At 43.0% G+C, this 144,179-nt stretch overlaps 3 protein-coding genes and 1 non-coding gene across 8 annotated transcripts; all 4 read left to right on the forward strand.

Annotated features, from left to right (window-relative positions):
- The first annotated feature begins 10,262 nt into the window (after positions 1–10,262).
- LOC106581759 (rap guanine nucleotide exchange factor 4) lies at positions 10,263–71,838 on the forward strand. The gene is made up of 30 exons (XM_045704886.1): positions 10,263–10,359; positions 17,113–17,255; positions 17,350–17,438; positions 19,937–20,083; positions 47,327–47,402; positions 47,865–47,929; positions 50,256–50,306; positions 50,399–50,555; positions 51,804–51,987; positions 52,202–52,286; positions 52,738–52,798; positions 53,063–53,139; positions 53,333–53,479; positions 59,789–59,910; positions 60,925–61,010; positions 61,453–61,531; positions 61,798–61,948; positions 62,212–62,300; positions 62,395–62,425; positions 62,529–62,607; positions 62,831–62,977; positions 64,563–64,660; positions 64,966–65,091; positions 65,317–65,495; positions 67,492–67,582; positions 67,749–67,799; positions 68,037–68,124; positions 70,504–70,568; positions 70,780–70,834; positions 70,932–71,838. Exons 1-30 carry the CDS (start codon positions 10,277–10,279, stop codon positions 71,057–71,059), a joined length of 3,030 nt encoding a protein of 1,009 aa, XP_045560842.1. The 5' UTR covers positions 10,263–10,276; the 3' UTR covers positions 71,060–71,838.
- Positions 36,023–36,079, forward strand: LOC123729613 (U7 small nuclear RNA). Its single transcript, XR_006761260.1, has one exon. It is a non-coding gene; the product is annotated as a U7 small nuclear RNA (small nuclear RNA).
- A 297-nt stretch (positions 71,839–72,135) lies between the features above and the next one.
- On the forward strand, positions 72,136–110,688 carry LOC106581757 (mitogen-activated protein kinase kinase kinase 20). 5 transcript variants are annotated; one of them, XM_045704483.1, is made up of 21 exons: positions 72,136–72,358; positions 74,372–74,495; positions 79,124–79,322; positions 79,857–79,944; positions 83,637–83,738; positions 84,115–84,180; positions 84,354–84,382; positions 84,499–84,636; positions 87,391–87,477; positions 87,885–87,959; positions 89,315–89,421; positions 100,094–100,229; positions 104,878–104,922; positions 105,044–105,074; positions 105,188–105,327; positions 105,463–105,525; positions 105,613–105,705; positions 107,842–107,958; positions 108,246–108,320; positions 109,010–109,163; positions 109,302–110,688. In XM_045704483.1, the coding sequence occupies exons 3-21, from the start codon at positions 79,164–79,166 to the stop codon at positions 110,009–110,011; spliced, it is 2,415 nt and encodes an 804-aa protein (XP_045560439.1). In that variant the 5' UTR covers positions 72,136–72,358; positions 74,372–74,495; positions 79,124–79,163; the 3' UTR covers positions 110,012–110,688. The 5 variants fall into 5 exon arrangements, with proteins under 5 accessions (XP_045560439.1, XP_014019501.2, XP_014019503.2 ...); XM_045704484.1 differs by having other exon boundaries at positions 72,153–72,358; positions 74,382–74,495; XM_014164026.2 differs by lacking the exon at positions 74,372–74,495 and having other exon boundaries at positions 72,142–72,358.
- On the forward strand, positions 110,671–114,080 carry cdca7a (cell division cycle associated 7a). Its single transcript, XM_014164030.2, has 10 exons — positions 110,671–110,952; positions 111,737–111,880; positions 111,997–112,107; positions 112,222–112,446; positions 112,540–112,614; positions 112,711–112,881; positions 113,048–113,182; positions 113,302–113,451; positions 113,551–113,687; positions 113,791–114,080. Exons 1-10 carry the CDS (start codon positions 110,932–110,934, stop codon positions 113,819–113,821), a joined length of 1,200 nt encoding a protein of 399 aa, XP_014019505.2. The 5' UTR covers positions 110,671–110,931; the 3' UTR covers positions 113,822–114,080.
- Positions 114,081–144,179: the final 30,099 nt, after the last annotated feature.

The following is a 144,179-nucleotide window of genomic DNA, read 5'->3' on the forward strand; positions in this document are numbered from 1 at the left end:
CCCAGCAGGTGTTTTAGGGGGAGTTGGGATATGCAAGAAACACATTTCAATCACACACTTGTGTGTAACAAGGCAAAGATAAGCCTCAACCCAAAATTATTATTATTATAGGTGGCTATGTGTCTTCAACTGCTCTATCTGATAGTGGTAGTATTGTTTGGGGAGTGATAGTATTGTTTGGAGGGTAAATGTCTCTCAAGAGCAATATGTATATTTGATATTTCAGTGGCTGCGATTTTGGTGAATAATCTGAGTGAGATCTTGTGTGAAATAGGCTTGGCATTATGACACTTGCGATATCTGGCCCCTTGGTCAGACCTCACCTCCCTAAATGGTCACCTGCATGACTCTAACTGACAGATACGTGACACTCAACCAAGATATCACACAACCTAATCCTGACTGTGTATGTGTCATAATTTGACTCTGTTCATAGTCTAATAACATTGTTCCAGAATAGCTGACCTGTGAAGACTCTCAAAAAAGTTTAATAAAAGACACGATTTCCTCACTGAGGAACTGTGTTGCCTTGCAGAGAAGCCAAACTAGTCTCCCTCATACAAAGCAAATAGGTCACCATCACAGAGCTCTCTCTCTCTCTCTCTCTCTCTCTCTCTCTCTCTCTCTCTCTCTCTCTCTCTCTCTCTCTCTCTCTCTCTCTCTGTGCAGCATTTATGGCTGTGCAGCCTGTCTCAAAGAAAACATGACTGGTTTTAATTTTAGATGCACTGTCTAGTGCTTCAGTGCTTGCTTAATGAGGACGGAAAAGTACAGTGAAAATGACGAGTGCAGTACAGGGGAACGAGAACGTAAACACTGGTGATGTTTGCACAGGTACGGTAAGGAGAGATCATCTTCTCTGTGGAGAACACACCATAATACTTAGTAAATGGCTTCACACTCACAGAGTTAACTATTCATTGAGATATTTACTGTGGAAAATGAAGTTGGCAAATTAGGCTATACCTGCCAAATGTTTCCACAATCCATACAATTGCAGTCATATTATTTTTAGACTTAACAGTACATCACATTGTAATGCAATGACTGGATTATTATATAGGCAGGAGAGTAAATACAGTACTTCATTCATATGGAAAATGGAGCAACTACTTACCATGCAGCACTTAAAAACTGGTTCCCTCCTTGGGGACAGTAGTCGTGTACGAAATAGCACCAAAATGTACTTTCATTTCTTCACTGTAAATACAGACAAATATTTGACATTTATGTAAATTCTAATGTGAATATACGAAGATAGCCTCATCAGAATTTGCTGATGTTCTTGAGATCAGACTCACGGAAAGAGAGTTTAGTGACATTTCCCAAGTGGCCTGAGGACCTAGTTTTCAAAAATACCAACCAATCAAATAGAAAGGGGGAAAGAACAGTAGAAGAAAAAAGGGCTTTGAACGTACAAGACTAACTAGATATCTTAAAAACGTTGATAAATGGAAGTTTTAATGACATCTGAATCATCTTTGAAATGTTTGAGTGAAAGCAAACAGGCCTCTGCTGTACTGAGCCAAGATTTGTTTAACAGTAGTTATTTTGTAGAGCATCAACTCCTGCCCAATGTCCGTCTTGGTGCAGTAGGCCAGGGATTCCCAAACTTTTTTCCTTCGTGACCAACCAATTGACGTGCCTTTTTAAGTCGTGACCCACCATGAGGGTTGAAAGGTGAAAAAACATACACAGACCAAAGAATAAGACATTGCTGTTTCAAAGCTAATCTCTTGCAATTCCACACATCCTGCCATGGAGCTGAGAGAAAATGTTGCAATTTTTAAGCAAATTTTCTACAATTCTACATGGCTAATCCCATGTTCTTATGCTCAAACGTTATAACAAAGTCAATGGGGACTAATTGCCTAGAATGTTTTGTTTATTGTACATTTTCAAAGATATAGGCAATTTTTTGAGAAATATATAGGTCCAATTATCTTTTCTAAATACTTTCTATTTGGGTTTTAGTCATTTAAGTTTACACTGAAAGCATTTTTTTCCATTATGAAAATGTATTCCATTTTTTTAGCTATGCACTAATAATGTCATCCCACAGTTTGGTAACCACTGCGAGTAGGCTATAGTTACTGGTCTACCCAAGCTAATCATAGACAACAAAATGAATACAGAAAAACTCATCTGGGTATAAGTGATTTGTTTTGAATGAAATATGAAATACACTTGGCAGCTAATGCATAAACAGATGGTGATCTATTTAGCAGGCCAAAGTTTGGAGCTTTGATATTTTTTCAATCGCCCCGGGAGTGAACCCATACATATTTAACTGTGTGAAACATGAAAAATTAACCTTTGTTGACACCAAGAAAGACATCAAACATGTTTCTCCACAAACATAATCTTTTACCCAATTACTCACTCACTGCAGTGCAAAGTAGGCCTACCCAATGTATTTCCTGACAAGTTCAGTAAAGCTTATCAAAGCTGCAAAACACTGTTTTACGACATGTTAGCGTAGCAGTAGCTACATTTAGGGAAGGTATCTGTGCTGTCTGACTGGAGAAATGCTGTTCGCCAGGCATTTCCTGGGGAGTTATCTGCTCTCACATTCCATTTTAGACAGTTATCTGATGTAGGAGGTTTTTATAAAGCTTCTCACAGAAACCCACATGTGCTTCTGGTTTAATTGTAATTTCTTTTCTATAGATAGATTTCAAATTTGGTCACCCATAGGAATTGGTTGTGGGTTCAACAAGGTGAAGGTTGAAAGGTCTCGATTATCTAAATTATGAAGCAGATTGATGATGGCGCTGACTTGATTTCCCTTGACGTTTAGCACTTAGCTTTCAGTCATAACTCATGTCTAGATCCACGGTGTGTGTAACCTTGAAAGAAAGGTAAAATATGATTTATTCTGTGTGAAAACGACTATAGTATTGCCTTTTCAGTAGAGGGTAATATGGACACTTATCTACTACATACCAGCTGCAACAAACAGCTTCCTGAATGCTTGTCAGCATCTGAAATGATGCTACGTGTGCACATGAGGTCTGCATGTGTGTGTTTACTATTACCAGCTCGCTGGATTATCTCCTAGCAACGGTGGGCCATTGGGCCCTGAAAGCTTCCCTCCCAGGGGTAAAATCGCAGCAGGCCATTGTCAAGCCCATAGTCCCCATGACAACATCTCAAACGATGTCTGAACGCACCAGTATCTTCAAATCAAGGGAAAACAGGACATTGTACAGGCAACAAAGCACTCTAAAATCATACTACAAGGTAGACAGCTCACATGATATCACGAAGACGTTCAGCCCTCTGAAGGGCCAGAAATCACATTTTATTAATAGCCCAGCTGTAAGCCATTTTTCATTCAGCCTATATACACTTGAAGTCGGAAGTTTACATACACTTAGGTTGGTGTCATTAAAACTCGTTTTTCAACCACTCTACAGATTTCTTGTTAACAAACTATAGTTTTGGCTAGTCGGTTAGGACATCTACTTTGTGCATGACACAAGTAATTTTTCCAACAATTGTTTATTTCACTCATAATTCACTGTATCACAATTCCAGTGGGACAGAAGTTTAAATACACTAAGTTGATTGTGCCTTTAAACAGCTTGGAAAATTCAAGAAATTGATGTCATGGCTTTAGAACCTTCTGATAGGCTAATTGACATCATTTGAATCAATTGGAGGTGTACCTGTGGATGTATTTCAAGGCCCATCTTCAAACTCAGTGCCTCTTTGCTTGACATCATAGGAAAATCAAAAGAAATCTGCCAAGACCTCAGAAAAAATATTGCAGACCTCCACAAGTCTGGTTCAACCTTGGAGCAATTTCCAAACACCTGAAGGTACCACCTTCATCTGTACAAACAATAGTACTCAAGTATAAACACCATGGGACCACGCAGCCGTCATACCACTTAGGAAGGAGACACGTTCTGTCTCCTAGAGATGAAGGTACTTTGGTGCGAAAAGTTCAAATCAATCCCAGAAAAACAGCAAAGCACCTTGTGAAGATTCTGGAGGAAACCGGTACAAAAGTATCTATATCCACAGTAAAACGAGTCCTATATCGACATAACCTGAAAGGCCGCTCAGCAAGGAAGAAGCCACTGCTCCAAAACCGCCACAAAAAAGTCAGATTACAGTTTGCAACTGCACATGGGGACAAAGATTGTACTTCTTGGAGAAATGTCCTCTGGTCTGATGAAACAAAAATAGAACTGTTTGGCCATAATGACCATCGTTATGTTTGGAGGAAAAAGGGGGAGGCTTGCAAGCCAAAGAACACCATCCCAACCGTGAAGCACGGGGTTGGCAGCATCATGTTGTGGGGGTACTTTTCTACAGGAGGGACTGGTGCACTTCACAAAATAGATGGCACCATGACGAGGGAAAAGTATGTGGATATATTGAAGCAACATCTCAAGACATCAGTTAGGAAGTTAAAGCTTGGTCGCAAATGGGTCTTCCAAATGGACAATGACCCCAAGCATACTTCCAAGGTTGTGGCAAAATGGCTTAAGGACAGGAAAGTCAAGGTATTGGAGTAGTCATCACAAAACGCTGACCTCAATCCCATAGAAAATTTGTGCGCAGAACTGAAAAAGCGTGTGCGAGCAAGGAGGCCTACAAACCTGACTCAGTTACACCAGCTCTGTCAGGAGGAATGGGCCAAAATTCACCCAACTTATTGTGGGAAGCTTGTGGAAGGCTACCTGAAACGTATGACCCAAGTTAAACAATTTAAAGGCAATGCTACCAAATACTAATTGAGTGTATATAAACTTCTGACCCACTGGGAATGTGATGAAAGAAATAAAAGCTGAAATAAATCATTCTCTCTACTATTATTCTGACATTTCACATTCCTAAAATAAAGTGGTGATCCTAACTGACCTAAAACAAGGATTTTTTTACCAGGATTAAATGTCAGGAATTGTGAAAAACTGACTTTAAATGTATTGGCTAAGGTGTATGTAAACTTCCGACTTCAACTGTATGTAGATCCTTCTGACGGTTTTGCTGGCAGCCTCCCCTTTACTGCCAGAGAACTCATGAAATACAGCCATGAATCCGGAAACAAAGGTTAGTTGTGTTTCTTCTCAGAACACCTTTTCACTCTCTGTTGTTAGTCTCAGGTGTTCTATTAGCTGCATTAGTCCATTGACTTCTTCTCAGAGATACAGTGGATTCGACATATGAAGGTTTTCTCAGCACATTTTTTATGAATTCAAGAGAATAGTTTCACCAAGGTACCATGAAGTGGGCCGTGTTGGTATTCAGCAAGCGAGAGGTTACAGTAAAATGGCAAGTGACTAGATCCTAAAGTAATTCAATTAATTCAGAAACACAAATCAGATAATTAATGTACAGTCTTTTGGCAAAAAACCCCCGATATGCCTTAATCCTCCACATGTGGACAAAGGCCCTCTGGAGTGAACTACTTTCCATTCCAGCAGCACAGATTTTTTTTTCTGTTGGAAACTTAGTCACGTCATACAAATCTATGAGTTCTTCACAGATCAAATCTCTGACGTGCAAACTGATTATTTTCCTCAATGTTTCAGATCTCTGCCCGAAGTTACATTACTAAAATTGCATCAGTAAAACTTCACAGACTACGTTCAGATTTCCACTCTTGGCTTCTTGACTGGAAACACGTAGCACGTGTTGTATAATCATTTCATGTTCAATTACATGAAGCAAATCATACTCCATTCAAAACATTAAATGTTCTCAACAGTTCCCTGTGGTTAACATTTTCACTGTGTTATCCAATGGGTTGTTGATGAGCCTTGGAAGATGATATAAACTTCATGAAGCCATTTTACATGATGTCGTCTATATCTTAAACATATTATATATTATGTAACAATGTGGTTGCCTGTTTAATTGGAAATAAAAACTTGGCGACAGTGATCACTAATTCTAGCCTGTAGGCAGTGTGACGTAGCGTTAAATGGCAGGGTGAATGTCATGTGGTTGCATGGTGCAGCTGCCATGCACTGCATGCCCAAGCCTGCGTAGAAACTGCTCACATGACCCATCCTCCTAACCAACTCACAAATTCCAACTCAGATGAGAAGGAGTAACTATGGTGATGGCAGCAAACTTTCCCTTCAGTTGATGGCAATTACCGTTCTGAAACACACACGGTGGTTTGTCGCCAGCACACAACAGTAGATCATACTAGGCAGTCGTGTGAGTTGTGGTCTGTTGGATAAGTATACAGTATTCAAAAGTTAGAAAATAAAGGATATCATGACGTTACTGGACAGAATGAACCCTGATAGGTTTACCTTCGAGAAGAAACAGGCAATGGTGCCATCTTCTGAGAGAAAATAAAATTGCTGGGAACAAATCGAATCAAAGGTTATTTGTTACACGTGCTAAAGACAACAGCAGTCGACCTTACCGTGAAATGCTTACTTACAAGCTCTTTATTAACCGACAATTCAGTTTTAAGAAAATAGAGTCAATAAAATATTTACTAAATCAACTAAAGTAAAAAATCTAATCAAATTAAAAAAGTAACACAATAAAATAACAATAACAAGGCTATACGGGGGTACCGGTACCGAATTAATGTGCAGGGTACAGGTTAGTCTAGGTCATTTGTACATGTAGGGGTAAGGTGTGTGTGTGGGGGCGGGTGTCAATACAAATAGTCCGGGTGGCCATTTGATTAATTGTTCAGCAGTTTTATGGCTTGGGGTAGAAGCTTTTAAGGAGCCTTTTGGACCTAGACTTGGTGCTCCGGTACCGCTTGCCGTGCAGTAGCAGAGAGAACAGTCTATGACTTGGGTTACTGGAGTCTTTGACAATTCTTGGGGCTTTCCTCTGACACCGCCTGGTATATACCGTAGGTCCTGGATGGCAGGAAGCTTGGCCCCAGTGATATACTGGGCTGTACGCACTACCCTCTGTCGCGCCTTACAGTTGGATGCCGAGCAGTTGCCATACCACACGGTGATGGTCAGGATGCTCTCAATGGTGCAGCTGTATACCTTTTTGAGGATCTGGGGACCCATGCCAAATCTTTTCAATCTCCTGAGGGGGAAAACATGTCGTCGTGCCCTCTTCACGACTGTCTTGGTGTGTTTGGACCATGATAGTTCGTTGGTGATATGGACACCAAGGAACTTGAAACTCTTGACCCGCTGCACTACAGCCCCGTCAATGTGAATGGGGGCGTGTCCTTTGTCTTGCTCACTTTGAGGGAGAGGTTGTTGTCCTGGCAGCACACTGCCAGGTCTCTGACCTCCTCCATGGGTGAGATAGATCAGAAATGCTCCTAAATCATATCAGTAGTATGATGATGGCAATGATGATGATGACAATGATAATCTCATGCCAAAATAATAACTTAAAAAAGAATCTATACTGTGTAAGTGCCCTCGTCAATTAATATAATACCACACTTTGTTTTTATTCCCAGTTCAGTGAGGTCATTTTGGACTAAAAACTGTAATCAGATGGAACTTTCATACACGAATTACAGTCTAGCTAGCAAACACATAGTGGATTTTAAAAAAATACTGCCACATCTAATGAGGCAAGATAACAACATAGCCATTACTTTCCCATTTCCAAGGCAACTGTTAAGGGTAGGACAAGAAGCAACTTAACATTGTAATGAATGTGATACTGTTTATGAATTATATTCTTCTCTTCTCCATAGTCACGGGCACAGCTCCAACGGTGCATAAATGAGATTAGCATACTGTTTTCAGGAGAAGAAATGGTGTGCAATGTGAATAAAAATGCATTCTACGGTCATAATAGCAGCCAAAGTTTACTATAGAGCAGACATAAGCAAATGTTATTCCCTGTCTGTCCTAGCTTCCTGTTACTTGACTTCACAGGACCCTTCCTGTACGATCCTCCAAATATCACACTGTACGTCTGCCTCCCTGCATGGCATACTAATACCCTTTAGCACTGAATTCCCCTTCCCCTGGCCATTTAAATCATGCTGTTTGGCACATCTGTCTTCAGCAGCTGCTGCCACTTGATTCCCTGGGTATAGCGCGCACACACCGTCTGGACATCAGATATTGTATATGGGATACATCTGCAGGATGTGGAACCGTCCCCTCCTGCCAATCCAAAGAGCCCATTGGGCTTGAGTTGCTTTTTTTTTGTGTTGTGGTAGTCCGTGTGTGTTGCAGTGGAATGAGAGTGGCAGAGCCTGCAGCTAGCTACCTTAGGGCTCCTGTGGTTCCTTTTCGTCTGAATGTCTGAGCACAGAGTGCAAGAAGTTCTCCAAATCAATCAGAGAGATGGTTGGAACCCAGAGTGATTTGAGTGAACCAGTGTGATGCTAATTACATATTTTTGCAAAACCACAAAACACAGGAATCGCTCTCGGGTTGCCAAATGTTAAGCAGGCATTAGCCTACGTGAATGCAAAATTTGCACTTTTATTGTCCCGTTATCCACAGCGTACCAGTGTGTCATTCCAATATTGACTATTCATGACCTACCATGGGTTGACTGCAGGTTCCTCCTTACGGTGGAAATAAAAGCCTTTAACTGTTTCTCTTTATATCCTCCCACTCATCTTGCTGCAGTGCTGTCACCGTGGTGACTGGCCTTCACAGCTATTGTGTTGTTTATTGCTCGTCTGCTTTGCTTTGTCATCCCATCAACTCAGTAACATCTCTCTGGTGGCCGTGCATTTACTGTGTTTGTATAATCTACTGCAATCGAACACCATAGTCATAATGGCTTTGTATCCACAAAGTCTGCACATCATTATTTCCAACCCACAGTAGCTTCCTTTCCGGAGGAAATAGCCGGCTTGTTTTATTCATCATCACTAAGGTGACAACCCAGCACATTACCTCTGTTACATTCACCCCTACATTCAAGCTCATTTGACCACCTCCTCCTCTCTGCAGCAACCCCAGCAGCTGACTAATACCAGCTCTCTGGAGATAGGAGTCGCAGCACCACTCTAACCGATTTCCATCAAACCTTGGCTGTCAGTGCTGCCACTGTTTTAGGTCCCAGGTAAGGTTGTAAACACTGAGCTATTGCAAAGCCTGCCTTTAAAAGGGGCAATCTGTAATGCAAACAACAAAAAAGCAGCCACCCACCACTGTTTTGGTAAACAGCTGAGGGAAGGGGCTGTAGACATGTAAACACTCTCAAATGCATATACAGAGCTTCGGATTGAAGGACTGACCATCCATCATCCAAATTGTAGTTTGAACCTGTCACGCCCTGATCTGTTTCACCTGTCCTTGTGCTTGTCTCCACCCCCCCCGGTGTAAATACCTGTGTTTTCTGTCTCTCTGTGCCAGTTCGTCTTGTTTTCCAAGTCAACCAGAGTTTATCTCCTAGCTTCTATTTTTCCCTGTCTCTGTTTTTCCTAGTATTCCTGGTTTTGACCCTTGCCTGTCCTGACTCCGACCCCGCCTGCCTGACAATTCTTCCTGCCCTGACCTAGAGCCTGCCTAACGCCTTGTACTGTTTGGACTCGGACCCGGTTACTGAACCCCTGCCTGTCCTGACCTCGAGACTGTCTAACGCCTTGTACTGTTTGGACTCTGACCTGGTTTACGAACTCTCGCCTGTATCCGGCCTGCCTTTTTGCCTACCCCTTGTGTTATAATAAATATTAGAGCTCAACCATCTGCCTCCTGTGTCTACATATGGGTCTCGCCTTGTGCCCTTATAGAACCATGTTTTGATGCTATACAATGTTTGTTTACAATTACATTGCTTACAAACAATGAAATAAAACAAGCTTATATTTTGGGTTCTGATGGGGTATGTATGGGGTATGTAAGCTCATTTATAAGTTATATGCTTCAAGAATCAATGGGTGTATATCATTCATTTAAAAGTCCAACAATGGGTGTACCAATCGCAGATTTCCCCTTTAATGACTTTGAACCTTACTTGCTTCACATGTTGTCCCACAGTCTATTGTTTTTGTATTGTAGTAGGTATGTTTTCCAAAAAGTATAAGCTGGTCTGGACAGTTGAAGTCTGGCAAAAGCTCCCATGTCTGTATTGTTTTTGGAAACTTGCCAACTGTACAGTTGTAACTCGTAGGCTAAAAATGGTCCTATAAATTCTTTGTTTTCAGAATATCATCCCCCGTCTCCCATCAGATTTTCTATTTACAAAAAAATATTATTTTTAACGTTCCACTCAAGTTAACCTATTGCGTGAAAAGGATCACAAAAAAAGGCGTCAAATTCAACGATCCATTGAAGAGCAGGAGGGATAAGGGAATAGACCAATAAAAAGAGCTGCTGATGCAAGTCTTCCTTTCACCGGGTCTATGATCTCTCCGAAAATGGTAGCAGCGCACTCCTCTGGCCATTCCTCTGCGTCTGCAGATTGGATTATTTGCCTTGATAAAAGGTAATTCCAGTTTTGTTTTTAAATGTATTTTGAAACCAACTTCATACTTTTCACACTACGTAGTGTATTAGTCTGAGTATAGAGATGACTACAACGTTTTAGGCATTTCTTTCCAATGGGACCAGTGTAGCCTGTTCACTTGCCTCACAGAAGCAGATTATCCTCCGCAATGCACTCTTTTTAGGCTACCATATGTTGTCTAACGGGCGAATTTGATATAGTGAATATCGCTAGGTTCATGCCTTTATATGTCTTCATAAATATGCCATACGAAACACTGCCCTTGCCTACGTATGTTTTATATTCCAGATACAGCCCATTTCTAAACACGATATGAACTGATTCAGAGCGTGGATGTGCCTTCATTCCTAATTAACATATAACACTACTAACTGATGATTCTGAAAGTAATAGTAGGTTACGTACTATAATTAGGAGATCGTTTACATCAAATGCCACGAGGAGATGGACAAGAACCAGTGATGTATTTACAAACACATACTGCTATGGTCCCCCACTGTGGGTGCACCCCATGCGTTCTATTGAGTGACTAGGGTGTACCACTGTGTAAATTATTAGATGGAAATATCAGTCATTGAGTGTTGAATGTTCATCATCTATTTATGACTGACAGATACATAACTCCCCATGATGGTCACGAGTTGGAAACCAAGGGATGATCCTTCTAGAAATCAATGTTGCTCTATTCCTATTCCTACTTCTACTGCACTACTCTTCATGCAGAATACAACCTCAAGTCAGAATACTGTACATTGACTTATTTGGTTCTTATTGTCCAGTGAGAATTGTAAACGTAAGTGAATACTTCTTGGATTATATGTGCTTCCTAACAGCATGTTAAATAGAAAGGGCATGTGTTGAATCACCAAAGACATCTATTAGGTGATACAGGTGGGAGGTTGTGGTTGTTTCACTGTTGATCGCTCCAGGCTAGAGCTTTAAACGTGCCATTCTAGCTTTGGCCAGAGTAGCATGATGCAACGTTACCTGTCTGGAAAATGACTTGTAACACAGGAAGGAGATGATGCTGGGGCTGACATGGTTTATTCTTGGGGGTTCTCGCCTCTGCTCTGAATACTAAGCTGTGGATAAGGCTGCAGGAGAGAGGAAGGAAAGAGGCCCCAACACTCTAGAAAACCTCCTTCTCTACAGTCTCTCCATTCTGCACCATCACCTCCATGAGAGAGAGAGAGAGAGAGAGAGAGAGAGAGAGAGACACACACCAGGTTCAAAGTGCATTAGCCACACGGCCATCACGGCTTGCCAGATGTGTTTACACAATACATGTCCCTTTGTCACTGTAGAGAGTACAAGGCACTTTAGGCAGTGCAGCTTAAATGAGTTGCTTTTGGTGTGGCTCATTATCACCTGCTGGCAAACATGACTCACAATATGATGTAGATATTTGACATTTACAGTACAGACTTTTGATTTGACTTTGGTTGGTTGTGTCACTTCCCCCACCAAATGTAAGTGCAAATACAATGTGAATGGCTAAATAGAGAATTTCATATGTGCATTGTTAAACTCTGTCTTGCATTAAACACAACAGGTATCAAAGGGCCTATACCAACTACCAAGACAGATGGTAGTCTCTCAAATATGTATGATCCCATAGTCGGCTAGTAAGGTACAGACTAGCAGCTATAATATGTCATGAGGAAAATGTTTAACTCACACGATGCAATTTGGGGCTTAAAATATTGCCGGTGTGTGTAGGAAGGGAACGACAGGAAATCGGAATAGCTGAATATGCAGCTGTATCCCTCACATTTAGGAAGTATCTTCCTAAATCTGCATCCAGTCATGTTGTTACACTTTATCAATATTGGGAAGTTATCTCACCGCTAGGGAGTTGAAAGTGTGCCAGAAAAATTATATTTTTTCCGCACTTTACCCCCAGGCTCTAGGTCAGTGAAATATGTTGGATTTTTTATATATACATTACCTGTGGCAAGTAATTCCACCGAGTAATGTGAAAGCAAGATAGTGGATCCAACACGGTCTTGTGAGGGGGTGCGAAGAGTCAGGTGCAAAATGGTGGTATTTATTTACAGGGGCAGAACGTGAGCTGGATCCATGAATATTTACAAGACGTTGACAAACACTGACAAATAGACAGAGAATTTAAAAATAACAGATAATTTGCTGGCTTCTAAGGCAGAGCGCCTATAATTTTGACAGTCAATAATTTCTTACACCACTCAGGCTGAGAGCCCTGGGACAACATGTCACTCCAGCCCAAGCTCTCCTGAAATAAGCATCCTGAACAGGTTAAAACTTCTTTGGGATCGGTGTCCCTTCCATGGGACAGTTGAGCTAACGTAGGCTAATGCGATTAGCATGAAGTTGTAAGTAACAACAAAAGTTCCCCAACATAGACATATCTGATATTGGTAGAAAGCTTAAATTCTTGTTAATCTAACTGCACTGTCCAATTTACAGTAGCAATTACAGTGAAAGAATACCATGCTATTGTTTGAGGAGAATGCACAATTTTGAACATGAAAAGTTATTGATAAACAAATAAGGCACATTTGGGCAGTCCTGATACAAAATTTTGAACAGAAATGCAATGGTTCATTGGACCAGTATAAAACTTTAGACATACACTGATGCCATCTAGTGGCCAACATCTAAATTGCACCTGGGCTGAAATAATACATGATGGTCTTTCTCTTGCATTTCAAGGATAGTACAAAAAAATACAAAAGAACTGTTGTTTTTTTCTTTGTATTATCTTTTACCAGATCTATTGTGTTATATTCTACTACATTCCTTTCACATTTCCATAAACTTCAAAGTGTTTCCTTTCAAATGGTACCAAGAATATGCATATCCTTGCTTCAGGGCTGGAGCTTCAGGCAGTTAGATTTGGGTATGTCATTTTAGGCGAAAATTTAAAAAAAGGGGCTAATCCTTAAGAGGTTTTAAGGAACAAAAGATTAAGACTACAGATTATTGTATGGGACAATATACAAACGTTTTTGAGAAAGATAATTTGTAAGATACAATTTTATTGAGTAAATGTATTTATTGGTTTCTCTTCATTTTGATAAGAGATGAAAATGAAATGAATTGAAGGCTATTTGTTGATGTAAAAATCAAAATTTACAGATTTTAAGGTTGTTAAATTTGGAGTGGGATCGCAAGAAATTCTGGGGGGAAAAAAATAGGGTCCTCAGAAATTCTGTCGGAAAAAAATGGGATCCCCGCTGAAAAAGTTTGAATGCCGTAGAACATTCTGCTGGATAACTATGCGTTCTGGGTCGGCATGTGCTCTCCAAATCAGTACACAAACATTCCACTGTGGTGAGGAAGCTACAAGTCATCGATTTTATGTAACTTTAAAGTTTAAATTCGAATAAACAACGTTAACAACTTTTGTATAAAACTGTTGGACATTACATTTACATTTACATTTAAGTCATTTAGCAGACGCTCTTATCAAGAGCGACTTACAAAATGGTGCATTCACCTTATGATATCCAGTGGAACAACCACTTTACAATAGTGCATCTAAATCTTTTAAGGGGGGGGTTAGAAGGATTACTTTATCCTATCCTAGGTATTCCTTAAAGAGGTGGGGTTTCAGGTGTCTCCGGAAGGTGGTGATTTACTCCGCTGTCCTGGCGTCGTGAGGGAGCTTGTTCCACCATTGGGGTGCCAGAGCAGCGAACAGTTTTGACTGGGCTGAGCGGGAACTGTGCTTCCTCAGAGGTAGGGGGGCCAGCAGGCCAGTGGTGGATGAACGCAGTGCCCTTGTTTGGGTGTAGGGCCTGATCAGAGCCTGAAGGTATGGAGGTGCCGTTCCCTTCACAGCTCCGTAGGCAATCACCATGGTCTTGTAGCGGATGCGAGCTTCAACTGGAAGCCAGTGGAGAGAGCGGAGGAGCGGGGTGACGTGAGAGAACTTGGGAAGGTTGAACACCAGACGGGCTGCGGCGTTCTGGATGAGTTGTAGGGGTTTAATGGCACAGGCAGGGAGCCCAGCCAACAGCGAGTTGCAGTAATCCAGACGGGAGATGACAAGTGCCTGGATTAGGACCTGCGCCGCTTCCTGTGTGAGGCAGGGTCGTACTCTGCGAATGTTGTAGAGCATGAACCTACAGGATCGGGTCACCGCCTTGATGTTAGTGGAGAACGACAGGGTGTTGTCCAGGATCACGCCAAGGTTCTTAGCACTCTGGGAGGAGGACACAAGGGAGTTGTCAACCGTGATGGCGAGATCATGGAACGGGCAGTCCTTCCCCGGGAGGAAGAGCAGCTCCGTCTTGCCGAGGTTCAGCTTGAGCTGGTGATCCGTCATCCACACTGATATGTCTGACAGACATGCAGAGATGCGATTCGCCGCCTGGTTATCAGAAGGGGGAAAGGAGAAGATTAATTGTGTGTCGTCTGCATAGCAATGATAGGAGAGACCATGTGAGGATATGACAGAGCCAAGTGACTTGGTGTATAGCGAGAATAGGAGAGGGCCTAGAACAGAGCCCTGGGGGACACCAGTGGTGAGAGCGCATGGTGCGGAGACAGATTCTCGCCACGCCACCTGGTAGGAGCGACCTGTCAGGTAGGACGCAATCCAAGCGTGGGCCGCGCCGGAGATGCCCAACTCGGAGAGGGTGGAGAGGAGGATCTGATGGTTCACAGTATCAAAGGCAGCAGATAGGTCTAGAAGGATGAGAGCAGAGGAGAGAGAGTTAGCTTTAGCAGTGCGGAGAGCCTCCGTGACACAGAGAAGAGCAGTCTCAGTTGAATGCCCAGTCTTGAAACCTGACTGATTAGGATCAAGAAGGTCATTCTGAGAGAGATAGCAGGAGAGCTGGCCAAGGACGGCACGTTCAAGAGTTTTGGAGAGAAAAGAAAGAAGGGATACTGGTCTGTAGTTGTTGACATCGGAGGGATCGAGTGTAGGTTTTTTCAGAAGGGGTGCAACTCTCGCTCTCTTGAAGACTGAAGGGACGTAGCCAGCGGTCAAGGATGAGTTGATGAGCGAGGTGAGGAAGGGGAGAAGGTCTCCGGAAATGGTCTGGAGAAGAGAGGAGGGGATAGGGTCAAGTGGGCAGGTTGTTGGGCGGCCGGCCGTCACAAGACGCGAGATTTCATCTGGAGAGAGATGGGAGAAAGAGGTCAAAGCACAGGGTAGGGCAGTGTGAGCGGACCAGCGGTGTCGTTTGACTTAGCAAACGAGGATCGGATATCGTCAACCTTCTTTTCAAAATGGTTGACGAAGTCATCCGCAGAGAGGGAGGAGGGGGGGGGGAGGGGGAGGAGGATTCAGGAGGGAGGAGAAGGTAGCAAAGAGCTTCCTAGGGTTAGAGGCAGATGCTTGGAATTTAGAGTGGTAGGAAGTGGCTTTAGCAGCAGAGACAGAAGAGGAGAATGTAGAGAGGAGTGAGTGAAAGGATGCCAGGTCCGCAGGGAGGCGAGTATTCCTCCATTTCCGCTCGGCTGCCCGGAGCCTTGTTCTGTGAGCTCGTAGTGAGTCGTCGAGCCACGGAGCAGGAGGGGAGGACCGAGCCGGCCTGGAGGATAGGAGACAGAGAAAATCAAAGGATGCAGAAAGGGAGGAGAGGAGGGTTGAGGAGGCAGAATCAGGAGATAGGTTGGAGAAGGTTTGAGCAGAGGGAAGAGATGATAGGATGGAAGAGGAGAGAGTAGCGGGAGAGAGAGAGCGAAGGTTGGGACGGCGCAATACCATCCGAGTAGGGGCAGAGTGAGAAGTGTTGGATGAGAGCAAGAGGGAAAAGGATACAAGGTAGTGGTCGGAGATTTGGAGGGGAGTTGCAATGAGATTAGTGGAAGAACAGCATCTAGTAAAGATGAGGTCAAGCGTATTGCCTGCCTTGTGAGTAGGGGGGAAGGTGAGAGGGTGAGGTCAAAAGAGGAGAGGAGTGGAAAGAAGGAGGCAGAGAGGAATGAGTCAAAGGTAGACGTGGGGAGGTTAAAGTCACCCAGAACTGTGAGAGGTGAGCCATCCTCAGGAAAGGAACTTATCAAGGCGTCAAGCTCATTGATGAACTCTCCAAGGGAACCTGGAGGGCGATAAATGATAAGGATGTTAAGCTTGAAAGGGCTGGTAACTGTGACAGCATGGAATTCAAATGAGGAGATAGACAGATGGGTCAGGGGAGAAAGAGAGAATGTCCACTTGGGAGAGATGAGGATTCCAGTGCCACCACCCCGCTGGCTCGATGCTCTAGGGGTATGCGAGAACACGTGGGCAGACGAAGAGAGAGCAGTAGGAGTAGCAGTGTTATCTGTGGTGATCCATGTTTCCGTCAGCGCCAGGAAGTCTAGGGACTGGAGGGTAGCATAGGCTGAGATGAACTCAGCCTTGTTGGCTGCAGACCGGCAGTTCCAGAGGCTGCCGGAGACCTGGAACTCCACGTGGGTCGTGCGCGCTGGGACCACCAGGTTAGAGTGGCAGCGGCCACGCGGTGTGAAGCGTTTGTATGGCCTGTGCAGAGAGGAGAGAACAGGGATAGACAGACACATAGTTGACAAGCATGTTAAGGACATGTTAAGCGATAGAAGTAAGTTTGAAAACGTAACATAAACAGCCATTTTGCAAACATTTTCAATCAGTTTTTGGCTCTAATCGAGGGGATACGAACGGAGCTGAACGTCTGACGGGTGCTCTCCAGGGAGAATTGTCACACACAATTATTTTCCTCATTCTCTAACGTTGTGCTGAATAACTGACCAATAGGATATGTCCTCTCCATCTAGACCTGCTGAACGCTCTGGGGAAGATGTGGACATCATCCTGGCCAGGCTGAAATGTGTGAAGGCCTTTGAGCAGTTCCACCCTAGCCTTCTACAGCAGATATGCCTGTGTGGATTCTACGAATGTCTAGAGAAGGGTATCACGTGTAAGTTTTGGCTTCATGTTCAAAAGACCTGTATGTTAAAACAAGGCTCTAGAATATGAGAATATGTTCTCACCTCATGTATTTTCTTTTACAGTATACCGTCAAGGAGATATTGGTACCAGCTGGTATGCTGTCATCTCTGGCTCACTTGATGTCAAAGTGTCAGAGACAGCAAATCATCAGGTATATTGGGAGGGGGTTATGGCGGAGTGCAAACCAGATGGTGCATTACCGCCACCTTCTGGATTGGGGTATGGTGTAGACTGGAACTAGGTTCTTGTTGTTTATATTCTAGACTTAAAACCACAGGTGGTTAGGAATAATATTAAAGATGCACACCGCAGAAATCGCTTTGCCATTTCCTTGCAAAAATTTTAATAGTTCACCTCATTTCTGTTTATTTGACAAAACAAGCATGTGTAGCGTAGATAATCATTGTATCTAAACCGCTGTGAAATACAATATATTTTACATAACCCAAAATCGTATATTTTCAGCTGTTTGAAGCTGGTGTACAAAAACAAAAATAAAAGACGCAAAAACGAAACTTATGAACCGGGCCCCATAGAAATAAAAATTCAACAGATCTACCACATCTTAGACTTTCTTTCAATGAGAAGGACAGATATAGAACTCACATTTTTATGTGCATTTGGTCGGGTCTCCCAAAAAGTTACATATTCCTTCTTTAAAGCTTTCAGGATATCCTCGTCAGACTGTTGGGAGGAGGGGTTGATAGAGTAGCACAGTATGAGTCATAACACCCTAGCGGTCAAACAGGGAAATTGTTCCAATCGTTTTTCCACAATACATTTTTCCCATTTCCCTCCCAAAATGAAATGCTAATTGGCTGCTAATGTGGCTATCATAAAGAACTACAAATGCCATGATGTTTGGGATGAGACTGCCGAATCAAGGCAAAGGCACGAATCTTGGATTAACTATCTAATGTTAGCGAAATGTAGTAACAAATAAATTGGCTACATTTATTTGTGAACTGTCTTGTGCAAGTTTTAAATTGACACAATACCATCTAGCAAAGGGGTTAGCTAGCGATGACGTGCAGGAGCTTGCAGGGATTTGTAGTCTTGTATGATGTCTACATTGATGCTAATTAGCATTTTCGAATCGGAGAGTAAATAGAGCCAAATATATTGATAAAAGTCAACTTGTCTGAGAGAGATTTACATGGTTATCAAAACTTTACGCCAGGGTAAGCCTACACGAAACAGCACTTATTTCCTTGTTTGACCTGCATGTTTTATGGGTATTATGACACTTCCAATATGGGGCTCTATTGCTCTTTGCCGAGTGGGTGACCACCGGGAGATTTCTACTGAGGTCACTTCTGGTCACTTTTTAAAAAGATATTCTACTCCAAAATGCATGAAACTGTAATTATGTTGACACCATCGGAAATATAACTGATGTGCGCCACTGCACTATAGGTGGCTGTGCACTCGTCTCTCATTCGTGCCACTGCTCGCTCTGTTTGCTACAAATATAAGTTGTGATCTTCACTCTGATCTTAAAGGGACAGTGTGAGATTTTGACTAACCAGAGTCAGTGCAGTTTGAAGGAAGTTGAAGGTAGTTTCACAAGCCATTGACTGGAATCCTACAGGAACAGCTAGCATGCTGCTGCTAAATTAATATAGGGGAAACACTACCTTTAATGAAAAGCGATATACTTTAATTGAGTAGATGCTATAAACAGTAGATGGCATGAAAAATAGCAAATGAACAAGATTGCAAAATGAAACGGCAGATTGAAATGACCTCCCTTAATGTGAATTACTTTTCTGTGTAATATAAATCACTACCCTGTATGGTATTCAATCCATTCCTTGGTTCCAAAATACATTTTACTATAGCTACAGTTAATATTTATTCATACAATCATGAAATACCAAATGAGATATAGCAGAGGTGTATCCACTTTCCTGCAATAAATAAATAATGAATATTCCTTATGGTTTGCCTGTAGTGTTGCAAAATTCCTTGAACTTTCAATAAATTCTCAGGTTTTCCCGAATTCCCGGTTGGAGGATTCCCGGAATCAGAAGTTAATAACCAGGAAATACGGAATCCTCCAATCAGGATTTCTGGGAAACCAGGGAATTTATTGAAAGTTCCCAGAATTTTTCAAACCTAATTGCCTGACATGGGAGAAAATCTTTTCAATACCTTCGATTCTATTAGTTAGTTGGTCTCCTCTCACGTCATAAAGGATGAACTGCACTGTAACATGTGCATGAGGAGATCAAGATGCACATTAACCCTGGAGCTCATCTGAAGAGCCAACTAGAAAGGGCACTCTACTTCACAGTGATTTGTGTCTTCTGAGATTGGTAACCTTGGGGACACCAGGAGTCTTTTCCTATAATTACCAGCGCCCCATGTGCTCTAGTCTGCCTGGCGACCCTCTGTTGATTGGAGTGATTTTAGAAGCCCTCTGTCTAATGCAAGTGTTCAGATCTGCTAGATTGCGTTCCACCTTTGGGAGTGATCTGATCACTGCCAAAGCCAGCATTTTGAGTCCCATTTTTAAGGCAAGGCCCATTTTTAAGCGGATTAAAAAAAATTGATTAGCATAGTCCCCCTACCTCCTCCCTGTCTCTTCCTCTTTTGAAAATGACGAGGAACCATCAAAGCAGAGATCATTTTCAGTGTCTCTTGTAGGATGCTGTCACAATCTGCACTCTGGGTATTGGGACAGCATTTGGGGAGTCGATCCTGGATAACACCCCTCGGCACGCCACCATTGTCACCCGGGAATTCAGTGAACTCCTCCGCATCGACCAGAGGGAGTTCAAGTCTCTGTGGGAGGTAAGGGCCTCAGCATTACGCCTTACCTTTGTGGATTCAGCTTTCAATACACCATCCAGTATGACTCACCTCAGATAGTGGCTGTAGCAAATGAGGCTGCTGAGGGGAGAACAGCTCATAATAATGGCCGCAACGGAGCGAATGGAATGGCATCAAACACATGGTACCATTCCTCATATTCCGCCACAGCCATTACCACGAGCCTGTCCTCCCCAATTATGGTGCCACCAACCTCCTGTGGGCTGTAACTATCTGGTAACTATCTGTATCGGTGGACTGATAATACCCACACACTGGAAATAATGAGGCTTTGTGGGGGTTCTTGTGTTTATACAATGTGTTTACGTCACGTGAGGAGGACATGAAAGCGCAAAGCAGGTTATATATTCCACAAGACATAGCCTTTTTTAATATATTAATTGGGATGGTATTTCTCTTCTTGAAGTTCTGTTTGAAGTTCCAATGTGAGGCAATATCATTTAGACATTTCGACCACTAGGGGGAAGTGCAGGGTTATAGAGAATCGGTGCACTTCCTGTTGTGTGTGGACTCACTGATCCCCATGATACGTTTTTACAATTGTGGTTAGACCACTGGTGTCATCGTCGTCATTTAAGCGGCCATCTAGAGCCATTCCTCCCTTGAATAATTAGTGTAGGAATAATAGTTTACCGGGTAGATTTTTCTCCCCATGTCTATGACGGATGGATCCTTGTGCGCAGGTCACAAGTATTCCATGGGGATTTGTTTTGGAAGAGCAGTATTGATGTTTGTATGTCTGTTAGTGTCACCCATGTTGATTTAAGACTAAAGGAGTAGAGCTTGTCATCAGCAGGTTAGAAAATTATATCCCTTGCCAAATTGTCCCTTCCTGCTGCCCTGAGGAGCTCCTCTCTCCCCTTTCCCTCCACCCCCTCAGTTGTACAGGAAGGCAGGAGTGAGCGAGTTGGTCAGGATAGGAGGTGCCACACTGTCCAAAGGCCCCTGTCTGCCCTGGTGGAGCCACTACACTGGCTTCCTGAGTGAGAGAACTGGTTTCCTCTGAGAGCAGAGGGCAGGCAGGGGGGGTTGTTAGTTTTAAAGCTATGGACTCTACGTCACACACTGGTCCTTCTCACTGGAGCTGGAATCTGAGCCCAGTCTGAATGTACTGAATGTTTATGCTGTGGACAACCACGTGGAAATACTACACGTCTCTATTCAGAGGGTAAGCTCTTCTGAGAGGTCGGTCTGAGGTGAGCCGCTCTCGTAAAAAAAAGAAGGCTTTTAGCTGCCAGACAGGAACACCATCACTGTACATTTGCTCATGCTTCATTGATGGAACATGCGTTTGTCCTGTCTTAAGATAATACTTTCTGCCCACGGTCGTGCTTAGCTTTTTAGAGCGGGGATAAGAGGAGTCCTGAGTGATATAATGGCTTTCTATATTGTGGCTTTCAGTTGGATTTGTTGATGGGTTTTAGCTCGGAACTTTGGATGATTGTGTAGTTATGTCCAGCGACTTCTTTTCAAACGATTCAACAATAACGATTCGACAATAACATACATTAGTGTCTAGAGAAGTGTCTGCATCTCCCTCGCTATGAGGTAAATGTTTAGTGCTTCATTGACTTGCTCCTATTTCATTACTAACACAGCCAAGTCATTGGAGATACTGTAGCAACTCACAGCTCATTGCTTAATTGCTGTCAATAGTGCTCAGTGAAAGCAATCTCTTTCGGCCCAGCCACTCTAGCCAATGCCCATGACAGCCATTTGGTTCTGCGAAAACATCACTCCATCGTGGCGTCGTTGCTTGACTGCCTGACGTGCTGAGTTAGCTATGTCACACAAGCTGTGAGTGGCTGAACTGAACCCTGTGAACTTGCCCGTTGACAAGCTTTAAATGAATGTCGTTAGCGTGTCTCTATTGTGACTTTGGGTTGTGTACTGGTCATGCCGTCACTCAGTGTTTTGCTCATGATCACCAGATTTCGTTGATCCCTTTCAATTCTTTTGAGAATCTCCTCTTTGCTCAGCATCAAGGTGCTGGACACGACGTGCGATAGGAATATTTAGCCATGCTTGCCCGTGGAGCTTTGGTTTGAGACGGTCCAGGGGTGCCCATTTATTTCTGTCAGACATGCCGCAATGCAGAAAGTGTTCCTGATATCCTCTTACTAGCAGCACAGGGCTTTAGAAATTCTTCATTTTCTCAAATGTTTATTCCCTGCCTGTTTACGATACATCACTTGCGCTGTGCTGTCATTGATTGTAAACGCAGCCTAACACCCTGCGGCATAGACAACCCGACTTCACCTTGTGTGTTTTTCTGATTGAGTCAAACGCAAAGCTAATTAAAGGCAAATGATCTCCCTCAGGCCATGACTACAGTAGTATTCCACCATGTATGAGTTGCATATCATTATTTGTCTGAAGAATCAAAGAGTAGTAGTTGCCTTAGGAGCTCCTTTGGGAGTTGATTGAGCACAGACCGATCTGTGAGAGAGGTTGATACACGTGAGCGTGCGCGCGCGCGCACACACACACACACACACACACACACACACACACACACACACACACACACACACACACAGACACACACCACAGACCTCCACCCACACAGATCTGAGATCTCTCTCCCAGAAGTGAGCAGAACACTCCTTCAAAGTGGTGGCAGACTGAGAACAGCTCAACACTCCTACAGAGTGGTGGCAGACTGAAAACAGCTCAACACTCCTGCAGAGTAGTGGCAGACTGAAAACAGCTCAACACTCCTACAGAGTGGTGGCAGACTGAAAACAGCTCAACACTCCTGCAGAGTAGTGGCAGACTGAGAACAGCTCAACACTCTACAGAGTGGTGGCAGACTGAGAACAGCTCAACACTTCTGCAGAGTAGTGGCAGACTGAGAACAGCTCAACACTCTACAGAGTGGTGGCAGACTGAGAACAGCTCAACACTTCTGCAGAGTAGTGGCAGACTGAAAACAGCTCAACACTTCTGCAGAGTGGTGGCAGACTGAGAACAGCTCAACACTCCTGCAGAGTAGTGGCAGACTGAGAACAGCTCAACACTCCTACAGAGTTGTGGCAGACTGAGAACAGATCAACACTCCTGCAGAGTGGTGGTAGACTGAGAACAGCTCAACACTCCTGCAGAGTGGTGGCAGACTGAGAACAGCTCAACACTCCCGCAGAGTGGTGGCAGACTGAGAACAGCTCAACACTCCCGCAGAGTGGTGGCAGACTGAGAACAGCTCAACACTCCTACAGAGTGGTGGCAGACTGAGAACAGCTCAACACTCCTACAGAGTGGTGGCAGACTGAGAACAGCTCAACACTCGTACAGAGTGGTGGCAGACTGAGAACAGCTCAACACTCCTACAGAGTGGTGGCAGACTGAGAACAGCTCAACACTCCTACAGAGTTGTGGCAGACTGAGAACAGATCAACACTCCTACAGAGTGGTGGTAGACTGAGAACAGCTCAACACTCCTGCAGAGTGGTGGCAGACTGAGAACAGCTCAACACTCCTACAGAGTGGTGGCAAACTGAGAACAGCTCAACACACCTACAGAGTGGTGGCAGACTGAGAACAGCTCAACACTCCTACAGAGTGGTGGCAGACTGAGAACAGCTCAACACTCCTACAAAGTGGTGGCAAACTGAGAACAGCTCAACACACCTACAGAGTGGTGGCAGACTGAGAACAGCTCAACACTCCTACAGAGTGGTGGCAGACTGAGAACAGCTCAACACTCCTACAAAGTGGTGGCAGACTGAGAACAGCACTGCCTGTATGAACTGGGCATTATTCTTTATTCATGGCTGCCATGTTGTGTTCAGAACACATTCTTCATCCAGTCTCAGCCTTCTCACTTCAAGGCATCGTGAAAAAAACAAACGACCAAACAGTACGTGTATATTCACTGATGGTCTTTGCTCCATGTTTGCTCCCAGTTTTGTGGCTTGCTGAAGTGAATGGGACACAAACCGTTTGGGATTATGGTGTGATATACTGTCGCACTCAGCTTGACATTGACTGTGGCTGAGTCACAGAAATATCTCTGGAACATGCCATGTTCATTGTTCTCTATTCGCCTTCAACAACAATATCAACTGTCACGTCTACACTCTTAGAAAAATGGGTTCCAAAAGGGTTCTTCGGCAGTCCCAATAGGAGAACCCATTTTGGTTCCAGGTAGAATGCTTTATGGTTCCAGGTAGAACTCTTTTGAGTTCCATGTAGAATCCTCTGTGTAAAAGGCTCTACATGGAACTAAAAAGGGTTCTACCTGGAACCAAAAATGGTTCTTCAAAGGGTTCTCCTATGGAGACAGGTTGTAGATAGCACATTTGTTTATAAGAGTGTATCAGGCATGGCTCCCACTCTGCACATGTCAGAGTCTGGCTTATGTTATTGGGAGAGGCAGGCGTGTGCTTGTTTGTTTAACAGAGAAGACATGGGCTGGGCTCTTCACACACAGGAAAATTGGCTGTGGCTCCAATGACCTGATCATCAATTTCCCATACACTTTTCCTGCTTCCGCCGGCCACCGAGATAGGATAACACAATTGTGATTTGTGCTTTGCTTTTCCCCACTCTTCTTCTTTTCTTGCACGACAGCACAATCTGTATCGGTAGCTTGTAGCCAGTCTATGGCTGTCTGTTCCATGTCCTTCATGCACAAAGGAATGATTTTCATACACAGGATTTTATTTGTCGCCCAATTTTCTGTTATATTACACACTGTACATCTGTGCTGTAGGTTAGTGGAGAGACAGTGTTCACAAAGGCATGTCCATGTTGGCGTGTGTGCATTACAGGCGAGCCCTGCAGGTTTTGAGGCGGGACGAGGTTCTGTTGGAGGCATGGCAGTGGGTGGGTGGTGGGCGACCACCGTAACATCAGTCCATGAAGTAGCCTGGTGGTCAGTGGTGTCCACAGAGAGACATGATTAACAGGAAGTGGCAGAGACACAGCGTGCCCTCGGGGCACGGTTCAGGGAACAGAGCGCCGGTGTGTGTGTTTGCGTGTGCATGTTGTGTATGCACCCTTACCACATCCAAATGCCAGCAGATCCCAGCACAACCACAGTCCTTCCCAGAGAACAGCGGATATACATAAGGAATGAGCACAGAGATGATTGTAACAACAACACCTGTTTATTTCATTATCTGTTCTCACAGAGGTATTACATAATTCAAAACTATAGAACAGTGATTTTGAACCTGGAAGAGAATACATTTTTAGTTGTGCAGCAATTGTAGTGTACAGCACCATGTCTTTAGATACAGTGGCGTTGAGTTGTTTGGAAGGAACACACACAACACTATGTGTGGAGAAAAAAAGGCATAGCATACCAACATCAAAACCTCATTCCAACTGTAAAGTATGGTGGAGGGAGCATCATGGTTTGGGGCTGCTTTGCCTCAGGGCCTGGACAGCTTGCTATCAGACGGAAAAATGAATTCTCAAGTTTATCAAAACATTTTACAGGGGAATGTTAAGCTATCTGTCCGCCAATTGAAGCGCAACAAAAGTTGGTCGATGCAACATGACAACGACCCAAAACACAGAAGTAAAATCAACAATGGCTTCAGAGGAAAATACGCCTTCTGGAGTGGCCCAGTCAGATTACATGAGGAAAACGGAATATACATTTTTCACAATGGTCCATTATTTATTGTATTGTGAACTTCACAATTTATCATGTAAGCAACTTCAGTCTCTGAATATAACCCAAAACGTATCTAATCAACAACTTCAAAACAGAGCTTTGTGTTTCCTGTCATTCCACAACATTATTTTAACCTCACAGAGCGTTTGTGTCCAAAGCCGATTGAAAGTGTGCTAAACCACGGCTTTGGGGGGTCAAAGTGTGAATTCCAGAGCATGGCAAACCCCCCAAAAAAGTGATATGATTTACAATTATATGATTTGTCCAATCATGATTATTTTGTTGTTTCCTCAAAGCAGCCGTGACAGACCGGATGGCTCAGAAGCTGGGTATGAGGTGTCCACATTTACCAGAGCTCCTCTGCTAACACGTCTCAGCACCTGTTCACCTCCTTGCCTCTGACCATGCTCTCTCTCGGTCTCACTCCAAACCCTACTGAGAGTGTGGTCATTCCCACAGATACCTCTCTCCATGTATGGCTGGCCCATACTTTCATCCAACTGTTACTCTGATCTTTAAAAATAAAAAAAAGTTTTGCAGTGGTCACCCCTCAGTGTAATGATGGGGCGGTGAGTCGGAAGCAGGTGAAACGTTTTAATAAAACAAAACAAGGCGGTACATCGATAAACAAGAACAATACCAACTGGTGAGTGAACATGGGAGATTGACATATAAAGGGGAGGAACTTATGAAGGCAATGGAGTCCATAATGATTCACAGGTGCGCGTAATGATGAATCCCAGGACTGGTGGTTAGTATTCTGGCGACATCATACACCAGAGGGGAGGAGCAGGAGCAGACGTGACAGTACCCCCTCTCTGACGTGCAGCTCCAGTCGCAGGATGACGCCGACCAGGGGGACGAACCCGAGGAAGAGGAGCGGGTCAGTCCAGGCGGCGAAGGTGGAAATCACGGATGATGTTGGGGTCTGGAATGTCCTCCACTGGAACCCAACACCGCTCCTCCGGGCCATACCCCTCCCAGTCCACTAGATACTGGAGCCGACCCCCACGACATCGGGAGTCCAGTAGGGACCTGACAGCGTACGCCCCCCCCATGGTGTGTCATGGGGGACAGCGTCAGCTAGGGGACCAGGAACCACCGGTCTGAGAAGGGAGACATGAAGAGGGTAAGATACGGTAGTGACTGAGTAATCGTAACCTGTATGTCACCTCATTGACTCTCTGGAGAACCTTGAACGGCCCCACAAACTGGGGGCTCAGTTTCTTGCAGGGCAGGCAGAGTGGGAGGTTCCTGGTAGAGAGCCAGACGCGTTCCCCAGAACACAGGGGTCTCACTGCGGTGACGGTCTGCCTGCTCCTTCTGACGATGGTCGGCTCACTGGAGTCTCACGTGCGCATTGTTCCACACCTCCTCCGCGCGCCGGAACCACTCATCTATCGCAGGAGCCACGGTCTGGCCCGGGGTCCACGGGGCCAGGGCCGGCTGGAAACCCAAAACACACTGGAAGGGGGTCAACCCAGTGGAGGAGTGACGTAGAGAGTTCTGGGCGTACTCTGCCCAAGGAAGAAAACATGCCCACTCACCCTGCCAGTCCTGAGAGTGACTCCACAGGAACCTCCCCAGCTCCTGATTCATCCTCTCCACCTGCCCGTTAGACTGAGGCCAATACCCGGATGTGAGGCTAACCGTGACCCCGAGCTTCTCCAAGAAGGCCCTCCATACTCGGGATATGAATTGGGGGCCACAGTCTGAGACGATGTCCTCCGGAAGGCCAGAAGACCTGTTGGAAGAGTGCCTCAGCGACCTGGAGAGCAGTGGGAAGACCAGGAAGAGGAATTTATCGACATGTCTTGGATAATCTATCTACTACCACCAGAATGGTGGTCAAACCACCAGAAGGGGGAAGATCAGTAACAAAGTCAATGGATAGATGGGACCAAGGTCGCTGAGGAACCTGGATATCCTGCGATGACAGCTGTGTGTGTGCCCAGGTCAGCAGCCGACCCCTTATCCCTGTGGGAACGTAGATGTCCACATCTACGTCCCAAACCACTGGACCCATGACTCGGGAGGATGGGATTATGGGTGCCCTCTGGACGGGAGCCTCTCCCAAATTGTAGATATGGGACAGGGCATTGGCCTTGATGTTCTTAGAACCTGGGCGATTGTTGAACCTGGTGAAAAATAGGGCCCACCTGGCTTGGCGCGGATTCAGTCTCCTCGCTGTCTGTATGTAGTCAAGGTTCCGATGGTCCGTGAGGATGACGAATGGTTCCTTGGCACCCTCCAGCCAGTGTCTCCACTCCTCTAATGCCAACTTCACCGCCAAGAGCTCCTGATTGCCGACTTCGTAATTTCTCTCTGCGGAGGATATTTTCTTGGACAAGAAAGCACAAGGATACAATTTTAGTGTGTTCCTCTGTCTTTGTGACAAAACTGCCCCCACATCCACCTCCGATGCATCTACCTCAACCACAAAAGGCAGCGTGGGATCTGGGTGTTTTAGCAAGGGGGCGGGGGTGAAACGCCCCTTGAGGAGACGAAAGGGCTCGTCGGCTGCTGGAGACCAAACCAACCTACGAGGCCCACCCTTGAGGAGGGAGGTGAGAAGGGTGGTGACGGCACTGAAGTTCCTGATGAAGCGGTGGTGTAAAAGTTGGCAAATCCCAAAAAACGTTGTAATCCCTTGATGGTGGTTGGGACTGACCTGACCTTACCGCATCTACCTTCTTGTCCTCCATCCTCACTCCCTGCGGGCTGATTTGGTAGTCCAAGGAGACAGCCCTGTGGTGGAATTGGCACTTCTCCACCTTGACGAACAGGTGGTTAGCCAAGAGGCGTTCCAGGACTGCTCGAACGTGAGTGATGTGATCTTCCAGGTTGGTCGAGAAGATCAGGATGTCATCGATGTACACAATCACCTGACGTCCGAGCATGTCCCTGAACACCTTGTTGACAAATGCCTTGAACACTGACGGAGCATTGGCTAAGCCAAAGGGCATAACCAAATACTCATAGTGACCAGACATCGTGCTGAACACCGTCTTCCACTCATTCCCCTCCCAGAATCAAATGAGATTATAGGTACTCCGGGGGCGATGATGAGGCAGCGCGGGTCTTGGAGAATACCTCCCTTAGATCCTGATATTCCTCTGGGATGTTGGGCTGGAGACAGGGGACAGGAAAGCAGGTCTTCCGGCATTCAGGTGACCAGACGGTGATTCTCATCCTCGACCATGAGATGGTAGGGTTATGGCGCTGAAGCCAAGGGAGGCCAAGGATGATCTTGTGAACTGGTGCACTGGGGATGAAGGCGATGTTTTCCTGGTGATTGGGCTCCACAGTGAGGGTGAGTGGTTGGGTGATGTGTGTGATGGTTCTGGATCCTAGAGGCAGACAGTCGAGACCTTGAACCGTAAATGGGGAGGACATCAGGTAGGTAGTAATATTGAGAGAGGAGGAAAGGGTCTGATCCATAAAGTTCCCCGCCGCTGTAGACACAGGGCATGAGGGACAGTCAGCCAGAGTGATGGGTACTAAAAAGAGTCAGGAAGAGCAGCAGATGGAATACTAACTCCTGGTCTAGGGCCGTCTGGGAGAGAGGAGGAGCTTGAGTCTTATGAGGGGTAACATCACGCGACTGTCCCTCTGCTCTAGTGTATCCCGGATTCTGAAGTAACAGACACCACTGGTGCTTGTGCCCTCCCTGACCACAGTACGAACACAGCCTCAGCTGTATCCGTCTGCGTCATTCCGCCGCGGGAAGGCGTGTGACCCCTACCTCCATGGGTTCAGGCTCTGATCCCGAACACTCGCCGAAGGAGGGAGAGAAGCGATGGAGATGCCGACGCTCCCAAAGGAGGTTATGTTATCCAGACGGATGGCCATAGCAATGAGTGAGGTTGACATCTCGGCAGGCCAGTTCCGTCTGGACCTCCTCGCGCAGACCTCTTCTAAATAACGTGCTCAGCGCCGGCTCATTCCAGCCACTGGAAGCTGCTACTGTCCGGAAGGTAAGCACATACTCAGCAGCCGTCTGATTTCCCTGCTGGAGTTGAAGCAGATGCTTACCTCCCTCTCTGCCCTCTGCGGGAGGATTGAAAATACATTTAAAAACAGAGCCATGAACCCCTCATAAGACTCAGGCTCCTCCTCTCTCCCAGACGGCCCATTCCAATGCTCGTCCAGTAGGCAGAGAAATAACCGTGGCAACCTTAGTCCTCTCGGTGGTGGGGCTCCCACCTGGTGTGTGAAATAGAGGCAGCACTGAAGGAGGAAGCCACGGCATTTGGATGGTGTCTTGTCATATTTTTCCGGGAGGGATAGACGGGCATCGCTGACCTGAGCGTGTTGCTGAATGGGCTGGTGTGCTGACTTGTTGGGTAGACTGGCTCTAGAATATCCTCTGCTGTTGAGACGTTGTAGACTGCGGAGAACATCTTCCATGGCCGTCCCCAGTTGAGCCAGCTGATCATGGTGTTGACGAAGAAGGTCACCTTGTTCATTGATCGTCTGGGAGATGTCCGGTTGTCCTGCTGCTTCCATATTTTGAGTTGGTATTCTGTAATGATGGGGTGGTGAGTCGGAAGTAGATGAAACGTTTTAATAAAACAACAAAACCCAGAACACGACACTAACAGTACACCGATAAAAAATAACAATACCAACCTGGTGAGTGAACATGTGAGAGTGACATATAAAGGGGAGGAATTTATGAAGGTAATGGTGTCCAGGTGTGAATCATAATGATGAATCATAATGATTCACAGGTGCACGTAATGATGAGTGCCAGGTATGCGTAATGATGAATCCCAGGACCGGTGGTTAGTATACTGGCGACGTCGTACGCCGGAGGGGAGGAGCAGGAGCAGACGTGACAGATTGTAAATATGTTACTACCTAACAATATTGTCAAAACACTTATTGGATGCCGTGTGGCTGTTGGTTACAAGGCCAGAACAGAGATAAACGCTGCAGACCTGTGTGGCTGTAATCAGTAGGAAGGTCAAAGATAAGATTCCATCTGCCCACTGTCCTTGGTGTAATGCAGAGAGGCTAAGTAATAGAACCAGGGGTACTGAATGTACGGAACATTTCGGAGGTCAGAACTCTCGAAATAAAGGAGAAAGGATTCAGGGCCTCAAATAATGCTCCTTGTATGCCACCCTGCCATTCCTGGGTAATAGGAGAACAAGAGCGATTCCTGAGACCAAAAAGCTATTAATGCAGTTGGCTTTCTGCTTTGCTCTGGATGTAATGTCACTGAATACCCTGCTGTAGCCCCAGTGTGCCTGGACAATACCATACTGTCAGATCAGTTTACTTTCAACTGTAGGTTTGAACATGCAATTTAGTATAAATTAATGAATTTCATGAATGCCCTGATAGCGAAATGGCAAGTCGGGTGCTGTAAGTGTAATATGCCTTCATTAACCATTGGTACGTTTAAATTTCGAAGTCACTCTCAACAAGAGAGATTGTTGCAGTTGTTGCATACAAAGTGGATAAACCACAGCATACAAAACAACAATTCCAACGTGAATATGAAATAATGAAATCCTCAAGTTCTGAGTAGGTGTCAAATTGAAGGATAACTGCATAAAAGGTACTATGATGAGTGTTCTCCCAAATCATTGTTCCAGTCTAATGTATTCACTTTTCAAGACTAGATGGCACTTATGGTACACGTGTATTTTCTGTGTAAATACGACTTAATCGTTTAAATAATCGAGTAAAGCTCCCGTTTGTCCCTGCCTTTTGGGACCACGTGAGCAAGTTACAGCACATCTGTGTCTGCGCTGCGTGTGCGTAGTGCACTAGCTGTGTGGCGCTGCGATGGAGTGAGCGTCCACTCATGAGCTCATGATGATTGGAGGAGTAGAGTAATCGCCTAGCAACTGCTGCGTGGGGGAAGTAAGCTGGCAGGCAGGGAGGCAGGGAGGGAGGAAGGCACTCTGCTGGGCAAAGGCAGGCTGGGCTCAACTCACTCTGCTCTGAGAGAGGGATGGAGGCTGGAGCACCAGGACTGGACCACACTAACAACCAGGGGATGTGGGGGGGGGTTTAGACCAGTTACTGACACGGGGACTACTGGGACTGTGGAAGAAGGGAGGCGCGTCTTATTAAGATAACTAGACAGTAACAGTTGTCTGCAGATGGGACAGTGTGAACACTTTTAGGTGAGTCTTGCTTTATCAAGCATCTGTGTAATGCTAATGTGGAGCTTAAAAATGGGATGATCTTCTATACATGAACACATTGTAATACGTAATTTGACAACATTTTAATTATGTCTTATCATTTGTACAGAAACTTATCACAAGGATAATGTGCATAACTATAATGTTTTGGATACTTGAAATGTCTCTGTTTGGTGAGAACCTAAAGCTGAAGAACTGAACTGAAACTCTTGGGAGGGGCTTCCCCGAATTGTTTTCCAAGCAGCCTGAAGTCTGCCAGTCAGTAGAAGGTATGTACTAGTTTATAAAACGTCTTGAGAGCAGGCAGCAGTTTGTATTATGCATGTTATGTAATGTTATGAATTATTCAACATACAAGTGTGCATCCATGCATAATGATGCGCAGAGTGCCAAATGTACTCATGACCTGTGAATTTAGTAACGTGACATGTTATATTGCTGTGTTTCTAGACTTTGATTTTAAGATCCACTATTGGATCCATAGCGTTTATTTAGAAATGATTCTGTATAATTCGAACAAACACATAGTTATTTTTGAAGCATTCCAGTATTTTAAAGCATGTATTTATAGAAAAATGAACATAGACAATCCATAAGGGTTGGAGAGGTGGTGTGGATCACGTGTGTGTGTGTCTGTGTGTGTGTTTGTGAACAACAGTGCGCATCAGTGTGTCAGAGTGGATGTGGCCGATCAGATAGTAGTTGCCCAGACCCCCCACTTCTCCCCCCAGAGGGAAAGCGCATGAGAATGGACACATCTGTCATTGCAGACTCCATTGATAAAGCCTTTGTTTGTATGGAGGGTTAAGTGACAGTTATGATGACTCACAGAGTTATAGTTGCACTCCTCTTATGAGTGTATTATCACATAGATATGGGCCTTTTTGAGTCTGTGTTTATACTTGACATGTCACTATTTAATTGCATAGAATAGTCGTTGCACAATATGATACGGTAGTCATTTTGTTTTCTGTAATCTGGGTTTGTGGGTTGGATTCACTCCTCCACAGTAATCCGCGTTCCATTCTCCCGGACTCAAATCCCAGGTAACTACCTGATCTGGTTCGATCATGTCCTCCTATTCAGAGAACAGCTGTGTTATTTCCTGTGTATGCCTTTAATTCCTTTCATTAACTCAAAGTAAATCCACTCGAACAATGTTTCTAATCATAATGTCCTAAGCCTGCTGCTATGATGGGATCACAAACTGTTTCATTATTTGGACGAAGACTAAGATGAGTATTTCTGAGTTAAATCAGGCAAAGAGAATTTTGACTATTAAACCATGGTTTTGGCTGTTGCCTTGCTGTAAAACGGTCTTTAAAGATTTCTGGACAAGGATTGCCTCCAAAGACTGCATTTACTTTGAATGGTGACCGCCAATCCTGTTGACTGCTTTGCTGGAGGTTAAGCTGGATTCTGGATTAGACATCAGTGACTGACCCTTCTATAGTTCGACTACAGGATTATCTGAACGAACAACGGAGACGGAATGCAATATGGAATTTTATTAAATAGTTTGGGGTATGGCCTCGTCTCCAATGAATGCCCCTCGGAGCCAGATGCTGATGACAGGTAGCCCTTTGCTGGGCAGATGGCATCAAAACCCCCCGCTGGGGGAAAGGAGTTCCAATGACTGGGCTTAAGGTTATTATAGCTGGTGGTGGTGGGGAGTTGGATGGTTGTCAACAACTGTTGCTAAAAATAAGCAAGAGAGAGAACATGGGTATGTTGACATATAAATACATCCCAAGATATATGCCCATTGGTTGAGAGGAAGGTGATAATTGCAAGAGTGAGCCCATACAGTAGATTGAACAGCAGGCATGAGGAATGTGCATTATTGTGCCGTAAGGAAAATAGGTGAATGACCTTCCACACATGGCTAATAGGAAAAAAGAGATGAAGCAAGATGCTATGCTGATGATATGTTGGTATTCATTCCCACTATGCCCATATAATAGGAAACGAAGTGATTGATGTTGTGCTTACTTGATGAAGTTAAACGGGCGTTCAGAGCGGCCTTCCTGATTGAGCTTTCGTAAACTACATTACCCCAATATGACAGTCCTATTTACATCTGACTAAAGTAATATTTAACGTGAAAGCCATTTAGCATCTTGAAATTCTTATCATCTTCTGAACGATCATCTGTGGACTCTTCCACCTCGCGTGTGACACTGTGGGAGGTGGGATGGATAGGTTTTGCATGTGATTCATGCAAACCTTTGACCCTATCTCCTCAATCTGATCTAGCCTAAATACAGTACTGCTCCTAATGTAGAGCAGAAAGCCTCTTTCAGTGAAGTGATACAGTAGGGCTGGCTAGGTAATCTGACACGGTGGTTAGGACACTTCCTTTGATGCCGTGTGTCAGCCAGGCCGTCAATTAAGCTCTGTTGACCTGTCATGTCCTGTTGCATCAAATCTTTGATGGATGGCTGGTTGTGTAGTGGCACACACTTTCATATGAATAATGTGGTTTATCTATCTGGTGTGAACGAGGCTTGCGGTTATGACTGGCATAATGTAATGTTGAAAGGTGCACAACTTTACCAGTAGTTCAGTTGTTTTGAACTGGAATAGTCTTGTTTAAATGGACCAACCATTATGTGAAACCATTACCCGCAACAGACAGAGCTGATCATGGTGTATTTCCAACCCTGATCATTCTGCAGTAGTTGGCATGTGAAAAATGAATTGATACTGTACATGTAATCCCATGTGAGTTGAAATAATGGAGGCTAATTTGAGAGATCATTCTAATGGATATTGCAGTTGTGAAGTTCTCTTTGTAATTACAGAGCTGAATCTCTGCTAATGGGATTTGGGCTAACTAATAAAATGAAGGGGTTAGAGTGACAAGAAAATAGGGAAATGGGCGAGAGTCAATTGCATTGTCGAGAACAGTCAGTTGGTCCACAACTCCTACTGTATTACTGTAAGATGAGCTGAGATAGAGTGTCTAAAGGCTTCTGCATGCTTCGGTTCGGCTGGCGCCTAGCCAAACTCGGCTAGGACAACAGATAGAGCGTGCTCGCAGACTCCCTTAAAAGACATTCTCTTGAAAAACTAGAAAAAAAAGCGACAATAGTTTTGTTTGTCCACGGTAGCCACTTCCTCACAATAGTCAGAACCAATCTAAGATAACTCAAGAAAGTTATAATTACTTTTTAGCCGCAAAAGTGTACATCTAAGTAAGGTGTTTGATGCAGTATTTCTCAAGTGAAAAAATGTGCATGAAAATCAGTCGCTGAATGACAACAAACACGTTATTGAAGAATCACTACTGTTGACCAATGACCGATGTAGGGGTGAAGACTTAGGCTACCGAAATTCGGCCGGCCTCGAAAACAATGTGTGTGCACGAACAGCTGAAAAAACCCTTGCCGAAGACTAAAACGATCAAAATGTTGTCATTATACAGTATATGCTCAAACTGTAACAAACTGTTTCGGATGGGAAGCATGCAGATGCCTTTAGTGAGCTGATGAATACATTTTCTACCCACTGTTTTTACAGATGAAGAACAATCAAATATACCGTACATTATATTTGATGTTGTATCTATATTCCTTTTGTCAGGAGAGCATATTTTAAGGCTAACCTGGCAAAATAAATGATTGATCATGTATTTGATGGTTCCTCATCAGCATTGCTAAAAGCTTCCTATAGAAGCAAGTGCAGTAGGTCACAGGGGGAGAGTGTCGCTTTGTGTAAATGTAGTGTTTTCTGACACGCCTCCCACATAACAAAATACTAGAGTTTACTATAGAATACTACAGTTCTTACTGTAGAATTCTGTAGTAAACTGTAATATACTGTAGAATACTATACTACACACTGTAGTATCCCTCGTTCATGTGTAGTATTTTGTAAATACACTACAGAATGCAAAAACACTTTTTTTGAAAACTATAGTGAATACTAGAGTATTTAATTTGTATATACACCCTGCCCATTCCCCTCCTCCATATCCCAATTTGTGCCACCCGTAAGTGAGAAACCTACATGCGGAGTATAGACCATATTTTGTGTTCCCTATGGTTATAGAAAAGAGCAGTAGCTCTGAACTCTCCATTCAGAACACAGTCCTATCTACAGGTAATGGAACATTTGCTCTTTTAGTATTTCTCCAGTAGGTTTCCTCACAGAGAAAGCGCCCCACTTCTATGTCAAAGACAATAAAACAAAAAACACATTAATAAATACTACAGTAATTTCCCCAAAAACACTACAGTAAATACTACATTGTAAATTAAGTGGTTCGAGCCCAGAATGCTGGTTGGCTGAAAGCCGTGGTATATCAGACTGTATGCCAAGGGTAATACAAACTATTTATTTTTACTGCTCTAATAAAGTTGGTAACCAGTTTATAATAGCAATAAGGTACTTCTCTGGTTTGTGGTATATGGCCAATATACCATGGCTAAGGGCTGCATCTGTCGCGCATAAGAACAGCCCTTAGCCATGGTATATTGACCATATACCACACGCCCTCGTGCCTTATAAGTATACCGCACTACAGTCCGCAAAAACACTATAGTAAATACTACAGTATAATACAGTCCGCAAAAACACTGCAGTAATTACAATAGTATATACTCTTTTTTTTTACTACAGTATTTATACTATAGTAAACTACAAATACTAAAGTATATTACAAATACCAAAGTATATTACAGTAAATGATTCAGTATTCACTGTAGTGTTTTTGAGAACTACCTACCATAGTATACACTATAGTATTTTTTTAATGTGGGCGCTAATCCCCATCTAAAAGAACACCCCCACCCAGCCTCCAACACCCCACCCTTTCTCCATCAGCCAGTACCTCAGGGGAGAGACTTATTGGTCCAGTAGGGTCATTTAAGTGTTGGAGGCATCTCATGTGCACTGAATGCTTATTTGTTGCTCAGTTTAAGTGCTCCTCTCAAGCCCTAGCCCTTTCATTTTCAACAAAGAATGATGGGCATGCTTACAGTAACTGATCCTGGAGGCTGTTTTTCTATGCCACTAATACAAATTCATTTACATTGAATAATTTATCGAAAAAGCATGCTGTTATATGCTTTTTCAGACAAATGTGATGATTAGGTCAGTTCTAAGATTGAATACATGCTGATATACAATGTAAGTCTCATGGTTTATGATACAATTTTTGCTCATATCTTGGTAACTCTCAAAGAGCATAGAGTTTTGGATTACATTAAGGGAAATGCTTTTAAAATCGGAAGTCATTGAGACATTTTCAAAAGGCTTCTTAATTGAGGGGAAAAGCTGTTTGCCTCTGAGGGGTCTTAAAGTGATTAGCTCTGGGTAGAATTGAATTTAGAATTGGACCTCTGGGAGCAAACTGACATCTGGTAACAAATTACTCTGTTGGTTTGGCTTTCATTAGGTCTGTAGTGACCAAAAATATAAAGGATGGCAGGCAGCATTAATATGTTGCTAAATGCTCCTTAACCAGCTTCTACTGAGTCCCACCGTTCATTTAGGTGCTTAGCCCATTGTATTATGCTAGTGTCCATTGACCTGTTGTTGGACATGTTGTTATAGGGTATTGATTTAACAGTAATCCATTCCAGGAATGCTAATGCCCTCACAATAGTATATGCATTGGTTGAAGCTCAATGTGAAATTCAAATCTCCATACTATCATATCTAAGCCAATATGACACCAATGATGATGATCATTTGCAAATCAATTTGATTGGAGGTACATAACACACTCCCCTCCTCTCGACATGAGCCGCCCGGGCGTTACTGAGAACCACATACCGAATTTTTAACAGGGTCATTAGCATTAGTAAAAGAAAATGCTATCGGTTAAGAACGAGACTCTATCATCTATAAAGTGACCATTAGACTTGCCACCTTTCGGAATCAATACGTTTGTAGGGGCAACAGGTTTAATTACATTTTTAATTTGTCACTCTCATGTGCTCATTTCTGTCAATTAAGAACCAGAGATGTGCTACCTTTTTGTAGCATTTCTGACAATGCTAACATCTTTTCAGCCGACCAAAGCAGTTGGGTTGCGCAGCAACAGAGCTAGTAGCTAGTTAACACCAGTCGGATGAGAGGCAAGCTACAAGCAAAGGAAGCTAGCTATATTTTGCTTTGGAAGGTTTTCACATGGCTGAAGTCATCTGTGTAAACTGTTGGCCTTGACAGTTGCATGTAATCAGAGCACAGACAAATAAGATAGCAAACATCCTTGGCTGCTAAGTTAGCCAGTAACGTTAGCTAGCTAGCTGTAACATTAGCAGTATGGACAGATCGCAATGCACCAGCACAACTTAATCTTAAAAATATATATATATTTATTTAACCTTTATTTAACTAGGCAAGTCAGTTAAGAACAAATTATTATTTACAATGACGGCCTAGGAACAGTGGGTTAACTGCCTTGTTCAGGGGCAGAACGACAGATTTTGACCTTGTCAGCTCAGGGATTCGATCTAGCAACCTTTCGATTACTGGCCCAACGCTCCAACCACTAGGCTACCTGCCGCCCCAAATATCTATAGAAATACAATATCTCCCAAATAATTCCACAAAGCACAGCTAGCTAGCTAGTAAGTAAAGTTAGTCAACATCAAACTTTGGGGAACTGCCATGCTGCTAATGTATAATAGAAGCAATGGGCATTGCTCATCTAACGCTAACATTACTCCATACACTAGTCAATCTGGCTTGCCTAGCAATGTAGCAAGCTAACATTACAGCCCTTACTTTATGCATTGATTCAGTACTCTCACTCCTCTGTCAGTGCAATTTTCTTCTTGTTATTATAATCCAAATTTGCGCTGACTGATTGACACAGTATCAAGTTGCTTTTCAATGTATTCCTGAAAACCTGACGTCACCATCCAAGTAAAAATAGCCAAGGGGGTGCAGGTGCACCCAGGTTAAACAACACAAACATCATTGCTTGCTTGCGTGACCTTTGCACAATCAAAAGAAAATGTCATGCTTGCTTACTTGATTAGCTATGTGACTGTTTTCAACACATCAACTGTTTTAGACAATTTTTAAAAACTTTTTTAGGATAGGGGGCAGCATTCGGAATTTTGGATGAAAAGCGTGCCCAAAGTAAACTGCCTGCTACTCAGGCCCAGAAGCTAGGATATGCGTATAATTGGTCGATTTGGGTAGAAAACAAAATAATGTCTGTGAGTATAACAGAACTGAAATGGCAGGCAAAAACCTGAGGAAAATCCATCCAGGAAGTGCTATTATTTTGAAATGGGTGTTTTTCCATTGAAAGCCTATCCACCACATAAATGGTTATGACCCAGATTGCATTCCCTATGGCTTCCACTAGCTGTGAACAGTCTTTAGACATTGTTTCAGGCCTTTATTCTAAAAAATGAGGGAGAATGAGGAGTTTCTTTGAGAGGCCAGTGAAAAGTCCCCAACCTGTTTGGTGCGTAATCCCGAGAGCGCGCCTTTCGTTGTTTTTCTTTTATAATGACGACGCTATTGTCTGATTGAAATATTATCGATTACTTAGGCTAAAAACAACCTGAGGATTGATTATAAACATCGTTTGACATGTTTCTACGAACTTTACGGATACTATTTGGAATTTTTGTCTGCCTCTTGTGACATTTGAGCCATTGGATTACTGAAGAAATCGCGCCAACAAAATGGAGGTTTTTGGATATAAAGAGGGACTTTATCGAACAAAACAAACATTTATTGTGTAACTGGGAGTCTTCTGAATGCAACCATACGAAGATCATCAAAGGTAAGTGATTAATTTTATTGCTATTTCTGACTTTCGTGACTAGTCTACTTGGCTGGTAACTGTATGTAATGTTTTGTCATCTGAGCGCTGTCCTCAGATAATCGCATGGTTTGCTTTCGCCGTAAAGCCTTTTTGAAATCTGACACAGCGGCTGGATTAACAAGTTAAGCTTTATTTTGATGTATTGCACTTGTGATTTCATGAAAGTTAAATATTTATAGTAATTTAATTTGAATTTGGCGCTTTGCAATTTCACTGGAAGTTGTCAAGGTGGGACACTAGCAAGAAAACATTCAATTAGTACTGAGTGAATGAACAACATCAAACGCTTCCTGTCATCACCAGACTGTCCATTTAAATAGTGTCAAGATAATGCGTTCATGGCAGGGTTTGTAGCGTAAGCGTTAACGTCTTAAGGTCTTGGGTTCACCTCTGCGAGGAGACATTTTGACCATTTTCTTTCGTGTATAGTTTTGACACCCCCCTCTCAGTCCCGATACACACACACTGGTACGTTGTGTGCTTATTTTCAGTTATTAGGTGGCTCTTAAAAGAGCATCGTTGAGTGGCAATGGACAAGGACTGTGGTGTGCGTACTACTGCGCGTTTCTTGCCAATAGTTTGGGATTGCACCCCCCCCCCCCACCCCCACCATCGTCAACATAACTTCGGGAAAGCAGTGGCCGACAGGCGGGGGCAAAGAACACTGTCTATTGATTTCTTGCTATCGTTAGCTAGCTAGCTAGCTACATATCCCACCTTCTGTGTACTGGAGTACTAGTTAGCTAGCTAACTAGCTAGCACCCAGTGTCTTTCACTAATGCCTGCCGAACACCTGCCCTTGCCGTCGTTAACAGAACGGGAAACGTGCTCTACAGGCAGGGGCCAAGGACACTGTCTACCGTTGTCCCTAGCTAGCTACCAGGTTTGTCCCCCCCGCCTCTTCTTCTCTTGGGTCTGTCTGCGGTATTCAACCCCCTTTACTTTTTCCACATTTAATTAGTTTACAGCCTTATTGGAAAATGTATTCAATTTTTTCCTCTTATCAATCTACACACAATACAGGGTTTTAGACATTTTTGCTAACTTATTAAAAATAAAAAACAGAAATATCACATTTACATAAGTATTCAGACCCTTTACTCAGTACTTTGTTGTTCTTCTCTGCAGATCCTCTCAAGCTCTGTCAGGTTGGATGGGGAGCATTGCTGCACAGCTATTTTCAGGTCTCTCCAGAGATGTTCTTTTGGGTTCAAGTCTGGGCTCTGGCTGGACCACTCAAGGACATTCAGAGACTTGTCCTGAAGCCACTCCTGCGTTGTCTTGGCTGGGTGCTTAGGGTCGTTGCCCTGTTGGAAGGTGAACCTTCGCCCCAGTTGGAGGTCCTGAGCGCTCTGGAGCAGGTTTTCATAAATGATCTCTCTGCACTTTGCTCCGTTCATCTTTGCCTCGATCCGAACTAGTCTCCCCGTCCCTGCCGCTTAAAAACGTGCCTTTTACTGAGGAGTGGCTTCCATCTGGCCACTCTACCATAAAGGCCTGATTGGTGGAGTGCTGCAGAGATGGTTGTCCCTCAGGAAGGTTCTCCCATCTCCACAGAGGAACTATATATTCTTGGTCACCTCCCTGACCAAGGCCCTTCTCCCCCGATTGCTCAGTTTGGCCGGGCGGCCAGCTCTAGGAAGAATCTTGGTGGTTCCAAACTTCTTCCATTTAAGAATGATGGAGTCCACTGTGTTCTTGGGGACCCTTCCCCAGATCTGTGCCTCGACACAATCCTGTCTCGGAGCTCTACAGACAATTCCTTCGACCTCATGGCTTTGTTTTTGCTCTGACATGCACTGTCAACTGTGGGACCTTATATAGACAGGTGTGTGCCTTTCCAAATCATGTCCAGTCAATTGAATTTACCACAGGTGGACTCCAATCAAGTTGTAGAAACATCTCAAGTATGATCAATGGAAACAGGATGCACCTGAGCTCAATTTCGAGTCTCATAGCAAAGGGTCTGAAAAGTTATGTTTTTAAGGTATTTCTGTTATTTATTTTTAATAAATGTACACAACTTTCTTGAAACCTGTTTTCACTTTGTCACTCTGGGCTATTGTATGTAGATTGCTGAGGATATTTTTGTATTTACTTCATTTTAGAATAAGGCTGTAATGTAACCAAATGTGGAAAAAATCAAGGGGTCTGAATAATTTACAAAGTCACTGTAGCTACTGTAGTAGGTCAAAGCTGTGTGCTGGAAAACCTTGGTAGAGCATGGGTGGAGTAGGCATTGTGGTGTACATGTGAATTTTCTTTCTTTTTAGGCTTCAGATCAATGCCTAGTTTTCACTTAAAACATTGTTTTTTGTTTTTAATTTAGATTATGGTTGTTTGATGATTTATGTTTAGTTTCTTATTGTGTCAATAACTCAAGACAATTGATTCATTTTGTGTATTTTATTTTGTACCTGAGGGTCTAGTAGTAGGGAGACAGAATTAGCCTATAAAAGCTTAGCTGAAGAAATGTCATATTCTGACAGAGAAGCAGAGCTCTACTACACTCTCCTTGATATGGAAGCTCACATATAATTAAACATGCAAATGGTTTCATGCATTTTTGAAATTATTTAAGTGATATACACTGAGTGTACAAAACATTAGCTATGATCCCTTATTGATGTCACTTGTTAAATCCACTTCAATCAGTGTAAATGAAGGGAAGGAGATAGGCTAAAGAAGCATTTGTAAGCCTTGAGACAATTGAGACATGGTTTATTGTACAGTATATGTGCCATTCAGAGGATGCAACTCAATATTAGGCCTATACTGCATTGTTTGTTACATACTAGTCATGCTGCATGGCACAGCTACACTATAAGCCACTTATAGCCTTATAGTCATACTCTGATTCCTCAGAGCAGGTATTCCCAAACTGGGGTATACGTACCCCCAGGGATACACACAATGCAGTCAGGGGTACGCCAAATAAATATGTGATTCACATTTTTAAACAGTCCATTTGTATTTTCCAACGGGGCTATACATTTGGGTGAGGTTTTTTCTCGCCTGAGTACCCTCGTTTCACTGCCAAAAATACAATTAAACCATCTAGTGTTCAGCGAAATAACAACACAATGTCAAATACAGGTAGCCTAGTCAAATAATTAACATCCAATCACATTAACCGTTACTCTCTCGTGGGAATTCCACTAACGGTCCGGATGTAGCCAAACATAGCTGCTGCTCATTCCGTTTGCTCGAAAATGGATAAATGGTTAAAAAGTAAGGCCCACGTCCATAGAGACACACCAGCTCTACTGGTAGTACTGCTACTACCCGCAGTACTACACCTGCACCTGTTGATGACACAAATTGTTCTGCTTCCACGAGCACTAACTACATTTGTTGTTAGCCCAGCTAGCATGGACACTGACAGTTGTGAATCTGATGCAGCCCGAAGAGCTACTGCCCCCTTACCCGGGAACGCACCGAACAACAGACAGGAACGTTGGACCATCGAAGAGGTGTAAATATGATGAGAACTACATTGATTTGTGGTTCACTTATATTGGGAGTAGTGCCTTTCCTCAGCCACAGTGTGTTATATGTGCAAAAGTATTACCTCACAATTCTATGAAACCTTCACTCTTTCACAGACATTTAGAAACAAAACATGTAAATTTGGAAAATAAGCCACAGGAGTTTTTTGAGCGAGAATTAAGACAACTTTTGAGTAGTAAGACATGTATAAAAGCAACAGATACCATTAAGAAGAATGGGCTAGAAGCATCTTATATGGTGAGCTACCGAGTGGCTAGGACAGGCAAGCCCAATACTATTGTGGAGGACTTAACTCTTCCTGCTTCCGCGGATATGGCTGGGACAATGCTGGGGGAAAAGGCCAAAAAACGATACAGACAATGCCTTCATCAAACAACACTGTTTCACAACGCATCAGTGACATGGCAGGAGATGTTTTGAAACAATTACTGCTTCGCTTACAAGCCATTGAATTCTATATGTTACAGCTGGATGAGTCAACAGACGTGGCAGGCCTGGCAGAGCTCCTGGAATATGTCCGTTATGTTTATGGGGGGTCAATTAAGTAAGACATCCTCTTCTGCAAACCACTGGAAACCAGGACAACAGGAGAGGATATTTTTAAAGTACTGGACAGCTTTGTGATATAAAATGGACTTTGTTAGTCAAGATGTGTTGGTATCTGTACTGGCGCAAAAACGAGACACAAGCTTAAAGTTTTCTTTACTGACCATCATTTTCACTTGTCTGACCGCTTGCATGATGACGAGTTTCTCACACGACTGGTCTATCTGGGTGATGTTTTTTCTTTCCTGAATGATCTGAATCTAGGATTACTGTATTCAATGTGCGGGACAAAATTGAGGCTATAATTAAGAAGTTGGAGCTCTTCTCTGTCTTCATTAACAAGGACAACACACAGGTCTTTCCATCATTGTATGATTTTTTTTGTGTGCAAATTAACTCAAGCTTACGGACAATGTCAAATGTGATATAGCGAAGCACCTGAGTGAGTTGGGTGTGCAATTACGCAGGTGCTTTCCCAAAACGGATGACCCAAACAACCGGATTCATTATTCCTATCTTACCCTGCCTCCAATCCACTTACCTAGATTTGAACAAGAGAGCCTCATTGAAATTGCAACAAGCAAGGTTCTGTGAAAATTGAATTTAATCAGAAGCCACTGCCAGATTTCTGGATTGGGCTGCGCTCAGAGTATCCTGCCTTGGCAAATCGTGCTGTTAAGACACTGATGCCCTTTCCAACCACGTACCTATGTGAGAGTGGATTCTCGGCCCTCACTAGCTAAATAAAGGCACAGAGTGTGGGAAATGATTTAAGACTGAGACTCTCTCCAATACAACCCAAATTGCAGAGTTATGTGCATCCTTTCAAGCACACCCTTCTCATTCTAATTAACCTCTGGTGAGTTATTCACAATTTTCGATAAACAAATAAGGTTTTATATGTAAGATGGTTAAATAAAGAGCAAAATTATGGATTATTATTATATTATTATTTGTGGCCTGTGCCATAAAAGCTCTTTGCCACTTCCCACACCCCGGGTTGTGACAGAAACTCACACTCCTTATGTTTAATAAATGAATCGTATAGTGTGTGTGTGGCAGGCTTACAATGATGTCAAAAAACAACATTTGAGAGTGTGCTGACCCTGGTGCTAGAGGATTACAGCAGCTGGAGGTAGAATGTTTGAAGGGGTACGGGACTATAAAAAGTTTGGGACCACTGAGGATCTCTCTACATGTGGGATGAATGCGCTAATGCTTACAGACAGATATGGGTTGAGGCTAAAGCCAAGTTGTTGGAGTCTGTGCAGCATACATAGATAGGCCTAATCTACAGTACACCAGAAACCACTGGATCCTAGCTGTGTGTGCCTGTGCTCTGGTGGGAGGGACTACACACTAGAATATCAATGCAGTGTAAAGAGAGCCAGACTTATTTTCAGAAGTTTGGACGCTTCCCTCTTGTGTGTGCATGTATGAGTGTCTGTGTATGCGTTTTGTGTGTGCCTTGTTCAATCTTGGCGTAATCTGTTTGTAATGCCTTCTTATCTGTAAAGACTACAGATTGAGGCGATTTGATCAACTCGTAAGTCAACTACTCTCTGCCACAATCTGCTCATCCCCCAGTAATGCCATCATTAGTCAAATATGGCATGGAAAGCAAGCATAGATAGTTGAACATTTGCCCATTTCTCACCATTGATTCCTTACTGTGGTTTTGTAGCCTGTTGTCCTGTATACACTTTGGCTATTGTGGCCTACAGCAATAGGCTTTTACTTCAAATGAAGCTACATGAAACGTGTATTTTGTTCTGTCCTTTTGAAATGCAGTGGGACACGGTGGAGCTTTTTGTGAGATGAAGGCTCATTTAAATGAGGCTGCAACAGTTGTAAAGCTTCTGAATGCTCATAACTGCCAGCTGGAGGTCTCAGCTGTGTATTTACATAGTCCTCAATGGCCATGTTGATAAAGAGAGTACAGGGGGAGCAGGAGTGGTGCGTGGGTAAAATCACCGGGGAAGCCAAGACAGAAGAAAAATTGCGCTGTTTGCGGTTTGCTCTGTAACCTGTTAGTTCATTATGCCTTGCCACCGTGATATATAGGCCTAAAGGCAGAGACAATAAGAAGACACAGTGGCAGAATAAATTCAACCACACCTTTGTTTCATCACAGCAACGTCTGTCCGGTGAAGTCCTCTAAGCATATTGCATGTAACAAACAGCTGTCAAGCAAGTTAATGTTTCTGACATTTTCGGACTACTTAACAACTATTGATTTAGAACCACGGAGAGTTACCGCAAGTTGCAAAGAAAACAGGAGCTGCCTCCACTATTCCAGCACCATTTCAACTTCAACATTTCAATATAATCTAATCACCTCCGCTTAGTCTAACACAGTGACAACTAAAATATACCAAAAACAATTTAGTCCAATCAACATAAGCTATATATGATGTCGCTGTCCATAGTTCTGATTTCTCTCTGTGTGTGTGTGTGTGTGTGTGTGTGTGTGTGTGTGTGTGTGTGTGTGTGTGTGTGTGTGTGTGTGTGTGTGTGTGTGTGTGTGTGTGTGTGTGTGTGTGTGTGTGTGTGTGTGTGTGTGTGCGTGCGTGCGTGCAAGTAGAAAAAACATGTTGATTCACCCTAGATGTAGAGAAACGCCAATGTCATCCACCTATTTTTCATGTTTTACGAAACGGTCTTTGACTCTGTCATACAGTACCTGGCTAAAATGCTTGCTTGCTAGCCTAAATACCTTTCGTCTGCAACGATTAGCCAGCTGGTAAACATTAGCCTACGACATCTAGCTACATATTGAACTTCCATCAGGGGCACAATATATGAATTCATAGTTGGATCAGAATCTCAGTTTATAATCATTGGCTAGTACGGAGAATACCTATCTCCACCCATGGCTAATTTAGGAAAGGGATCATTTTAGCTAGCTAGCCATCAGAGGACAACAACACAACGAGATGCAACAATTCAAGTTTTGTCTGACAATTATGTTTCGCCTTTGATGTGATGTGATTTGGTGTGAAGCCAAATCCAGCCTGGCATCCATTGACACTTTTTTTTGGTGCGCCAGGACCATTCACAGATGAGCTCAGTTTCACTCAGGCCAAATGCTCGATGGCTTCCCTTGCAACAATGTCATACTCTTTTTGACCAGACAGCATCAGATAGATGGGCTACACATACAGAGACAGAGGGGCGCTGTTTCGCTCGTTCGGATGCTTTCTCCGGTGAAATACATTCAGCCTCTTGCAAATTGAAGGAAAATTATGAAACACAGAGAGAGGAAAGATAGATTATTTTATGTTTTTTTGTTGGTAAATTTTTTGGGGAAGACTGGCTTCCTTTGGCAGCCATGAATGCACACCAAGAGGGGGAGGGGGTCAAACACAGACACATAACAATACAATCCAAATAATTCTATTGACATAAACAGGTGACAATAGTTGACAATGACCTGCATCTTGAATTGAATTGCATCGACACACTAAAATAAACCTTGCAGTGTTTAGGATTTGGCTTTTGTGGCTGGTCCCACCATGTGTAATTATAAAACCGTTCTTCTGTCTTCTCTGTCTCTGTAGAAATATCGTCAGTGCATGGCTGGACTGCTTGCCCCACCCTATGGAGTTATGGAAAGTGGTGGACGTAGCACTGACAGTGAGTACAAGAGCTACAGTGACATCAATAATGTTCACCTACCGTAAAATGCTCCGTACTGGGCCTACCTCTCCCCTTTAATATGAAATAAGCAATATCAGCAGTCTTCAAGTCAAGTCTAAGAATACCCTCAGATAAGGTTTTGAAGTGAAATGACTAATGATGTTTTTCCTGAAGGCTAAAACACACACACACACACACACTTCTTACTGTACAAATCTCCCTTGGGGACTGTTCGATGATATTATGTAACTCACTCCTCAAGGAGATTCTCGTCGACACATACTGTATCTACATTCAACATAGCATCGAGATTATGTATTGACATCTGTCTAAGTATATTTGTGAACATGCACCAATTGTTGCAGATAAACAAGTGCTGATGTGCAGTATGGGATTTATTTTGTGTTGCTTTGGCTTTAGGAATGACAACAAGTGCCATTTTTCTATTTTCTTATTCAGGAATGTCTGACAAAGAGAACATAAGCAGCAACTCTTTTGGATCCATCTCTAAACATCTGAATAAGGTACGGTAGTGTCTCCTGAACACAAAACGGAGACTTCATCATTACATATCGTAATGATTTAGTTTCACCATCAAACATTGTCCACTATCATCATCATCCAAAAAGCACTGTATGATGCGGCAGTAACCATGTAATCTTGGCAGCCCAGAGACAATATCTAGCGTAAACAACCAGGTACTCATCTGTGTACGAGAGATTAGTGACCACTTTATGTGAAGTGAGTATCATCCAGATTGAACGCTGTTGTGAATGGCAGAGTGACAGTGGGTGGCAAAGCGATGGTTATTTACTCATATGTGCTTGCTGCTTACCTGGATCCTGATCTAACAACATCCTCTGCAGTTGCCAGAAGCTCGAAATAAGTCTGGAATGTGGAGTTTGTTTAAACTTTGACTAAATATAAACAAGGCTGCTGCTAAGACCTCGCTTCCCGTTGGTGTGCATCATGTCCTTAATAGTTCCCGTTCCACCTTAACCCCGTTGGGACTTCCTTACCTCCATACATATAACACGGTGCTACTCTGGAGGGCATTTCACTATTTATTGCGGCTTGGACTTTGTTCTTTTCAAACCAGCCAAAACATGTGCACTATAAATAACTAGAAGGACATTATAATTGAGTGTCTTTTTTTTTGTTTTTTGCAAAGTCCCCTGCGGTTGTATTGTCTGCAAATTGTTGGTAAATATTGGCCTAACTCGAAGGCTCTACATAATCCAGTCACAGAAAAAAACAAATGCAGTGACATTCTTTTTGCTTTGTAACTCATACCTTCAGTTAAAGCTGAGTGCATCCGTTTATATGAATCGTAGACCAGTGAACCCAAACCCTATAGGCACAGAATGCATACATTCCCACAGTAATACATGAATTAAGGCAATCCAGAGTCCTCACTGACATGTACGGTACGTACACATGCTGTACCTTATGTATTCTTCATGAGTCCAAATGATCAGTGATTCATGTAGAAAGATCTTGAAACGTCACCTACGGTATATGGCCCCCCTTTGAACTACATCCTTGTGTTCGTCCTCGCTTGTGTCATTTTATGACTGTCATAAGACGCTGCAGTGAGGAAAGAGCAGCGCTCAGCGACATTTTAATCAAGATGTTAAAGGGGGCTGTGGCGTTAGTGCATTTCACCCTCATCATAGGGTGAAAGTGTTACTGATGAATTTGTATGGCGGTTAAGCATCTATGTAACTGTTGGTCATGGCTGTGAGAGTAATGATGTTCGAAAAGAGGTTATGTAGAGGTTGAACAGCAGTCATTATGTCCGCTCTGTAGTGCATGGTGTGCTGGTTTAGTGCGTTGTCTCTGTTTGATTGTTCTCTGCTCTCTGCTTGATGTTTTTACCTCATGAATACCACATCCATACAGGACTAGTTCAAGGTGGTTTCTGTGCTGAGGGTCCAAGGGTTTGGGATGTAAGCACCAACACCTGCTTGTGAATCTAGTAAATAACTGGCCATTTAAACTTCTTCAGGATCGGTGGGTCCCCTACGGGACGTTGAGCTAACGTAGGCTAATGGGATTAGCATGAGGTTGTAAGTAACACGAACATTTCCCAGGACATAGACATATCTGATATTGTCAGAAAGCTTAAATTCTTGTTAATCTAACTGCACTGTCCAATTTACAGTAGCTATTACAGTGAAAGAATACCATGCTATTGTTTGAGGAGAGTGCACAGTTTTGAAAATGAAAAGTTATTAATAAACTAATTAGGCACATTTGGGCAGTCTTCATACAAACTTTTGAACAGAAATATTATGGTTCATTGGATCAGTCTAAAACTTTGCACATACATTGCTCCCATCTAGTGGCCAGAATCTAAATTGCAGCTGGGCTGAAATAATACATGATGGCCTTTCTCTTGCATTTTATAGATGATGGTACAAAACAAATACAAAAGAATGGTTGTTTTTTTCTTTGTATTATCTTTTACCACATTCCTTTCACATTTCCATAAACTTCAAAGTGTTTCCTTTCAAATGGTACCAAGAATATACATATCCTTGCTTCAGGGCCTGAGTTACAGGCAGTTAGATTTGGGTATGTCATTTTAGGCGAAAATTCCAATCCTGAAGGGCCCTGTTGATAGTGGAGGTTGTTAGTGGTAAAGAATACCTCTACAAAACACCTAATATCTGTCATCATTGAAAAACATAGGGAGGGAACTGTGACCATTCACTACAGTCTGTATCATGTCATAACATTGCTCATTTCCATATCATGCCTGTACTTTATTTTGTGCTTTTGTTTTCCAATCCATGATGTTTCCTTGTGTGTTTTTTTCAGTCATTGTCATGTAATTTTATTTTTCAGAAGTCATTAATTGAAAGCCCAGCCAAACTCCGTCCTAAATCCATTTCTCAGGTAGTAAAGACCATCACATCAGTAAAGGCCAACTCCTCTGTTTCTATTGTAAAGCTCTGCCTCTACTCCATCCTTCTATTCTCTCCTAACAGGTCCCATCTGAGAAGATCCTGCGAGCAGGGAAGGTTCTCCGTGATGCCATCCTCTCCAGAGCTCCCCACATGATCCGAGACAGGAAGTACCACCTGAAGACATACAGGTGGGTTGTAGTATCTCATGTACAGTACCATGTACACCGGCTACTCTCATGTCAAAGAATTTCTACATCTGTGTGTGCGTGTATTTTTAATGTCTGTTTTTTGCTGTATCAAATCAAATCAAATGTTATTTGTCACATGCGCCGAATACAAAAGGTGTAGTAGACCTTACAGTGAAATGCTTACTTACAATCCCTTAAGCAACAATACAGTTTTAAGAAAAAGTGTTCAAGTATTTACTAAAATAAACTGAAGTAAAAAATAAAGAAAAAAGAAGAAAATAGATAAATAACAAATAATTAAATAGCAACAATAAAATAACAGTAATAAGGCTATATACAGGGGGTACCGGTACAGAGTCAATGTGTGGGGGCACAGGTTAGTCGAGCTAATTAAGGTAATATGTACATGTAGGTAAAGGAACTATGCATAGATAATAAACAGAGAATAGCGTAAAATGGGGGGGGGGGGGGGGGCAATGCAAATAGTCCAGGTAGCCATTTGATTAGCTGTTCAGGAGTCTTATGGCTTTGGAGTAGAAGCTGTTAAGAAGCCTTTTGGACCTAGACTTGGCACTCTGGTACTGCTTGCCGTGCGGTAGCAGAGAGAACACTATGACTAGGGTGGCTGGAGTCTTTGTCAATTTTTAGGGCCTTCCACTGACACCGCCTGGTATAGAGGTCCTGGATGGCAGGAAGCTTGGCCCCAGTGATGTACTGGGTCGTACGCACTACCCTCTGTAGTGCCTTGCGGTCGGAGGTCATTCCACGAAAATAGGGCCTTTTGCGACATTTCTCCAAGTTTCACCATCATTGTTAAGCCCTAGTTATTCTGTTGCTAGTTATTCTGTTGCTTTGACATGATATCATGCGATTAGTGATTAATTTATGTCTTTCCCCCATTTTAAGGTCAACAATTAAAAATGTTTTGTGAAGCTTGCATTCAATTGCCACTCTCTGTTGCACACGACAAGCTTCCATTCCTTCTGTCTCAAGGGGATTTATGGCTGATTTAAGAAGACATAGTCAAACCTGTTTAAACTTTATTTGGCACTTAATAGGCACTTACTATAGTATTTTTTAATTTCACCTCTTGAGAAAACAACATGTTTTTTATGAAGTTGACAGAATGTTAAAATTAGATGAAAACAAACGTTTTTTCCTCCCACCAAGTTATACTTCTCAAAAGGCACTGAATTGGTGGAACGACCTGTGTGTGTGCCTGTGTGTGCGTGCATGTAAAAGAGGCTCCATTTCTAAACCTCTAAATCTGTGTGATCTGTGTTGGTATTGTGCTGCAGTGGACCAGGAGCTGACCTTCCAGGACAAGTATCTTTTCTACCGTTTCCTGGAGGATGAACAGGAAGACGCTCCCCTGCCCACCGAGGAGGAGACCAGAGAGAGCGATGAGGAGCTGCAGGATACCCTCCTCCTCCTCTCCCAGGTCGGCCCTGATGCCCACATGCGCATGATCCTGAGGAAACAGTAAGGACCAATCACAGAGACCGCCACCTGCTGGTATGATAGATATACAGTATCTGCAGGTTTGGCAGGGTTAGGAAAGATATATTAGATATGTAAGCTAAGTGCAAAGCTGATGCTAGCAAAGCTGATGCTAAAATCCTGTTCAAAGTAAATCAAATAGATTGTAGTCAAGGTCAAATAATTTTTTAATTGGTGCATATTTCCCCTTCCCCAGTCCAGGACAGAGGGCAGCGGATGATTTGGAGATCATTTATGAGGAGCTGCTTCACATAAAGGCCTTATCGCACCTATCCACCACTGTGAGTGCAAATTTGGTTCCAATAATAACCCATTGTAGGTCTATATCAGGTGTCGGCAAGAGGTTTTGGATGTTTTTGTTTTAGTTTTTTTTTGGTCCCGATTGATTTTAGTAAAAAAAATTGTGGGGTTAAAAAAGGACAAAAAAAAATAACCAGGCATTCAGCAAAAATAAAATGTAGTCAGTAAATCTGTTCCCCAAGTATTCCTACAAATAAAAAGAGAGAAATATGTGATCGTGTCTCAATCTAATGAGGTGTGAAATTATTGTTATTTTCAAATACAATTTAAAAAAAAGTTTACTTGTGGTCAATTTGCAGTGTACAAATTATTATAATTATGCTCTGGCCCCCCGACCATCCGCTTGGGCATAAATCGGACCATGGCTGAATCTAGTTGCCTACCCGTGGCCTATATGACGTCACCTCTAACCTATCTGTTTTTCCTCTATAGGTAAAGAAAGAACTAGCCGGTGTCCTGATCTTTGAGTCCCATGCCAAAGCAGGAACAGTGTGTAAGTAGTATAACACTGTCTCCATGACTGGAGCTCAATCGATTTAACTTAATCAACGTTGCACGCAAGACATCATTTTCTAAATGCATTATCCACATGGAGGCAGAAAGAAAATCCCAGATTATATACTAAATCCTTTGTTTTGTCTATTTCGGTGGAATTCTTTGAAATGTTTTGGTGGAAAACCTCTTTATAACCTCTTTATAACCTCTTTATAACCTCTTTACTTATCATTTTTGTTGTTGTAATCCTTCACTTGTTCAGTGTTCAATCAAGGGGAGGAAGGCACGTCGTGGTACATCATTCTAAAGGGCTCTGTAAACGTTGTCATTTATGGAAAGGTATTTTTTTTTATATATTATTTGAATTTTTCATCTCATACAATTGATCCTCAGTACAGCTCATCACCATAGCTTATTATAGAATATATGAGTGTGTAAGAGTTATATCATTTAAAATATACTGTACATGCACTCACTCACCTCATTTTCCCCTGCTTCACACATACATTCTTTGTTTGCTTGTTTCACAAAGGGGGTTGTTTGCACGCTGCATGAGGGAGATGACTTTGGGAAGCTTGCTCTGGTCAACGATGCCCCCCGTGCCGCCTCCATTGTTCTACGAGAGGATAACTGCCACTTCCTACGTGTGGACAAGGAGGACTTCAACCGGATCCTCAGAGTGAGTTATCTGGGGAAGTTAACATGGCCCTCCTCCACCTCTGCTCAGTGAAGTCCCAGTATCCTTTTTCAATGGTATAGTCTCCCTCTATTGGTTGAGGTTCAGCATTGCAGAATGATGCCTACATTAAAGGATATTCTACTATCAACTTTGTGGTTCAATGTCGACAGATGTCTGTAGAAAAGGTACAGTATAAACCCTAAGGCCAAACGATCAGCTGTTAGCCTCTTGTCTCTCTACATTCTCCCTCCACTGCCTATTGTTAGCCTGGCCCACGTGCAGCCTGCATCAGACTTTGATAGGACATCAGGGTCTTGATTGTGTCTATTGAAAAGCGGATGGATGGATGATGGTTATCTGTGTGATCCACAGAGGCAGGCTCTCTGTATTAGGCTCACTCAATCCTCTGTAAATCTCCTGTTGGCTTTGCTGCTAGGCCAGACACATTGTGCGTCCCAAATGGCACCCTATTCCCTATATAGTACCCTACTTTTGAATAGAGCCCTATGGGCCCTGGTCAGAAGTAGCGCACTACATCGGAAATAGGGTGCCATTTGGGATGCTACCTCAGTCAAACTGCTGACCTCCCAGTCTCTCTGTCAGTAGTAGCATACTAATCCACCAGACATACAGTACCACAGTCCTGATGGGATGATGTAGTCGAGCCTCAGGCCAGGGGTCATATTTAAGTCAGATAAATATATCAACTACCCCTCCATATTATTTTGGCTGCATGATGCGTTTACTGTAGGCCTATTCTGCAGGATTTGCTTGTACTATATTACCGATATATACTGCTCCAAAAAATAAAGGGAACACTTAAACAACACAATGTAACTCCAAGTCAATCACACGTCTGTGAAATCAAACTGTCCACTTAGGAAGCAACACTGATTGACAATAAATTTCACATGCTGTTGTGCAAATGGAATAGACAACAGGTGGAAATAATAGGCAATAAGCAAGACACCCCCAATAAAGGAGTGGTTTTGCAGGTGGGGACCACAGACCACTTCTCAGTCCCTATGCTTCCTGGCTGATGTTTTGGTCACTTTTGAATGCTGGCGGTGCTTTCACTCTAGTGGTAGCATGAGACGGAGTCTACAACCCACACAAGTGGCTCAGGTAGTGCAGCTCATCCAGGATGGCCATCAATGCGAGCTGTGGCAAGAAGGTTTGCTGTGTCTGTCAGCGTAGTGTCCAGAGCATGGAGGCGCTACCAGGAGACAGGCCAGTACATCAGGAGACGTGGAGGAGGCCGTAGGAGGGCAACAACCCAGCAGCAGGACCGCTACCTCCGCCTTTGTGCAAGGAGGAGCAGGGGGAGCACTACCAGAGCCCTGCAAAATGACCTCCAGCAGGCCACAAATGTGCATGCGTCTGCTCAAACGGTCAGAAACAGACTCCATGAGGGTGGTATGAGGGCCCGATGTCCACAGGTGGGGGTTGTGCTTACAGCCCAACACCGTGCAGGACGTTTGGCATTTGCCAGAGAACACCAAGATTGGCAAATTCGCCACTGGCGCCCTGTGCTCTTCACAGATGAAAGCAGGTTCACACTGAGACGTGCTCAGAGTCTGGAGACGCCGTGGAGAACGTTCTGCTGCCTGCAACATCCTCCAGCATGACCGGTTTGGCGGTGGGTCAGTCATGGTGTGGGGTGGCATTTCTTTGGGGGGCCGCACAGTCCTCCATGTGCTCGCCAGAGGTTGCCTGACTGCCATTAGGTACCGAGATGAGATCCTCAGACCCCTTGTGAGACCATATGCTGATGCGGTTGGCCCTGGGTTCCTCCTAATGCAAGACAATGCTAGACCTCATGTGGCTGGAGTGTGTCAGCAGTTCCTGCAAGAGGAAGGCATTGATGCTATGGACTGGCCCGCCCGTTCCCCAGACCTGAATCCAATTGAGCACATCTGGGACATCACGTCTCGCTCCATCCACCAACGCCACGTTGCACCACAGACTGTCCAGGAGTTGGCGGATGCTTTAGTCCAGGTCTGGGAGGAGATCCCTCAGGAGACCATCCGCCACCTCATCAGGAGCATGCCCAGGCGTTGTAGGGAGGTCATACAGGCACGTGGAGGCCACACACACTACTGAGCCTCATTTTGACTTGTTTTAAGGACATTACATCAAAGTTGGATCAGCCTGTAGTGTGGTTTTCCACTTTAATTTTGAGTGTGACTCCAAATCCAGACCTCCATGGGTTGATAAATTGGATTTCCATTGATTATTTTTGTGTGATTTTGTTGTCAGCACATTCAACTATGTAAAGAAAATAGTATTTAATAAGATTATTTCTTTCATTCAGATCTAAGATGTGTTGTTTAAGTGTTCCCTTTATTTTTTTGAGCAGTGTATATTATTAAAAAGATACAGTATATATAAACACTGTATATACACACCAGTTTATTAGGTACACTCATCTAGTACCAGGTCGGACCCCTTCTTTGCCTCCAGAACAGCGTTCCGAGATGCCGTTCTGCACACCACTGTTGCAGTCCACAGTTATTTGCCTGTTTGTGGCCCGCCTGTTAGCTTGACATTCTCCTTCGACCACTCAACAATGAGCTGTTTTCGCCGCGTTTGGATTCATTTGGTTTGTCACACCATTCTCGGTAAACCCTGTAGTGCGTGAACAGCCCAGGAGGCTGGCCATTTCTGAGATAGTGGAACCGGCACGCATGGCATTGACGATCATACCACGATCAAAGTCGCTTAGGTCACTCGTTTTGTCCATTATAATGTTTAATCGAACAGTAACTGAATGCCTTGATGCCTGTCTGGGTGGTGTACCTAATAAACAGGGTGGTGTACCTGGGTGGTGTACCTAATAAACAGGGTAGTGTACCTAATAAACTGTCCAATGTGTGTGTATATGTGTGTGTATATATATATATATATATTTACATTACATTTACATTTAAGTCATTTAGCAGACGCTCTTATCCAGAGCGACTTACAAAATGGTGCATTCACCTTATGATATCCAGTGGAACAACCACTTTACAATAGTGCATCTAAATCTTTTAAGGGGGGGGGTTAGAAGGATTACTTTATCCTATCCTAGGTATTCCTTAAAGAGGTGGGGTTTCAGGTGTCTCCGGAAGGTGGTGATTGACTCCGCTGTCCTGGCGTCGTGAGGGAGCATGTTCCACCATTGGGGTGCCAGAGCAGCGAACAGTTTTGACTGGGCTGAGCGGGAACTGTGCTTCCTCAGAGGTAGGGGGGCCAGCAGGCCAGTGGTGGATGAACGCAGTGCCCTTGTTTGGGTGTAGGGCCTGATCAGAGCCTGAAGGTATGGAGGTGCCGTTCCCTTCACAGCTCCGTAGGCAATCACCATGGTCTTGTAGCGGATGCGAGCTTCAACTGGAAGCCAGTGGAGAGAGCGGAGGAGCGGGGTGACGTGAGAGAACTTGGGAAGGTTGAACACCAGACGGGCTGCGGCGTTCTGGATGAGTTGTAGGGGTTTAATGGCACAGGCAGGGAGCCCAGCCAACAGTGAGTTGCAGTAATCCAGACGGGAGATGACAAGTGCCTGGATTAGGACCTGCGCCGCTTCCTGTGTGAGGCAGGGTCGTACTCTGCGAATGTTGTAGAGCATGAACCTACAGGATCGGGTCACCGCCTTGATGTTAGTGGAGAACGACAGGGTGTTGTCCAGGATCACGCCAAGGTTCTTAGCACTCTGGGAGGAGGACACAAGGGAGTTGTCAACCGTGATGGCGAGATCATGGAACGGGCAGTCCTTTCCCGGGAGGAAGAGCAGCTCCGTCTTGCCGAGGTTCAGCTTGAGCTGATGATCCGTCATCCACACTGATATGTCTGACAGACATGCAGAGATGCGATTCGCCGCCTGGTTATCAGAAGGGGGAAAGGAGAAGATTAATTGTGTGTCGTCTGCATAGCAATGATAGGAGAGACCATGTGAGGATATGACAGAGCCAAGTGACTTGGTGTATAGCGAGAATAGGAGAGGGCCTAGAACAGAGCCCTGGGGGACACCAGTGGTGAGAGCGCATGGTGCGGAGATAGATTCTCGCCACGCCACCTGGTAGGAGCGACCTGTCAGGTAGGACGCAATCCAAGCGTGGGCCGCGCCGGAGATGCCCAACTCGGAGAGGGTGGAGAGGAGGATCTGATGGTTCACAGTATCAAAGGCAGCAGATAGGTCTAGAAGGATGAGAGCAGAGTAGAGAGAGTTAGCTTTAGCAGTGCGGAGAGCCTCCGTGACACAGAGAAGAGCAGTCTCAGTTGAATGCCCAGTCTTGAAACCTGACTGATTAGGATCAAGAAGGTCATTCTGAGAGAGATAGCAGGAGAGCTGGCCAAGGACGGCACGTTCAAGAGTTTTGGAGAGAAAAGAAAGAAGGGATACTGGTCTGTAGTTGTTGACATCGGAGGGATCGAGTGTAGGTTTTTTCAGAAGGGGTGCAACTCTCGCTCTCTTGAAGACGGAAGGGACGTAGCCAGCGGTCAAGGATGAGTTGATGAGCGAGGTGAGGAAGGGGAGAAGGTCTCCGGAAATGGTCTGGAGAAGAGAGGAGGGGATAGGGTCAAGTGGGTAGGTTGTTGGGCGGCCGGCCGTCACAAGACGCGAGATTTCATCTGGAGAGAGAGGGGAGAAAGAGGTCAAAGCACAGGGTAGGGCAGTGTGAGCAGGACCAGCGGTGTCGTTTGACTTAGCAAACGAGGATCGGATATCGTCAACCTTCTTTTCAAAATGGTTGACGAAGTCATCCGCAGAGAGGGAGGGGGGGGGGGGGAGGAGGATTCAGGAGGGAGGAAAAGGTAGCAAAGAGCTTCCTAGGGTTAGAGGCAGATGCTTGGAATTTAGAGTGGTAGGAAGTGGCTTTAGCAGCAGAGACAGAAGAGGAGAATGTAGAGAGGAGTGAGTGAAAGGATGCCAGGTCCGCAGGGAGGCGAGTTTTCCTCCATTTCCGCTCGGCTGCCCGGAGCCTTGTTCTGTGAGCTCGTAGTGAGTCGTCGAGCCACGGAGCAGGAGGGGAGGACCGAGCCGGCCTGGAGGATAGGGGACAGAGAAAATCAAAGGATGCAGAAAGGGAGGAGAGATGGGTTGAGGAGGCAGAATCAGGAGATAGGTTGGAGAAGGTTTGAGCAGAGGGAAGAGATGATAGGATGGAAGAGGAGAGAGTAGCGGGAGAGAGAGAGCGAAGGTTGGGACGGCGCAATACCATCCGAGTAGGGGCAGAGTGAGAAGTGTTGGATGAGAGCAAGAGGGAAAAGGATACAAGGTAGTGGTCGGAGATTTGGAGGGGAGTTGCAATGAGATTAGTGGAAGAACAGCATCTAGTAAAGATGAGGTCAAGCGTATTGCCTGCCTTGTGAGTAGGGGGGGAAGGTGAGAGGGTGAGGTCAAAAGAGGAGAGGAGTGGAAAGAAGGAGGCAGAGAGGAATGAGTCAAAGGTAGACGTGGGGAGGTTAAAGTCACCCAGAACTGTGAGAGGTGAGCCATCCTCAGGAAAGGAACTTATCAAGGCGTCAAGCTCATTGATGAACTCTCCAAGGGAACCTGGAGGGCGATAAATGATAAGGATGTTAAGCTTGAAAGGGCTGGTAACTGTGACAGCATGGAATTCAAATGAGGAGATAGACAGATGGGTCAGGGGAGAAAGAGAGAATGTCCACTTGGGAGAGATGAGGATTCCAGTGCCACCACCCCGCTGGCTCGATGCTCTAGGGGTATGCGAGAACACGTGGGCAGACGAAGAGAGAGCAGTAGGAGTAGCAGTGTTATCTGTGGTAATCCATGTTTCCGTCAGCGCCAGGAAGTCTAGGGACTGGAGGGTAGCATAGGCTGAGATGAACTCAGCCTTGTTGGCTGCAGACTGTATATATATATATACACATCTACAAAAGGTCATATATACACATCTACAAAAGTATATGGACGCCCCTTCAAATTAGTGGATTCAGCTATTTAAAAATCAAGCACACAGCCCCATAGACAAACATTGGCAGTAGAATGGCCTTACTGAAGAACTCAGTGGCTTTCAACATAGCACCGTCATAGGATGCCACCTGTCCTTCAAGTCAGTTTGTCAAATTTCTGCCCTGCTAGAGCTTCCCCGGTCAGTGCTGTTATTGTGAAGTGGAATCGTCTAGGAGCAACAAGCTTCTTGAAACGGGTCATATTTCTGATGATATAATGATGAATTTGTGCCTGTGTGTGTGTGTGTGTGTGTGTGTGTGTGTGTGTGTGTGTGTGTGTGTGTGTGTGTGTGTGTGTGTGTGTGTGTGTGTGTGTGTGTGTGTGTGTGTGTGTGTGTGTGTGTGTGTGTCCAGGACGTGGAGGCCAACACGGTGCGTCTGAAGGAACATGATCAGGATGTTCTGGTCCTGGAGAAGAGCCCCAGCAGCATCCAGACCTCCACCCACGGCACCACCACCACCCCCTCCCACTACAAGTAGCCTACTGAGCTAACTCTATCTGAATCACCTTTTCACCTAAACCACTTACTGTAGCAGCCCTGTTCAACAGAGGTAGATTTATATAGGAAGTTAAAGGGGACTGTAGGTATGTAAGATACACTAACCTCACTCCCTTCAGAAAAGAGGAGGAGAAACTCTCCTGCAGGCACAGTTAGGGGAGTGTGGTTTTGTGTGTGAGATACCCTCTTGAAAAGGATTTGTGAGTGGAAGAAGTGGGATAGTTTGTGAGTTACTCTCTGCTAAAGGGTGTGGAGATAGAGACTGGGCATCAGTTCTAGGGTAAGCCAAGGCTGTGACTGTGAGGCTGCAGACGTGTGTTATCTACTAGCTAGACTTAATGGAGGTTGCTGCCAGTGACCGCGGCTGCAGTAATGGAGAGAGAGACACATTAATGGTAATGACTGAGAGATGGGCTCCCGGGGAGAAGGCAGGCCGCGCGGGTTGCAATCACTCCGCCAGGGTTGGCCTCTAATCAACTACAGTGCCAGTCACATATGAAGAGTGTGAGGGTGTCAAGCACGTCTCCTTCCCCCATGGAGTGCCTGCCACACATTCTGTCCCAAATTCCACCCTATTCCCTATATAGTGCACCATTTATTTTTATTTTTTTTACCAGGGCCCTATCGGAGGAATAGGGTGCCATTTGGGGAACACACACCTTGTTTTCTGTCTCCCCTCAACTAACCAATCACAACAAGCCTGGCTGTGTACTGTGTTGATTCTTAAGGTCAAGTGGTGGTCTCTCCTTCTGTTTTACCTATGGAGAGGCTTCCACACCCTCTCTCACCCAGCCAGCCCCTTATAATCTTAAGCAGTGGTCAGGACCTCTTTTGACTGTAGGTTGGATTATTATCCAATGTAGTAATCACAGGCAGGTATTCAGATCACACAGCTCAGTGAAGTGTGGATGGAAAAGGAACAGTAGTGAGAACTAGCAAGAACCTGTCTTGTTTAATGTATTAGGTGATTGATTGACACTGCCATTCCAGATACACTGTGATGTCAGGGGCACCAGAGAAGATTCTGGAGCACTTTCTGGAAATGATGCGACTGGACTCTCACCTCAATGAATCAGGTACGGTAGTGCACTCTGCCCCTCCAATAACATCTCTGGCCGCTGTGAAACCGTTGTATTTCAGTGTAGGGACCAAATTACCATTATTTCAACCCTATGTGATATTGACTAATGTAGATGGATGTGTCGTGGCTGTCGTGTTTAGATTGTCTCCTCTGTACCCTCAGAGAGAGAGCATTCATCCTCCGTGCTGCTGCTGCTGACCTGTTTATTCATGTCTATAATTAGCAGCGCATCACAGTGCTTATCTAATTACGCTTGGTTGTGTGGACTCTCCTGGCTGCTTTCATGCCCCAGCCGTCCACGGTGACAGAGCCATGTGTGATCAGGCCTATAATACTGTCAGCATGCTGGCCTGGCATCGTTTCATCTGACATCACAGGTGCCTCATTCTCTCTCGCTCTCTCGCTCTGGCTCTTTCTCGCTCTCTCGCTCTGCACAGACACAGCTCTGGACGACTTTGTGCTCATGCACTGCGTCTTCATCCCTAACAGCCAGCTGTGCCCGGTGCTCATGGCCCAATATCCTTTCAGTCACTGGAAATAGCAAATGAGCGTATATGTTATTGTGTGGATTTCTACTAATGTGTATCAGTATCCCTTATGTATCTTGTATGTATTAGGCATCCAAGAGTAGGATCCGAATCAGGATCTAGGATCAGGTCCCCCATGTCCAAATAGTCATATTGATTGTGACTTAAATGGCAAAACTGATCCTTAATCAACCCTGGACCAAATGGGAGTCAAGCTGTAGCTCCTATGTGTTTCTGTCCTTAACGTCACTGCACCTACCACGCTGAGGCGTCCCAGGGCTCAGAACAGGAGCGTCTGGACTACACATTGAACAACAAGAGGAGGGTGATCAGGCTGGTGCTGCAGTGGGCCTCAGTACATGGAGATCACCTTCAGGAGGAGGACGCCTCACTAGCCTTCCTAGAGGTCAGTGTATGCATCCCAAATGGCACTCTATTCCCTATGTCGTGAACTACTTTTGACCAGAGCCCTAGCCCAAAGGGAATAGGGTGCCATTTGGGGCTTGTCTTCCTCACCCTCTTTTCTTGTGTACTGAATTCAGCTCGTTGTTTAAAAAGATACAGCTTGCGGTAAATTGTAGAGTTATTAGCGATCGTCATCTGATAATCCAAATGAGTTTTGGGCTCATTTTAAACCTCCCCTCATTGTGAGTGTGTCATGTGTTGCAGGAGTTCTTTGTGTCTGTATCTGATGATGCCAGTGTGATTCCTGCTCTGAAAGATCAACTCCCAGAGTTAGAGAAGCTAGTTAAAAACAGGTAAGTGTGTGTAAATGTATTGTTACTGCGTGCACTTGTCTTTAGTGTCCCGGGCTTAAGCATGGCGTAATCTCACTTTCTTTACCCTTTTCAGCTCTGACGATGCCAGATCCTCGCCACAAAAGGTATGTGACCCAGCTGTGACCCCGAGCACTGTAGTCGTATTCTGTGCTTTTGTTTTCATTGTCAACCCGTGCTATACGTACAGTTCTGTCTGTCCTGTTTCAGCACAAGGTCCTGTTGCGGCAGTTCAGCATGGGGGATGAGAAGCTGCAGAAACGACAGCCCATCAAGAGTAATGATGAGAGTAAGTGTGGCGTAGTGTATGTGTGAAATCATGCAGGATATGAGGTAGAAGAGAGCTATAAATCTATAGAAAAGCACTGTGTAGTAGTAAGAGCCTTTTGGCCTTGCAGCCAGCAGTGACACGCAGTGTTTTGAACATCTACAATGGCCTGGTCTCCAGTTTGTCTTCCCATCCCCCATTCCTTCATGTTAATGACCCTGCGTTGTGCTCTGTCCTCATGCAGTCCTGTTCAAAGTGTACTGCAGCGACCACACCTACACCACCATCCGGGTCACCGTGGCCGCCTCGGTCAGAGAGGTCATCAGCGCAGTGGCCGACAAGCTGGGGTCAGCGGAGGACCTCCTCCTGGTCAACCTCAGTTCGGCCGGAGGTGAGAAGGGCCACAGCCACATGCTAATCAAACGACGGTGGACGCCACACAGTCTTTCCACGCATAGATATTTGCAGATGCTATGATGCTCATCAATCAGGGGCTGATTTACTGGGAAATGATTGGCTTTTGATGCTGGATTACTCTGTTTCAATTACCCGGTATATGCTCAAGATAGTACCGTGGCCTGCAGGAGAGCTGCATAGAGAAAAGCTTGGGGCAATATTGCTGTTCTTGCTTCAACTTATAAGATTCTACACTTGCTTGTTGCTGCCATTGGCTGGTACTTGCTATATGGATGTTCCAATGTCTCTGCCAGGGCGTACTTATGCACCTCTCTCTCTGGCCCATGTTTGATCTGCCCTTTCCCGTACCAAGTAGTAAATAAAGCCAGAAGCGCAGCTGCTCTATGGTCTCTGAGACCCTAATCATATTGCCCATTAATCTAGTTATTTACTAGCATTTGTTTCGCTGCTAAGAATCTTGGCCCAATTCTTTGCTGAGGATTCAGAGGAGTATGGATGCCCCATTCTGTCATCTTCAATCGCCAGTTCTAATGCAAACATAATGCAGCCTCTTCAGAGTCTTCTTGACCACTTTCTTTGATGATGAAGTTCATGGACGACTGGGGGTTATATCAGATGAAACAGCAGAGCTCCATGGCAACCATAGCCAGTTAAACCCTGTAGCGGTGTAACCGTATCTACTCCTAGGATTAGGGATAAGTCAAATACCGGGGGGCATTTTTAGCACCTTACCCTTGTTGTGTGACTTTTGAACATAGCATAATAATATGCTTATGTTTTGATATGATAATAATAATAATTTATTGAACTTCTATAGCGCTTTTCATAACAGAAAGAAATCTGAAAGCGCTTCAAAAGTAAAAAAACAAACAAACAAGCAATACATCATCATGAGTAGCCTATAAAAATCTAGCTAGGTCAACCAATAGAGGCCATAGATGGAGTGGGACAGTTGATGGCGTGATCAGAGGAAGTTGGTCAGAGAGATGGTTGATGAAGAGTCTGGTGACAATCTTGTAGAGGGCTACTCTGGGAACAAGCTTGAGTTGTGAAGCCACAGGTCTTTTCCTCCTTCCCTCTGCGTAGCCTCAGTAGCTCTGGACACCAGGAAGCTCACCACACACAGTTAGTAGCCAGTCGTCCTCCCTACGAACCCTCAGCACTGCTTTCCTCTACTGCATCTCCCATTCTTCTCAAGCTTAGACAACTCCTCAAATGATGTTTTCAAAAGATCAGGAACCAGCAGCCAGGTGAAACCAAAAAAGCTGGTAGCTGTGTCCAGATGAATCACACACAAAACAAATGTATCAACAAAAACATTAGCCAGCTAACTTGCTAGCTACAGTAGCAAAGCCCAAAAGAGTTGACCTGCCTGTCAATCTGCAAATTTGTGGGATAAAACTATATACGTGACAAAGACGCAATGTTATCAAAAACAAAACAGCTGATAAATAATAATAATAATAATTCAGTCACTTAAAAATGATAAAATATGTACACATTTACAGGAGCTCTTGGTCTCATGTCTTAGCCATCTCTTGTTTGTTGTTTTCCTTCAGATAAAGTGGTGCTGAAGCCCAACGATATTTCAGTCTTCTCCACACTCAGCATCAACGGCCGTCTGTTTGTCTGCCCCAGGGATCAACTGGATTCATTGGTGTGTAAATGCCCCTCAGAAAAAAATACGCATTCAGACTGACCCGACTGATTTCCAGAGGTTCCCCTACAAGCTGTACATCTCTTGCAGCTGTTACTTCTCATGTATTTCGCTCATGTAATATTTTGTTTTAAATCAACTGTGGCCCGAGGCTACTGTTGCATTTCGACTTGTTATAGTTGTATAACTGCCATTGTATCCATTAAAACGGTCCTGTATTTCACATGAGTGTTAATTGTATGATGAAGGATGATATACAGACAAATGCAAATTATACTGTATATTAAGTGTGCGCTATATTTCAGACACCCTTGCCAGAGCAGGAAGGGCCCTCCACTGGCTCCATGGGCAGCTTTGAGTTAATGAGCTCGAAAGACCTGGCCTACCAGATGACTGTCTACGACTGGGAACTCTTCCACTGTGTACATGAGGTGTGTCAGACCCCTGAGGGAACGAGGAATTACTTGATTCTATGGATTCGTCCTAAATGGCACCCTATTCCCTATATAGTGCACTACTTTCAACCAGAGCCCTATGGGGAATAGGGAGCCATTTGGGGCTCCTAGCGATTAACTATTCAACCAATATATTGATACATTATTATGGAAACTATCAGGGACACGGTAATTGACTTTCTCTCTTGCCCTGTTCTACAGCTTGAGCTGATCTACCATACGTTTGGGAGGCAGAACTTCAAGAAGACCACGGCCAACATGGACCTGTTCCTCAGGAGGTTCAATGAGATCCAGCTGTGGGTGATCACAGAGATCTGTCTGTGTACTCAGCTCAGCAAGCGCGTTCAGATGCTCAAGAAGTTCATCAAGATCGCTGCCCAGTAAGTGGCCCTTGCCTTGTCCCAGTCGTCGTGTCGCCCTCTCTCTCTCATGCACGCACGCATGCACGTTTGCACACACACATGGCCCTGCTATTCTACAGCCATCGGGGGCGTCAGCCATTGAGGAAATGATTCCTTTGAAAATAAATGAAAGCTGCTATACTGCCCTTGTTGTGCTTGCGTTGCGTCACGTCCAATGGCAGCGTCCAAGCTCAAGAATGGCTGAGTTTCAATTCTTGATGGCTGACGCGCACGTTCAATATATCTTGTGAATTGAAATAATGACAAATAAAGTTGATCTTGTTTGCACATGGCCTCGACTATTCATCACTGGTCATTTTACTAAAACGCTACTAGCTAGCATAAACTCTTAGCTAGCTTTCTAGCTAGCTACACTGAGTACAGTTACATGCACACAATAATCTGTTTATTGTGAAGAGTCAGTTAAATATAATAGTTTGATTTAAACGTTTACATGCTTTGCAAGAAGAACGATGTCCCTAGTAATCCTGTTTACATGGACACATCTGAAATCAAGCTACCTGATGGGACTTTGATAAATGCAGAAAATTGCAACTCAAAATATACGTTCTATTACTAGTTCTACCACAGCCACCGTGTTATTTTGGGGGATTTCGGACATATAAAAGTTGTACGGGAAAACAATTTTTAAGATGCATACTTTTCGTTTTTCCCGAACTCACTCCACTCGCGCAGGAGGAGGAAACATGCGCTGCTAGTGCTACGACAGTCGCAGATCTAATACACCGCTGTAACTCTGATTAATATGTCCTATATGTCCTAATAATTCAAAAGATTTCTCAGAAAACCAGTTGTTTTAATCGGCGTATGCTTACTTTGATTATGACCTTACGCCGATTAAGATAAACAGAGCTAGGTGTTTACATGACTAATGCCATACTCGCCATATTGCCATAATCGGTTTAATATCGACTTATTAGTGTGTATGCAAATATACTCACTGACTATGTTCACAATGTAAACAAAAGCATCTAGTGCAATTCGAGGGTCATTTAGTACAACCACTAGCGACAATTTAATGAGTACTTGCGAAAAACTGGACCAAATCTATTCTACTTCCACATAATGGATGAATATGGTACATGTCACGGTCGTCGTAGTGAATGGACCAAGGCGCAGCGGGTCGAGTGCTCATCTTAACTTTATTAGTGAACACTTAAATAAACAAAACAAGACATGAACTAACAGTCTTGCAGGCTAAATACAGCGGTGCTAAGAACAACCTCCCACAATACCCATAACAAACATACTCCTAAATATAGGACCTTCAATCAGAGCCAACAATAACCAGCTGCCTCCAATTGAAGGCCCCAATCCCAATTACCTAAACATAGATCTAAATACCCTAGAACAGACATAGAACTATACAACAGAACTAGACCAAAAACCCCGGAATACATAAATCAAACGGCCCTCTACATAAACACACACTTTGAACCATATAAAACAAATACCCCCTGCCACGTCCTGACCAAACTATAATAACAAATAACCCCTTTACTGGTCAGGACGTGACAGTACAGTACAGTTGGGGAACATAGAATAAAGATGCTCTTCCCTCTGCCCCTCTCCACTCTCAAAACAACACGCTTTGTGTAGCAGGTAGAATTTCACATTGGCCCGACGCTGATGGGACAGCAACCTAACAGTGTACAGTGGAGCTGAAGTAACACACTCACACACACACACACACACACACACACACACACACACACACACACACACACACACACACACACACACACACACACACACACACACACACACACTTAGCTGTAGGGTACAGTCCGGCAACCCTCCCAATCCATCCCTAAGGGGAAGGTCTGTATGTCGAGATGAACAAATGTGTAAATGGCTGAATGTACGTGTATCATGTGTTTCCTCTCCTGTCCCCTATGATGTAACATGTGACCCAATCCTGATTAATCATTGGACTATTTCCTCTCTGTGACAGCTGTAAGGAGTATAAGAACCTCAACTCCTTCTTCGCTATCGTTATGGGCATGAGCAACCCAGCCGTGAGCAGACTGAGTCAGACCTGGGAGGTGGGTCTCTGTCTGTCTGTCTGTCACTGTGTCGGTCGGTCTGTCCGTCCGTCTGTCCCTCACTGTCTATCTGTCTGTCCAACAACACTCACCTGTGTTTAGCACCTGCCCAAGAATATTGGGATTTCAAACGTCTGTTAACCTTCCCTGTTATTTGTGTTGACAGAAACTACCCAGCAAATTCAAGAAATTTTACAGCGAATTTGAAAGCTTAATGGTGAGTAGCATGAACCATTTTAGCCCCGTATCAACTATTCATCCACTCACATAGTCTCTAGCCTTGCTTTCTATAACTTCTCTTTATTCAAATATTGAATTGAAACTTGACATTCTTGCATGGTCTTTTGTCATCGAGCAATGTATGGACTGAGCAGCGCCACCCTTGGCTGTGACTGGGATGTGCCCACTTAACATGGTTATGGCAGATCTCAGAACAGTGTGAGTGTTTCCACAGGACCCGTCCAGGAACCATCGGGCGTACCGGCTCACTGTGGCCAAGCTGGACCCACCCATCATTCCCTTCATGCCGCTGCTGATCAAAGGTCAGTGCAACACAACACAGCTCTCTCTCCACTGCCTTCATGACCCTCCATGTTGTTTACCCATTATCTTACCCATTGATTGACTAATTGAGAGGTTTATCCTCACTGCCTCTTGTGTGAAGAAGTAATTATCGGCGACTTTTGACCTCTTGTTTTGGAGTGTCGACCTGCGACACAGTGTAACTACAGTAGCTTCTATATTGTTTGCTCTGGTCAATTCCACTCCTGGGAATTGGGAAAGGGGGATACCTAGTCTGTTGTACAACTGAATACATTCAACTGAAATGTGTCTTCTACGTTTAACCCAACCCCTCTGAATCAGAGAGGTGCGGAGGGCTGACTTAATCGACATCCACGGCAACCAGGGAATAGTGGGTTAACTGCCTTGCTCAGGGGCAGAACAACAGATTTATACCTTGTCAGCTCTGGGATTCGATCCAGCAACCTTTCGGTTACTGGCCCAATGCTCCTACCTGCCAGGCTACCTACAGTGGGGGAAAAAAGGATTTGATCCCCTGCTGATTTTGTACGTTTGCCCACTGATAAAGAAAGGATCAGTCTATAATTTTAATGGTAGGTTTATTTGAACAGTGAGAGACAGAAAAACAACAAAAATATCCAGAAAATCGCATATCAAAAATGTTATAAATTGATTTGCATTTTAATGAGGGAAATAAGTATTTCACCCCCTCTCAATCAGAAAGATTTCTGGCTCCCAGGTGTCTTTTATACAGGTAACGAGCTGAGATTAGGAGCACACTCTTAAAGGGAGTGCTTCTAACCGCAGCTTGTTACCTGTAAAAAAAGACACCTGTCCACAGAAGCAATCAATTAATCAGATTCCAAACTCTCCACCATGGCCAAGACCAAAGAGCTCTCCAAGGATGTCAGGGACAAGATTGTAGACCTACACAAGGCTGGAATAGGCTACAAGACCATCGCCAAGCAGGTTGGTGAGAAGGCGACAACATTTGGTGCGATTATTCGCAAATGGAAGAAACACAAAAGAACTGTCAATATCCCTCAGCCTGGGGCTCCATGCAAGATCTCACCTCGTGGGGTTGCAATGATCATGAGAACGGTGAGGAATCAGCCCAGAACTACACGGGAGGATCTTGTCAGTGATCTCAAGGCAGCTGGGACCATAGTCACCAAGAAAACAATTGGTAACACACTACGCCGTGAAGGACTGAAATCCTGCAGCGCCCGCAAGGTCCCCCTGCTCAAGAATACATATATATGCCCGTCTGAAGTTTGCCATTGAACATCTGAATGATTCAGAGGACAACTGGTGAAAGTGTTGTGGTCAGATGAGACCAAAATGGAGCTCTTTGGCATCAACTCAACTCGCCATGTTTGGAGGAGGAGGAATGCTGCCTATGACCCCAAGAACACCATCTCCAGCGTCAAACATGGAGGTTTGGAAACATTATGCTTTGGGGGTGTTTTTCTGCTAAGGGACAGGACAACTTCACCGCATCAAAGGGACGATGGACGGGGCCATGTACCGTCAAATCTTGGGTGAGAACATCCTTCCCTCAGCCAGGGCATTGAAAATGGGTCGTGGATGGGTATTCCAGCATGACAATGACCCAAAACACACGGCCAAGGCAACAAAGGAGTGGCTCAAGAAGAAGCACATTAAAATCCTGGAGTGGCCTAGCCAGTCTCCAGACCTTAATCCCATAGAAAATCTGTGGAGGGAGCTGAAGGTTCGAGTTGCCAAACGTCAGCCTCGAAACCTTAATGACTTGGAGAAGATCTGCAAAGGAGAGTGGGACAAAATCCCTCCTGAGATGTATGCAAACCTGGTGGCCAACTACAAGAAACGTCTGACCTCTGTGTGCCAACAAGGGTTTTGCCACCAAGTACTAAGTCATGTTTTGCAGAGGGGTCAAATACTTATTTCCCTCATTAAAATGCAAATCATTTTATAACATTTTTGACATGCATTTTTCTGGATTTTTTTGTTGTTATTCTGTCTCTCACTGTTCAAATAAACCTACCATTAAAATTATAGACTGACCATTTCTTTGTAAGTGGGCAAATGTAACCGATGTGAAATGGCTAGTTAGTTAGCGGTGGTGCGCGCTAATAGCGTTTCAATCGGTGACGTCACCCGCTCTGAGACTTGAAGTAGGGTTGCCCCTTGCGTTGCAAGGGCCGCGGCTTTTGTGGCGCGATGGGTAACGATGCTTCGTGGGGTGTCAGTTGTTGATGTGTGCAAGGGTCCCTGGTTCGAGCCCGGGTTGGGGCGAAGAGAGGGACGGAACCTACACTGTTACACAAACGTACAAAATCAGCAGGGGATCAAATACTTTTTCCCCCTCACTGTATGCTCTCTCTATGTGTGTAATCATATTGCTATTATCTTTTCAGACATGACATTCACTCATGATGGAAACAAGACGTTCATTGACAGTTTGGTCAATTTTGAGAAAATGGTAAGGCCCTCCAAGATGATATAGATCTGTACATGATATTATTTTATATTGGAAGTCTACATTCTTAATGGTACCCTGAAGAAGGCCCAGTGATGCCGAAACGTTGGTGTTCTACCCAGTACATTACTTGGCGCTTACATATAGTGTGTGACTCTCTATTTGTGTAAATTCACAATGACAACATCTAGACGTGATGTTTTTCTTCTCCCAGCGAATGATCGCTAATACAGTGAGGATCGTGAGATACTGCAGAAGTCTACCGTTCAGTAAGTCAACATACTGTTCCTCTGTGTAGCCTTCACTTGACTGGCTTCCAACAGGACATTGTTTTCATAAAGGTGGGTTTTCCTCGTCCTCTGTCAGGTGCAGAGCCGTCTCAGACCAGTAAGAACCACCTGGACGTGCGGAGCTACGTGCGTCAGCTGGCTGTTATTGACAACCAGAGAACACTGTCTCAGCTCTCCCATAGACTGGAGCCTCGCAGAACCTGAATCCTCCCTGGACACTGGACGGACACTGGACGGACACATGTCACATGCTGCTGCTCTACTGCCAAAAAAGAAGCTTGCTTTATACAGTATGTTATACCAGTACACACACATACCCACTCTGCTACATAGAACCTCACGTTATTACATGTATAGTCAAGTATCATTTTAGATGCTACAGAGTTCATCAGCGCCACCTTCAACTGTATTTCAAATGTCAGTATAATTTCCGCTTCTTTGTTTCCTTAAGTGTATTGTTTCAATTTTTGTAAACAATGGGCAACAGCCTGGTTTAAATTTCACAGCATTTTCAAATTCATCTCATTCTTATGTCCCTGAAGGTCTATTTGATACTTTGAAGTCACCTGCCTCATGAAAAGGACTCAATGTATAAAGCGAAAGGATCTTTTGGAAATAATCATCCATTAGATTGTTGCACAAATCTATGTCGGGTTGATGTTAGTTAGGAAACTTTTCAGAATGGAAACATTGGCTCTTATTTCACTTCCTGACCTCATAAATTGCAAAATCCTAATATTCAGTTGTGGTTTCATATCTTTTTTGTAAATCAGATTATATTTATACATATTTTAGTTTGTGGCTTTTTATTACACGTTGTACAATGTATTCCTCTATTTATTATGACCTCAGCGTGCAATGATTTGAGATGTTGGGCTGCATATATGTGAGCACATTCCTCTATAAATATCTGTGAGGTAACTATTGTCTGCAAGATTTTTTGCCATGTTTATTCTGTAAATATTAAAAACGAATTAGATGTATCTGCTGACGATGCTGTCCAGTTGATTGTCCATTGATTCTTTTTTATAACAAGTAATTATGAGCTGAGCTGATGATATATTCAGAGTAGCCTGAAATAATATTTCAAATACAGTTTCATGCTGTCATAGTAGTCTTTTGATGATAGGGAAACTAATTCAATTCCCTAAGACTGCTTGTGTTGGTTGTTATAACATAGCTACTACGTCTGAGTAGTAACTCTTTGGGGTGTTCAGATTTTGTCCATGGAGTGGAGCTGTTGTCGTCAGAATTTGTGTGAAAGTACTCGAAAAATGTTGGGATCTTCTCTCTGTGTGTTACAGCGTTTGGTAGCCCGGGTCAAGGAAGTTGGGCTAACTCTAGAATTCACAGTATGGGGAAATCATAGACGTCACGCTCGGGTTCCCGAATGTGGGTTCTTTACAGTCCTGTCTTTGGTTATATGTTTACCGACAGAAGTTACGCTACCCATTGGATCTGTCAGACTGTGATCGCCGGTTTTATTTGTTGGAAAAGTCAAAGGTAGGTAACGTCGCATTATGTTTCAGTGTAGCCTAGCCAGGCGCCATGAGATGTTTTCAATTACATCATTTTTTGAAAGCTGTGATAATCATTCATGCGTGACGTAAACATAATGTACCAGACCAATAACCTAAATCCTATGATTTGTATCTTTATTTTACAGTTGTCTGTTTTTGGCAAAGCTCGGTCTCGTGCGTAAAAGTGCCTAGTTATGCGCAACATGGGTGTCATCGAGGAAATGGGCTGTCTTGCCTCAAAAACCTTATGTTAATCCTTAGCTGCTGAAGTGTCTTTTTACGAAATGTACATAATGGGGACCTGACAGAAAATGGGGGAGGGTCATGCTTTTTCAATTTCAGTCAGGGGGAGCTTTTAGTATTTTTTTTAAAACTCTAGTCCATGGTAGGGTCATTTAATTTGTAATTGATTACGTTTCTATATTTATCAGTGTTCTATAATTAGTTGCTTATTCGGCTATATATCGATGTGTGTCCGATACCACCCCCTCATCTCTGATTCTCCGCTGGGTACACAATATCAAGCGTCTGTAGTCTATTTGGTGTGGTCTCAATCAAATGATCCATAGCCTATAGGCTATACGAAGTGCATGGAGAAGCTCAGAGCCAAGTCATATTTCTAAGAAAATGTACTTGCTTCCTGAGTCTTATGCGCTGCAGAACACTTGCCCATTGTGTGTTTATTAGAGTTTTTGACCTCACAATAAGCCTGATTCAATTAACTTGGTGCTGAAACTTGAAGTGGCAGCCGCTGCACAATCAATCTGAAATGGACAGCTCATGGTGCTGAAATTAGGCAAATTCGAGTAGGCATAATTCATTTAAACCATCTTCGTTTTAATTTTACTTTACTAACAACAAGAGGGGTTTATGTTGGAGCTTATTTCTTCCTATATAAGAGGTTATCCTACCTGCTTGACAGACAGAATATGGCTATAGGCTGCTATCCATCAATTGTTCGTCCAATTCCTCCACCCACAATGCACTCTTTAAATAGCCTATCTTCGTGTCAATAAAGGGTTGTTAAGTTAAAACCAGGACTCGGATTGAGGGGTATGAGAGGGTATGCCATAGGCCTTCCTTATATTAAAGAAAACGGCAAAAACCATAGGTGTAACGTCTGCTTCCAACTCACACTCTCAAACACCTAGATCCCCTGAACGCAGCTCACTCTCCAGATCCCAATCACCTGAATTCTGATCACCAGTTCACACACCTGTATGTCATTATCACACACTATTTAGTTCAGTTCATTGCACTCCATCACTCCATCACTGTGCGGTTTTGTTTTGTACACATTCTATTCGGAGCTCTGTTTATTTCCATTTTAGTCCTCCCGTGTATCGTAGTTTTTGGCCATCCTCACTAACAACGTTTTTTTTTTTTTGCATATTCCCTGCCTGTACTTTTGCCTATCAGATTTCCTGTCATCAACCTCTTGCCTGACCTCCCGGACTATGTTATTATCCTTTTTCCCTGCCTGTACTGTTACCTTTTTGGATTCCCTGTGTATGACCTTCTGCCTGTCCCTGGACCCATCTACCTGCCTCCTCCTGTGGTCCTTTACTAAATAAACACCTGCTGAACCCTGCGCTTGAAACCAGCACTCTGTCTCCCATCATACACATTACAATAGGCCTATCCATTGTTAGCTTAATTTACTGCAGTGGGCTAAATCAGGGTCACACTCTTGGTAGTCTTAAACAAAGCTACTTTGAAACAAAAGTATACACCCATGTATTACACACATGCTTATGGGCTTAAAAAAACATGTTGTCAGATATAAAGTTGAAATGTATTACATTTTTTAGTTTGCATCCCAATATTAAACATTATATACACTACCGTTCAAAAGTTTGGGGTCACTTATAAATGTCCTTGTTTTTGAAAGAAAAGCACATTTTTGGTCCGTTAATGTCACGCCCTGATCTGTTTCACCTGTCCACCATCCGGCATACACGGTAAAACGCCTCCTGGGTGTTCGACCATGGGGCAGGGGTTTCCAGTACCTGGTTGACTGAGAAAGTTACGGCCCGGAGGAGAGGTGCTGGGTTCCCGCTACAGACATCCTGGATCCAGCCCTCATCGCCGACTTCCACCTCCGACACCCCGTAAACCAGGTATGCGCCCAGGTGGGACGCCAGGTGGTGCCATGGGGGGGAGGGGGGAGGGGGGGGGGGGTACTGTCACACCCTGATCTGTTTCACCTGTCCTTGTGATTGTCTCCACCCCCTCCAGGTGTCGCTTATTTCCCCCGGTGTATTTATCCCTTTCCTGTCTCTCTGTGCCAGTTCGTCTTGTTTGTTAAGTCAACCAGCGGTTTTATTTAATTATTTGCAAACAGGGACAGTTTCCATGCAAACAAAACACACACTGATTTGACATTGGATAAATATGATAAGATGAGCCTCTTTCTCTGTCCATTCTCAGCCTGTAATGTATGTGGTAATACAAAAGATTATACTAAGGTCTCCATGTAAAATGATGTAGAATTGTAGGAAATGTTTATAAAAGGCTATTTTTTCATGGACAGATGATAGATTCAGCAATGTTTTTACTATAAAGGTGATCTTTCCATCCCTACTCTTGTCCATGGTGGTCTGCGAACCCACAACCTTCTATCTCGCAGCCCTGTGCGCTATCAAAATTCCTGCGTTTCAATGTACTGCGTGCAGGACGAAGATCAATTTCCAAAACTGCATATCTAAGTCTCTGGTAAACGGTAGGCATGTTATCTGCTATTCACTTTATGTTTTCATTTTTATTTTGGGCATAGGGGAGAGTCACTTTTTTTCCCCCAAGCATTTAGGGAGTATTTAGTTCAAATATGCTGGAGGAAGGTGTCATCCATTTTCATTTCAGAGAGGTCCAATTTTCTCCAGGTAACCCTTATAAACTCAAAAAAAGAAATGTCCTCTCACTGTCAACTGCGTTTATTTTCAGCAAACTTAACATGTGTAAATATTTGTATGAACATAAGATTCAACAACTGAGACATAAACTGAACAAGTTCCACAGACATGTGACTAACAGAAATGGACTAATGTGTCCATGAACAAAGGGGGGGGGTCAAAATCAAAAGTATCAGTCAGTATCTGGTGTGGCCACCAGCTGCATTAAGTACTGCAGTGCATCCCCTCCTCATGGACTGCACCAAATTTGCCAGTTCTTGCTGTGAGATGTTACCCCACTCTTCCACCAAGGCACTTGCAAGTTCCCCGACATTTCTTGGGGGAATGGCCCTAGCCCTCACCCTCCGATCCAACAGGTCCCAGACGTGCTCAATGGGATTGAGATCCGGGCTCTTCGCTGGCCATGGCAGAACACTGACATTCCTGTCTTGCAGGAAATCACGCACAGAACGAGCAGTATGACTGGTGGCATTGTCATGCTGGAGGGTCATATCAGGATGAGCCTACAGGAAGGGTACCACATGAGGGAGGAGGATGTCTTCCCTGTAACGCACAGCGATGGGATTGCCTGCAATGACGACAAACTCAGTCCGATGATGCTGTGACACACTGCCCCAGACCATGACGGACCCTCCACCTCCAAATCGAGCCCACTCCAGAGTACAGGCCTCGGTGTAACGCTCATTCCTTGGACTATAAACGCAAATCCGACACTATAAAGACAAAACCGCAACTCGTCAGTGAAGAGCACTTTTTGCCAGTCCTGTCTGGTCCAGCGACGGTGGGTTTGTGCCCATAGGCAACATTATTGCCGGTGATGTCTGGTGAGGACCTGCCTTACAACAGGCCTACAAGCCCTCAGTCCAGCCTCTCTCAGCCTATTGCGGACAGTCTGAGCACTGATGGAGGAATTGTGCATTCCTGGTGTAACTTGGGCAGTTGTTGTTGCCATCCTGTACCTGTCCCGCAGGTGTGATGTTCGGATGTACCGATCCTGTGCAGGTGTTGTTACACGTGGTTTGCCACTGCGAGGACGATCAGCTGTCCGTCCTGTCTCCCTGTAGCGCTGTCTTATGCATCTCACAGTCCGGACATTGCAATTTATTGGCGTGGTCACATCTGCAGTCCTCATGCCTCCTTGCAGCATGCCTAAGGCACGTTTACGCAGATGAGCAGGGACCCTGGACATCTTTCTTTTGGTGTTTATCAGAGTCAGTAGAAAGGCCTCTTTAGTGTCCTAAGTCTTCACAACTGTGACCTTAATTGCCTACCGTCTGTAAGCTGTTAGTGTCTTAATGACCGTTCCACAGGTGCATGTTCATTAATTGTTTATGGTTCATTGAACAAGCATGGGAAACAGTGTTTAAACCCTTTACAATGAAGATCTGTGAAGTTATTTGGATATATCTTTGAAAGACAGGGTCCTGAAAAAGGGACATTTCTTTTTTTGCTGAGTTTAAATAACCTACACTTCCTTAGCTCTTTTTCTCATGGTCAGATTAACAGATTAACTCAGACTGGTTTTGGGTACTGTATAAAAACCTACAACTACTACCAGGGCAACTCCCCTCACAGGTATGCTTTAACTTTCAGAATTAGAAGTGTGTCGGCACAGGATGAGTATTGTAAAGACACTGCGTAAACATTGCTATGGCAGGTTGGAATGAATCCCAGCCTTGCACTACGTACTGGGCACAGACGTCATTTCAATGACTAGTTTTGATTTACATTTGGTTGAGTCGTCAACTAACGTGAATTCAACATGAAATCAATAAAACATGTCATTGAAACAAGTTACAATTCCCTGACGTTGATTACTTTTTGCAAATCCAATAAATGTTCCACGTTGTTTCAACATCATCACGTGACATTTTCTTCTTGAAATGATGTGGAATCAACCGCTGAACCAGTTTTTGCCCAGTGGGTAGCCTGTACATATTTTGGGTGTGGTGTGTGCAGCAGCATAAACACCAATGAGCAACGGTCCCTCCCCATACAGTAGCTCACCCATTGTTTTCCTTGATATGGTGATCTCTCCAAACAGAGCACAGTAGTTGTAACCAGTTCTGTCCTCTTGGGTGCACCAGTATCTATACTAGTATGAGCTAGTAATATTAGTAATTCTAGCGGTTTATGCCACAAATTGCATAGTACATTTTGCTTGAATCAAATGCATTATCTTAGGGTTGTGGAGAATTTGAGGGGAGTAAAGAGGACGATCTTGACCATCCAACGTTTTGTCCACAATACAATGTCCACAATACGTGTACAAGATACACGGTAGGCTATTCAGTGTAGCATCACTGTCCTTAACATCAGCTGATCACGTTTTGTTTCATCCTTAGTGCTGTTTTGCCCTGGCTGAATTATCGACTGTACGTCCCTGGAGTCATTTAGATTATGTGATCAACATGGTAGAGTTGAAACACTGCAGCTTCTCTGGAGCTGAAGTTAGGAATTCCTGATGGGACACTTACCGTGTTTGTTGATGTAGCTGAGTTAAACCTATATCAACATTTACAGTAATGACATCCACCACAGGGATGATATAGATGGGTAAAGTAGATGAGGTAATTCAATACATTTGATTATCTCAAATACATTTTTACTATCTGCAGAGTATATTTCCACATGGGCATTGGCCCGTTATTTCAATGTCTGCAGCAGAGTGTTTACTTTCCAGCGAGGACAGGCAGAAACGAGCCCTAGAGTGTGTGCTCCAATAACATCCAGCAACCCTGGCGTCTTGAGTGGCCCCAGAAAATGTCAGAGCTGCTCATGTACTGGGAAGATCGGTGTGAGGCTAAGTATAGCATGAATAGCCATAAATTAGAAGAGAGCATTGACTCCCCTCTGTGACAAATGGAGGCGTTTTCGGCTGGGCTGGATAGCAATCCTGATTCAGGTCCAAGTAAGAGCCTCTTAAAAGCCATAATTGCTGAGCAGTAAATGGGTAACTTATGAACAATAGCCGAGCTACAATTTCCTGTAATGTGGGGATTCTTTCTTTACAGGATGCATTTAGGTTATGTGAAAACAAAAGGTCCTCATAGTCTGTGGGCACAAGTTTGATGCTTTGATCAGTTGTTCCTTCTCCCTAAACATTGCAATTGATATACATTAGGAACACATAGTCACTGTTCTTTGAAAATAGAATTAGAGGTGTAGCACCTTCTTTGAGTTAGTTTTTTTTAAAACAAGTGTGTACTGATTGTGTGTCGTTCCAAGTTTGCAGTGATTCATGGGAGACTAGAGGATGCGATCCATTTATGAGCTCTGCTGTGTGTAACTCACTAGCCTTACATGTACAGACCACTCTAGACTGTTCTGGAATAGTCTGTGGCTTTGGCCGCGTGTATTTTGTGCAAAGTGATCACAGCAGAGGGAGAATGCATGCCAGGGATGCCATAGTCCTTATACAAGCTGACAGAGGATCCTGGGCCACTCATTCAGTGCTTACTGGTAGTGGTGACTGTGTGACGTCGGTCTGGGGCAGGCAGGCACGTTGAATGTGCTGGCTGAGATTAGATATATCACGGTGCCACTCCGGGCAGGCGTAGCCAATGGCACAGAGGCCTGCCTGGGGTACTGTTAGCAGCACATCCAGTCACACACTCTCTCTAATGGTGTGCTCTAGTGTACATGGACTGCACCAAGCTGTTCTTTTAGTGTGCCACCGGCGCAGGACTTTTACTTGAGGAATCAGAGGTTTTTTTTGGGGGGGGGGGAACAAACCTGAGACAGATTTGAGCATTGGTTCTAAAAGAAAAAGCGTTTTAGTGAACTGTGCTTCTTCTTCTTCCTCCTCCACTGTCTCCTTCCCTGTGGTCCTCCAGACAGACAGACAGTCGAGTTGTGTCTGAGTGTCGTTATGAGATGTCGTCTCTCAGTGCCTTCTTCGTGCAAATCAAGTTTGATGACGTCCACTTCTACGAGAACTGCGGCGGCGGCAGCTTCGGGAGCGTGTACCGAGCCAGGTGGATCTCTCAGGACAAAGAAGTGGCGGTGAAAAAGCTGCTCAAGATCGAAAGTGAGGTAGGAGTCGTAATTGCCGAGGCTTTTCATAAACTTTTTAATTGTCAGTGTGGCAATCATTTTAATTGCCCCCGTTTTAGTGGGTTGTGGTGACTTTTGGGACCCCATCAGTCATAGTCATTATGCTCCTCCTCGCTTTGTGCACAGAATTGGCACGTACTGTATGCTTTAAAGAAAGATCATTGCCAAATGAGAGATCATATTAAGACCAATTAAAGCAAGTGTTTCGTAGTCTGGAGATTTCTTGTAAGTGACGGCCTCATTGTCTTAAGACAAAAAAACACATCTGATATACCTATTCATGCATATTCTATTTGATCTCCGGGCCTATTGCCGGGTGTGCATAACTTCGAGTCTTTATTTCAAGAAATAGTTCACTGATATCCATTGATCTTCAGTAGCTTAACATAATGCGTAGTCAAGCCAATTCATTTTGAATGGAAATGCAATACGGCCTCGTTTTGCGGCAACATTTGCCACGCTGTTATGCCGTCTGTATCTTTTGTTTTCTGTGTTTTTGTTGTTGTTGTTCAGGCTGAAATCCTCAGTGTACTCAGCCATCGCAACATCATTCAGTTCTACGGGGCGATCCTCGAAGCACCCAACTATGGAATCGTCACTGGTAAGTCCATGCAACCCTTATCGTGTTAGTTGTGTCATCCAATAGTAACCGCAGCGTTTATCTCCACCGCAGCGTTTATCTCCACAGCAGCTTCAGACCACGTATACATCCGCTGCGTTAATGGAAAACCAGGAATCACCATCTGTTCGTGATTGGTTCACAGCTATTCTGTTTGCTTAGAAGTGAATGGCGCTGTGGTCTATATTAACAGTATCGCTAGATGACTTTATGGTTCAGTAAGATAACGTGTTGCTGGCTTTTTGTTTATGTTGAATGTTTCTAAAGTTCATGCCGCGTGACAGTCCTCTCCCTGTGGTATGGGGAACCCCTCCCTGCTCATGTTTTGAATATCTTATCACATGGTAGTCATTGGCAGACTCACCGCTCCCATGATCAGGATGTTAGCGATGAACTTCTCTCAGCCAGTGAGTGGTGAATAACACTGCTGTTGATAGGAATAGGACAGTGCTCACTGCTCACTCAAGATATTTATTTACTTTTGACTTGGATTTTCTACATTCTTTTACTACTAGGAGTTTACCTACTCTATTTCCTCCCTAATCTCTTCCTTAGGGGGTTTTAAGCATGCTCTACACTCTCATTTTATGGTGCATTCTGGTATGCTTCAGACTTGATTCTATCTTTGTTCCCTATAACTCCTTGTTTGGGCAAGCTTAAGTCTTTGTCCTTTTGCTTGTGATCTCCTCTCACGGTCTGGCTTAGCAGTGACCTAAGCGATCAGGTCATTTTGGAAGTGTTCGACCACTGCTTTTAGGATGATTTAGACAAATGACATTTAACTATGACATGTATTTCTTCCCATTCTACCCACCCACACTCACACACTTACTCTGCTGGGTTCTGCTCTACTTTCATAGATCATGGAAGGCTGTTGTATGGAAACTTGCTGTCCTAGTTGGGAAAAACCTCAATCCCATTGCATAAATGTTGTGTGCTACTTCATGGATTGAGGAATTGGAAAATACCCTCATGTCTTTGTAATGAGGAGGCGTTGCTAGATGGAAAAAGGTGCTCCTTTGATGTTTCTGCTTGCTTCCCTCTGTTTATGTCTTAAAATACAGTCATATATTAGCCCTGTGCCGTTATAGTCGGTTACAAGGCAGTAATGTTGAAATCTTTCACAGAGTTCTCAGACTTGACATTTCCCTCCTCCGGTCAGTGTTATGTGAGTGCGAGAGAAGGGGTTGGCTGGTTGTCAAGGAGCTGCTGTCTATATTTATCAAAGCAGAATCTAATTAGCAAGAGATAAAGGAAAAAATGTTAATGACCATTCTGACCATGCCATTTCCACATTCATCAGCTCTGTTATAAATGGCCCCTGTCTGCTCATATATCAGGGACTGTTGTCTCAGCTATCTAACAAACGTTATAAACTGGGTGGTTTGACCCCTGAGTTCTGATTGGCTGAAGGCCATGGTATATCAGACCGTATACCACAGGTATGACAACATTTGTTTTTCCTGCTCTAATTATGTTGGTAACCAGTTTGTAATAGCAATAAGGCACCTCGGGGGTTTGTGGTATATGGCCGCTTTGCGTCGTGCCTAACAACAGCCCTTAGCTGTGGTATATTGGCCATATACCACACCCCCTTGGGCCTTATTGCTTAAATATCTATCAGGTGAAGACATTTGTCTCTGCTGACCCACGTGGCAGAGAGCTGGTCAATAACTACCTACATTTACTAGAGAAAAGCAAACTTTTTAATGTCATAGCAGGTGATATAATTCCTTTCAGTTAACTCATGCTTCATACTCACTTTGCGAGGCTAAACTGTGACTGGTAGTCAAACGTTGTATGATGAAAGCAGTTCAGGAAGATGCATTATCTATGGAATTTGCCAGTCTTGTAAAAAAGTACAAAGTACAGAGCCAAATGATAAAAAGTGAGCCTATCTAAGAGATATTATATTGAGATGGCTCAGTATTTGTTTTCCAGTAGGCGGACCTAATCATGCAATGCCATTACAATTAACCATTTTCACAGAACTGGTTTTGTAGTTACAGCCTTCATAGGTCATTACCATTTTTATATTTTTTTATCCGTAGGAAGTCCTGGGGTTCGCTTCTAAAACACACTGTAAATGACTAGTTCAATAACCTACATCCATCCTGGATTTATAATAGGGCATAATATGGTCAGGTCAATTCATATTATTAACGACAAGTATAGGCCTGGTTCCTTCCCTCAAGGTTGATTCTTGTTTGCACAATTTTATGCGGTGACGTAGACGTTTTGGTCGCGCGAACATCCGACTCCCACCAGTCCAGCTGGTTATCAGATAATATCAGTTTGAACCATCTGTCTTTGTCAGGCCACTTTATAGTTCGTGGAGCGACTGGAGCATTGTCTGTCTGTCTCTCTGTCTCCCCGGTACTGAAGTGTCCCAGTGATTTAACAATGTTTATCGGCAGGCTTTTTTTTGAAGGAGGCGTTGCATTGAGTAGCGAAGCATCCAAGTCCACATAATGCTTCTATTGTTAGTGTGTTTCCCTTCACTACTGGTCTGGGAAAACTACTGCATTTGAGTAATATGATTGGCCTGATCCTTCTTGAACGTTATATCGACATTGTTTTACAGGGATGGTATTAACAGTGCCATGTACCTGTCTGTAATCATTTACGGTATATGGGGAATTTGTGTGGCCATACACCTTGACTTCATTTGGATATGGAGAGTTACAGCTGGAATCACAATGACAGGAGAACTGTGCACAAGAGCGTAGGCCCCAGGTGTTGATAGAGTAGTACCCCTTTCCGGCAGTCGAATGTCCAAAGTGTGACCGGAATTTTAGTCATATTTTTCAGAATTGCAAAATGAATCAACATGATTTATTTTTAAAAGCTGAATGGTTGTGTTATATTTCAGTCTTCTGTGATGTATGTAAAGTGTAATATTGGGATGCAAACTCAACATGGAATACGTTTTAAGTCTATATCTGACATGGTCCAGGTGTCTTCTTGTTTTTAAGCCCAGAACCAGGTGTGTGAGGTGTATGCTTTTGTTTCAAAGTAGATTTGTTTAAGACTACCAAGAATGACTCTGTGTGACCCTGATTTAACCCACCGCAGTGAAATGTTAAAGAGTATGAGGTGAAGGAAAAGAGGAACAGGGACACTCAGGGTGCTAAGCTGGGTTAGTAGTGTTTCCTCAATGCATTGTGATTTAATGAGCTCATCTCTTCTAACAGGTCAATGACAGGACAGAGGACAGGACTGTAAACAGGACTTCAACTGCTCTCTTAACTACTGTATAAACCAAACTGTCTATTCACAAATAGAGGACATATTGTCTCACGTATTTTATTAACTCATGATTTCTGAATGAGATACGGTTTAAATGATACAGATATATTTGATATTGCACTCTCTTAGAAAAAAAAGGTGCTATCTAGAACCTTAAAGAGTTCTTCGGCTGTCCCCATAGGAGAACCCTTTGAAGAACCCTTTTTGGTTGGAGGTAGAACCCTTTTGGTTTCAGGTAGAACTCTTTTGGGTCCTACCCTTTCTACAGAGGGTTCTACATATAACCCAAAATGGTTCTACCTGGAACCAAACAGGGTTCTCCTATGGGGAGAGCCGAAGAACCCTTTTGGAAGCCTTTTCTCTAAGGGTGCAGTGCAATGTAAGTGTAGATTTAGGAGTCTTAATACTGTATGTGTTTCCCACAGAATATGCCGGTGGAGGGTCCCTGTATGACTACCTGTCCAGTGCGGAGAGTGAGGAGATGGACCTGGGACAGGTCATGACATGGGCCATGGAGATTGCCAAAGGTACAGTCACGATTCATTGTATGATCTACTTTAAACCAGGCAATGCTACATGTTGTTTTGGAATTTTTGCATAGCCATTTGACTTAACTAAACCACCCAACTTAGCAATAGAATATGTTTCAGATTTGTCCGCTTATGGTCTATTCCAACTCATTGTTATTCTAGGCAAATTTGTTATAGAATTCGGGTCTCACTGAGAACAAGTGAAGTCAAAACATGTAGGCCTAAATGTGATTCATCTATGTCCTTAGTTTGCATAGGAAATTAGCATTGAGAGGGAGGCATGGAGGAGAGCACAGACGAACACAGCCTTGTTTACCTCTGCTGGTTGCACATTGATCTCAGTCAGATGAAATGTGCTTTATTTCTCCGTTAGGCATGCACTATTTACACTCAGAGGCCCCGGTCAAGGTTATCCACAGGGATCTGAAGTCCAGGAATGGTAAGGTTTCAGATCCATCTGCATGATCTCTGTGTCTGTTTCAGTCTGTACAAAAGATATCTCTGGTCAAACTGATTATGTCTATAGCCAGAGGCAAATATTACATAAGCTGAATTAGAAGAAAACTAAAAATACCCATTCTCCTGACTTGAAAAATATGTTTTCTATTGCAGTGGTTGTGACGGCAGACAAAGTTCTTAAGGTACATTTGTTTGCACATGCAAGGGATCTGACGTTTGCATACTGGCTTCACCCAAAACGCTTTGATCCCCAACCCTTGCTAAATCCCGGGACCACCTGTTTCCCCCCCCTGTGTAGATCTGTGATTTTGGGGCATCCCGGTTCCACTCCCACACCACACACATGTCCCTGGTAGGCACGTTCCCCTGGATGGCCCCAGAAGTCATCCAGAGCCTGCCCGTGTCTGAGACCTGTGACACCTACTCCTACGGCGTGGTAAGTGACCAACACATAGGACACACACTGACCAGCTGTTGGATAGTCAGTACAATAGTTGTGTAACCTTTATTTAACTAGGCAAGTCAGTTAAGAACAAATTCTTATTTACGATGACGGCCTACCCCGGCCAAACCCGGATGACGCTGGGCCAATTGTGCACCGCCCAATGGGACTCCCAATCATGGCCAGATGTGATACACCCTGGATTCGAACCAGGGACTGTAGTGTCGCCTCTTACACCGAGATGCAGTGCCTTAGACCGCTACACCACTCGGGAGCCCATAGTTACTTAGACTGGGCTATTTTTATTCTGAAACTGATTCTGCAAGACAATCTGCATGTGATGTCCATATGTATCGACTCATACGTGGAATTTTATTTACAGTAGTATACTGTAATTTAACTACAGAAACCATCAGAGGAGATTTAGGGACTGAACCAGCTTGGGAAAGAAATAGCTCTAATGTCATTGTTGCAACTTCATGGTCGAGAGGGTAAACTGTCAATCAAACAGTACCTAGCACTTGAAAGAACAGACTTTCCAGAGATGACATTTTCATGCCTGCATTACATCCACTTGAAAAGTAGACGCGAGTGGCATTATTGACCTTTGTAGAAGTACTAACAGCGATTCCATATGTTTTCTGCCTCCTTATCATCATCAGAAAATGTCATCTGTCACCCTTGAGTAGACAGAGAGTATGAAGCCTTGGCATATGTTAGTATATGTGTGGGTGTTGGTGTGTGTTTGCGTGTGTGTGTTACTGCGCATGGCTGTGCGCGCGTGTGTGTACAGAAAGTATTTCTATCCCTTGACTTCTCATTTTTTTTCTCACCCATCTACACACAATACCCCATAATGACAAAGTGAAGTCATAATTTTAGAAATGTTGGCACGTGAAATACAGAAATATCTAATTTACACCTCTGAGTCAATACTTTGTAGAAGCACATTTGGCGGCGATTACAGCTGTGAGTCTTTTGGGGTAAGTATCTAAGAGATTTGTACACCTGGATGGCACAATATTTGCCCATTATTCTTAAAAAAATTCTTCAGGTTCTGTCAAGTTGATTGTGGATCATTGCTAGACAGCCATTTTCAAGTCTTGCCATAGATTTTCAAGCCGATTTAAGTCAAAACTGTAACTAGGCCGCTCAAGACCAACCAATGTCATCTTTGTAAGCAACTCCAGTTTAGATTTTGCTGAAAGGTGAATTCGTGTCCCAGTGTCTGGTAGAAAGCAGACTGAACCAGGTTTTCCTCTAGGATTTTGCCTGTTCTTTTAGCTGTATTCCGTTTCTTTTTATCACAAAAAAACTCAGTAGTCCTTGCAGATGACAAGCATGCCCATAACATGACGCGGCCAAAACGATGCTGGGAAATTTGGAGAGTGGTACTCAGTGATGTGTTGTATTGGATTAATCTCAAACATTACACTTAGTGTTCAGGACAAAACGTTAATTTCTTTGCCACATTTTAAGTGCCTTGGATGCATATTTTGGAATATTTTTATTCTGTACAGGCTTCCTTCTTTTTATTCTGTTATTTAGGTCAGTATTGGGGAGTAACTACAATGTTGTTGATCCATCCTCAGTTTTCTGATATCACAACCATTAGATTCTGTAACTGTTTTAATATCACCATTGGCCTCATGGTGCAATCCCTGAACAGTGTCCTTCCTTTCCGGCAACTGAGTTAGGAAGGACGCCTGTGACTTTGTAGTGACTGGGTGTACTGACACACCATCCAAAGCCTAATGAATAATTTAACCATGCTCTAAGGGATATTCAGCGTCTGATATCGGTGCCCTTCTTTGTGAGGCATTGAAAAACCTCCCTGGTCTTAGTGGTGGAATCTGTGCTTGAAATTCACAACTCGATTTATTGACCTTACAGATAGTTGTATGTGTGGGGTACAGAGATGACCTAGTCATTAAAAAATCATGTTAAACACTTTTATTAAACAGTCCATGAACTTATTATCAGATTTGTTAAACACATTCTTACCCCTGAACTTATTTAGGCTTGCCACAACAAAGGGGTTGAATACTTAGTGGCTTCAGCTTTACATTTTTTTATTAATTTCTAAAATTCCAAACCAAATTCCAGTTTGACATTATGGGGTGTTGTGTGTAGATCAGTGACACAACATCTCAATTTCATAAATTCTAAATTCAGGCTGTAACACAGCAAAATGTGGAAAAAGTCAAGGGGTGTGAATACTTTCTGAAGGCACTGTATCTGCCAGCCTGTGTGTATGACTGTTTGGCCACATTCCTGCGTGGTGATGGAGAAGGTGTGAAGTGTGGAGTGACAGAGCATATGAGGCGCGTTCTGTGTCACCCCGCCAGCCAAGGGCTTGACTCCAGAGTGTCATAAACAGTCAGTGTACAAACAGTGCAGGACCTGGGCTCAGGCCAGCAAGTTTCTGGGTCAACACACTCTTCTATCACAATCACCTGGCTTTCACTTACACAAGGGTTTACTTACATAGTGAACAATGATATTTACTCGTCTTATAAACGATGTGATGTGAATAATGAAATGAGTGAAGGGTATAATTAGCATTTTCAAACAAGCCCTCCATTTCATATCATGCAAGGTTTCCGTTCTCCTAATATGGTATCTAATATGTAAAGTCTTAGTCTGTATTGTGTCTCAGTTCAGTGGAAGACCCTGAGCTGACCATGCAGTCTGTGGGCTAGATGCGTTATGCTCATTGACTGACCACGACGTCTCTCCCTGTGTCAGGTTCTCTGGGAGATGCTCACCCGGGAGATTCCCTTTAAAGGCCTGGAGGGCTTACAAGTCGCCTGGCTGGTGGTGGAGAAGAGTGAGGTACTGTACAGCTACGCTTGTTTTGTCCGTTTTACTCGTTATGCAGTCTTCTAGGAACAGCTGCTGCTTCCTTTATCTATGCTAATCGATTTTGTGAAGAGACACATACCTGACAGTCTTTCGTAATGAGCCAGTGCATCTGTACAGGAATCATTTCAGTCATCACACACCAGCATAGCTAGTAGGGAGATCGTCATATGGGCCGATGCCAATTGATCCCACTCGTGCAATGTCCGCATTCACAGTCTCCAGTCACATGAGTCATCAGTGTGTTTGACCGGCCTCCTGACACGAATGCTCTACCAATATCCCGACCTCAGAACTGAAAGCTGAAACTACTGCAATCCTTTCAGGGAAACGGGAAGAGTGAGTGTGTGTGTAACTGTGATCCTGTCTGTCTGTTCCAGAGATTAACCATTCCCAGTAGCTGCCCAGCTAGTTTCGCTGAGCTGATGATGAAGTGCTGGGTGACTGAGCCAAAGGTACGTCATCCTCACACACACAGATCCTTTTAAATAACACACACTACCGTTCAAATGCTTGGGGTCACTTAGAAATGTCCTTTTTTTTTTAAGAAAAGCAAAAAGAATTCCATTAAAATAACACCAAATTGATCCGAAATACAGTGTAGATATTGTTAATGTTGCAAATGACTATTGTAGCTGGAAACGGCAGATTTTTTTATGGAATATCTACATAGGCGTACAGAGGCCCATTATCAGCAACCATCACTCCTGTGTTCCAATGGCACGTTGTGTTAGCTAATCAAAGTTTATCATTTTCAAAATGCTAATTGATCATTAGAAAACCCTTTTGCAATTATGTTAGCACAGCTGAAAACTGTTGTTCTGATTAAAGAAGCAATAAAACTGGCCTTCTTTAGACTAGTTGAGTATCTGGAGCATCAGCATTTGTGGGTTCGATTACAGGCTCAAAATGGCCAGAAATAAAGGACTTTCTTCTGAAACTCGTCAGTCTATTCTTGTTCTGAGAAATGAAGGCTATTCCATGTGAGAAATTGCTTAGAAAATGAAGATCTCGTACCTCTTTCAATTCTGGTTAGAGACAGTTTGCGCTGTTCTGTGAAGGGAGTAGTACACAGCGTTGTATGAGATTTTCAGTTTCTTGGCAATTTCTCACATGGAATAGCCATAATTTCTCAGAACAAGAATAGACTGACGAGTTTCAGAAGAAAGTTCTTTATTTCTGGCCATTTTGAGCCTGTAATCGAACCCACAAATGCGGATGCTCCAAATACTCAACTAGTCTAAAGAAGGCCAGTTTTATTGCTTCTTTAATCAGAACAACAGTTTTCAGCTGTGCTAACATAATTGCAAAAGGGTTTTCTAATGATCAATTAGCCTTTTAAAATGATAAACTTGGATTAGCTAACACAACGTGCCATTGGAACACAGGAGTGATGGTTGCTGATAATGGGCCTCTGTACGCCTATGTAGATATTCCATAACAAATCTGCCGTTTCCAGCTACAATAGTCATTTACAACATTAACAATGTCTACTCTATATTTCTGATCTATTTGATGTTATTTTAATGGACAAGAAATGTGCTTTTCTTTCAAAAACAATGACATTTCTAAGTGACCCCAACCTTTTGAACGGTAGTGTAGGTAATTCTATGCTCACGCATACCTACACACCCACTCATATCCACTGTGCACAATAGACTCGGCACACAAGTCCGTACTACAATGGATAATACTAATGATTAATTTTATGTCACATACGGTCAAGAGACCAGTCGAATTGTCATGAATAGATACCCTCCATGTCTGCTTATGAATACCACACTATGTTTTTGCTTTTGTTTCCATGTAGGAAAGACCAATGTTCAAACATATCCTTATAACCCTGGAGTCCATGTCCAATGACAGCAAGCTTCCTGAACAGTGCAACTCCTTCCTACACAACAAGGCAGAATGGAGGTACTGACATCATACTGTATCAGACTGCATCCTCCTATCTCTTCTAGACCGACACACTGCTAGAGCCTAAGGAGATGCCAGACATGTTTCAAATGCGCCTATCTACACTGGGTGAACAAAACATTAGGAACACCTTCCTAATATTGAGTTACACTCGCTTTTGCCCTCAGAACAGCCTCAATTCATCTGGTCATGGACTCTACAAGTTGTCGAAAGCGTTCCAAAGGGATGCTGGCCCATGTTGACTTCAGTGCTTCCCACAGTTGTGTCGTGTTGGCTGGATGTCCTTTGGGTGGTGGACCGTTCTTGATACACAGGGGAAACTGTTGAGCGTGAAAAACCCAGCAGCATTGCAGTTCTTGACACACTCAAACTGGTGCACCTGGAACCTACTACCATACCCCGTTCAAAGGCACTTCAATCTTTTGACTTGCCAATTCACCCTCTGAATGGCACACATACACGATCCATGTCTCAAGGTTTAAAAATCCTCCTTTAACCTGTCTCCTCCCCTTCATCTACACTGATTGAAGTGGATTTAACAAGCGACATCAGTAAGGGATCACAGCTTTCACCTGAATTCACCTGGTCAGTCTATGTCATGGAAAGAGCAGGTGTTCCTAATGTTTTGTACACTCAGTGTATGCGCAAGTGCTGCTTTTTGTGGGCCGCTAAATGCCTGAAAGGACCTTGCAGTGTGCATATAGATATTCATAATTGCACTGATAACGTAAAGGCGTCAAATATCTAAAGAATCCCCCGTCTGTATATTCTTCCTCTCTATACCCATAAGGTCTATAAAATAATCAAGGTCTTTTTCAAGTCCAAGTGTTTAATTGGCCTGTATGAGCAGCTGGAGGATTAGTGATGTTCAGCACAGCCTGGGTGTTCGCTGCTAGTGCTTACTCTCTCTTTGGTCTTTTCTACACTGACAACGCTTTCATAAAGTCATGTCCAAGCATGCACCTGCAGGTGAGCTGCTCAAGACCAAGCGTCGATAAAGAACATGTGTGATAGTAAGCGGGATGTGTTGCACGTCAAGCACGGTGCTAGCTAGCTTCCAAGGCTGTCTAATCATCATTGTGAAGAAACAGGAGAAGAGTGGAGTAGTGCCTCAGAGGCAAACAGGCGTTGCAGGTGCATTGCGCTATGGTTTCTCATCACCCTGGTCAGGAGGGAGTCCCTGTGCAGACAGATGCTATGTGCTGGTTGGGTTGGACAGAGACAGATCTCCTGGGTACTATGTCATAGTCTGCCAGGGCCAACAGCTGCGTATTTATCCATGCTTCTACTACGAGGTAATATGCCACTGTCCCACTGATGAAGGCTCAAGGGCTATGTGAGAGAGTTTGACATTAATGTGGACGCTACCATGATTACGGATAGTCCTTAATGAATCGTAAATAATGATGAGTGAGAAGGTTACAGACACACAGATATCATACCCCCAAGACATACTAACCTCTCACCATTACAGTGGAGCTTAGCATTGGGGGGTGTATGATATCTGTGCGTCTGTAACCTTCTCACTCATCATTATTCACGATTCATTCAGGACTATCCGTAATCATGGTAGCATCCATATTATTGTAGCAGTGTTTAGAAACATATTCTATTCTTATTTACAATAACAGTGACTCCAAAATGACACGATACATTATTTACCATTCATTTCGATTGGGCAAAAAAATGATCTAAAACACAACCAAAATAAACAGAAAATGCATCCAACAAGTTTGTACAGTCACAAGCTTGATGTAGTCATTGCATGCTAGGAATATGGGACCAAATACTACACTTTTGACTACTTTAATACACATATACTGTGGCAAGAAAAAGTATGTGAACCCTTTGGAATTACCTGGATTTCTGCATAAATTGGTCATAACCCTTGATCTGATCTTCATCTAGAGTTAAGGTCGGAAGTTTACATACACCTTAGCCAAATACATTTAAACTCATTTTCACAATTCCTGACATTTAATCCTAGTAAAGATTGCCTGTCTTAGGTCAGTTAGGATCACCACTTTATTTTAAGAATGTGAAATGTCAGAATAATAGTAGCGAGTGATTTATTTCAGCTTTTATTTCTTTCATCACATTCCCAGTGGGTCAGAAGTTTACATACACTCAATTAGTATTTGGTAGCATTGCCTTTAAATTGTTTAACTTGGGTCAAATATTTCGGGTAGCCTTCCACAACCTTCCCACAATAAATTGGGTGAATTTTGGCCCATTCCTCCTGACAGAGCTGGTGTAACTGAGTCAGGTTTGTAGGCCTCCTTGCTTGCACACACTTTTTCAGTTCTGCCAACAAGTTTTCTATAGGATTGAGGTCGGGCTTTGTGATGGCCACTCCAATACCTTGACTTTGTTGTTCTTAAGCCATTTTGCCACAATTTTGGAAGTATGCTTGGGGTCATTGTCCATTTGGAAGACCCATTTGCGACCAAGCTTTAACTTCCTGACTGATGTCTTGAGATGTTGCTTCAATATATCCACATAATTTTCAATCCTCATGATGCTATCTATTTTGTGAAGTGCACCAGTCCCTCCTGCAGCAAAGCACCTCCACAACATGATGCTGCCACCCCCGTGCTTCACGGTTGAGATGGTGTTCTTCGGCTTGCAAGCGGCCCCCTTTTTCCTCCAAACATAACGATGGTCATTATGGCCAAACAGTTCTATTTATGTTTCATCAGACCAGAGGACATTTCTCCAAAAAGTACGATCTTTGTCCTCATGTGCAGTTGCAAACCGTTGTCTGGCTTTTTTATGGCGGTTTGGAGCAGTGGCTTCTTCCTTGCTGAGCGGCCTTTCAAGTAATGTCGATATAGGACTCATTTTACTGTGGATAGAGATACTTTTGTACCTGTTTCCTCCAGCATCTTCACAAGGTCCTTTGCTGTTGTTTTGGGATTGATTTGCACTTTTCGCACCAAAGTACACTCATCTCTAGGAGACAGAACGCGTCTCCTTCCTGAGCGGTATGACGGCTGTGTGGTCCCATGGTGTTAATACTTGCGTACTATTGTTTGTACAGATGAACGTGGTACCTTCAGGCGTTTGGAAATTGCTCCCAAGGATGAACCAGACTTGTGGATGTCTACAATGTTTTTTCTGAGGTCTTGGCTGATTTCTTTTGATTTTCCCATGATGTCAAAGAGGCACTGAGTTTGAAGATAGGCCTTGAAATACATCCACAGGTACACCTCCAATTGACTCAAATTATGTCAATTAGCCTATCAGAAGCTTCTAAAGCCATGACATAATTTTCTGGAATTTTCCAAGCTGTTTAAAGGCACAGTCAACTTAGTGTACGTAAACTTCTGAGCCACTGGAATTGTGATACAGTGAATGATAAGTGAAATAATCTGTCTGTAAACAATTGTTGGAAAAATTACTTGTATCATGCACAAAGTAGATGTCCTAACTGACTTGCCAAAACTATAGTTTGTTAACAAGAAATTTGTGGAGTGATTGAAAAACAAGTTTTAATGACTCCAACCTAAGTGTATGTAAACTTCGGACTTCAACTGAAAGTCACAGCAACAGACAAACACAGTCTGCTTAAACTAATAACACACAAGCAATTATACATTTTATGTCTTTATTGAACACACAGTGTAAACATTCACAGTGCAGGGTGGGAAGAGTATGTGAACCCCTGGATTTAATAACTGGCTGACCCTCCTTTGGCAGCAATAACCTCAACCAAATGTTTTCTGTAGTTGCGGATCAGACCTGCACAACGGTCAGGAGGAATTTTGGACCATTCCTCTTTACCAAACTGTTTCAGTTCAGCAATTTTCTTAGGATGTCTGGTGTGAACCACTCTCTTGAGGTCATGCCACAGCATTTTAAATCGTTTTTGAAGTCAGGACTGACTGGTCCACTTCAGAAGGTGTATTTTCTTCTGTTGAAGCCATTCTGTTGTTGATTTACTTCTGTGTTTTAGGTCGTTGTCTTGTTGCATCAGCCAACTTCTGTTGAGCTTCAATTGGCGGACAGATAGCCTTACACTCTTCTGCAAAATGTCTTGATAAAGTTGGGAATTCATTTTTCCGTCGATGATAGCAAGCTGTCCAGGCCCTGATGCTCCCTCCACCATACTTACAGTTGGGATGAGGTTTTGATGTTGGTGTGCTGTTCCTTTTTTTCTCCACACATAGTGTTGTGTTCCTTCCAAACAACTCAACCTGAGTTTCATCTGTCCACAAAATATTTTGCCAGAAGCGCTGTGGAACATCCAGGTGCTCTTTTGCAAACTTCAGATGTGCAGCAATGTTTTTTTGGACAGCAGTGGCTTCTTCCGTGGTGTCTTCCCATGAACACCAATCTTGTTTAGTGTTTTACGTGTTGTAGACTTGTCAACAGAGATGTTAGCATGTTCCAGAGATTTCTGTAAGTCCTTAACTGACACTCTAGGATTCTGCTTAACCTCATTGAGCATTCTGCGCTGTGCTCTTGCAGTCATCTTTGCAGGACGGCCACTCATAGGGAGAGTAGCAACAGTGCTGAACTTTCTCCATTTATAGACAATTTGTCATACCATGGACTAATGAACATCAAGGCTTTTAGAGTTACTTTTGTAACCCTTTCCAGCTTTATGTAAGTCAACAATTCTTAATCTTAGGTCTTCTGAGATCTCTTTTGTTCGAGGCATGGTTCACATCAGACAATGCTTCTTGTGAATAGCAAACTCAAATTTTGTGAGTGTTTTTTGTAGGGCAGGGCAGCTCTAACAAACATCTATTTTTTTTTACTTCACTACATTCCTAAATAAAATAATGTACGTTTTACTCCATACATTTTCCCTGACACCCAAAAGTACTCGTTACATTTGGAATACTTAGCAGGGCAGGACAATGGTCCAATTCACACACTTATCAAGAGAACATCCCTGGTCATCCTTACTGCCCCTGATCTGGCAGACTCACTAAACATATGCTTCGTTTGTAAATGATGTCTGAGTGTTGGAGAATGCCCCTGGCTATCCATAAATGTAAAAAAACAAGAAAATGATGCCGTCTGGTTTGCTTAATATAAGGAATTTGAAAGGATTTATACTTTTACTTTTCTTACTTAAGTATATTTTAGCAATTACATTTACTTTTGATTCTTAAGTATAATTTCAAACCAAATACTTTTAGACTTTTACTGAAGTAGTATTTTACAGGGTGACTCACTTTTTTTGTCATTTTCTATTAAGGTAACTTTACTTTTACTCAAGTATGACAATTAGGTACTTTTTCCACCAATGCAAAAAGTGCTGTAATTTCTAAACAGGTCACCCGATATGGATGAAAATACCCTCAAATTAAAGCTGACAGACACCTCATAGTCATTGTATTATTTCAAGTACAGAGCCAAAATAATTTAAAAATACTTCTCCGTGGTATATAGACCTGAGGCAGAGACAATAAGAAGACACAGTGGCAGAATAAATTCAACCACGCCTTTGTTTCATCACAAAACCGGAGAGCTACATCTGTCTGGTGAAGTCCACAAAACATATTGCATGTAACAAACAGTTACATTACCTACAACATGGTCAAGCAAGTTAATGTTTCCTACATTTTCAGACTACTGAACAACTACTGATTTAGAACCACAGAGAGTTACCGCAAGTTGCAAAGAAAACAGGAGCTGCCTCCACTATTCCAGCACCATTTCAACTTAAAAAATGAAACATCATCAAATCACCTCTACTTAGACTAATACAGTGACAACTAAAAGATACCAAAAAATATTTTGTCCAATCAACTTAAGCTATATGATGTGGCTGTCTATGGTACTGATTTGTGTGTGTGTGTGTGTTTGTGTTTGTGTGTGTGTGTGTGTGTGTGCGCATGAGTGCAAGTAGAAAAAAACATGTTTACTCACCCTACTTGTAGAGGAAAGCCAATGATATCCTCCTCTCTTTCATATTGACGTAACGGCCTAAATAGTCTGTAAAGTTGATAAATAAAGTTTTTGGGGAGTGATTCATGTTCAATCAAGTACAGTCATTAGGTGAGACAAAAATGTTCAGCTGCCCCTTTAAGGGACGGGCTGTTACCGTGGTAACTTGGCAACTGGCTTGTCTGTGATGAAACAAAATCCCAGACTGTGATGTCTTCATAGCAGCAGACAGGTGCAACAAACTCAAACTAACATTGAAAAACAACCTAGCGTGTATTCAAAACGATAGAACTGGCCAAGAAACACGAGGACAAAGTCACACTTTAGTAGCTTTTCTTGTCAATTCAACCAACTTCTACAGGTTGCGTTTGGATAAAAAAAGAAACTGTTCCCAAATGCTCTGTGTGACAGCCTTTGTGTGTGACCACCCGCCAACGTGGCTGGTGAAACAGACATTCTTACCCGCCAATGACAAAATCTACCCGCATTTGGCGGGTGGTGGGTGTTCATTTCCAACCCTGTTTGCATAGCCCCTGTTGTCGGCTATATTAGATCTGGCATGGTGGTACAGTATGTTTCTTCTCTCTTAACAGACTGTTAGTCCAGTGAACAGTGTCTTTCTGTCTCATTAGGCTATCAATGCACTCACTTGTGTAAATGTGACAGTCAAAAGCTGCTCACAGTTCTGTAACGATGGCTCAGAGGGCAGTCTTGTTGCAGTCTATTAAGGCAGTTTGGACATAGTCCAGAGCAGCATGAAAATACTCTTTTCCCTGTTTCTCTGGCAGCTGTCTGGCTCAGAGAGGAAGAGCGGACAGGGGGAATTAGTTGGGGAGGGAAAGAAAGGGTGAGTTAGAGTGCTGGGGTAGGAAATGTGAGAGGTATTTAAAAAATGATAGAACCCTTACTGAAAATACACATGATTTCACATTTAGCAAATTTTTTTGAGCACTTCACATGTGATTATACACTATATATACAAAAATGTGTGGACACCCCTTCAAATTAATGGATTTGGCTATTTCAGCCACACCCGTTGCTGACAGGTGTATAAAATAGAGCACACAGCCATGCAATCTCCATAGACAAATATTGGTGGTAAAATGTCATTAAGGAAGAGCTCAGTGACTTTCAGCGTGGCACCATCAGAGGACGCCACCTTTCCAACAAGTCAGTTTGTCAATTTTCTCCCCTGATAGAGCTGCTCTGGTCAACTGAAAGTGCTGTTATTGTGAAGTAGAAATGTCTAGGAGCAGCCAATGGCTCAGCCGCGAAGTGGTAGGCCGCACAAACTCACAGAATGGGACCGCCGAGTGCTGAAGCGCGTAGCACATAAAAATTGTCTGTCTTCAGTTGCAACACTCACGACCGAGTTCCAAACTGCCTCAACGTCAGCACAAGAACTGTTAGTCTGGAGCTTCATGAAATGGGTTTCAATGGCCGAGCATCCGCACCCAAGCCTAAGATTACCATGCACAATGCCAAGCGTCGGCTGGAGTGGTGTGAAGCTCGCCGCCATTGGACTCTGGAGCAGTGGCAACACGTTCTTTGGAGTGATGAATCACGCTTCACCATATGGAAGGCTGCGTGACAAATCTGGGTTTGGCAGATGCCAGGGGAACGCTACCTGCCCAAATGCATAGTGCCAACTGTAAAATTTGGTGGAGGAGGAATAATGGTCTGGGGCTGTTTTTCATGGTTCGGACTAAGTCTCTTAGTTCCAGTGAAGGGAAATCTTAACGCTACAGCATACAATGACATTCTAGATGATTCTGTGCTTCCAACTTTGTGGCAACAGTTTGGGGAAGGCCCTTTCCTGTTTCAGCATGACAATGCCCCCATGCACAAAGCAAGGTCGATGCAGAAATGGTTTGTCGAGATCAGTGTGGAAGAACTTGACTGGCCTGCACAGACCCCTGACCTCAACCCCATCGGACACCCTTGGGATGAATTGGAACGCCGACTGCAAGCAAGGCCTAATCGCCCAACATCAGTGTCCGACCTCACTAATGCTCCTCGCAGCAATGTTCCAACATCTAGTGGAAAGCCTTCCCAGAAGAGTGGAAAGCGTTTGGAGCAGCAAAGGGGGGACCAACTCCATATTAATGCCCATGATTTTGGAATGAGATGTTTGACGAGCAGGTGTCCACATACTTTTGGTCATGTAGTGTATTTCACATGGAGTTTCACATGTGGATTTTCACGTGATCACATAACCTTTCACATATGAAATCATGTGAAACCATGTGGTTTTGGTACACTTTACATGTGGATTCACATTTTCACATGATGCCCTGCAAACAAAAGTGAGTTGTTAGGATGTCCCCGGAATAGCCACAGTGTTTTCAACTTACAAATTTGACATTGACATACAGTGCATTCGGAAAGTATTCAGACCCCTTGATATTTTCCACATTTTTGTTACTCTAAAATTGATTCAATATTTTTTTTCTCATCAATCTACACACAATACCCCATAATGACAAAGCAAAAACAGGTTTTTAGAAATAAAATAAACAAAAAATATGAAATATCACCTTTACATAAATATTCAGACCCTTTACTCAGTACTTTGTTGAAGCACCTTTGGCAGCGATTAAAGCCTCGACTCTACTTGGGTATGACGCTACAAGCTTGGCACACCTGTATTTGGGGAGTTTCTCCAATTCTTCTCTGCAGATCCTCTCAAGCTCTGTCAGATTGGATGGGGAGCGTTGCTGCACAGCTATTTTCAGGTCTCTCCAGAGATGTTCGATTGGGTTCAAGTCCGGGCTCTGGCTGGGCCACTCAAGGACATTCACTCAAGGACAGAAGCCACTCCTGCGTTGTCTTGGCTGTGTGCTTAGGGTCGTTGTCCTGTGGGAAGGTGAACCTTCGCCCCAGTCTGTGGTCCTGAGCGCTCTGGAGCAGGTTTTCATTAAGGATCTTTCTATACTTTGCTCCGTTCATCTTTCCCTCGATCCTAGTCTCCCAGTCCCTGCCGCTGAAAAACATCCCCACAGCATGATGCTGCCACCACCATGCTTCACCGTAACGATGGTGCCAGATTTCCTCCAGACGTGACGCTTGGCATTCAGGCCAAACAGTTCAATCTTGATTTCATCAGACCAGAGAATCTTGTTTTTCATGGTCTGAGTCCTTTAAGTGCCTTTTGGCAAACTCCAAGCAGGCTGTCATGTGCCTTTTACAGAGGAGTGGCTTTTTTCTGGCCACTCTACCATAAAGGCCTGATTGGTGGTGTGCTGCAGAGATCGTTGTCGTTCTGGATTGTTCTCCCATCTCCACAGAGGAACTCTGGAGCTCTGTCAGAGTGAACAAGGCCCTTCAATGCTGCAGAAATGTTTTGGTACCCTTCCCCAGATCTGTGCCTCAACACAATCCTGTCTCTGAGATCTACAGACATTTCCTTCGACCTCATGGCTCATTTTGGTCTGACATGCACTGTCAACTGTATAACCTTATATAGACAGGTGTGTGCCTTTCCATATCATGTCCAACCAATTGAATTTACCACAGGTGGACTCCAATCAAGTTGTAGAAACATCTCAAGGATGATCAATGGAAACAGGATGCACCTGAGCTCAATTTCGAGTCTCATAGCAAAAGGTCTGAATATAAATAAGGTATTTCTGTTTTTCTAAAACCCCTTTTTTTTGTGTCAATTTTAGAATAAGGCTGTAAGTCAAGAGGTCTGAATACTTTCCGAATGCACTGTAGATGATATACTTATATTTTTATACAGTAAATAATTATTCAACATGCCCCCACAACCTCTTGGTTCCCAGCATTCCAATCTTCCTGCTACACTACCATATCTGTGTCAATGACTGATTTCACCTGTATTCCTACACTTTGGACTTCAAAGTAAATCTCAGCTCTGTATAATACACTCAAGAAAAACGATTATAGTTATCATAGTGATTCAGGTGTAAACAGAAAATCGTAACATTTGGAATTTGGACTTTCACGTGTAATAAAAGTTGTAGTTTCATGGTGTCACATTTATTTGACGAGATCATGTTTTTACATGCGTAGTTTGTTATCCCATGTTGGTTTTACATGTTGTCACATGTTATTACGTTCAATTCACATAAGATCACTTGTGATCACATGAGATCTCATTCTATTACATGTGAAATACATGTGATCACGTGTGAAATTCATGGGGTTTTTCCATAAGGGAAGAGCAGGGTAGGAGGACGAGAAATACCAAGAGTGTTGGTCAGGAAAGCGACAAGCAAGAGAATCAATTATGAGGAAAGTTTCGAGCATGAGTGGAAAGTCTTTGAGGTAGAGATGGGAGGGTGGAGGGACAGGAGGAGTGGGAGGGTGCAGGGACGGGGGGCGGGAGTTTCTGTCTGCTTCACATGCCTGACATTGCCTGTTTATAAATAGTTACTGTGGGGAGCAGATTGTATTGGCTCCCCGTGGTACGCCACACAGCCCCACCTGCTGGGCAAAGCAGACCAGAACACTCTCAGTTACTGAATCCCATTAGCAAAGACACTGGACTATAAGTCTTCCTCTACCGTCTGAGGCCGTGGGGCTATCGCTAAAAAGGCAGAATCCAAACTTGAGAAATACATTCATAACTCCAAACTTTTGTGTATAATGCATTGATGTCAATGAGAGATATGAGTGGGAATTTGAGTTTAGCACAAGTATCTCAAGTCAATGGTTTGACACCCGTATTGTGAGTGCGGAGTTGGATGTGATGAGGTGGGTGATGCTTGATTCTAAACACATCTCGACGCTGTCTGTACTGTAGCTGTGAGATCGAGGCCACACTGGAGAGACTGAAGAAGTTGGAGAGGGATCTGAGCAGCAAAGAGCAGGAACTGAAGGAGAGAGAACGTCGCCTGAAGATGTGGGAGCGCAAGCTCATTGAGCAGTCCAACACCCCGGTAAGTTCCTCAGTAGCCTATACCCACTGCACACCACGCCACCAACACCCTCAGCACAACCACAACCACCACACACTGTGTCTAGTCACTGAACATGAACAGCACCCCAGCTTAGCACCACCTTCACTGTGTTGGTCACTTAGCGCCACCTTTCACCATGTGTCACGGTCCACGTATTGTCCACATTGTCACAAGGAGAAGCAAAGAATTCACGTTGCTTCAGACCCGGGGTCTGTCTGGAATGAAGGGGAACGGAATGAAATGCAGTGGAATGGAGGGGAAATCTAAGGCTCTGGTTCACTGAGTCTCACTGATGGGCGTTTGAGTTGAGTAGAGGTATTAGCTCATCGTGCTACTCTGTGTGTGACTGTCACTGAGCTCCTATTGGCGATCAGTCATAATTAGAGGTCAGTGTAATTGCAACGCTGGTAATGCCAATGTTGTCACGCTGATATGGGATGAAAAGGGAGTCTTTGCTGCTTATGTGTATGTGCCTGTACTACCCTTTCCTTGTGCTGCTTCTAAAGCGACGCACCGCTCGACCTTGGCCACATGTTTCTGTAATTGCTTTTGCCTGATTTGATTGAATTTGAATTTAACACATCTAACCTGAATATGACCTTTCTAGTTGGTTTTATTGGTTGGATTTGGTTTCCAAACGTCCACATCACTAATACGTTCTATGCTAGATTCTTTGTTTTGTCCGTTGTGCTGTGCAATTGCATGCTACAGCCATGCCTTGGTATTGTCTTAACGGTGCTTTGCCTGGGTATCAATTTGACATGAGTTGGAATTGATACACGGACTGCCATCATCCTGAGAGATAGCCATGCTAGCTCTCCAATTGTCAGGAAGGTCAATACCTCTTTATTCTTTGTTTTCTCCCTTTCTTCTACCTTAAATCTGTCCTGTAGACCAATCATTATAATCCAACCTTCTCTGAACCCAATTGACTGTATCTCTGAACTCTACTCTTCTAGTTTTTGACAATCACCTTTTATATTGGTTAAAAAAAGGATTTCACTTTTCATCATTCCTCTTGTTGTATGTGGTCTAATTTCCTTCCCTCCTTTTCTTTCCCGTCCTCTTTTCCTCCCTCTTCTTCCCTTCCTATCCCCCCCCCCCATCTTTCCCTCTCAGCTGTTCCTACCCGTGGTGGCTCAGATTAGCGCTGAGTCGTTCTATGAGTCTAAGACGGAGGAGTCGAACAGTTCGGAGATGACGTGTCAGATCACATCCTCCAGTAACGGGGAGGTAGAGGGGATGAGTCTGCAGGCCATGATGAAGGGCTTTGGGGACATGTTTGCCTTGGACATGGGGGGCCCCGTCCTGCACTCTGGCATGCAGGTCAACATGCAGGCCAAGCAGAACTCTTCCAAGTCCAGCAGTGTCAGAGAGGGCCGCAAAATCAACATGGCCTTGGGGATGTCAAACTTCAACTGGTCAGACGACAGTGATTAGAGCGAACCGATTGGTCCAGCTATGTGTGGGCCACTCAGTAGCATCTGTCAATCAATCCTTTTGGTCTGTGTCAAAACTGTGGTCTTGCAGCATGCTCCCATGCATATTCCTTCTCACATCACTGGTGTTATGGACACAAGCTACATTAGATAATTCAGTACTAATATTTTTTGTAACAATCCATTTTCTTTTGCATACATTCTTTTTCAAACGCTGTATGAACATAATGTATTAGAAACCTTTCGCCTACATGGCCCTTACGGATGTCATTTATGCCTAATGTACTGGATGTATAGTGCCATGCTGTGAAGAAAGAGCCATGCGAGCAAGTTGCAAGGAGGAGGCAAAAGCTTTTATGATGAAGTGACATTTTGCTGACATTAAGAGTGGCCAATTTGTTCTGTATGTGGTGGAGCGTAGTTGCTGTGATTAAGTGTCTCACCAGGATGAGAAAGAACATGTTTCCCTCAGCTGACCCAGACTGGTGTCAGCAGGAGAGAGAGAGAGAGAGAGAGATAAAGTTTCCTAATAGCACTGTTAAACTACAGACTTCCTGTGCCTTTTTCTCTATACACTGTCAGGAATCTTTGGATTTCAGGCCCCCATACTATGGCTTAGTGGTGTAAAGTGCACTGTAGGTGTTTGTGTCTATCTATGAGGGCCCCAGTAAATTCTTGGTTCATGTGCTGGTTGAAAGAAGCATGTTACAGATACATATAATCAAGATGTTTATGAGGTGTGCCATAGACCTTAGACTTCCACACCTTGACAGGACTAAGTTCTCATAGACAAGGGCAACTGTATACGACCTTCATTCACTTAATTCAGTGGTAAAAGCGCTACCGTGTGCTGGAATCATTTCATTAAATCAAATGATATATGAAGTGAAAAACAGTATTTCATTGGAGAGAGGATGTGAAATACTCTTTAGAGGGCTTCTCTAAGCTAAAGAAGATCTACCAGCTAAATATGTTTGCATCTGCACCAACAGTTTTGACCACAGGCCAAAGTGTGTTTAACAACCCCCAAAGTGAGCCTATTAAAGCTCACCTAACGAGCGTCATCACTAAATGCCCTGTAAATTATGCTAGGAGCTCTTCTCTTTTAAACATCGCCAATATGAAGGATCTTTCTGTTTGACTCCAAAGAGCTTTGACTTCTTTCTACTTAGTTGATGTATGTTTTTTTTATATACTGTTGTGTAGTTATTAAACCTAGTCTGAAACACATCCATTAACAGACTATAACCAACCGATACACTACCTTGTGTGAAAGTCAATCACTTTGGAAGGTATTTTCTAGACATCTAATGCCCAGAGTTGCAATATGATCTATGCAAACTACATCACCTTGGATTAGTCAGATTTTTTGGATTAGTCAAGTTCCTTGGATTAGTCCAATAGTGTCTATTTAATGGCGTGCCATAACTCTATCAGACCGACCACTTTTTGATGTGAACCTATTTTGTTGCAAAATTTCTCTACTGTTCCTTGTTTCTCAATAAACATTTTCTCATTAAACATTGAGCTTCCTGCTTTGGTTCTTCACTCTTCCTGTTTTCTCAAATTTCCTCTTGGTTTTCCCAGTTTTGTTAACCTTGAATGAGGAAAGAGCCATGTGAGCAAGTTGCATTGAGGAGACCAAGCTTTGATGATGACGTGACATTTTGCTGACACACGAGTGGCCAAAATCGAACAACTAATTCAATAATGTCACAATAGTGTCACAAATCAAAGGTTTGTCAACCACAACATTCCAAGTGAAAAGATTTATGCCAGGAGAAGATTAAAAAAATGTGACTGGTGTTAGAAATATAATGATATATAATGATAATGATGAAAAGGTCTGGAATATATATTTTATTTTTTTTACATGTAAGACCTGAAATCATTCTCGTATTACATTAATTGATTTGCATTAGACCCATGTTGACTGTAGTCCTCAATGATTCAAATAAACATATAATCAATGGCAGAATTTCTATCATTAGCTAATAAACAAGAAGTACAGGGGCTTCTCATACTTGGTGCAGCACACCCGTTTGTATTGTATATGTTACACTTGCTGACAATGCCTGCTTAGTTGCCCCTGCGGGGATTGAAAATCATATTGGATTTGAATTTGTGGTGTAGCCACTAGCGTACTAGCCAATAGGTTTCCAATGCTTGTCCGCCTCTATAGGATAATCAACTTGCTACAGTATACTCCCATTCCACATGGGGGCAGATTGGTGTGAACTACTGAACTCTTCCCTGTCAAAGGAATTCCAATGGCTGAGCAATTTCTGCTGACTTCCCCCGCTTTCCCCTCCTCATATCAATTAAGATCTGTTTCCCTTTGTCAACAGTATGCTTTGGATTTTAATAAACGATGCAAGTCATTTGTGAAATACAATATGGCTGCTCGAAATGTGATATTATGTCACTTTAATTAGGCAATATCTGTAATGGAACTTTGGCAGTAGGGCAAGGGAGGGTTTTTGAATGTGTTGACTTCCGAACCATATCACCGGAGTAGACGGAAAATGCAGCTGGGAGTGAGGGAGTTTAGGAGGCTGCAAAGAAATGTGTCACGCTGATTCTGAAATGGCCCTCTTTGAATGTGATCTGTTGAGGTTGCCATTCAGCTCAGTCTCTGGGGCTGTTATCAGATGCCGTGGGAAGCAAATATTGAATGCTCAGATTAGTCATTCATTTTGTCATCTATCCCCCGGTGCATTGTTTTTATCCCCACATATCAGCCTCATGATCATAATGATGAAATCTTTATTTTAGCTGGCTACTTTCTGCTCGATTACACTTAATGAACAGTAAATGATTTATCATTGAAATGCATCATGAAAGGCGAGTCAGATGGACATTGGACACGTGTTGGTTTGAGTTAGACCATTAGGACGCAATCATCTTGATTGCAGACCACAATAGCTACACAAATCATTGTTATAATGCATGGTAAACTTGTCTTGGAATGAGGTATTTTGTATTTTGTCATGTATACTGCATGTAAATGCGCTGATTTTTGTACTTGCACACATGAATGCTAAATGCAAGATTTGTGTTCGACTCCAAACACCAAGAATAGGCAGCGCATGTCTTTCTTTGAGCTGTACACGTTTGTATTATATGACCACTAGAGCAGTATTCCCTGGTACTATTTCAGTTTTGTCTTTCTTTTTCCCCCCACGCAGCTCCTTTCCAACCTTCATATTCATTCCTGGACAGAGGAACATGTGGTCAGTATCAACAAATATCAGTCGACCACTTCCTCTGTCTAATTAGCCATTAATAACCATCATGGCTTCATATGAGCGGCTCCATTTCAATATTAATGCTTTTCCAATTCCATCCCCACAGTACTTTTGGATGCAGCAGATATTTGGGACAGGTATGTTCACCTTATAGTTTTATCAAACTGTAGGTATTGGTCAAATGAATGAACCCTTCATTTTGGCATGTATGTCTTGTCCTTTCATTTGCATTTGTTTTCCATGTTCTCAGGGGAGGGGGCAAGTGGCATGCAGCTGTATGGTGACCTGTTTAAGGAAAACCACATTACAGGCAAGAGGCTGCTGCTGCTCACGGAAACAGACATGCGAGACCTGGGGGTCAAGTCCAAAGGTCACATCATGCACCTCAAGGTACCATACTACCTTTCAAACTAAAGTGAACTAGCCAGTCATTTAACGATGTGTCCAAATTGTATAATTATTTCAATTGAGCTATATGCTCACACACATGTTTAAGTCTATGTATAACTTGCTTTCTCCCAACAGAGTGAAATTGAGAAGCTAACCAATGATTACATGGTGCTCTTTCACTTCCCTCCACTAATGAAGGTACTGTATGTCCTTTCTCTTTGTTATATAATGGTTGGCATTGTTTACTGTCGCAATATGTTAGCCTGAAAAATCTCTGTTCCACAGGATGAGTGGGCAGAGGAGGAGGAGGAGAGGAGGAAGATGGTTAATCTGGAGCTGGTGTTTGGGTACCACTGGAAAGCAGGAACATGTCACTCGGTAGGTTTTCAACGGACACTGAAAATATTCTATGACCAATAACCAAGATGTCTTGGAGGGAACCTGTATGTATTTTCATCCAAATACAGTCATTTTCTCAAACATTTTCAAATGTATTTGTAAACTAAACTTTTGTAAACTTTAGTCTCAGCTCTGGTCTGGTTCAAATGCATATAGGAATAGCTAACTAGCGGTCTTTTTTTTAAATCTATCTTACTCTTTTAAATTTCGGCAGGGTTAATACCTGCCTGGCACCCAAACAAAATCTTTATCTTTACCCCTCTCGAACAATACCGCTACAACTGGTGTTGTCATAAGATTTAAAACTGGTATGTCAAGAGCGAAATGCTCCTTCAAGATGCTATTTCTCTAGGTAAAGATGCATATTACGGTCCCCATCAAACTCAAGCAAACACTGACCACTGTTACACTGAGCATGCTTTGCCTTCAAGACATATCCTTGCAAGAGAAACAGATGAATAAATATTTCATCTAAAGCCATACATCCCATCCACCCCCACTTGCTCATCGTCCTTTGTTAGGGTCTCCGACGGTGGAGAAAGGCTGCTTCTCCACTTGCTGTTTGAATTTAATCAAAAATAGCCAATTTAGTCAGAAGTCGTTTTCTTTTTAGAAAGGCAAATGTTATTTAATCTTTCAGCTGTTCATTGTCCCATCATAAATAGTCCCCTTTCAGTGCGTTCGGCGGGGCTGAAACGAGCCTGCTAATTGCCTCCCATTTCTTCTGACATGTGGTGGTTTAGTGTGTAGAAAACACAGCAGGGAGAAGGAAACAGGAGGCTGAGAAAATGAGAGCTAATTATTTTCCCCCTGCCTGGTGTCAGGTTCCATGTCAGCCTTGTTTTTACAAACTGGAAGGTTTTTTGCACTAAATAAAACAAACCCGCACTGCGTTTTTTTTTGCCCCTCTTTGCTGGCGGTGTCATGGAAGCAGCTGCACTTCTCAAAAGACAAAATGAGGGCCTGCGATTGTGCGGCCACCATCTGACAACCACTGAGGGTCCCCTACTAATGAGGATATCACCGCGCAGCCAAGAGAAAGGTGCTGAATTATGTATGAGTTGCCATTAGACCAGACGCACTCCGGTCTTGGGCATCATTACCAGACATTGTTTCTGCTGGAGTGATTAGACCAACAAGTGGACTTGGGGGCCCTGGTGCGACTGCCCAGGGCCGACACGGGGCCGCTGCCTGGTGTGTCTTGGAGCCTGAGCCTTCCTCGCGCTAGCTCCCCCTTTGAGCCCCGGTCCAGCCCCTGGGGACAGTGTAGGAGTGGGCTGAGACTCCTCAGATGAGTGTGTTAGTGCCACTTCTTTGATGTCTTCTTCTGTGATCCCCACACAATAGATTGGCTCACACCGTGAACCGTGTGTGGTTAAGCAGTGACCTGTGGCTTCATGGCTGGCTTTTGGGGACGGCAAAATCATTACTGCTTTGTCAGCATGCAATATTCAGCAGGAGTATGGGGTTTGTTCAGATTTGTATTGCCTAGTGAGGATTTGATCCCTATGTGACTTGTGCAACAGTGATCGAAATACCGAGTTTATTTTCACCTAACTGGAATAACATTAGCATTACTCAAATGTGTATTTCACCAACAATAGCACCAGGTGTTAAGATACTGCAAACCCTATTCCCAACAGGAAATAATACAAGCTATCCACCATAGCAACTTATATTTACCCCTGAAATAAAACAAATGTCTCTGCAAAGATTGATAGGTTGTTCACATTCTCATTTACCACTTATGTCGTCCTTCATGCTATGATCATTCAAGAGACATGCTATCCTTTCTGTGATTCTGAGAGCACATCAAAAAGAGTGCAGGGAAAGCAATCAATCGCCAAACAAAATGATACATTTGTCTCAATTGAAGGCAACTCACAGTGGATACTAGGTGAAAGCAGGATTAAAATCTAAATGTACAACATAACGTGTGCTTCTGTCACGTATGATTGTGATTTAGTCATAGAAATTCATGTTACATTCCGGAAATGTTCAATTACAAGGAACTACCTCTAGGCTGTGCTGTTGGTTTAGGAAAAAATGCAGTTAGGTTCTCAACTGACAGCAGTTATTTCATGTTTTTTAAGACCTACAATCTGTCATTTTTAGGACTGCAAATGGAAAATGTACATTGAACTTGACGGAGATGAAGTTGCAATAACGTACATCAAGGATGTGACCTTTAATGCCAACAGACAGGATGTGGATGTCCTGAAGATGACCAAGGTGTGATCATAAGCATTACTCCAGGCAATGCACTGAAAGGGCATCAGGACTTAAAAACAGTCCCTTGTCCATTACATTTAGTTGTTGAAGGTTTTTTAGGATCATTGAAAGAGTGTACCTTTTTGCTAAATGTTATGCCACAAAAAATCCCTTTCTGTATCTTCAGATAAGTTTAATTATTCCTTAAATGAATGTCATTGCCGTGTTGAAGATGCCGTATTGAAGTAGCGAACATGTATGTAACATGTATGACGATTAATAACCAACATCAAACTATTTCCTTGCAGCCCCCTTTTGTGATGGACAAATGGGTAGTTGGACTATGGGAGAATGAGGTTGTTGACTGCATTGTAAATTATGAGGTGAGTCAGTCAAAACACTGCTATAGGAACAGGGCCCCAGGGAACCTACCTCCAGGGGGTCCAGAAAAGGGGGAGAGGGAACTCTCTGGGAACTGTGGGGGGATCTTGGAGGGTTGGTGGCCTGGTGGTTGGGAGCTTGGGCCGGTGGCCGATAGGTTGCTGGTTCGGGTCCCCGTTGTGAGACCTGTCGACGTGCCCTTGGGCAGGGCGTTGACCATGGTTGCTCCTGTGTGTCACTCTGGATGGGAGTCTGTTACATGACTGAATGTATTGTAAATGTTGAGTGGCTTCACTGCAGGTAGATTGTATGTTTTAATATTCAATAAAAAATTATAAATAATACAAATACATAAAACATTTGCAGTTTTATAGCTTCTCTCATGCTATTTTACACATTTTGCAATGAGGTTGAGAGAAAAGTTTGACGTTTTAAAGCTAATTTCCTGCAATTCTACACATTTTGCCATGGGGCAGAGAGAAAAATGTGCAGCTTTATAGCTAATCTCATACTATTCTACGCATTTGCCATGAGGCTGAGAGAACATTTACCAGTTTTAAAACAACATTTCTGCAATTCTACACATTTTGTCATGTGTACTGTGTGGTGTGCCTTAAAAATGTAATACATTGTAGCTAGATGTGTTCAATGTTTAAAATCCCCTACGGTGATTGTTGTGTCCCTATACTAGAACGATGTGAGATCACCCAGGTGTACGAGACATACCCATGCAGTGAGGTGGAACCCCACCGGTGGACGAGATGAGATCAAGACTGTGGAGTTGCTGATAGAAACAGCTCAGTTAAACATTGAAGGAAACCCCAGAAGCAGATCAAACTCAAAAGGTCACTTTTTATGGTGTTTTGGATGCAGATTTTATTGACAAATGATCAATTTAGAGCTGTCTTAAATACAGAATGCACAAAATGCATGCACACATCTATGTAGCCAACACTAGCAGTGGATGTTCTTTCTGCTTCCAGATGTGGATCCCAGATGGTTGTACAACCTGAGACAGAGGCAGCTGAAGAGCCAGTCAGCAGCACAGCAGCATGGTGCCCAGACCCCCACCGGAGGCTCAGAAACCCGCACCCTGTCTCAGTTCCTGTCTGCATATGGAGATCAGGCCTCTTCCTACGCTGCAGCAGTGCGGAGGTCTCCCAACAGCCCCCTCTCTCCCTGGTGCTCCCGCAGCTCGTCCCCCACCGCCGGCCTGTCCGCCATGCTCTCCCCCCTCTACCTGGGGTCAAAGGGCAGCAGCCCCTCCAGCACCACCTCAGAGAGTGCCTTGGAGCGCGAACGCCTGCTCAGTGCCGGGGAAGTGCAAGGTTACCACAGGCACAGAAGATGCATTGACAACTCATTGAGTGCAACAAGGGGACACAACAGAGACACATGGTCCCATACAAGGGGCAACTTCACACAGAATAAGTCAAGCAGAACCTCACAGCAAATGGGGAGGCCTCGGACCAATAATTACAGTGTAGCAGGTCAGAACCGGGCCAGGGTGATACCGGGCATATCGGAGGTGGTGGAAAACCCCAGTACAGAGCAAGAGGGGGCTAAAGTCAATGAGGGGGGATGGATCAAAGTGGAACGCCAGAAAAGATTACCTCGACAGGACAATAAACAGGCCAGAGGAAGACAGAGGAGAGGGTGTAGAGGTGGCCGTGGTGGACGAAGCAGAGAATAATTTGCTGTTTGAAAGTGTTAACATCTCTTAACAGACTGGACATCAGGTTTCCTTTGAACATTAACCTTCACACTACTTCTATATATACATTTTCTCTCTGGGGGGGATCTTTCTAGGTGTTATTTGAGCTAGGGAGAATTGTGTTTTAGGGAATGCCCCCAATTCAGTCTTTTAGGGCTGATTTCTGAATTGTACTGTTTGCACTGAAATATTTTTGGGATTTAGCATTTAAGCCTACATATCATTTGTAGTTGTATATTGTGAACTATTGTACATAAGCCTATTGTAAATTGTATAGCCTACATTGTCCTAATCTTTTTATATATGAGATATACTGTATAGCTAGATAATTATTTTACTACAATATTAAAAAGTGAATCTACCTATGGATACATAAATTGAATAGATTTTTTGTTATAGTCTATAACTATATGTTGGGTAAAAAAAAAAAACATACATGAAAGTTCAAAGTATTATTTCATTAAACAAGGACGCCACGACAACACCTGACGGAAAGGACGCGGGAGTTTTTCTATAAACCCGCCCCTTTAGGCAAATGTAGACCTTGTGATTTCGCGCCACGGCTTAGTACTTGAAAGGTTAGATGTTGGTGGATCCGTATATGACATAATGTTTTAAAAAATGTGCACAAAAAATAAAATTGTCCACCAGCGGTATTTTCTAAAGATTCTTTCACATTTTATGTGGCGTATATTTGTGGGTTCTATTTTTCTTTTAGACCGTCTTTTGAAACAAAAGTTTATACAGCTTTCAGGACACTTTCCTGGCGCGGGAGATTTCTCAGCCAGCGTCTGCTAGTTTCGGATTAGTGGGGTTTCTCTGCATTCATAAAAGGACTGCAGAAACTTGTACTCGAGTTTTGACTGAATTTCTTTGCAGAAAACTTTAAAGAAAACAAAATGCGTCCATCTGGCTCTAAGGTAATCCATGTTTCTTAGAGTATAATATATATTTATCTTAATATATCAAACAATAACAGGGTAATTTACTTATAGGATTTTATAGCTGCAGGGAATGTAATGCTAAGTAGCTAACTTTACATGGCAACAATTCTGCTGTGGTGAACTTAACGTTAGGCTCTTATTTTCTTGCTCACATTTTAGTAAACCTGTTGCCTTCGCTATATTATGCAAAAGCTGCTACAGACGGCCTAGGTCTTATTGGGGTTGCAATGCAATCATTGCTTTGCTTCAAATCCAGTATCCTAAAGGCTTAACGTTACCTAGTTACCATGTAGTTGTCATTTGAATCTAGCCAGTTTGGATGTTATAACAATTTCAATGTCTACTATCTAACAGTAGTTATACCACATAGTTTTGGCTACACAGATTTAGATTTTATTCTGGCAAAAGTTTTTCCATTTAAAATGTCGGTTTTGGCCACCATCAAAGTAAGTCTTACTTGGCTAATCACACTCCTTTGTATAGCCACCTAACGTTAACTAGCTAGCTTCAATGACCTTGTAAAAGATACATTTCTGTCAATGTAGCCTTGATATGGTTTAACCGTGCGAGCTTCCATTGTTGAATCTTGCAGTCACATCTCTATCACCATAGGTATTGCTGCTTCTCTCCTTGTCCAGAAGGGCGGCAGTGTGCAGGCACTTTCCAAAACTACTAGTACTCACATTGTTCACGTATCTGTGGTCTGAGCTTCCAGTCGATCCATTACATTTTTCCTGACTCGTTCATCTTGTCTCTCCAGCGGCAGCGGGCCCCCCAGCCTCCCTCCACCAGGATGGGTTTGCGGAGTTTCCGTAATGTACCTCTGGTGCCCATGGAGACATCCTCTTCTTCATCAGATGACAGTTGTGACAGCTTTGGCTCTGACGGTGGCTTTGCTAACACGGTAAGGCAAATTGCCACATTTCACCCCGTTTACAATCTGTGTTTGACCATATTCACTCATCGAATGAGTTATTTGTTGATGAAACTAACTGAAGGTTGTGCTTTCACTTTCCACAGAAAAGTAGCTTCAGGGAAGCTAAGAAGGTGGCGGAGAGAGCCAAGGTGTTTGAGGCCAGCTCGGAGGGAGAGTCTCTCAGTGGGTTTGAGAAGGCCTTCAGCAGTGAAATGGTGTGTTTTTTTGTATTGATATTACGAAGCTTAATGTTACTACGCAATGGTGGCTACTATACACAAAAAAACATTTCAGAATGTGTGCTCAGACAAATGTACTGTGTACTTCAGAGAGTGGACTCTGAGTCTGAGGAATCAGTGACGCCGCGGAAGAGGGGCCGCCGGTCCCAAACTCTGAAAGTGGCCATGAAATTCCCCACCAGGAGGGCCAGCCAGAAGAAGACTATTGCAGCAGAGCCCCCTAAACAGCCCAAAGTCGCTCCCAAACAGACCACTGACGAGGGAGACAACTTCATGGACAAGAGAGCGCTTAACATCAGGGAGAACAAAGCCATGGTACGACAGAATCATTCAGAGAAGTCGTTGTGGCTGTAGCTTGCCGAGGGACATTTGAGTGCTAATTATGTTATTTCCGTTTATTTTGTTTAGCTTGCGAAGCTGATGGCAGAACTCAACAAAATCCCTGGCTTCCCTAGAAGAACATCCCTGCCCATGATGAATGTGGTGAGTGAGACTATATGGAGGGATAGTACTGATGAAATATGCTACCACCATTTACATTTTTGGACTGTAGTTAATGCGTTTTTGTTTCCTCTGTAGCCCTGTCGCACCCCACGCCGGTCTCTGGGAGCCCCTGGACCCTGCAGGAGGAACCCTGAGCGTTCCTCTAGGCTCCACACTCGCTCCCGCTCCCTGGTGGACGGCCCCCCATCAGAGGAGGAAGAAGAGGACAAGTTCAGCCTGGTGCGCAGGAGCCGCTACTACGAGGAAGTGAGTGACGCACACACCCTTGTTGACCTCAGCGTTCGTTTGGTAACATCAAGTAAAGCGAAGAAAGAAATTAATCTCCCACCGTTTCCTGATTTGTCCTTTCAGAAATGGTGAATACCGAACTCCGGGAATTGACAGTTTGGTTGATATATTTGTGTGTTTACAGAAGGAGCCCCGTCGGTGCAGCTACAACAGTTTCCTGGCCTTTCCTCATGTGGTGCGGCCTGTGGAGGACATCTCCCAGACGGAGCTGGATCTGATCGCAGACAACGTGCGGCAGAAGGTCTACGACCGATCCACTGTAAGTTCCCTTTCTCCTACAGTGGTTCTCAAACGCCTGTCTTCAAAGTTTGATTTCTGTTAAGTCGCGTTCATACAGCCACGTTCACCAAATTCACCCCTCTAATGTTCTTGCTGTAGGGGTCCACTTGCCATCAGTGCCGCCAGAAAACGGTCGACACCAAGACCAACTGCCGTAACCCGGAGTGTGTGGGGGTGAGGGGTCAGTTCTGTGGCCCGTGTCTCCGCAACCGCTATGGAGAGGAGGTCCGTGATGCCCTGCTGGATCCTGTAAGTGCTGTACTCTTCTTCTCCGAGCCATCGACAGATTATTTGACTGTTTTGTCAAGAGAATGGAGCCTTGGTTGACATTGCCCTGATCTCTTGCAGGAGTGGGAGTGTCCGTCGTGCAGAGGGATCTGTAACTGCAGCTTCTGTAGAGCCAGAGAGGGTCGTTGTGCCACTGGAGTCCTGGTCTACCTGGCTAAATACCACGGCTACGACAACGTCCATTCTTATCTCAAGAGGTAAGGCTCTTTCTACTTATGAACTAAAACCTTTTGTCTTGCAGTCGTATTAGTACTTTGACTGCTACTGTGTTGGGAATTAAAGATGTCTGTGTCTCTGCAGTCTGAAGAAGGAAATGGAAGAGAGCCAGTAAACCGTGGAGAATGTAACCGGATTCTGGACCTGACTGACGATGTTGTCATGTGATATGGCTTTTATATTCCATAATGCAAAACAGTAGATTTTTCTATTGCTCCTGATTCTGAAAATGTTTACATTGTTTTAAATGTGTACAGTTTTACTGTCAATTACGTGAGTGGTATGTTTATACTGTGACGTTTGCCTGTGACATTCACACTTTTAACCTGCAAGTTTGGATAAAAACTATGTATAAATTGGTTGTCCTCTGTGAATTGTACTTGAGTCGTCATTTTTTTTTGTATAAGACGATTAGCTTTAAACTTCAATAAGGTTTATTTGCAGTTTGTAATAAGTCTCAGCTAGCCTGGGAGTGTTCGTCCGTTTGTGCTAACGTTCCACAATGTTTGGCATGTGACACGAAGTACAAGGAGTGGAATGTTAGCCTGAAATCCAGACCGGTTTCGTGCTAACTCTGAGAATGTTAGAGTATGTTCTCTCTTCCCAATGTCACTTTTGACTCTGCTCGGTAGTCCACCATTGTCCCATTGTACCCCTGAGGTGGTGAGGGTGGAAAGGGCACAGCTAGTGGGGGCTATTTCCTCCTGAACAGAGAGAAACGGATATACTACAGTGCCTGGTTAAATCCTTCATTAGATAACTGTCACTAATGGTGTGGAAACAATTAGCAGTCCGTAATGGGAATCTCATACCTGTAAATCATTTATCCTATTATAGCACTTTGTTGCTCTGGTCTTTTTCTCTCCTTTCATTTCCCAACGATGTTTTACAGTGCAAATGGTAATGTTCTCAGGTGTCACTCGAGTGGCAATGAAAGTTATTGCCGGTATTTTGCGTCCAGTGTGTGGTACTACACAGGAAATGTCGTGAGGTAAATCTTGGGTGGCTCGTTGCTATTAAGCCTTTGAGAATGTACTTCATTTGACCTGCACCATTTCCAGTGAACATGCTCTCATTAACACTGACACCTTTTGAAATTACTGTCCACACTTGAGCGTTTTTGCTAGTCTGGTAGGAGACTTTCTCTCTTATTACCAGAGTTGCTACTCTAATTCGGAGTGCACTGCTTTCTCTTTTTGTAAAAGTTGCCAGTTTGCCCAGCTGGGTTTAAAGATACATGTTTGGTCACAAGTAGTCCATTGTGTTCTGTCATATTGCTAGTCATGTGCAGTAGAAAATGGCTTTGGCATGCAGTGAGGCTGTAGAAAACATTTGGAGACCTTTTCAAACAAGCTGATCGAGCTTCCAATTTTGTCTGAATGGCATATAAGAAAAGTAGCTGGTTTTTTATCTGATGATGAGCGAAGAAAAGAACAGTGCTCTAGTTCTTAACTGTTCTCCACAAAGCCATTCATTATACAGCGACACTGTTACGTCCTCATCCCCATTCCTTACAAAAATTTCCATCACACCCAAAAAATATGTAAAAACGTGTAGAAATATTTTTCTCCCTCGGAAACAAATTTTTAAAAATCTATTATTAGCATAATAAAGATGCACTTGAAAATACTGGTATTAAATACCAATGATCATCCACTTTGGGGGTGATGAATATTTAGGGAAATAATTGTTTACGACGCTCAAGCATTGAGCTGATCTGGTAATCAGGCTATGAAATACAATATTTATTCATTAGAGCGGATTTAATGAGGCCTTGCGGCGCTAATTATGAAAACCAGTGTAGCAGTAAATGAGTAGCGCACGGTGGTGGGCTGTCGGGTACCTGTAAGGAGGGAAATGGGGGTTGAAGTGCCCTGAGTGCCATGCAACACTGAGCAACACAGAGCCACAGCCCTTCCCTGGGCCTGTCTGTCCAGCCCCCAGCACTACATCACTGGACCTGGAGACGGCACACAGATGGGCCCTCAGCCCACTATGCCTTGTTCTGCTTGGGCTGGAGGAATCAGAGCGGTAATGATGACAACCTTGTTACATTAATAGCGATAGTGATATGTGGTGGTTGAACTGTGAGCAGTGGTGCTGGAAGTAACTTCGTAGAGAATCGTCACGCAGCTTTTCAGATTACATAGAATGATTTCGCATGCTGGGTTTTTTTTTTTCTTCTTCCGTTTGATTGATTGATATTTTCATTATGGCTGCAGGGTTGCGAAATTGCTGTTAATTTCCTAGTGTCCTGTAGGTTTCTAGTGATTGTTGTGTAGTCAGAGGAAGAACAGCTGACGAAATGGAACACACGAGGCATTATCGCAATGGGATCTGTAGGTCAAAATCAACAGATTAATTACAATGTGGAATACATCTGTCAGGCCTCCGCAATAAACACCCCTTTTCAGTTCGGTGCCTAATAACTAGATTGACATGTCGTTCTATGTTAGGAGCAACAGTAAGGCCTGGGTCACACGAGCACAAAAATAAAGCCAGAAGGGGGACAAAGGGGGACAGAAGCCAGAAGGGGGACAAAGATATCAGACACCTGAAACACCTGAAACCCCACCTCTTCAAGGAATACCTGGGATAGGATAAGGTAATCCTTCTAACCCCCCCCCCCCCCTTAAAAGATTTAGATGCACTATTGTAAAGTGGTTGTTCCACTGGATATTATAGGTGAATGCACCAATTTGTAAGTCGCTCTGGATAAGAGCGTCTGCTAAATGACTAAAATGTAAAATGTAAATGATATCCTCAGTACACTTTTCTGTGATTTTTATTTTGCAGGCAGACAGAAGTTTCTAGACGATAATATTCCTTTCCCCCCGACCACCGTGTCCTGTGAAAAGTGGAGCGAGAGTTTGCTGACTGACTCCGGGTGTCTGGAGGCATAGGACGTGTTTCTTACCTCCGGCTCCAGAATGTGCGCTGATAGAAATAGCCGTTTGTTCCAGGTGTCAGGGAAATTATCAAAGGGAAAAAAGCTGCCTGCTCCATCTCGGAGGAAATTGAAAACACACCCTAACAAAGGAAGGCATAAGTGCATTCGCTGCCGCCTTCAAAGGAAGCGTGATAAGATGACATTATAAATAGACAATTCTTCACAGAGGGGGAAAAAAACACATCAGGCAGCGAAACAATTGTGTTATTTCTGCTTCCTTATAGCTAACTTGTTTACCCATGGAGCATTTAAAGCAAATGTTCAATATCACGAATAGTGTCATTTGGATATTTCAGATATAAGTGAAACATCTAAAAGGGAATTTCTGAAGAGTGACAAGGTTGTTCATCTCACAGCTAGGCTATATTACTATATACTACACTCACCTTTGACCCTCTCCTCACCAACGCAACCCTAGCAGCTCTATTGTTGATCACACATGTAACACAAATGATCCTTGGATGTCATTGCGCCACATTCTTAACCATACATACCTGCTTTTTGTTGTTGTTGTTGCCGTTTAGACAGACATAGCATGGCTTCTCACACCATCACCAGGTTTTGACTGTTTGATTTCTATCGATTCATCTCATCTGATGGAAGTTACCCAATACATTGTTCCCTTCACTTCCTAAAGGGGGAGCTCTAATGCAGGCAACTCTGTAGACAGCCTGACATCTTCAGACAGCTTCAACTTTCAGTGACTCTTCCACAGAGTTGGTGGAGAAACAAGCATCTTACCATTGACTTTGTGGCAATGATTTACCTGCAAGTACAGACAAATTACAGATTCATTCGTCGTTAGTCAATGAAAGCAACACTTTCACGGAGGTGTCGCCAATCCATGTTTTCTCGGCCCTGTACATAGCAAAGTGTATTCCACACCGATTCATTTAGACAACCGTTTAATTGCTACAGCTTATACCCACAATACACAGAGGAATAGAGCTGAGGAGGAGAATGACTAGTCTAGGGTGTCTGTCATCCTGGCGAGGGCTTCGTATAGACAAACGGGCTATAGCCATCGCCCGAGAGGGTGATGACATTGTCAGTGTTCCCATTAAAGTCTTGAGGAGCAATAGGGAGATAATGGGAGTCCAGCCTGCCACTATGACCTGGCAGAGGGAGCTGTTAATTATGATGCCGGGGAGTGCAGGGCCGTAATGTGTAAATCTAATCTTACCTTAAGTGAGAACTGGTACATTTGATTGATTTTATTGAGATCATATAATATGAAGAGGAGCTTACAGCCATGAGTTTGTGGTACTCATATGCTTCATTAATTTTTACTTCATTAACTCTCTCCTCCAGAGCCTACAACACAATTCATTGCTGGTCATGAATCCAGAGCACAGGCAAATGGACAGCAGGATTAGACACAGAAAACAATGCAATGGATACACTGACTAACAGTGCATTTTCACATAACACGATAGGGGCGATGAAACAATGGAGAGCCATTCATTTTCAATAGAAGGGAAGGGTTCGGGGGACCTTACGGCGATGGGAGAGTGAACAGGGCGGGACCAAAGTTGGGGAAAGCTCAACTTTATGTAAATACTCTGCAATATCGCAACGCAATTGACCAATCGAAGCTCACTATGGCTTCCAGACCGTACTGCATTGGCTGTTGATACCTAGAACTCCCTAGCCTCCTTGCTAGCGTGCGAGCACCAACATGAGGGCGAAGCTAGAGCGGCTACCCGAATTATCGTGTTATGTGGAAATCCCGTCTAAGCGTGGATTCAATCCGTATTGCGGAAGTAATGCGGAGGATCCGCGTAAAAATGTAAAGGTAATTTCCAATTGAGTTGACATACATAGCGTTTCCCCTGAACGCAGTCTCTGCAAACACGGAAACATTTCCTTTAAATTTCAATCTTGCTTTAACGCGGATCTTCCACGATACAGATTAAATCCAGCTCACAGTCTAAACAAATCACAAACACATGCAAAATACAGAACCTCAGAGGCATTTTGTATTTCTGCCTTGCTGCACTGCATTTCATCAATGTCTTCGCATTAGGAAAACATGTCTGAAAAACAAAGCATTCTTTACTCTAGCTAGTCAAAGGAACCATTTGAATTAAACTGTAGAAATGATATGTCTCAAAGAAATCCTGTTTGAAAATGTATGCCCTCACTACTGTAAGTTTCTCTAGATAAAAGCGTCTGCTAAATTACTCAAATGTAAATGTAGAACGGAAATTAGCCTATAGGTTATTTGGAGGTTACTTGGAGGTTTTTGAATAACTTTCTTTAAACTTTCACTGAATGTCTCAAGACTTTTAATAACACTGCTAGCTTATTACGGGTTATTCATGCAAAAACATTTTTTTTTTATTGTGACGCGGCATTAGTGAGATTTGAACCTATAATCTTTTGTTCTCTAGCCATTGAATTAGTCCTCTTCGCCACCAGGATGCAGCCAATGTGCCATGTTTTTTTTTTTACGCATACAAAGCTGTTCATTTTAGTCTATTTAAACAGACCCCATTGCAAAGGAAACAAGCACAAGATCACACCTGAACATACTCAACAAGATAGAGGACAGAGCGCATTTTGTTGATGCTGAGAACAGAATGTATATGTTTTTAAATAACATTCTAAAGTTGTGTTTTTGAAAGAAAGTTTCCTTAACGTTATGGGAACAATTTGAGAACATGACTTTAAATACAACCACGAGGAAACCTGTAGGAAACGTTTTGCTGAAGTACTGAAGTTCCTATCGAAGAACCTTGTTTCTTAACGTTCTCTGAACTACTTGAGAACATTCCCAATGTCAAACCAGTTGGAGAACGTTCTAAGGATCCAAAAATGAAATGAAATGTAGCCGTGTTTGAACTTTTAGGAAACGTTCTGTTAAAGTAATGAAATTCCAAGAAAATAAAGAATGTTCCAATGCCAAGCAACTATCCTACACCATTCCCAGAAAGTTGTGGGAAGGTTGTATGCAAAATATCCATAGGACAACCACGCTCTCACCAAGCTCTAAGAAACATATGGTTCTCAGAACATTATGTCCTAGCTGGGTCTTGTCTTGCCTGAAGAAAAGCAGACCATAAATTAATGAATCATGTATGAACCGTCATTCATTCAAGGTTGTGGATGCGCAGAGCTGAAAAGACAAACAAAGTCAAGTTTCTTATGCGTTCTCTTGGTTTACTCTTCTGTTTTCTCAACATCTATTTGACATCTAGCTCTCCCTTTTCCCTGGGCAAGGATTTCAACCATTCTCATGGCATCTCCTCCTTTTCAATGGACCATTTGTTTAATATTATAGTCTTAAACCCAACAATATAACTCAGTCATGAAAGCACCTGTGCATGCTTCTCTGCCCTGTAATATCCACTGTCTCTATTAACCCATGGCGGTTGACTATACTGGTTTACATGGGAGAAGAAAGGAGAGAGGGTGTTAGAGGGTGACTTTTAGATAGGTCCATTGTGACCTTGTAGATTGACCAGCAAGTCCAACAGCTGGACATACAAGTCTTATTAGTCCTGGATCTGATGCTTGACCTGGAATATGGTATAATACAGGAGAATGGATGCATTTTCCCTGATGAACATGACACTGGAGAGAATAGTGGGGCGGAGTGAGGGTGGTAAGATGAGCAAACAGAGTATTGGCTGTGTCGGGCGTATGGTTGGAGCACTTCTGCAGGGGCAATACAACTTCCAAGTTTCTGCTTTACAAATTAGCTTTAGAACTGCCGTCCCAAAGAGCACGTGCTGAAATAACGTTTCTGTCATGGTTGTTAGCTGACTTTCAAGCAATAGTGCCAGTTGACAAAAGAAACGGTGAAAACGTTTGAGGTAGCCACTCTGAAGTAGAATTAATGGGAGAGAAATAAAAGAGCTCTTAGACAATTAGCACCAGAGACCACTCTGTAATCTAAAGACTATTCTCCCCATTTAAAAGCAGCACAGATGGTTTATATTATTGTTGTGAAACAGAATGAACAACACTCGACTGGATATGATTGGGTTCCCTTAATGTGCATTTCCTTTAACATGTCTTTCATCTGTTCCTAAATGGCAGTATTGTTCTGATCCAGCTGGCCTAACAAACCTCTGTGTCATCATCCCACAGTAAACATCCCAAGGATTGTTTCCATGAACCAGCGTGAGAGATTTGGTGTCCATATAACATGTCGTATCCAAGCTCTCAAACTCTTCTCCGTGTAGGGTTTTCAGCCATTACATTCGCCCACATTTGGCCAGTGGTGGAAAAAGTACCCCATTTTCATACTTGAGTAAAAGTAAAGATGCCTTAAAAGAAAATGACTCAAGTAAAAGTCACCTAGTAAAATACTACTTGAGTAAAAGTCTAGAAGTATTTGGTTTTAAATGTACTTAAGTATCAAATGTACAAGTATAAATAATTTAAAATGTCTTATATTAAGCAAACCAGACGACACAATTCTCTTGTTTTTTTTAATTTACGGATAGCCAGGGGCACAGTTCAACACTCAGACATAATTTACAAATGAAGCATTTGTGTTTAGTGAGTCTGCCAGATCAGAAGCAGTAGGGATGACCAGGGATGTTCTCTTGATACAGTAAGTGCGGGAATTAGATAATTTTCCGGTCCTGCTAAGCATTCAAAATGTAACGAGTACTTTTGGGTGTCAGGCAAAATGTATGGAGTAAAAGGTAAATTATTTTCTTTAGGAATGTGGTGGAGTAAAAGTAAATGTTACAAATATAAATAGTAAAGTACAGATACCCCAAAAAACGACTTAAGTAGTACTTTAAAGTATTTTTACTTAAGTACTTTACACCACTGCATTTCGCTCTGTGTAAACAACAATTTAACATTTAGAAAAGTCAATAATCATCGCTTTCCAAGCGGTTTTCTAAACACATGTTTGTTATGTTTCCGAAACAGTACCACAAGCGATGCATGTTACCTTTCAGACCAAGCATCAGGGCTCTTAACAAAGAGCCACCGTAAAGGGAGATTCACCGTCACACATCCATTTGTTTTGTAGCACATGCTGCAGCAACAACATAGGGTTTGGCACCATACCAAGGGGCTTTCTCCAACACAAACGTCTAAATAGATGAATAATTAAATTGACATGGTTATGCATCCATTAGCCAGTAGCCTATGTCACTGATTCACATATTGACTGTTTAAGCTCCCTAATATAACATCCTGGAAGCATGATCCCAGAAACATCCCAAAGCTATGATCATTTAAATAATGCATTACATAAAAAATGAACCCTGTAATTGCAAAATCTGAAATTTAACCCTTGAGCTTGGTTGCTTAACCAAACATGCTTTGGCTGGTTAGGCTTCGTCGCTGAGGAAATGTCTGGCTCACAGATTACATTTGTTCTCTCCAGAGTCAAGAAAGGCAAAAAACAATTAAGTGTCTGCATCACATTTCACTGTATGCCACTTAACACAGTTTTCACATCATCGGGGCAATTGTCTGCAGAGAGCTATGAGACATCATTACTTCCAATGTCTCAGAAAGATGGCAGTGTCATTTTCCTGATTTCGAAACGTTTCAATTAAGCTGCAGATGGTGATAATAAACATAATGGTGAGAGACTTCTGGTGTTGTCTTTTGTCCTGTCCCTGTCAGGAATAAGGAGGGTAACTGCTGTTGGGCCAGAGGTGGGAGGAATCGCTGGCACCCAATGGGTTTCCCCTCCCAACCTTCCCTTTTCAAAACAAGGTGAGGTTCAAAAAAAGTTTCTCTACAGCGATGATCAAACAGAGTCACATCACTTATGGAGCTGGGTGACGGGGGCAGTGAATACAGATCAGCTTTAATTGTAGCAGGCCTTACTGCCACTGTCTGTCAATCAAAGTCTTTCAATTGGGGACAATTTGCTCTGTTCATTCTGTTAAATGATGTATCCAATTAGACGTGGTAGAATTCATGATCTTCAGTCAAGGTTAAATGAAAGCAGTTACTCCAGTCAGCAAGGTGATTAAATGCTGCCTTCATCAAGCACATTTTGTGCCAAATTTTCATTTGGGTCTAAAGCATGAATCTTTATGAATTATCTTGCAGTCCTGCTATATAAATGCCCGGCACATTTGCTCTTAATCACCATGTTCATTTTAAATCTTCGCTTTAGTCTCTTTATTAAAAGGAAACTCAATCCTCAAATTACACATTCAGGGAGGAATTATTGCCCGGTCGACTGATGTTCAAAGACCTCTTTCAACAGCAAAGAGGAATCTTTCACTTGAGTTTATGCCTATAAGCTTAGTTGACTTACTTGGTAGCAAAAAAGGTTTGATTAGCTTATAAGTCATACCTCAAGGATAATGATTTTCTGAGGTAGGAACCACAGAATATTGGGCAAAATCACACAAAAAAGGGGGGGGGCTTGTAGACTAGTGACAAAAATGAAGAATTACACAATAGGAAGGAAATTAATTTTGCTTCTGTAAGATGAATTGTGTGTGGCGTTATTAATGTGCACATGCACGTTGCGAGTACGTTTTCTGCGTCCCTGTGATGAATGTGATGATGCTGGTGAGGAGCATGATGACTAATGACCAAAGTCATGGGGTCTAGTCTGGTGTCCTCTGGGGAGAAGGAAGGGCCTTGCTCCGAGTTTGGGTGTTTCACACATCCCCATCTCAACATATACCGTGTGAGTATAGCTCTATCTATTCATTATAGTAAAGCAGGGAACATGTTACCAAACTGAAAAGGGTTAAACGTTGACAAAAATGGGATAGAATGGCTCACCAGATGATACTGATGACAGAGTCTGCATTCTGTTGAGGTTTGTCTGAAACCATTGAGGTCAGCCAGGCCAACCAGGCCAGGGGGGAGATGGAGAGGGGAATACCACCAACAATATCGATCAACATAAAAAGAAGAAGAGGAGAACAATTCCCCTCCGTGTATTCGGGACAGAAGTTCCACACACTTACTTTGCAATTTCAAGGTAGAGCGGGTCAAACAGAGAAATTAAAAGGCCTAATGAATGCTTCAACACCTCATGCCACTTCGTACAGCAGCTTTATGGGACATTTGACAATGGCCTTACCATCTTTTGAGTGATTGCCAAACGCTTGAGATAAGTCTTTCTCGGGGGGTCTAACATGAATAAATAAGACTGGATTCCACGGAGCCTGTGCTCTAGCCACTGCTACCTACCAATCCCAGTGTAGAGACCCTTTAGACTCTAGAAGGGAACAAACAGCAGCAGTTGGTCTCATTTAAACAAGTCCAAGAAAAGTAGAAAATAAATAAAGCCCACGGCACTCTCCTTTAATGTATTCAATTAACTGGGGTCCCTCTAGAGAACTCCAGCGCACACTTGGATAAAGAGAGAGGATATCGCCTGGAGATGAATACGGTGAATGCACTCATTCTGAAAACCATGATTGGAAATTTTCCTCAACAGGTTCTTACTTAATTAAACTTCCCTTCATCTGACTTTGTCGCTTTCAAAGGAAAATTGGGAGAGGTATATCCGACAGCGGTGAAAAACTTTTTATGCTATTGCATTTTGTTTACAGAGTCGTTCAGGAATTGGTAGAGTCTGTAATAATTTCCACCGGTATTGTGTAAGGGAAAGTGAGCTTATATGAACTGTATATAACATTTCCCACCCATTCATAGTCAATTATCGGATAGAATGAAAGGAATCCTACAGCCTTCAACACTGTGTGTGGTTGAGATAATTACCTGACAGTCATCAGCACATCCATAATAGCAGTATGATATATTCATATGGGAACCTTCTCCACTTGTTCGGTCAAGAAAAAACATGTGCGTTCAAAATCATCAACCCATGGACATACTATGAAATGCAATGCGTTTAAAAATAACACCTGAAAGCATAACACAGTCAATGTGCGCTCGGTTAAATGAGATACGGTTTTCATTTTTTTGTAATTATCTGAAATATGTCTGGTAAGAATTAATTTAGCATCCCTTTGTACCTTACACTAATTTCCCCTCCAGTCCCATTGTGTTCCAAAGCCCTACAGAATTTGCTATCTATTAAAATGAATCTCTCATTACATCGCCTACATCCACCCTTTGCTACTTCGTTTTTTCCCCCATAACAAATCAACTTAATCAAGCTCATTAAGTGTCATTATTAGCCATTTATTGTTATCTTTCCCAATGTACTCCTGACAGGCATATCCCGCCCACCCGTGTCCTCCTGACACCGGGGCCCTCGCTTGTCCCCAGCACCTCACACGCCGCCCGCCACTGCCACGACACCGGCTTCTAATTGGCCCTCATTGTGTTGGGCTCTCATCAGAGAAAATAAATATGACATCGCACATCTCAGAAAGTTGTCTGTCTACTTCTCACCAAAACTAAACGACCCCTAGAAGAAAAACCAGGCCTTTACATCTGCCCACATCCTGTGGAATAAAAACGAACTACAAAACATCAACACCTTCTCTAATATTTTAAATGCTGGAGAATCCGTCGGCAAAACTCTTAAATAGGACACTTGCATAGTTGCCCCAAGGGCAGTTTAAATTATCGGTTCCTTTTGTGCTTAAAGTGCTGTTGAACACAGCGGATGCTTTTAAATACTGCATGGAGAATGTATTTCCACAGCTGTCAGAATGATGGACAGAGGGGGCTGGGAATTCCAGTAGCAGCACGCTCCTACCTGCACACAGTAACCCTGCGGGACACATCAGCATGTGTGGAGCTGGCTGAGGGAGGAGGGAAGTGGGGAGGTGATGTTAGTAGGAGGTGAGGTTTGCAGGAGTTCTTAAGTTTGCCTCTACCAGGACACACTTGCTTTCACCAGGATGCTCGTCCCTCATTCATAATAGATGCTAATCTGTTCAGGGCTGACAGATGACAGAGCTTCCTGCCCTTCACCGAATTAGACCTCAGTTTTACCAAAGGACCCAAAATGCCTGCTAATTATACTAATTTCCCTCCTCATTAATGATTTATTTCCATTGTAGCTGATCTTATATGGGTGATGGTAACTAACGCATCCTTCTGCTCCCAGGTTTCACAGAGATGCATGCACATGCCAACACAAGTTACTAAACTCTTGCTGCATGCCACAGAGTTCACTGTGCTATGGGATGCGAGAGGAGACCTGTGTTTTTCGAACCGAGTGCATTTTTATCTCATTGAGTATTCCCACTTATACAAAACACAAAAATACTTCATACAGTAAGTGGTGTGTTTTGGTCCCAACTAGTCTCTAGCGACAGCCTTAACATCGAGTAGATGATTTGGTTCAGGGTGCTGAGATTAGGTCACAACACAGTGTTTCTGAAACAATAGAAAACAATGCAGTCCGTGCTCTCTCAAAACGACTCATCGTCGGCTTCACCAACCACTGAGAAATGGTGTACCATATGTGCTGTGGTGCCTTTTGTGACAAGTCGTGTTGTTGACTCAACCGTGGGAATTAACCGTTTAAGTAGACGACAGACAACCGAGTTCTCCCACATTAACTCAGAATCGCTCAAGCCTTAGCATAGCTGGTGAAAAACTCTGTTGACCATTTAAAAAAAAATAGACACTTCTTCAACAAATCAATATAAGCGTGGCGTCCATAATCTTATGCTTTAAACTACCATGCACAGTACACTGTTCCTGGATGAAAGAATTCATGAAAATATGTCTATTTTCTAATGTGGGGATCCGACGTTATAGAAATGTATGGCTATATTCTTTAAGTTCTGTTCCCCTCATCATTGCATGTACTCCCTAATTACATCTACTTAAGCAATTCAGTAGTGAGAAAAAAAAAATGCTGTGCCTAATTGCATTACTATCTGGAAGGCAGAAATATGCAGAGCGAAACAACGTATAGCAACGTGAGGGAATTGCTAATTAGACTGATATTTCTTTGGCATTACTAAATAGCACAACCAGACCAAAACAGATAGCAGCATGCTGAAGAGTTTGGGCTCCGTATATTTCCTGTCAACAAATGAAACTAAGACAAACACAGATGCACAGACAAACATCTCAGGTGGCTAATTGGCTTAGAACCCGGGTTATATTTGGAAGTCTAAAGTATATCTCATCATAATAAGAGTATCAGCTGCAGCTTTAACCCAGAGTTCTTCTTCCTGCCAGACATATCCATATAGAATATATAGAGATTATAATTTGTAGGTCACTGTTGTTATCCTCAACACCAAAGATGAAATATGCAAATCATCTACAGCTATCAAAGGATTACAACGTAACCATAAGATGCAAAACATTTAAATATTCATGAGCTTGTACAGTACAATATTTCAAAAGCTTACAGTATTTGTCAAAAATGTGGACACACCTACTCATTCCAGGGTTTTTCTTTATTTGTACTATTTTCTACATTGTAGAATACTAGTGAAGACATCAAAACTATGACATAACACACAAGGAATCATGTGGTAACCAAATCAAAATATATTTTATGTTTGAGATTCTTTAAAGTGGTCCCGTGTGGCTCAGTCGGTAGAGCATGGTGTTTGCAACACCAGGGTTGTGGGTTCGATTCCCATGTGGGACCAGTACGGAAAAGAAAAAAAAAATGTATGAAATGTATGCATTCACTACTGTAAGTCGCTCTGGATAAGAGTGTCTGCTAAATGACTAAAATGTAAAGTAGCCACCATTTGCCTCAATGACAGCTTTGCACACTCTTGGCATTCTCTCAACCAGCTTCATGAGGAAATCACCTGGAATGTATTACAATTAACAGGTGTGCCTTGTTGAAAGTTAATTTGTGGAATTTCTTTCCTTCTTAATGTGTTTGAGCCAATCAGTTGTGTTGTGACAAGGTGGGGAGTATACGAAGATAGCCCTATTTGGTAAAAGACCAAGTCCATATTATGGCAAGAACGGCTCAAATAAGCAAAGAGAAACGACAGTCCATCATTACTTTAAGACATGAAGGTCAGTCAATGCGGAACATTTCAAGAACTTTGAAAGATTCTTTAGGTGCAGTCGCAAAAACCATCAAGCGCTATGATGAAACTGGCTCTCATGAGGAACGCCACAGGAAAGGAAGACCCAGAGTTACCTCTGCTGCAGAGGATAAGTTCATTAGAGTTACCAGCCTCAGAGATTGCAGCCCAAATAAATGCTTCACAGAGTTCAAGTAACAGACACATCTCAACATCAACTGTTCAGAGGAGACTACGTGAATCAGGCCTTCGTGGTCGAATTGCTGCAAAGAAACCACTACTAAAGGACACCAATAAGAAGAAGAGACTTGCTTGAACCAAGAAACACGAGGAATGGACATTAGACCGGTGAGAATCTGTCATTTGGTCTGATGAGTCCATGTCTTTGTGAGACGCAGAGTAGGTGAACGGATGATCTCTGCATGTGTGGTTCCCACCGTGAAGCATGGAGGAGAAGGTGTGATGGTGCTTTGCTGGTGATACTGTCTGTGATTTATTTTGAATTCAAGGCAAACTTAACCAGCATGGCTACCACAGCATTCTGCAGCGATACACCATCCCATCTGGTTTGCGCTTAGTGGGACTATCATTTGTTTTTCAACAGGACAATGAGCAAACACACCTCCAGGCTGTGTAAGGGCTATTTGACCAACAAGGAAAGTGATGGAGTGCTGCATCAGATGACCTGGCCTCCACAATCACCTGACCTCAACCTAATTGAGATGGTTTGGGATGAGTTGGACCGAAGAGTGAAGGAAGAGCAGCCAACAACCGCTCAGCATATGTGGGAACTCCTTCAAGACTGTTGGAAAAGCATTCCAGGTGAAACTGGTTGAGAGAATGCCAAGAGTGTCAAGACAAACGGTGGCTTTTTGAAGAATCTAAAATATATTTTGATTTGTTTTACACTTTTTTTGGTTACTACATGATTCCATGTGTGTTATTTCATAGTTTTGATGTCTTCACTATTATTCTACAATGTAGAAAGTAGTAAAAATAAAGAAAAACCCTTGAATGAATGGGTCTGTCCAAACTTTTGACTGGTACTCTGTATTAACAAATCATCCCAGTAGAAAAGGTGCACAAGAAGCCTGCCATTTTCTCTCTCAGCAAGGGTCAGTGCATAATAAGAATCAATTCCAGCTCACAATTTGAAAGCTTCAATCACACTTTCAAAGCTGCAATGTTTCTTAATTCCATTATTTTACTTTTAGACGTGTATTGTTGTGAATTGTTAGATATTACTGCACTGTTGGAGCAAGGAACACAAGCGTTTCACAGAAATTTGATTTGATTTGATTTGTCTTAAACAGAGGCCCTGCTCTGCACAATGACACTTAAAACTGTTCTTTTGTGTGGCTTTTTTACACCGAACAATAGCAAATTATGTCAGGGTACAAAATCTTTTATAATGAATCCCACATTTGCTGATTGCAAATAATTGCATTTAGTGGCTTATTTTCCTTGGGTCGCTGAGGGTGACTCCAGTATACCTAATATGAGGATCTGATCCCTCACCCTCGCTGATGAGGCCTATTCACAGCTCCACTGACCTGCGCCCCCCCCCCTCCCGGCTCCCCACACTTCACTGTGATGAGGTGTGTTTGGTAAAGTTTTGAAGCGAGGTGCGATTATACCAGAGCCCCCCTTCTCCTTCTCAACCCCCCCCCCCCCTCTTAACTGAAGCTGGCTTTATAGTACCCTGGAGTAGACCTAACATAGTAAACGAAAATCCGGAACACTCATATTAGTATAATATGTTACGTTTGTTATGCTGTGTATTAATTTGTGGATGTCCATCATCCATTTCGTATGATATGTTACGAATTACGATTTGTATGATCCCTCTCGTGACAACAAATTGAACATTTTAAAGTTAATTTCCTGCAAATCTAGAGAGAACATTTAGCAATTGTATAACTCATTTCATGCAATTGTACTCATTTTGCCATGGCACGGAGAAAATAATGTGCAGTTTTACAGCTAATTTCATGCAGTTTTACACATTTTGCCGTAGGGTAGACGCAAATGTTTGCCGTTTTTAATATGATAACTGATAATCAATGGGCCCCACCCCAGTTGATAATTCGACCATGTTTACTACAAGTTTAGATAGCTGGGCGCTAGACTAACCAATCTGTTATTATTATTATTTTTTTTTAATTTTGACTAACCAATTTATAATTATTAAAAAAATATATATATGGTCCATGGGACGCAAGTTTCCCATCCCTGACTTAGAATGTTAGCCAACCCTTCCCCTAACCTTTACCCTTTAGCCTAATTCCTAACCTTAACCTAACCCCTCGATCATGTTAGCCAACTAGCTAACATTAGCGTTAGCCACAACAAATTGGTACAATACGAAACATAACATGTTAGACTCAGTGTATGTAGGCTATTGTACATTATTTTAGCCAGCTGTTATTATTTTGGATGTGCGTAAAAACCCATCCATCTATATGCCCATCATGGAATTAGAGATGAGAATCCTGTGACACTCGTATTTTAGGAACATGTAAGTTATTTTCCTGTAACAATTGCTTGTGTTCCGTTTCGTTTGATTTAAAAAACAAGCCCTTAGTGGGCTAGCCTTACCCTACTATAACGAATGCTGGTTCAACTGCAATGCGTCTGTTGTCTTTCTTATCCTGGCTATACAGTAGCCAAGTAGCCGATCCATAGGTTTCTAAATGGTCTACTCGTGTGGCTTTAGCCTTCATGGTTTTGCCTTATTCACAATTCACATAGGCCTACCTGCAGTGCATACTCCATTTGGCTTGTATGCATCTTCATTTCCAAATATCACCTCTTGTCCAGTTACCAAAGATGCGTTCTTCCAAACATATTCCACATTTTTCAGTCCTAAAAACACCATAACAATGGCAGGCCTAGGCTATATCTTGCTTATTGAGAACATGCACACATACAATACAATTTACGGGAGACTATTCTTTTTTTATTTGAGGTAGAAGTGCGATGCGCAAAGGCCTATACCCATTGAAGCCAATTACAACAATGGTCTTCTTCTTGTTCTTCTTCTATGATATAATGGCGGTCCGCAAACACGTGTTTAAGGTGCATGCCGCCACCTACTGTACTGGGGTGTGTGGTCAATCACACCTCCACATTTCAAAATTCTCCTACCGAACTCAATACTAAAGAAAAATAAGTAAATAAAAAGACCCTACTCAGGCTCTGGGGCCTGAGAGGGTGGGACCACACTAGACAGTACTCATCTAGCTCTTCAGATGTAAAATCTTTTAATCCCAGAAAAAGTTCAGCTGCATAAACAATATCGATTTTCTTGACTTCCTTTCAACTTGTGCAGTTCTGTTTTTTGTAATTTATAGCAATGGTAAAAAAGTCCACTTTCTTCACACTTTCTTCTTCACAGGATTTTGGGGTCCTGCTGTTGCTTATCAGGCTGTGGTGAAGGTTCCATTGTAGGCACACCATTCTTCATTACCACTGGACCTCCAAAGATACTCACTCTTTCCGCCCTTTTGACAACCCCCCGCGTATGAGACTCTCTCAATTGCCCTGATTTTAGCAACCTCAGTCTCTTTCACCCTACTCGGGAACTCCAAGGATTGTGCTTCATTCTCACCACCACAGTTGCAACATTTTGCTCCTCGTCCATTCTCTTCTGCTAGACCTTTTAAAATCTCCTTCATAGTGGTCTTTCCCATACATCCCATATCTCGGCTTCTCCCGTCTGCAGACACTACTTGGATGTCCAAACATTTTACAGAAAGAACATTGTAAATGCCTATTTACAAAGCTCAAACAGGATAGCACACATTTCCCAGCTGCACTCGAGTAGGGAGAGATTCCATACCCAAAAAACACTTGAACAAAGTCTTCTCCTTCCTGCCATTAACCATGCGATTCATTCTACATGCACTGACCACTCCTGGAATTTTCTTCAATAAAGCAATGTCAACATCCTCCGATACTCCAGAAATGAGTCCTTTGACAGGTGCCCTGCTCCGTAGCTCAAAGCATGATACATCATATCCCATCAACTTGTTTGATACCCAACACACATTTTTTTTTCTGATCCTCAGAAAACACAAGAAATCAGAACTAACCCACTTCTCGGGACCTTCCCTAATTTGACTTTGCCCATTGCTTTTTCCATCATTTTGGATGTTTTGAACGAGTTCCACAAGTCAGGCACATCCCTCTCTTTCAGAAAAACCTATTCCTAGCTGATACAGTGGGTTATTATCAAAACTATAACAAGTCCCACAACAAGTTTGCTTCTTTTTCCATTCGTCTGGACCGAAATCCATTCATCCTTATTTCCATCGCATTCCATCTCTAGCCGGCCTTACAACAATTTTCGACTGTCAACACTCCAAACATATACTGAGTGTACAAAACATTAGGAACAACTGCTTTTTCCATGACATAGACTGGCAAGGGGAATCCAGGTGAAAGCTATGATCCCTTATTGATGTCACCTGTTAAATCCACTTAAATCAGTGTAGATAAAGGGGAGGAGACAGGTTAAAGGATTGTTAAGCCTTGAGACAATTGAGACAAGGATTGTGTATGTGTGCGATTCAGAGGGTGAATGGGCAAGACTCAATATTTAAGTGTCTTTGAACAAGGTATGGCAGTAGGTGCCAGGCGCGCTGGTTTGACTGTGTCAAGAACTGCAACGCTGTTGGGTTTTTCCCGCTCAACAGTTTCCTGTGTGTATCAAGAATGGTCTACCACCCAAAGGACATCCAGTCAACTTGACACAATTCTGGGAAGCTTTGGAGTCACCGTGGGTCAGCATCCCTGTGGAACGCTTTTGACACCTTGTAGAGTCCATGCCCCGACGAATTGATGCTGTTCTGAGAGCAAAAGGGGGTGCAACTCAATATTAGTGCTCCTAATGTTTTGTACATGCAGTGTATTGAGCAAACACTAGATGTTTTTTTGTGTTGTTATATTGCTATCATTCGTTACTGTAGCCTATGCAATTTAATAAACTGTAGTATCAATCCACAATTGACTAGGACTAGAATATTTAGTGCCTCCAGCCGAATTGGAGTTGATGACAACGCAAAGACTGTCAATAATCTACAGAACTTGAGACAAACGCATGCAGTATTAATCCATGGAAAGCCTTGATTGTCCAGTGAGTGGCCAAGCCTTCCTCACACCTACAACTTGTTTATTCATCAAGCCCCAGCCTTTTCATGCCACCGCCAGCTACAGTATTGCGCTCATAATTCCGGCTATGAAAATAGCCAAACTATTTCTGACACACCTCCTGACCTATAGCACTACCGCCAGCAATCAGATCTACCATTGCGTTAGGTTTGTTAAAATACAGCCCTAAATTATTAATGTAACTAATTGCCTTAATTAACATAAATGACCACGATGGGTTGAGTAACATCAGCAAAAACCAAAAACCTCTTTGGAAAGGGTCTGTTCATCCTGCATTTATAATATGCACTAATCTGCACATGATGCATTGATGTTTGTAGCTTCCATAACCACCATCTGTTTATCATTCTTGGCAATTTACTAAATAAACGTGAACTGTTTGTTTGAAATGTTGACGTGATCATTTGACTGGGTCCAGTTACAGTTAACCATTCAAAAATGGGCATAGTTTTTTTTAACTGCATTCGGAATGATGATGAAAAACAAACCAATAATTGTACACGTTGTCCTGGATTTGAAAGGAAATACAGAGGGAAATCATCACAATAAACAAAAACATATTTCAGATGGATGCTACCATAATTAAATTAGGGTATCCAATATTTTCTCATGGAATATCTGTGAGGCCGCCATGTCTGGGTTCTGACCTGAATGTGCTGAGAAATCCACAGAAGAAACATGACAAAATAAACACCTCCTCTTGTGGGCTGACATATTGTCCCCATGAGAGACGACTACCACACACAGACTCACCACTAAGTGTTCAACAGAGGTCCCCTTCGTCCCCAGCAAACTATTGCCTATTCGGGATAATCACTTAAGTTTTTATAGACATACTGTACGCAGGGGAGCGGGTGACCCCTAAATGGTTAACTCTGTAAGAACACCTACTCAGAATCACGTTATCTTTTCAAGTAACATGGCCATCTGCTAAATATGTCATGAGGCACAGCATTTTACCTTGGATGTCTAACTTTAACAATAAACACAAGTACAAAAAACAATTACACTGGAAATACATCTTTAGTCTCGCTATTCTTTTAAAAACATACATTTTTTATAATTCCCCTGTTTGATTGCACCTCAAGATTCACACATTTCCGAAAACTGAAATTAAGTAATTACTGATTATTTGTAAACCATTTAACATTACACTTAATGGAATAATTTATAAAGAAGGAACGGTTTCATATTTCATTAATATTTGTAAACTTACACAAGTTACACAAATTTAATTCAGAGAGCATTATTTCTGAGGTGATTAAAATAATGAGCGGAACTGAGAGGAGTGAAAAAGAGGGAAAGTTTTACAGTTCATATACAGTTCATGCACAGTCTCCTCAGGAACCAGCGCTTATTAGTTACCCCATGGAGGACTGGCACCCACGGTACCATGCAATTAAGTGTCTCCATGCAGAATGAGCGCTCAGGTCAGGTTTAATGGGCACAGAGCTAATAAAGGTTGGCCAAGGCGGGAGGGGAGGTGAGTTGCCCATACAGTAGCACTGCAAAGGTGTTGCACAGGCAGAAAGGGACCGTGGCCATCATGCAGTCCCTCTCACAGTTCAGGCACCTCATCATCTCCCATCGCGGAACCAGGTCTTTGGAGGAGAAGACCCCAGGTCCTCATACAGCTACTCTGAAATTATAAAGCTCTTTCCATTGTGGAGGTCTGGAAATTACATGAGCAAAATGTATTAAAAGGTCCATTACTAGCTAAACAACTGGAGGAAGCTGCATGATAGTGCCGGGTTTAACTTGTCATCTTGGATATCAACAATGCATCAACTAAGCATGCTACTCTTCTTACGATGTGCACTTAGAAATGGGATTTGTTTATGCACAAATAAATGGATGTTGGTCTTGACGTGACCTACAGGACCATCACCAAGTATGCAGAGATGTGGGTGTATGATCAATATTCTCTCAGTAAATCGACGGCAGAACACCGACACACTGTTGACAACCTTTTGATCTCTTAGTTGATGTCATTTTACGAATGGAGAAAAATCGAAAATATCGACAGAAAGTTCTGCGTCAAATGACTTACTGCTAATTGATTTCAACAACCAAATGGAAGGAACATTTTATTTACAAAATCAATCGAAATTGGTCAGACACTGGTCAACCAGTGGCGAGGGAAATACCAGAGAGGGAGTCCAACAGATCACACCACAGAACATAAGAGAGTTGTTTCCATCTTGAACAACAGCCTGAATCCTAGTAGTAGGACTACTTTAAACCCTATTTCCCGGGGAAAGCATGAGGCAAGTAAGTAGAATAAATCCTCTGGTAAATGTTATTATAGAGAATAGGACTCGGCCATGAAAAATCAACACCACGAGCAATCTGCAAAAAGACCTCTCTGCAAACCGTTTATCAGCTTGAAATGCTATTTCATGCATTAATACTCCACAAACTGCCTTACCCCCAACGTTTGCAGAGCAAAAACCCCCTGACTTATGATTACCAGTCAACTAAACAATCCCCTCTCACCCCCGTCGACACCACTTCCACTACCCTCGCCCCGAGCCTGTCGCCGGTGCCCCTGCAGGTTTGGGGACAGGGCTGTCAAGAGTAATGTGATGAAGGTGGACTCAGGCCGAGAGGAGCTAAATCGTAGGCGAAGGATGACGGTTCTTAGATTTTTAACCATTACAGAGTTTTCATAGAGCTGCAGTCAATTTATTTTATTTATTCTAATGAAGAGCATTAGGAGTGCCGTAGTGTGCCGCGGCGCACATTGATCGCCTCGTTAATCACACTTTGCAGACACTCGCAAATCAAGTTCTAACAGCAAGCACTGAATCAAGGGCAATGAAGCATAAGCTCCTTCACAATTTATGATCTTTCAAATTGCATCTTTTCAACCATTAAATTGCAAGATACCATGAATTTGAATCCTCGCTACTTCAGTCCTGGTATTGATTGTGCCGTGTGAAAAATAGAATAGTAGTAAATTCAGGTAGATAGACCAAATGTAAGACTTGTCTTCAAAAAAGAAACTGAATGGCACAAGGAAGGCTGTTAATTAGCCACTGAGAACAAATATCAGGAGTGATAAAATGTAAAAGCCCAACAGGGGTTTAAAAGAGCCGGCTCAGATGGGCTGCAGTCCTCTGCAACCTTGACTTTTTTTCTGTCTTACTTCAGTAGTTCTGAAATGCCAAAGCACCTTCGAGGTCTTTTACTTGCCATTTTTAAAGATTAGGTACCTGATGTGCTGCAGAATTAGAGTTAACTTCACATTCTGGTAGATTATGGTGGATGGATGGTGGTAGAGGAAGTGGTGTCAAGTCATGGCAGACTATGGAGTGGGTGATACAACATGACATCTGTCACGAGTGAGTCAACATGAGCCAGATCGGATCGCTTGTTCACAGATTGGATCCATGGATACAAATGATCAATGATCCTAGAATATCAACAAGCTCCCCCACAGGACGGGTGAGGAAATACAGGAAATGGTCACACATTAGGCATCAGTCTCCAGAACTGCAGTGACTGTAATAGATTCCATCCACTCCAAACCAACTTTGAACAACTTGCTTGAAATTCACCAACTTTGAACAGGCACAACCCTTATTCGCAAACTAAGACGTTCAACTCTTGTAGAGGGCTCGATTGAGGCCATTACATTTAACCTTACGAAAGCTGAAAGGCTTCTTACCTGCCCCATACTGTTCTCAGGAACTGGCATAATTGTTTTTAGATTACATATCAGTCACTCCAAGCTGCAAGGAACGCACTTGTCAAACAATATAGTTAGATTAGCTCTTTCTGATTGAGAGTGTTGAGTATCTATCCAGCTCCTTACATACCTAACAAAAGAAACAAAAGCACTGTTAAAGTGACTCAATTACTGGCATAAAGCAGGAGTGACAAAGCCAGCCTGTGGGTTCTAGGAGTGAAGTATTAACCCCTTCACGTCTGTAAGGAGAACAACACTTATGCTATGATTTCAGAACGACACATGCTGGTACAGGTGCCAGGAACAAACACTACCTAGAAGACATGTCAGTCTCTGCCTCTCAGTGATCAACTCAAGTCAAATTCTGCTCTCCGCCTTCTCCTGTATAGTTAGACACCTGTAGGGTTCATATGTGAATGTGAAGGAGGACCATATCTCATATAGAGGGAGGCTGTCCTGTCTGTGAAACATCAGCCCACAGAGAGATCTGCAAATTTGAATGGCACATCAGTTTATGCTGCAGTGTCCCCATAACATACACAAGACTACAGTCATAAAGGGATATCTGAAAACTCTGCAACATTAAATTCCTAACACAGGAGTTGGGCTCCAAGCCAATCTGGGTCTCACAACATTTGTATCAGGGACTGAGCGCCTAACTTCCGAACAAAAAAAGTGACCGAAAAAACAAAGGCCCCAAAAACTAGCTGCTTCAGAGAGAGGGGACATTAGCCATATGCTGCTGGAGTTTGTTCTCCGTGGTGGGCATTAAAACCGCAGCAGCATGGCCGACAGGCATAGAGGTCCAGCCAGAGAAAGCCAGAGCCAGCCCAGGGAGGGCAGGTCACGGTACAAGCCCTGGCAGAGGCAGCGATGGCCGGGCAGATTAACTCTCTGGCCCTCCCCAGGGGCAGACAAATCACCAGAGGAAATTACACGTAAAGAAAACAAACCATAATAAAAGGCATAAAAGCCCACAAACATTGGATTGATCAAACGATTACAAACCATCTGGCTTGTTAAACTCAATCTGCTATTTTACCTATACACACAGTTTGTTTTTTGTCGTTGCTATCGACGCTGAGCACTTCTGCATCTGCAGGAAACTGACGACAAAGAGGACTAAAGAAATACTGAAGCTTGTGCGAGAGTTGCTGTCTTAACCAAGTGAATCAGCAGAGTCTCACCTGGTAACCTCGACCAAAAGATACCAAAAACTTCACCAAGTGAGGGACTGAATATAACCAAGCAAGATCTCATCCAGCACTTCCAGTGCACTGACACCAATTCAGGAAAGTGCACTGACACCTTGCGTTGTGATTTACGGTGTACCTCACTATGGTTACTGTACTGTACACATTGTGTTCCTCAGAATTTATGAAATAGACAAGTGGGCACAGACACAGTAGCATAGGTCTTACTGTCCTGGCTGTACAACCACATCAAAAAAGCAACACAATAGCACACTCAAAAAACAAACATGTACACAGGGCCAACAAAAGGTGATGTTTCAAGGTTTGACAACTTCAAACCAACAACAAAATGCAGCCTGACAAGCTTTCAGGGGCTGGTTGAGCTCCAGCAGCTTACAGACATCTTTATCTTTCCATGAAACGGAGTGCAGTATTTAAGTGCCAATGACTGAGAATACAATCTGAATTGTAAAGCGTGTCACAGCCGTTGCATGGAGCTGTAGGGCAGTAATGGTGAGAGTAATTGTGTGATGACAGTTTCAATGCACAGTGGCGTTCTCTGGGGCATTGTGATCATCCCTGACAGGTGATACAGCACCGTTGGGAATAGGTATATCTTACAGCAGGAATCTTCCCTTCATAAACACACTCCCTATCATATCTGCAGCTCTGTCAACTCCACTCCACACATGCTAGGGCTTTTCAATACAGCACATCTGTATAAGTTAATTAGGTATACTTCTCCACAGCAGCTGTGTGAAATACGGGAGCATCAGGGGGCAGATACATAGGGAGAAAGGGAGACAGACAGAGACAGGACTTCTCTCAAAGTGATGGGCACAATTGCTAGAAAATCTAAACATGCTGTCAGTGGCTCACCTAAGCAGCAGAAAATGCCCCGAGTGTAGAATACATTAGTGAGGTAATTGCTCTGACAAAATTACCTTCTGTGTGATGAGCTTGGCCACACGTCTCTGAAGCGTGGATGTCGATAGTCTCAATGTCGTGATCCTCTGCTGGGCTCAAATCAAGGGCTCTGCATTCAGAGAATAATATGATGTTAATGGGGGAAATCGACAATAAACATGACATGCCAGACAGTGGTGTCTCAAAACAGATCTCTGGTAAGACATAAGTCCAGTGGTTTATCGATCTGGCTGCCTAATCACTTTACCCCTACCTATATGTACCATACCGAGGTAAAATATGTTTTATACTGGATATTCAGTGGATATTCGGTTCTCTCGTCAATAGCTCTTACGCAAAGCGTGCCATGACTATGAAAATGATATATTCTGAATCAGGGGAAGATAGAGGAAAAATACACAGCTTTTTTTATTAACATTAAAAAAAAAATGTATTTCAATCTTCAATAGCTTTACACAAAGCGTGCCATGACACTAACCACGTTTCCATCCACAGTTTGTCTGCGAGTAAAGTCATAGCGAATAAAAAAATAATCAGGACAGCTGTGATGGAAAGAAGAAGTTTCGGTACAATTTTAGGAACGCTGACAGATAATTTATTCGTTCGACATGGTGGGATTGTTTTATGTCTGTAAAATGAATTATGCAAGAAATGGCAGGGGAAACGCCTTTATGTGCAAATATTGATATAAAAACCATAATATCGAAGTAAACTTGGAGTCACCCGATGGTATGGTGTGTGGTCCTCCCACTACGACTCGGGAAACCATGCAGTTTATTAGGCTACAGATGAAATAACTTCACAGGGTGGTGAATGTGCACAGTGATCTCGATGGTCCTTTCCAATAAATATCGAGGGTCTGATTCCGGTGACATGATGATCGATGCTTGACTGCCGTGTGACAAATAAAAATATTCTCGCTCTTATCCATAATACTCTTATCATGTAGACTAGCCTACCTACACAGCCTTCCTGCACTGTATCTTCAAACTTGGCTAGAGCAGATGTGACAAGACCCGAATTGGCACATTTGCTATTTAACACAACAGTTTTTGTGACAGAACAATCAGTAGAGTTGAAAATGCCATGGAAACACATTGAACTTAAGATTTTTTATTTGGTAGGCCTACATTAAAACTTAAGTGAAAAAAGTACATTTTGTGTGCACTACTTCATCATGCAACAAGTCAGTTTGGTGGAAAAACACCACTGGTGGGAAAATGCACATATTTTCTTTATGCTGATTATTTTATATTTACGTTGAAAATCTGTCGGCCAGTTGGATGGAAACCTAGCTTATGAAAATAGTATATTTTGAATCAAGGGAGGATGGACAAAAATCCACAGGTTTTTATTTGTATTTTTTTGTAGAGTTTTGGCTTGCCTGGTGTCATCACCAGACAGTAAATTAGTTAATAGACAAATAACAAAGACCGTTCCAAACCTCTCTGCCAATAGAGAGCTATTGAATATTGAAAGCAGAAAGATGTTTTTTTCTCAAAATATACAACATGAAAATAAACATGGATTTATGTCCATCCTCCCTTGATTTAGTATATATAATTTTCATAGTCATGGCACGCTTTGTGTAAGAACTATTGAAGATTGATTAAAAAAAAATGTTTTCAAGTTGTGCATTTTTCTTCATCCTACCCTGATTCAGAATATATAATTTTCAAAGTCATAGCACACTTCGTGTAAGAGGTATTGATGAAAGAGAGACGAATATCCACCGAATATCCAATTTAAAACACGTTACCTTGGTATGGTACATACAGCGCATTTGGAAAGTATTCAGACCCCTTGACTTTTTCCACATTTTGTTACGTTACAGCCTTATTCTAAAATTGATTAAACAGTTTTTTCCACTAATCAATCTACACACAATACCCTATAATGACGCAAAAAATATACTGTACCGTTCAAAAGTTTGAGTTTTTTAAATTTTATTTCACCTTTATTTAACCAGATAAGCTAGTTGAGAACAAGTTCTCATTTACAACTGCAACCTGGCCAAGAATAAAGCAAAGCAGTTCGACACATACAACAACACAGAGTTACACATGGAATAAACAAAACATAGTCAATAATACAGTTGAAGAAAATCTATATACAGTGTGTGCAAATGAGGTAAGATAAGGGAGGTAAGGCAATAAATAGGCCATGGTGGTGAAGTAATTACAATATACCAATTAGACACTGGAGTGATTGATGTGCAGAAGATGAATGTGCAAGTAGAGATACTGGGGTGCAAAGGAGCAAGATAAATAAATAAATACAGTATGGGGATGAGGTAGTTGGATGGGCTATTTGCAGATGGGCTATGTACAGGTGCAGTGATCTGTGAGCTGCTCTGACAGCTGGTGCTTAAAGCTAGTGAGGGAGATATGAGTCTCCAGCTTCAGTGATTTTTGCAGTTCGTTCCAGTCATTGGCAGTAGAGAACTGGAAGGAAAGGCAGCCAAAAGAGGAATTGGCTTTGGGGGTGACTAGTGAGATATACCTGCTGGAGCGCGTGCTACGAGTGGGTGCTGCTATGGTGACCAATGAGCTGAGATAAGGCGGGGCTTTACCTAGCAGAGACTTGTAGATGACCTGGAGCCAGTGGGTTTGGCTATGAGTATGAAGCGAGGGCCAGCCAACGAGAGCATACAGGTCGCAGTGGTGGGTAGTATATGGGGCTTTAGTGACAAAACGGATGGCACTGTGATAGACTGCATCCAATTTGTTAAGTAGAGTGTTGGAGGCTATTTTGTAAATGACATCGCCGAAGTCGAGGATCGATAGGATGGTCAGTTTTACGAGGGTATGTTTGGCAGCATGAGTGAAGGATGCTTTGTTGAGAAATAGGAAGCCGATTCTAGATTTAATTTTGGATTGGAGATGCTTAATGTGAGTCTGAAAGGAGAGTTTACAGTCTGACCAGACACCAAGGTATTTGTAGTTGTCCACATATTCTAAGTCAGAACCGTCCAGAGTAGTGATGCTGGACGGGTGGGCAGGTGCGGGCAGTGACCGGTTGAAGAGCATGCATTTAGTTTTACTTGAATTTAAGAGCAGTTGGAGGCCTCGGAAGGAGAGTTGTATGGCATTGAAGCTCGTCTGGAGGTTAGTTAACACAGTGTTCAAAGAAGGGCCAGAAGTATATAGTGTATAAGAGGCCATACAATACATTTTGTAGTGATTCATATGTTGATGATGTAAAGAATATTTGCTGGTCTGTGGTGTGTAATGAGGAGCAACCAGACGCTGCACTTGACACATTTATGAAATTGCTTATTCCAGAAACGAATAAGCACGCACCGATTTAAGAAAATGCCTGTAAAAACTGTAAATTCCCTTGGATTGATGAGGAATTGAAAAATTGTATGGTTGCGAGGGATGAGGCAAAAGGTATTGCAAATAAGTCTGGCAGCTCAACTGAATGGCAAACACACTGGAAATTAAGAAATCATGTGACTAAACTAAATAAAAATATACTATACTATGAAACAAAAATACATTATATAAAGATTGATAGTAAAAAGCTTTGGAGCACCTTAAATGACATTTTGGGAAAAAAACGCAGACTCAGCTCCATCATTCATTGAATCAAAACCCACTGATAATGGCAACTATTTTAATGACTTTTTCATTGGCAAGGTAAGGAAACTTAGGTATGACATGCCAGCAACAAACGCTATCACTACACATCTAAGTATATCTGACCAAATTATGAAAGACAAGAATTGTACTTTTGAATTACGTAAAGTCAGTGTGGAAGAGGTGAAAAAATTATTGTTGTCTATCAACAATGACAAGCCACCAGGGTCTGACAATCTGGACGGAAAATTACTGAGGATAATAGCGGATGATATTACCACTCCTATTTGCAACATCTTCAATTTAAGACTACAGTATTATAAAGTGTGTGCCCTCAAGCATGGAGGGAAGCAAAGGCCATTCCTCTACCCAAGAATAGTAAAGCCCCCTTTACTGGCTCAAATAGCCGACCAATCAGCCTGTTACCAAGCCTTAGTAAACTTCTGGAAAAAGTTATGTTTGACCAGATACAATGCTATTTCACAGTAAACAAATTGACAACAGACTTTCAGCACGCTTATAGGGAAGGACACTCAACAAGCACAGCACTTACACAAATGACTGATGATTGGCTGAGAGAAATTGATGATAAAATGATTGGAAGCAGGAGGAGGTGGCATGTTTGTCTGTGCATATTTGACATTATCAATAATAGTCTGCTGCTGGAAATACGTGTGTGTTATGGCTTTACACCCCCTGCTATAATGTGGATAAAGTGTTACTTGTCTAAGAGAACACAGATGGTGTTCTTTAATGGAAGTCTCTAAAACGTAATCCAGGTAAAATCAGGAATTCCCCAGGGTAGCTGCTTAGGCCCCTTACTTTTTTCAATCTTGACTAACGTCATGCCACTAGCTTTCAGCTACTACAGCAATTGAAATGACTGCAACACTTAACAAAGAGCTGCAGTCAGTTACAGAATAGGTAGCAAGGAATAAGTTAGTCCTAAATATTTCCAAAACTAAAAGCATTGTATTTGGGACAAATCATTCACTAAACCCTAAACCTCAACTACATCTTGCAATGAATAATGTGGAAATTGAGCAAGTTGAGGTGATTAAACTGCTTGGAGTAACCCTGGATTGTAAACTGTCATGGTGAAAACATAATGATACAACAGTAGCTAAGATGGGGAGAAGATTGTCCATAATAAAGCACTGCTCTGCCTTCTTATCAACACTATCAACAAGACAGGTCTTACAGGCCCTAGTTTTGTCACACCTAGACTACTGTTCAGCAGTTGGCTCAGAACAGGTCAGCACGACTGAACCTTAAAAGTACACGTAGAGCTAACATTAATGACATGCCTGCCAATCTCTAATGGCTAAAAGTGAAAGAGAGATTGACTTCACCACTACTTGTTGAGGTATCTCACTTATAATTCACTGTATCACAATTCCAGTGGGTCAGACGTTTACATACATTAAGTTGACTGTGCCTTTAAACTGCTTGGAAAATTCCAGAAAATGATGTTATGGCTTTAGAAGCTTCTGATAGACTAATTGACATAATTTGAGTCAATTGGAGGTGTACCTGTGGATGTATTTCAAGGCCTACCTTCAAACTCAGTGCCTCTTGGCTTGACATCATGGGAAAATCAAAAGAAATCAGCCAAGACCTCAGAAATTAAATTGTAGACCTCCACAAGTCTGGTTCATCCTTTGGAGCAATTTCCAAACAGCTGAAGGTACCACCTTTGGTGCAAAAAGTGCAAATCAATCCCAGAACAACAGCAAAGGACCTTGTGAAGATGCTGAAGGAAACAGGTACAAAAGTATCTCTATCCACAGTAAAACGAGTCCTATATCGACATAACCTGAAAGGCCGCTCAGCAAGGAAGAAGCCACTGCTCCAAAATTGCCATAAAAAAGCCAGACTACGTTTCGCTACTGCACATGGGGACAAAGATCGTACATTTTGGAGAAATATCCTTTGGTCTGATGAAACATAAATAGAATTGTTTGGCCATAATGACCATCGTTATGTTTGGATGAAAAAGGGGGAGGCTTGCAAGCCAATGAACGCCATCCCAACCGTGAAGCACGGGGATGGCAGCATCATGTTGTGGGGCTGCTT

This window comes from Salmo salar, chromosome ssa21, assembly GCF_905237065.1.
Source record: "Salmo salar chromosome ssa21, Ssal_v3.1, whole genome shotgun sequence".
NCBI lineage: Eukaryota > Metazoa > Chordata > Actinopteri > Salmoniformes > Salmonidae > Salmo > Salmo salar.

Bases quoted from the DNA above. Each gene is read 5' to 3' on its own strand.
- LOC106581759 (XM_045704886.1), top strand. From the start codon at position 10,277: ATGATCTCTCCGAAAATGGTAGCAGCGCACTCCTCTGGCCATTCCTCT. The intron at 52,287-52,737 runs GTGAGTGCAAAT...TTTCCTCTATAG, and splicing joins TATCGCACCTATCCACCACT to GTAAAGAAAGAACTAGCCGG. The intron at 62,426-62,528 runs GTATGTGACCCA...GTCCTGTTTCAG, and splicing joins CCAGATCCTCGCCACAAAAG to CACAAGGTCCTGTTGCGGCA.
- LOC106581757 (XM_014164026.2), top strand. From the start codon at position 72,246: ATGTGGGTTCTTTACAGTCCTGTCTTTGGTTATATGTTTACCGACAGA. The intron at 83,739-84,114 runs GTACAGTCACGA...TTTCTCCGTTAG, and splicing joins GGCCATGGAGATTGCCAAAG to GCATGCACTATTTACACTCA. The intron at 109,164-109,301 runs GTCACTTTTTAT...TTCTGCTTCCAG, and splicing joins AAGCAGATCAAACTCAAAAG to ATGTGGATCCCAGATGGTTG.
- cdca7a (XM_014164030.2), top strand. From the start codon at position 110,932: ATGCGTCCATCTGGCTCTAAG. The intron at 112,447-112,539 runs GTACGACAGAAT...TATTTTGTTTAG, and splicing joins TCAGGGAGAACAAAGCCATG to CTTGCGAAGCTGATGGCAGA. The intron at 113,183-113,301 runs GTAAGTTCCCTT...TTCTTGCTGTAG, and splicing joins AGGTCTACGACCGATCCACT to GGGTCCACTTGCCATCAGTG.